A 136848-nucleotide genomic window follows, 5' to 3' on the forward strand; every position below is an offset into this window, starting at 1 on the left:
TCATCTGTCAATACAGAGGGCGGGTGTATTAGCTCATTTTCACACTGAGCTGAGGTCTCCCTGTCTTCATCATGTCTCTACACTGCCTTCTTGATTTTCCATTGTAATGATTGAGGATCCCATGAAATTTAGGTTTTCTCAGAGAAGCAATAATCTTCATGAAGGATGAATTCCCTCAAATGCAATTCAAGTTATGTTCCTTAGCAACTGAGTGTAGCACAGGAAGACGGGTGGGTCTGCATGTATGTGCAAGGCCAAATACTCTGTTGGCATAGTATAAGAAGTTTCTAAGTGAACCACAGCAAGCTCCAGGGGACTCCACAAAACCAACTCAACCTGTGAGACCAGGTTGGAAGAGGTGTGGTTTCTTCTCATCCTGAGAAAACCAGCATTCCAGATGTGAATGTATTTGCAGCTCCATGGAGTGGTGCATGGTGACTGCAGCCGATTGGACCTCCCTGGTTTGCCTTCAGCCTTGTTGGATACCCCCTAAAAGTCCCTTTGGAAGACCCTGAACTTCTCCCCCAAGTGAATTTATTGCAGCAGTTACATAGCACCTTGATCCATGCCATCTTTCATAAAATCCCACATGTAATTAGTTTCACAGATGATAGGAAGTGGCCTATCAAGTGGCCACAAATAGTTTTAATTCATGGAAAGTATTTTATGAACACATATACCTCATGTTAAGTGGCTAGACTTGGACATAGACAACCTCCATTTGGAAAAAACCCTCATTGATTCTATTTCTTTGCCTAGATGGGTATATGAAACATCAAGTGGCTCTCAATTCCATGTTCCAACATTCAGACAATACCAGGATTTCATTCTATGCATTAACTTCCGGAAGCTTCTGGGAATTCTCTTAATTCCTCCTGGTCAAAAGTCCTCTCTTCTCCCACAGGTTTTTGTTCAGATGAATTTGGCAGAGTTCTTCAGTTCCTATCTTCGGGGAGTCCAGCTGGGCCATAGACAATTTCTGGCCTCCTCTGTACCAGAAGCCCCAAGGTCATAGGGGAGATTTGCTGGAATTCCCTCTCACTCACTCAGTTGCATTTCTTTTCCTGGCCAAAGGGTTTCTTCCCATGGCTTCCCTGGAGACCCGTTGCCCTGGTCTTCCACCCCATTTCTTCAGTGTGGGCTCCATTTACAGTTGGGTTTCAAATATCTATTGTGTCAAGATGGTGTCAGTACCTCTTCAAAATAGCTTTAATTTGCTCATTCTGAGTCCTGTGATCTCCCTAATTCCTGGAGCACAGATCTCTTCTCCTTTTTAGATCCAAGTTCACAAATCTTACAAGTACTTTTTGAATAAATCTCTACAGTATGGCTTTGTCTGCTTATTCACCTCACCTGCCAGGGCTACCATCTAACAAATGTCCTAGAACTCTGTTTATGTCATCATAGGGAGCTCAGTAGGGGCTTGCCCCTGATACTAGTGCTCCCCGATCTCCTAGACCTGCTCTAGGTACCTGGGCTGCTACAAAGGCTGGCTGGTGAACTCCTTCAGTCTGATAAGGCTCTATGAAGTGATGAGTGGGACCCTGGTATCTTAATCCATTCCTGCTGCTATAAGAAAATGCCACAGACTGGGTAATTTATAAATAATAGAAATTTATTTCTCACAGTTCTGGAGGCTGAGAAGTCCAAGATCAAGACACTGATAGATTCCGTGTCTGGTGAGGGCTGCTCTCTGCTTCCAAGATGGCACCTTTTTATTGTGTTCTCTCATGGAGGAAGGGATGGAAGAGTCAAACACACTCCCTCAAGCACTCCCATGAGGGCACTGATCCCATGCATGAGGGTAGAGTCCTCATGGCCTAATCACCTCCTAAAGACCCCAGCACTATTGCACTGGGAATTCTGTTTCAACATGAATATTGGAGGGGACACAAGCATTCAGACCACAGGAGCTGGGTTCCAGGTCCACGTTTAGGGAACAACATCCAAATCCGTGTCTACAACCCATCTGTTCAGATGACTCTAGAGCAACTGAGTCAGCCTCAGCTTTACCTGCAAAGTTTGAAATACATGTGTTTCACCACCCCCAGCCTCTGCCCTGGGATACATGTTGATCAGGCATGAAATCCAGTGGGAATCAAGGACAGCTTGTGCTTCCCAGAGCTCACCAGATGTTAGAGGATTATGCATGCATCTTTCAGTTGCTCCACTCTAACAGCCTCTTCCAGGAACCTGCTTTTCCTTCTCTTTTACTCATAGGGCTAAGATTCTGTCTTCTATCCCCTTCCTCAGCAGCTGCCACCTCCACTCTGAGTCAGGGATGTTTTCTCCACCTTCTCTCTCCCCTAAAGCCTGCCAACCACTGGACCACAGTGTTCCTTACTCTCACTTGTAGAGCTGACCCCAACAAATGAGCACATAGGACTTTGGGGCTTAATTTTTATTTGTTGCAGAGGAAACATGGAGAAGTTACAGCTGGAAGTTTGTCCATCAGGGCTCCTGATCTAATGCACCTGAGAAGCTTTGGGGATGGTCAGGCTTCACCTCAGCACTTTTATTTCCAGGGATGGGACTCGCTACCTACCACCCTCCTCCATCTGACTAGTCCCTATAGGAGTGCCTCTTGGAAACCCCTTCCCCAACCCCAAATTGCAAACTGAACAATACATATTGCCTTGCCTCACACAGGAAATGTGCATCTCTGGAATAATCTTCTGGGTGTTTTCTTAAACTAAATATTACCAGCACTTTGTGGAGCCCCCTCCCTTACTAAAGGCCTCCCTCAGACTCTTGGAAGAGAAGCCATTCCTATCATTCTCGCTATTCCCACTTGTGACTGGTAGAATAATCGTCCCCCACGATGTCCACATCTGTAATCCCAGAAGCTCAAGCCCTGATGTGTATGGGGTCCGAAACAAAAAGGATATGAAGTCTGTGGTTTAAACTGCAGTAGCTTTCAGCCTCAAAATCACAGGTCATTAATTCATTCATTTATAAAAGACATATTAAATGCCTATGATGACCCAGGGCTGAAATGAGGCCCTGGGTAGTATCTCCAATTCAGAACCATCTAGGATAAGGGTGTCCAATCTTTTGCTTCCCTGAGCCACATTGGAAGAAGAAAAATTGCCTTGGGCCACACATAAAATACACTAACAATCGCTGATGAGCTAAAAAAAAAAAAAAAAAAGCAAAAAACCTCATAGTGTTCTAAGAAAGTTTCCAAATTTGTGTTGGGCCGCATTCAAAGCCATCCTGGGCCGAATGTGGCTGGTGGGCTGTAGGTTGGACAAGCTTGATCTAAGATGATGCAGGAATCAACTAGAATTTGGAGGAGAAGAATGTCTGGTCTTGAGGACTAGAGACTGGCAGGATCAGTCAGCTGGGCTGAGGTTCAAGGCTGGGCTCCAACCTCAAAAGGCTACTTGGACCTTTTTCAAGGTGGATTGAAGATGAGGCTGCCTACAGAAAGGTTAAGAAAGGTTCAGAGAAGCGTGCAATCCTCCCCTTCTCCATCCACTGCCCCCCATCCACTGTACCTGCAGGCATAGAAGCCCAGCCCTCATCCACAAATGGGAAGAACACTCTCAATAGGCTTGCTTTTGAAGGCTTGGGACTTATTCTAAAATCTACTGCTGCATAATAAACCACCGCAAATCCATGGTGTAAAATAGCAGCCATTTGATCACAACTCTTAGATTGTGTGCATCAGGAATTCGGCCAAGGCGCGAGAAGGACAGTGCTCCACCAGATCCCGTACCTTGGCAGGATTCAAATGGCTGAGGGCTGGAATTGTTCAGTGACTCTTTCCTTTACATGTCTGGTGACTGGGCTGGGCTAACCAAAGGCTGGGCTCAGCTGCGACCGTCAACTAGAGCATCTACCTATGGCCTCTCCATGTCATGTGGGCTTATCACAGCATGGGGGCTGGGATTCAAAAGTGAAAATCCTGAGAAAGTAACCCTGGAGAGCGGGGTTTCTGAGGAGCAGGAAGCTGCTGGCCCTTACTGAGCTGGTGAGGTGAGTGAGCAGGTCTGTGAGCCATGGAGGGTTCATGGAAGGACAGAGAACATACACCCCCTGTCCTCCAAAATATGGCCTTTGGGGTCACTCCAGAGTGTCCTTAGGTGACCATAGCTGGCTTAGGAGAGGTTCATAGCTATGGCCACCAAACTGAATGCCCACTAGAGTACGCCGTCTCAGAGGAGGACTGGAAACGGCACTAGTCTTGGCCGCAGCAGGGATTCTTGTGTCAGGTCTCAATCATCCGTGTGCTCAGCTCCATTTACCACCTCCTATTCCTCTACTTCTTATTCCCCATGCCCTGCCCGCCTCTAAGTTAAGTCCTGCAGACTTCACCTGTTTACCTCCATGCAGGGCTCTGAGTCCCGCAAGCCCTGTTTGAGGCTTAGTTCTCTCCCTGGAGGAGCCCCATGTATTTCTGTAGTCTGGGTGTCCGGCCGTAGCCTGCAGCTCTAACACCCTGCACCTGGCCCTGGGGCATCCTCAGGCAGGAACCATGCTGAGGCGAGGTCCAGGCATCTATGCAAACTTATCCTGGGCCAGGGTCTTCTCCAAGGAACGATACATTCTGCCACTATGGTCATCAGTTCCACCTCTTCATACTCTTGGCTTCCTGTCTGCTTCCAGGACACTTTTGACTTTGGGAACCTCACCTTAACCAATTCTCTGGAGTACAACTCTACTTGTTACCTGCCTGCCCTCTCCCCAAACTGCCTCCTGACTGCTTGTTGACTCTTTTTCTGAGAAAAGCAGGCAGACTCTGCACCTCTGACCCAGTTGGATTTTGCAATTTGGCCTTCAGGGCAATTAATATGGCCTAGGAGTTTCTAGCCTAAACTAGCCAGCTGGGATCCTCCCTTTAGGTGCCTGCAGGCAAGCCCATGTCCGCTGAAGTCTGCCCCTTTCAGACTGACTTGCTACTGGATGAGGATATGACAGCTAAATATAAAAGGACTTTGCTTTGCTAGAAGCCTGATGTCTGGAGTATTTATAACTCCGCCCATCCCTAGTTCGTGTCTGCACTTCATTACATCTTTTCTTCTCTGTGATTGACCCCAGCTTTGCCCGTTCATTTCTGGATATCTTCTGGCTCAGCAGGTCTGACTGACAAGCAAGATGACCTTATATGTGGCCATGGCCATTTTCCTGCTGACAGTCCCCATAGCCAGACTGAGTGAGCCCCATGTCCTGTCGTTTCCTGGCTCTTCTCTGGCTCCTGAAGGGTTGGAGGCCCATTAACTCCTGGCTCACAGCCCCCAACACACCTTCACTCCATAGCTACCTTGTGAGGGAAAATTGAGAATTTGATGGAGCAAATGGAAGACAGAACAGGAGACACATACTCTTTACAGCTCTGCAAGAATGTAGATTTAGCAGGGCAATTGGCAGAATGAACTGTCTTAGAAGCATGGGAAGTCCTCTCCATAAGGTGGCTATAGTTGCCTGAAATTTTGGTCCTGCCCCAGTAGAACCAGCCACGAACTGGACATCCCACTCCCCACAGTGAGACCATTAGCACCAGCATGGTGGGAGTGAGGAAGGCTGAGCTTAGGGTTTGTTTTTGTTTTTCGGGTTTTTTTTTTTTTAAGAGGCAGGGTCTTGTCCAGGCTGCTGGAGTGTAGTGGCACAATCATAGCTCACTGCAGTTTCAATCTCCTAGGCTCAAGTGATCCTCCTCCCTCAGCCCCCCAAGCAACTGAGACTACAGGTGCATGCCACCATGCCTGGCTAATTTTAAAAATTTGTTTTGAGACAGGGTCTCCCTATGTTGCCCAGGCTGATCTGGAACTGCTAGCCTCAAGGGATCCTCCTGCTTGGGTCTCCCAAAGTGCTGGAATTAAGGACGTGAGTCACCACATAAGGTTCTCTTGACCAGGTAGAGTTTCTTACATGAACTGGTACGGCAAAAATAAAATCAGTGCAGTGGGTCCAAGAGAATTCCTTGAAGGAGAGCGAAAGTCAAAGTGCAGGGTTCCAATGAGGCTTCATGGCACTGCCTCATAGTGTAACTGTGTAGGCTCCAGGGAGGGCAGCCAGGTGGAAGCTCATAGGGGCTGAGCCCCCACATATCTGCATCTGCCTGCTGGGTCCTACAGTTCTTGGACTGGGGCTCTTCTTGCTGGGCTGAGGGTGCATTCACTTGAGTCTCCCTTGCTGTGGCTCTCAGAGCCTCACACTGTTGATAGCATTGCTTGTGAGATATCTAAACAGACTTGGAGGCCCGAAGTAATTTCTTATTTTAGGGGATAGTGTCAAACTTCAAAGCAATTCACAATCCCCTAGAACCTACCTGTCCCAATTTGACCATCTGTCAGGCCGACCACCAAGTGTGGAAACAGGGCCATGTTGTTCTATCACCTACCTCCAGGGGAAAGGAGTATAGCAGTTTCACAGAATTCCCAAAAGCCACTACTGATACCTCCACCCTGAAGTCACTTACACTGAACTGTGAGAGCTTTCACTTCTGCTGTGCTAGATCATTTTTCTACCCCACTGCCGGTGATAGAGCTCTTCTTCCTTACAGAGAACTCACACTATGTGTTGCAAGCGAGGTTGGCCGTCCACCACCTCCCACCACAGAGCTGGGCAGATGAACCAAGTCTGGACAATTCTGTGACACCATGCCCTGGTCATCATGATTGGTTCAGAATGAGCGTGTGACCCAAATCAAGCCAATCAGTGAAAGACTCAGGACTTCTGCTGGTGCTGCCAGGAGAGAGATTCTTCCTTTCTATGGGATCAGTGCTAAAGCCTTTAGTCATCTTTGGCTGAAGTCTTTAGTCAGCGTGTTGCCTTTAGCCATATTTGCCTCCTCAAAACCAGAGCTTGCCTATGAATAAAACAAACACTTTGAGCAAAAGCAGCAGATGAAACAAGAGACAGGGCCTTGAGGAAGTATTTCCATCCTTAGATCAGTTGTATCTGCAGAAAGGTGGCCTATATGCTCTTGAGTTACATAAGCCTATGGTTTCTGTTTCCCACAGTCTCCTGGGTTTTGACCATGGCACCTGCAAGGGTCCTCACTGATACCTACTCTCTTCTGACTACAGTTCTGCACCCAGTTCTTTTTGTCCTCCACTCCCAGCTACTCTGGCAGCAGATCAAGACTTAGAAGGCAGGGACAAGAAATGTAATATTTGAGAAGGGTTTATTTGCAAAGGGATGAATTCCCAAAATATGAGTAGGGTAAAAGCAAACTATGCAAAGACTAGACAGGACTCTGTAGAATGGAGTCTGAGAGAATAGGGGGGAAAGCATGCCTGTAGCCTGAAGGAGAGTCATGTGGATTAAGCTGCTTTGAGAGAACCAATGACTTACTGTCCAAGGCACAGCTAGCCTAGGGTGGCATCACAGGAGAGTCAGAGGAACAAATACTCTGGCCTCACTCTCCTCCTTGCTTCCCATTTCCTGATAGTGCTCCCTATTGACTGAACCCAACCCAAAGAGGGAGGGAACTGACTAACTTGTACAGGTCAGCCTCCCAGAGCAAAGGTCAGGGCAGGGAAGAGATGGGGGTGGGTCCAGAGGGCCAAACAGAAGATGCACAGACCAAGGAAAGATTTCCCACGTCACAGGGCCTGGGGATGACCTAATGAGCAGTTCATGGCTATGGACAGTAAGCCACATTTGCCCCAAGAGAGGTCATTTCAGTGGAGAGCTGAGAGTGACCTAGTCTTGATTCATGAGGCTGTTCTTGGGATTTGGATTGGTTCATCTAATTTGGTTCATCTTCCATTTCTTTTTTTTTTTTGAAATGGAGTCTCGCTGTGTCGCCCAGTCTGGAGTGCAGTGGCACAATCTTGATTCACTGCAACCTCTGCCTCCTGGGCTCAAGCGATTCTCCTGCCCCAGCCTCCTGAATAGCTGGGATTACAAGCACCCACCACCACACTTGGCTAATTTTTCTATTTTTAGTAGAGACAGGTTGCTCGAACTCTTGACCTCAGGTGATCTACCCGCCTCAGCCTCCCAAAGTGCTGGGATTATAGGTGTGTGCCACCATGCCCAGCCCATTTATTTTCATGATCTTTCTCTTGCTCTTTCCACGTGCAGCCTGCCAGACACCCACCCTGCACACCACGCATCCCTCTTCCTGTCCCAAATGTCCCTCTTCCTGGATCAGAGATATTGAACCAATGTACATGGCAGCAGATCCAATGATGAGTGGCCCTGGACACACAGCTCTCTGAGGCAGTTACAAGACCTAGTGGACCGGAAGAGGCACAGTCCTCAGGATACCCCAGGGGTGCACAGCTGGCATCGAGCATGGCCACACCTGTACAACAGCCTCTTACTGGGAGAACCCAAAGAATCCCAGCATATTTAGGCTGCAGAATGGGCCAGGGAAGTTGGCTGCAGAGGACGGCCCACAGAAGGGCAACCCTGGTAGGCAATGCAACCTCCAGAGTGCCCCACTGGGCCGGTCAAGCTGTATTGGGCCCGCCTCCCAGTTTGCCTTCTTCCTCTGCCTACTCTTGCTTTCTGTTCATAGGTGTTGATCTCTGATAAACATCTCTGTCTCAGTGTCTACTTCTAGATCATCCAAACTGTGACAACAGTAATTAGAGCAGTTTCTGTAGGCACCTGGCACTGTGCCCACACAGCCCTCTCTGCCGTGTACTGTGTCTTGTCTCCTGCACTGTGGGTAAACTGTGTCTTGCTGTCACCGGGGCTGGCACGGTGCACGGGACCCTGTCCCAGCTCCCCTCTCACTCGCCCTGCTTGCCCTGATCCAGGTCCCTCTTCTGTGTAAATGTTTCCCTTCCTCCTGGGTCATTTCTGTCTGCATATGAACCTTCTGCTCATTCTGCCTTTTAGAAAACAGACCGATGCCCTCCTCCAGCCATTGTCGTAGTTCTCTTCTTCTCTTTATAGTAAAACTGTTGCATGAGTTGCTTTAATCTCTCACCTCCCATTCTTTCTTGTGCTTCATCACTCCATTTAACCTTCTTTCATCTTAATCTCCTAGAACCTCCACATTGTTAAATGGAATGAAAAATCCCCAGTCTCCCCTTGACTTAGCCTATCAGCAACATCGGACACAGTTTATCTTTTCCAGGGACAATGGTTGTCTGGTTTTCCCTTCTGGCTGCTCTTTTCCAGTCTCCTTTGCTGCTTCCTCCTCATCTTCCTTGCCTTATTTTTTTAATTTTAAAAAATTTTTATTGAAGGCCGGGTGCAGTGGCTCACACCTGTAATCCCAGCACTTTGGGAGGCTGAGACGGGCAGATCACGAGGTCAGGAGATCGAGAATATCCTGGCTAACACAGTGAAACCCCGTCTCTACTAAAAATACAAAAAAAATTTTATTGAGAGAGGGTCTTGTGCTGTCACCCAGGCTGAGTATAGTAGCACAATCATAACTAACTGCAACCTTGGACTCCTGGGCTCAAGTGATCCTCCTGCCTCAGCCTCCTGAGTAGCCAGAACTCCAGGCATGCATCACACAATGCCCAGCTAAGTTGTAAAATTGTTGGTAGAGACAGGATCTTGCTGTGTTGCCCAGGTTGGTCTCAAACTCCTCCCAGCTTGCCTCCCAAAGCATTGGGATTGTAGGTGTGAGCCACCACACCTGGCCTTTTCTCATTTCTGAATGTTGGCATGGCCTCAGATATCTCTTTTCTGTCTATACTCACTCCTTAGGAAGCTTCGTAGTACAGTGCATCATAGTACAGTAGTACATCGTAGTACATCATAGTACATCGAAGTACAGTGGTACAATCTTGGCTCACTGTAACCTCCACCTCCTGGGTTCCAGCAATTCTCCTGCCTTAGCCTCCTGAGTAGCTGGGATTACAGGCGCCCACCACTGCACCCGGCTAATTTTTTTCTTTCTTTCTTTCTTTTTTTTTTTTTTTTTTTGTATTTTTAGTAGAGACAGGGTTTCACCATGTTGGCCAGGCTGGTTTCAAACTCCTGACCTCAAGTGATCCACCTGCTTCAACCTCCCTAAGTGCTGGGATTAGAGGTGTGAACCACTGCACCTGGCCCAACTCACCCATTTTAACATGTATAATTCAGTGCTTTTAGTATATTCATGGTTGTGTGACCATCACCACAATTACTTTTTAGAACATTTTTATCACCACCAAAAGAAACCTCACACCTCCAGTCTCTCTATCTCTCCCAGTCCTGAGAAACCACTAATCTACTTTCTTTCTCTGTGGGTTTCCCTATTCTGAACACTTTATATAAATGGAATCATACAATATATGATCCTTTGTGGTTGACTTCTTTCATTATGACTTAATATAATGTCATAGGTTTTTACATTTTTTATATGGCTGGAAAAAAAGAACATTTTATGACACATGAAAATCCTATGAAATTCACATTTCAGGGTCTAAAAATAAAGTTGTATTGGAACACGCGCACACACACACACACACACACACACACACACACAAGAAAGCTTCATCCAGTCTTGGGCCTTCAAACAGCCTTCATGTGCTCATAGCTCACAACACTTTCTCTCTAGCCTTGACTGCTTCCCTGGATCCCTGAGCTAAATGCCAGCCAACCCCTCATCCCATCTCCATCCACCTGCTCCTGCAGCAACTGGGCACATTGCAATACCATTCAATCACAAATTAAAGGGACAGCAGCCACAGTGGGGTCCCCATGTTATAGGAAAGCAGTCCCGATCCAGACCCCAACAGAGGGTTCTTAGATCTCATGCCAAAAAGGATTCAGGGCAAGTCCACAGAGTAAAATGAAAGCAAGTTTATTAGGAAAGTAAATGAGTAAAAGAATGGCTACTCTATAGACAGAGCAGCACCGAATGCTGCTGGTTGCCCATTTTTATGGTTATTTTTTGATGATATGCTAAACGAGGGGTGGATTATTCATACCTCCCTTTTTTAGACCATATAGGGTAACTTCCTGACATTGCCATGGCGTTTGTAAACTGTCATGGCGCTGGTGGGAGTATAACAGTGAGGACAACCAGAAGTCACTCTTGTTGCCATCTTGGTTTTGGTGGGTTAGAGCCGGCTCCTTTACCGCAAGCTGTTTTATCAGCAAGGTCTTTATGACCTGTATCTTGTACCGACCTTCTATCTCATCCTGTGACTTAGAATGCCTTAACTGTCCGGGAATGCAGCCCAATAGGTCTCAGCCTCATTTTACCCATCTTCTATTCAAGATAGAGTTGCTCTGGTTCACACACCTCTGACACCCAGGCCACCGCTATAAATTCAGGGATACTTGTTGTAGCAGGACAAGCCGCAGACAAAACCCCTCAGACACAGAGTTAAAGAAGGAAGGGCTTTATTCAGCCGAGAACTTTGGCAAGACTCATGTCTCCAACAACCGAGCTCCCCAGGTGAGCAATTCCTGTCCCTTTTAAGAGCTCACAACACTAAGGGGGTCTGCGTGAGAGGGTCATGATCGATTGAGCAAGCAGGGGGTACATGACTGGGGGCTGCATGCATCAGTAATTAGAATGGAACAGAACAGGACAGCGATTTTCACAGTGCTTTTCTATACAATGTCTGTAATCTACAGATAACATAACCGATTAGGTCGGGGTCGATCTTTAACTACCAGGCCCAGAGTGTGGCGCCAGGCTGTCTGCCTGTGGATTTCATTTCTGCCTTTTAGTTTTTACTTCTTCTTTCTTTGGAGGCATAAGAAATTGGGCATAACACAATATGAGGGGTGGTCTCCTCCCTTACTGTGACCCCCTCAGGTTCAGTAATTCCCTGACGTGATGGACAGAGCTGACTGAAGGTGCTATACTTCCTATAAAGGATGAACACAGGGTGAGGTCTGGGAGGGAGTGCAGAGCTTCTGTGCCCTCTCCTGTCATGTGACTGATCGTCAACCAGGAAGTGCATCCCAACCTTGGTGTCCAGGGTTTTCATTGGTTTTTGTCCCCAGGCTATGGGATTGTACTCCATCTCCAGCCACCCTCACTTCCCAGGGATGAGGCTGACCCAAAGTTGCAGCCCTCTATTCACAAGGCAGTTCTTTCTGGTGACCAGCCCCCATCCTGAAGCCATCTAAGGCCTCGAGTCACCTCATTAGCATAACAAGCACATTCCTGTCGCTGTCACTCAGGAAATTCCAAGAGTTTTTTGAAGCTGTGTGCCAGAGACCCAGAACAAAGATATATTCTTTATTACACCACACTCCTCAACTGCTCCACTTGGAAGCATCTCAAATTTAACCCGTCCCAAGCCAACCTTCTAATATTTCACCTGTCCCTGCTCCTCTAGTCCTCTTCATCTTGGTAGAGAGTAGCAGTCTCATTCTTGCCAGGTGCTGAGGCCAACAACTTCAAAGTCGTTCTTGGCTCTCCTTTCTCCCATACCTCCCAACCAATGTGTCAGCAAATCCTCTCAGCCCCACCTTTAATTATATAGTGAATCCAACCACTTCTGGGTATTTCACATAAATGCAATCATATGATACGTGGTCTTTGGTACCTGGCTTCTTTCACTTAGCATAATGCTTTCAAGGTGTATCCTGCTGTAGCATGTATCTGAATGCTTTCTTTTTTATGCCTGAATTACAGTCCATTGTATGAATACACAACCTTCTGTTCATACATTCATTTGTTAATGTATATTTGATTATTTCTACTTTTTTAGCCATTTTTAATAATGCTGCTATGTACAGGTTTTTGTGTGGACATGTTTTGAATTCTCTTGGGTATATAGCTATGAGTTAAACTGGATCATTTGGTAACTCTTATGTTTAGCGTATTGAGGCATGACCAAACCATTTTCCAAAGCGCAGCTGCACCATTTTTCATTTTCACCATGGTATACAGGAGATAAACGTTCTTACAGCCACACCCCCACCCCAGGCCGGCTGCCAAAAAAAAGCAGAGAAGGGTCCAACTGGGAAAAAATATATATATAATGCAAGGAAAAGAAAAAAATGTCTTTGGCTGGGTGCGGTGGCTCAAATCTGTAATTCCAGCATTTTGGGAGGCTGAGGCAGGTGGATCACTTGAGGTCAGGAGTTAAAGGGCAGCCTGGACAACATAGTGAATCCCTATCTCTACCGAAAATACAAAAATTCGCTGGGCGCGGTGGCATACACCTATAATCCTAGCTACTTGGGAGACGGAGGCAGGAGAATCACTTGAGCCCAGGAGGCGAAGGTTGCAGTAAGCCAAGTTCGTGCTTCTGCACTCCAGCCTGGTCAACAGAGTGAGACCCCATCGCAAAAAAAAAAAGAATATGAACACAATAAACCAAGCTCAAAGATGACACAGAGAGGGGGAATTCAGAACTAGGAAGTAACCGAGGTCCAAGTCAACATTATTATAGAATAAATTAATTAGAGGCCTGGCACAGTGACTAATGCCTGTAATCCTAGCACCTTGGGAAGCCGAGGCAGATGGATTGTTTAAGCCCAGGATTTTGAGACCAGCCTGGGCAACATGGCGAGACCCTGTCTCTACAAAAAATGCAAAAATTAGCCAGGTGTGGTGGCACACAACTGTATTCCCAGCTGCTCAGGAGGCTGAGGTGGGAGGATCACCTGAGCCTGGGAGGTTGAGGCTGCAATGAACCGTGATTGTGCCACTGCTGCACAATCACGATTGAGAATGACAGATTGAGACCCTGTCTCAGATAAATAAATAAATAAATTAGAAAGAACAACAATCAGAATAAACAGCATTAATAAAGAAATGAATGACAAAGGGGAAAGGCTGGAAATAATCATAGCAAATGTAGATGAATAAGACAAAGACAGTAAAATAACTGGGGAATCTAAAATATATGGAAGACAGATAAAGATAATCCAACATATGTACAAAGAACCCAAGAAGTAGAAAGTAGTTATGTTAAACTATGTCATATAAGATGACACAACTAAAACTGAAGAAAGAACTAAATCTGCAGAGTATACAAAATACAGCATAATACAACGTACCAGAGAACTTGATAAACTCTCCTCTCCAAGATATCTCCTGTGAATTTAAAGGATAAGGAAAGAATTCTCTAGGGATTTAGACATAAAATGAAATTACCCAAAAGAGGGACACAACAGTGCTTAAAACCCCAGGTCAAAGGAGCTGTAGTTAGAAAATTCTAATCGAAAAACAAAACCTATGACCCAAGAATCAATAGCCAGGCAAGATGTTTTCATGAGCAAAGTCAATAGGAAGACATTCACAGGCATGAAAAATCTCAGGAAATACAAAACCATGAGTTCTTCTTAGGAAAAAAACAAACTGCTAAACAATGAAATCCAGATGATTTCAAGATGAATCACCACAAACAATCCAGAAATGCAGAAGCCACCATTAAAAAACAAACAAACCAAAACTGGCTGTGAGCACAAACTCCATAAAATCCAGCTCAAGAATGACCACCTATTGGATTATTATTACATCGGAGCATGTGACTGATACAAACCTGGACAATATGAGAATAGCAATATAACTAATGGTACCACAGAGGACATAAAACATGGGAGCTGGACTGGGCACGGTGGCTCACTCCTGTAATCCCAGGATCAGCTGAGGTCAGGAGTTCGAGACCAGCCTTGCCAACGTGGTGAAACCCCATCTCTACTAAAAATACAAAAATTAGCCAGCCATGGTCTACTCAGGAGGCTGAGGCAGGAGAATCGCTTGAACCTGGGAGGCAGAGGTTGCAGTGAGCCGAGACTGCGCCACTGGACTCCAGCCTGGGACACAAGAAGGAAACTCCACATCAATAAACAAACAAACAAACCCGGGGGCTGGGAGAGAGTAAGAGCTATGCCCTCATCTTCCAAAGCAGAACACTGGCTGCTACCTGAAATGGAACCATAGAGTTTTTAAAAATAGACACTAGCTTTATTTTTCATAATCTCTAGCGTTTTTTGTCTCTCCTTTCTCTCTCTCTCCTTCTCTGTCTCCAACTCTTTAAACCTAGAAGATTTTTTTTTTTTTTTGAGACGGAGTCTTGCTCTGCCGCCCAGGCTGGTGTGCAGTGGCTGGATCTCAGCTCACTGCAAGCTCCGCCTCCCGGGTTTACGCCATTCTCCTGCCTCAGCCTCCCGAGTAGCTGGGACTACAGGCGCCCACCTCGTCGCCCGGCTAGTTTTTTTTTTTTTTTTTGTATTTTTTAGTAGAGACGGGGTTTCACCGTATTAGCCAGGATGGTCTCGATCTCCTGACCTCGTGATCCGCCCGTCTCGGCCTCCCAAAGTGCTGGGATTACAGGCTTGAGCCACCGCGCCCGGCCAAGATTTTTAACAACATATTTTATTGTGCAGAAGCATTTACTTGAAAATTCAACAGTTCCTCTAGATGTATTTCACTTTCTTTTTACTCTATCAAATGCGAATACAATTAAATCATATACTTTAAAATAACATCTTATACTTAATCCTACTCTAATAAAACCTTTCCCTTCTTTTAGGGGTGTGTGTGTGTGTGTGTCGGCAGGTGTGTGCTATATCTAGAACTAACATTTCCCTAATGGTAATAATTGATGGGATTTGGAGTGATTTTTTTTCATCTTTAAACTTCTTTATATAAACTACATTATTTAAATTATGAAGACTTATTGTTTGTACACATATAAATAATTTATAGAAGTAAATATGCTTAACAGGGTTAATACTAGATAATGGTATAATGGATGATTATTTTATTTGGGATTTTTTTTGTAATTTTAAATCCATCTCCATAATATTTTTTTCATTTTAAAAAATCAAACATAAATTATATGACATAAAATTCACCCATTTTGAAGTATACACTTTAGTGGTTTTAGTTATAGTGAACATGTTGTGCAACCATCACCACCACTATCAACTCTAGAACATTTTCATCACCTGAAAAGAAACCCTGTACCTATAAGTAATTAGTGGCAATTTTCTCCCCTCCCTATTCCCTAGCAACCGTAAATCTACTTTCTGTTCAATGGACTTTCCCATTCTGTACATTTTACATAAATAGAATCATATAATACATGGTCTTTGGTGTCTGTCTCCATTCACTTAGTGTAACTTGTTTGTTTGTTTGTTTGTTTTTTAAGACACAGTCTCACTCTGTCACCCAGGCTGGAGTGCAGCGGCACAATCTCCACTCACTGCAACCTCTGCCTCCTGGATTCAAGCGATTCTCCTGCCTCAGCTTCCCGAGTAGCTGGGATTATAGGAGCCCACCACCATGCCCGGCTAATTTTTATATTTTTAGTAGAGATGGGGTTTCACCATGTTGGCCAGGCTGGTCTTGAACTCCTGACCTCAGGTGATCTGACCTTCTCTGCATCCCAAAGTGCTGGGATTGCAGGCATGAGCCACCACACCCAGTCAACTTAGCATCATGTTTTCAAAGTTCATCCTGATGTAGCCTGGAGCAGCATTTCATTCCTTTTTATGACTGAATAGTAGCCCACTGCATGAATATATCACATTTTGTGTCTCCATTCATTGGTTGATGGACATTTGGGTTATCTCCAGTTTTGTGCTGTTGTGAATAACGCTGTTGTAAACATTTGTGCACAAGTTTTTGTGTGAACATATGTTTTCAATTCTCTTGGGCCTATTCCTAAGAGTGGAATTGCTGGTTTACACAGTAATTCTTTCTTTCTTTTTCTTTTCAGTGCTTAGCCCTCTGTTGGAGATTCTGCCTCCCCTGGGTCGGATGTCCCTCCCTCTGTGTCCTTGTGAGTACACTCCCACTGTGGGTAGTGTGCTGTGTGTGGGTGTGCTCTGGTGCCGGACAGAGTGCAGGGGAGGGATCTGGCATCCTGTCCTTTGAGAGGGGACCTTGGTGAGCTTGTGTTTATGTGAGAATGCATGTGAAGTGGGTCGTATCCCACAACTCAAGGCCCCTTCCTCCTAGAGGGCAGCCCAGGAATGGGCAGGCCTCAGCCAAGGCCTGGGCTCTCTTGAGGAGCCTTCCCTTGGTGCCTCCAGTTCCTGTCCTTGGCCCATCTCCCCAGAAGGTGGTCTTTCCTTGGAGGGGACCGAGACTCCCTCCCCCGGCCCTGGAGTCATGGTAGAAACACTGGCCTCAGCTCCGTAGTGTGCTCCTTGCCTGGCATTCACATTTCTTGGACCATTTCCTCCACTGGGAGCTGGGATCCTAACCTCTTAAAGTGGGGACCCCCTGAGAGGGTCTTGCAGGGTTGTGGGCATGGAGCTGGTACAGAGTGTATGTGTGGGGAGGGTTGACTGGGAACAGGGCCTGGGTGTCAGGATGACTGGGATGGCCTAGTGATCTCTGTCTTTGGTGGGATGTTTGAGAATGCAGGTGAACTCCACATAGTTAAAGTTGCCTTTCTTGTCAATAGGCACCTCCGGGTACAACTCGCCCATTTGCTGTTGTGTGAGGTGGTCACAGTGATGGGCTTCCTGGATAAAACCTGAAGTTGAGGCTTCCTCATTGAAGTGTTACAGATCACATCCTCAGGGTCCATGCAGTTCAGCTGCTCCCCAAACACAGTGAGCAGCATGGAGAAGTCGATGGGCCCTGGGGGCCTGGCTCATCTCGCCCTCTAGCTGTTCACCATGTGGTTCTTCCCCAGCGAGGCCGGGCCTTCCTTGTCAATAAGACATCACAGCTCTGGGCAAACCCGTGGAAGACCTCCTTAAACATGAAGCTGGTCAAACTTCATGAAGACATTGGATATGGCCCACTGTGGCTTCTCGGTGGTCTGGCCGTGGCCTGCCTGCTGGACAGCTTGGCTTCCTGGTGCAGAGAAGGCGCTGGGCTGGGTATGTGGGGCGGGGCCAGCCATCAGGTGTGGGCTCTCATATGGCAATTCTATGTTTAACTTATTGAAGACCCACCAAACTGTTTTATACAGCCACTGCACCATTTTACATTCCCAGAAGCAATAGATGAAGGCTCCAATTCTTTATTTATTTTTGTAGAGATGACATCTTGCTCTGTCATGCAGTGGAGCACGATCACGGCTCATTGCAGACTCCACTTCCTGGGCTCAGGGGATCCTCTCACCTCTGCCACGTGAGTCACTGGGACTACAGGCACATGCCACCACACACAGCTAATTTTTAATTTTTTTATTTTTTGTAGAGATGGGGGTCTCACTGTGTTGCCCAGACTGGCCTGGAACTCCTGACCTCAAGTGAACCTCCTGCCTCGGGCTCCCTAAAGTGCTGGGACTACAGGTGTGAGCTATGGGGTTACAATTTCTTCACATCCTCACTAACAGTTTCTGCTTTCTTTTTCTCTTTCCTTCTTTTCTCTTCTCTTCTCTTTTGATTATAACCTTCTTAACAGGTATAAATGGTTTTCATTGCCATTTCCCTGTTGACTGATGATTTGGGGCATCTTTTCCTCCACCTATTGGCCACTTGAATATTTTCTTCAGAGAAATGTCTATATAAATACTTTGCACATTTAAAAATTTGTTATTTATCTTTTTCCTGTTTAATTATAAATGTTCTTTAAATATTCTAGATGCTAGTCCCTTACCTGACACGTGATTTGCAAATACTATCTCCCATTTTTTGGGTTGTCTCTTTGCCTTCTTGATAGTATCTATTTAACTTGAATAAAGTACAATATTTCTATTTTTCTTTGCTGCCCATTCTTTCGGTGTCATACCTAAGAAACTACTGCCCAATCCAAAGTCACACAGACTTGCACCTATGTTTCCTTCTAAGAGTTTTATAGTTTTAGCTTTTACATTAAGATCTTTAATCCATTTTGAGTTAATTTTAAAACATTTTAGGGCTGGGTGCTATAGCACATGCCTGTAATCCCAGCACCGGAAGGCCAACGTAGAAAGATCACTTGAGCCCAAGAGTTTGAGACCAGCCTGTGCAACATAGTGAGACCCCGTCTTTACAAAAAAATAATTATCCAGGCGCAGTGGCACACACCTGTAATCTCAGCTATGGGGAGGCTGAGGTGGGAGGATCACTTGAGCCCAGGAGGTCAAAGGTGCAGTGAGCCATGATTACAGCCTGGGCGACAAAGTGAGACCCTGTCTCAAAAAAAAAAAAAAAAAAATTAATTGTGGAAAAAATATACATAGCAAAATTTGCCGTCTTTAACAATGTTTGAGCGCACAGTTTAGTAGCGTTAAGTGTATTCACATTGTTGTACAATCAATCTCCAGAGCTTTTCCTCTTGCAAAACTGAAATGTTATACTTATCAAGCAGCACCCTATTTTCCCCTCCTTCTAGCTCCTGGCAGTTGTCTTTCTCCTCTATTTCTATGAATTTGCCTAATCTAGACGCTTCATATAAATGTAATTATGCAGTTTGGCCTTTTTGTGACTGGCTTATTTCACTTAGCATAATGTCCTTAAAGTTCATCCCAATAATAGCATTTGTCAGAATTTCCTTCTTTTTAAAGGCTCTATAATATTTTATTGCACCACATATTACCACAGAATAATACCACATTTTGTTCATCCATTTATCCTCAGTGGACACATAGTTTGCTTCTACCTTTTGGCAATTGCAAATAATGGAGCTATAGACATAAGTGTACAAATACCTCTTCGAGTTCCTGCTTTCTTTATATATATATATATTCCAGTGGCTTTAGGGGTACATGTGAGTTTGGTTACATGGATGAATTGCATGGGATGAAGTCTAGGATTTTAGTGCACCCATCACCTGAGTAGTGTGCATTGTACCCAATAGGTAGTTTTACATCCCTCCTCACCTCCCAGCCTCCCCTTTTCTGATTCTCTATTGTCAATTATACCATTCTGTATGCCTTTGCATACCCATAACTTAGCTCCCACTTACCTGCTTTTAATCCCTTGAGGTATATACCAAGAAGTGGAAGTGCTGAATCACATAGTAATTCTATGTTTAATTTTTTGAGAAACTACCATGCTATTCTCCATAGTGGCTACACCATTTTACATTTCCACCAACATTGTACAAAAGTTCCAGTTTCTTCACATCCTCATCAACATTTGTAATTTTCTGTCTGATTTTTTTTAATAGTAGCCATCCTAATGGCTAGAAGATGACATCTCACTGTGGCTTTGCTTTGCATTTCCCTAATGATTAGTGATGCTGAGCACTTTTTACGTGCTTATTGGCTATTTGTTATTTTGTTTTGTTTTTATTTTTTCTCTCACCTTGATTGAGATATCATTGGCATTTGTATATCTTCTTTGGAAAAATGCCTATTCAGTCCATTGCCCATTCTTACAGTCAAGCAGGTTTTTTTTGTTGTTGAGTTATAGGAGTTCTCTATGTATTCTGGATGTTAACCCCTTATCAGACATATGGCATGTTGATATTTTCTCCTATTCCGTGGATTGTCTTTTCACTCTGTTGATTGTGTCCTTTCATGCATGAAAGTTTTAATTTTTTTTTTTTTTTTTTTTTTTTGAGATGGAGTCACTCTCTGCTGCCCAGGCTGGATTGCAATAGCGTGATCTCCACTCACTGCAACCTCTGCCTCCCAAGTTCAAATGATTCTCCTGCCTCAGCCTCCTGCATAGCTGGGATTACAGGCTTGTGTCACCATGCCTGGGGAATTTTTTGTATTTTTAGTAGAGATGGGTTTCATCATGTTGGCCAGGCTGGTCTCAAACTCCTGACTTCAGGTAATCTACCTTGGCCTTCCAAAGTGCTGGGATTATAGGTGTGAGCCACCATACCTGGCTGAAAGTTTTAATTTTGATGTCCAATTGATCTATTCTTTCTTTTGTTGCCTGTGCTCTAGGTATCATATCCAGGAAATCCTTGCTAAATCCAAAGACATGACACTTCTCCTATGTTTTCTTCTATGAGTTTCATAGTTTCTGTCTCACACTGAGGTTTTTGATCCATTTCAAGGTAATTTTTGTATATTGTATAAGGTAAGGGTCCAATTTCTTTCTTTTACATGTGATATCAAGTTTTTCCAGTAAAAGTTAGTTTTTTATTTTTAACCAAAGCAGTACAACATATTTGGCTTACAAAGTAAAACAGTACAATGGTGTCCTAAAAGGCACAGACTGCATACATATTTAAAACAAGGCTCACTGGGACATTGACAGGCAGGGAATCTTCAGTGCTCACAACTCTAATTTTCTCACCTAGAGATGTGCCTGGGCACAGCCATTCTACAGCAGAAAGAGCTCCAGGAGAAGAATTCCACCCCATGCTGTTTTGCATGTTTATAGGGGAGTTGGAAAGTTGCAGGGAATGTTGAGTCAGTTAGGCAACAGTGGGAACCTCCTTGGGGAGAAGAAGTTGAGCTGAGGAGCCTCCAGAGTTGAGCTCTTATTATCAGCCAGAGGCTGCTGGTTCTTCTGTTGAGCTAATTCAGACCTGCTCAGCTAACTTCTCGATAAATTATTGGAGGGGTGCAGAGGTGGAGGAAAGGAAGCCCCAGGGCCATTTCAGTTTGTCTCTCTTTATATTACAAAGATTATAATGAAGAAAATAAGATTCTCTGCCCACCGACACCCACTAAATCCCAAGCCCCAAGGCCAGACACTTGCAACTCTTTTAGCTATTTATTTCAGGATTATACTTCCATATTCTTTTACAATTATTTCTTGACTCACCCCATCCCTACTTTTTTGTTATTGTTGTTACTTTACTTACGGATTTTCTATTATACAGGAGAAAGCGTCAGCCTTTCTAAACCTTCTCCTCCCACATTCTTCTAGTCATTATATCACCATTAATGTTATTATTCAGTACTCATTCATTAATTCATCAATTTTTTTTTGAGAGCATACTATGTGTCAGGCATTACTGTAGGTGCTAGAGATTCATTAGTAATCCAAATAAAGTCCCAGTGTTGATGGAGTTTATAACGATTAGTTAAATTATGTTCACTGATGAGCCAATTAATATGCTATGACGACATTTGTTTTCTTGTGTTACTTTCTGTTTTTCCTGAAGTTAATGATTACTTTTTGTTCGTTCATTTGCTCAGTTTTCTATGTACCCAAATCATTCTTCCTTCATTCTTCAATAGAACTACGCTATATAACTTCTCTTTCCTATTCCCCACCTGGTCAAAGGCACCAGGCAACCTATCAATTCCTCCCCACCTCCTCCTTTTCTTTTTTCTCCACTTCAAAAAATTTGCATCCATGTAGGTTTTAGTTGTTTCTTTGTTTTACTGTGGTTGATTTTCATTCTTTGACCTAGGTACTCTTTGATTTATTTCGATTTAGATACTCAGTGATTTACTTCCCTTCAGTACTAGGAAATTTACCAGTTAAAAAAAAAAAAAAAAAACCAAACCAACTTCCTTTTCTCTACTTACAACAACATTCCTATTGATAAGGGCCAGGTGCAGTAGCTCATGCTTATAATCCCAGCACTTTGGGAAGCTGAAGCGGGCAGATCACTTGGGGGCCAGGAGTTCGTGACCAGCCTGGCCAACATGGCAAAATCCCATCTCTACCAAAAAATACAAAACATTAGCAAGGCATGGTGGTGTGCACCTGTAGTCCCAGCTACTCGGGAGGTTGAGGCAGGAGAATGTCTTGAACCCAGGAGGCAGAGGTTGCAGTGAGCGGAGATCACTCCACTGCACTCTAGCCTGGATGACAGAATGAGACTCTCTCTCATAAAATAAAATAAAATAAAAATCAGACTTCCTGAAATGGTCTTCTATTTCTCTTATATGTTATCTTCTGTTTTCTATACTTTTTTCTTTGTTTCTATACTTTCTGGGAGATTTCCTAGATATACTCTCCCAAATGTTTTATTGAGTTTTTTATGTAGATAGTCATATTTTAAATTTCTAAAAGTTATTTTCTATCCTCTGCTCTCTGTTGCTCCTTGTTTTGTATTATTCTGCTCTCATTCCATGGAGATCACTTTGATAACAGTTTTTATACTACCTCTTTTTTTTTTTTTTTTTTTTGTGGAAAAAGTCTCATTCCACCCCCTCACCCAGGCTGGAGTGCAGTGGTGTGATCTCAGCTCACAGCAACCTCCACCTCACAGGTTCAAACAATTTTCTTGCCTCAGCCTACCGAGTAGCTGGGATTACAGGCATGCGCCACCATGCCTGGCTAATTTTTGTATTTTTAGTAGACAGGGTTTCACCATGTTGGCCAGGCTGGTCTCGAACTTCTGACCTCAAGTGATCTGCTCACTTCTGCTTACCTCAGCTCACCTCAGCATTCCAAAGTGCTGGGATTACAGGTCTGAGTCACCATGCCGGACTTGTTTCCTCTTCTTCTAATGAAACATGTCTAATAACCTTCCCGATTTCTTCTATGATAATGGGCCATTCAGATTTTCCATTTTCGTTTGGGTCATTCTGGTAATTCATATGCTACCTGGAAGTTACTCATTTCCTCTAGATCATCACATTTGCTGCCACATAATTTTGTGAAGTAAACATTTATGTCTTTAATCTCTCCTGTATTCATGATTGTATCTTTCTTATTCTTTTTATTTTTACTTTACTTTCCCCCTTTTTAATTTTTTATTTTAATTTTTGTGGGTACATAGCAAGTGTATATATTTATGGAGGACATGAGATGTTTTGATGCAGGCATGCAGTGCATAATAATCAGATCATGTAAAATCTGGTATCTGGCCAGGTCTGGTGGCTCACGCCTGTAATCCCAGCACTTTGAGAGGCCAACGAGGGCTGATCACGAGGTCAAGAGATCAAGACCATCCTGGCCAACATGGTGAAACCGCATCTCTACTGAAACTAGAAAAATTAGCTGGGCCTGGTGGTGCATGCCTATAGTCCCAGCTACTCGGGAGGCTGAGGCAGGAGAATCGCTTGAACCTGGGAGGTGGAGGTTGCAGTAAGCCGAGATTGTGGCATTGTACTCCAGCCTGGGTAACAGAGCGAGACTGTCTCAAAAAAACACATAAATAAATAAATGAATAAATAAATAAATAAATTAATTAATTAATTAATGGGGTATCCATGCCCTGAAGCATTTATCCTTTATGTTACAAGCAACCCAATTATACTCTTTTAGTAATTTTTATTTTATTTATTTATTTTTCAGATGGAGTCTTGCTCTGTCGCTCAGGCTGGAGTATGGTAGCGTGATCTCAGCTCACTGCAACTTCTGCCTCCTGGGTTCTAGCAATTCTCCTGCCTCAGCTTCCCACGTAGCTCAGCTTACAGGTGCCAGCCAACATGCCCGGCTAATTTTTGTTTTTTAGTAGAGATGGGGTTTCACCATGTTGGTCAGGCTGGTCTCAAACTCCTGCCCTGAAATAAATGATCTTTCCACCTTGGCCTCTCAAGTTCTGGGATTACAGGCGTAAGCCCCTGTGCCCTGCCCCTCTTTCAGTATTTTTTAAAATGTATAATTAAATTATTATTGACCATAGTCACCCTGTTGTGCTACCAAATACTAGGTCTTATTCATTCTTTCTATTTTTTTGTACGTATTAACTCTCCCCGTCTCCCTTACTTTCTCTCTTTTTTGCTTGATCAGTTTTCAATTTCACTTTTTATTGTTATTTTCATTTTCTCTTCTTCAATTTCTTTCTTTTTTCTTATTAAGCTAAATACATAGCTCCTTATGTACTTAAGAGACTTTTTGTGGAGCGGGGGATTAGGTTTAGGGTGTAATAGTATATGAATATGAAATATCAGTATATTAATATAAAAATACCAGTAAGCTAAGAAAATTCATTAGGTCTAATTAGCCAAACATACAATGTTCAGTAGTCACTTCATATTCTTCTCTGCTTGTTTATATGTGTGCAGAAAAGGCTGAGAGGTGGACTGAGTAGAAGCTCGGGGGTAGTTTGGCAGCCGTAGCAAGAGATGGCAATGGATGCTTATTAGGGAGATGAGAGAAAATGAAAGAGGGAACTTCAACATCCTCATGGGTTGAGGCTTTTTGGTAACTTCCAGGAGATGAAAGTGTTCAAAGAGGTCTACTTGGGAGTTAGAAACAATTAAGTAATGGCAATTTTAAGTCTGAATGGGAGGAGAACATTCCGCTTACACACACAATTAGTCTTACTATTATTCATTGATAATTTAAGAATAATCCTGGGAATTATTTTATTAGGAAATGTCCAAATGTTTTTCCCAAAGTGTTTTCAAGGCTTAGGAAAAGATCATTAACATTATCATAGCTTATGAATCTTATTTTGTATTTTTATTATTCATAGAATCCTTATGATCTTAATTGAGGTATTTTTGGGGGAGAGGATATATATGTTTTTACCTAAGTTTTAATATTTTCTCAATCTTGTTTTGTATTCCAGAAAACTGGAGAAAAGACAGCTTTCAGACTGGAATCTAATTTTTTCCCAGCATTTGGTTAGAAAAAACTTCAAACATATAGGAAATTTGTAAGACATCACAGTAAATGACTGGGTGCGGTGGCTCACACCTGCAATCCCAGCACTTTGGGAGGCTGAGGTGGGAGGATCACTTAAGCCCAAGTGTTAGAGACTAGCCTGGACAACATGGTAAAACCCCGTCTCTACTAAAAATACAAAAATTAGCCAGGTGTGGTGGTGCGTGCCTGTAGTCCCAGCTACTTGGGAGGCTGAGACACAAGAATCACTTGAACCCAGGAGGTAGAGGCTGCGGTGAGTGTCACTGCACTCCAGCCTGGGTGACAGAGCGAGACTTCATCTCTAAATAAATAAATAAATAAATAAATATTAGCCGGGTGTGGTGGTGCACACCTGTAGTCCACCTGCTCAGGAGGCTCAGGTGGGAGGATGGCTTGCGCAGCACAGCAGGTGGAGCCTGCAGTGAGCCACTGAACTCCAGCCTGGCCAACAGAGAGAGACTCTATCTCCAAAAAATATAAAAAATAAAAAATAGAATAAGAAAGAGAGAAAAGAAAAAATAAATGTACAGTAAACACCCATATACCCACCACCCAGATTCTATAATCAGAACCTTATTTTTATTAGCTAGAATTAGTATTGCCTAGACCTACAAGTGATACTGAGTAGTGATAGCTCTACCATAATTACATAGACGTACTCTGTTTCTACTGGTAAGCCCAGTGCTTCATAAGAGTTTTGTACTGTGGCCAATTTCATGAGTGTTTTAAACAAGCCAACACAGGTCAACTGTTAGCTGGGTGGAGAAGCTTCTAGAGAGTTCTTCCCAGCTCAAAGAAACAAAATTTCAAAGCCATCTGGCATGTTGCCTAAAGACACCTACAGCTTTTGGCTCTTAGAAGCAGGTGATGTCCATAAGCATAACCTTGGATTTCTGGTTGTGCAACAAGGAGCAACTGCCACCTCTCTGGCATCACATCAGTTTCACTGAAAGTTCCACCCTGCAATTGGTGGCTACGGTCCTGACAGAGAGCCCTGTCCTCTTCTACAAATTCACACAATCTTCTGTATGTTTTCTAGAGCCATTAAAACTTTTTAAAAAGGAGCACTGTTATTTGAAATCTAAGGAAAACTGGCAATCATCTCTCTAAGTCGGTTCCAAGTACGGTATATATATATCTCAAGCCACAATAATTACTTCATTTTGGCAAAACATCATCTATCCTTGGCTTATTTCTTTTCCTGGAAAGTCTTTGCTTAAGAACAGACTCAGGAGAAAAGGATGTGTGCTTCATAGGTAAGCTAGCTCCTTCTTACAGAAAAACCAACCAAAAAACGAAACCAAAGAAGAACCCTATTGCTTCTCAGCCTTTTGGCTCCAATCAAGCATAAAAAAGAGGCTTTGTGGTTGAATGAAATCCATACCATATTCATCCTGTTAAAAACAGGTGTTATTTCCTCAAATGCTAAAGCTCTTTAGGGCAGCACTGAATATGCAATTTTGTTTTTGTTTTTGAGTTGGAGTCTCACTCTCTTGCCCAGGCTGGAGTACAGTGGCACGATCTCAGCTCACTGCAACTTCTGCCTCCTGGGTTTAAGCAATTCTCTGACCTCAGCCTCCCAAGTAGCAGGGATTGGAAGGCACTCACCACCATGCCTGGCTAATTTTTGTATTTTTAGTAGAGATTGGGAGTCTCACCATATTGGCCAAGCTGCTCTTGAACTCCTGACCTAAAATGATCACCCACCTTGGCCTCCCAAAGTGCTGGGATTACAGGTGTGAGCCAACACCCCTGGCCTGAATACGGGATTTTGAACAGGAATGGAGTACTTGGGTGAATATGAAAATAACACATTTAGAATGGGGCTGGTATTTTTAAATTCTAAAAGTTTTGTTCTCTTTTGCCTTTCTGAGTACATGACCATCACTCTAGAACAAGGATCAGCAAACATTTCTGTAAAGGTCCATTTAGTCAATATCTTTGGTTGTTACAAGTACTCAACTCTGCCATAGTAGCAGAGAAGCAGCCGTAGACAACACAAACAAATGAGCTTGACTGGATTCCAATCAAACTTTAGTTATGGACTGAGATGAAGACTACATCAGCTATACCTGCTATACTTTGCAACTGTTTCCTCAAAGGTCATCTAGGTCTCAACCTTTAGACACCTTTTATTCAATTCGTGAAACTACAGGATTACAGACAGTCATACTGAGCCTGAATTTTCACTATAATTTTAAAAGTGATAGGTAGGATAGAGGTTAAAAACTTAAGTTTTAGAGTCAGTCAGATGTGAATTCAAATTCAGACTGTGGCTTTCTTGGTTGTGTGATTATCAGGTAAACTGAAGAATGTTTCTGTTTCTTCATTTGTGAAACAGGGAAATTGTTTTGAAGATTAAAATAATGCATATCAAACTCCCTCTTTTTTTTTTAGACTGAGTCTCAATATATTGCCCTCTTGGCTCACTGCAGCCTCAGCCTCCCAGGTTCAAGTGATTCTCCTGCCTTAGCCTCCCAAGTAGCTGGGACTACAGGCCCATGCCACCATGGCCAGCTAATTTTGTATTTTTAGTAGAGACGGGGTTTCACCATGTTGGCCAAGCTGGTCTTCAACTCCTGACCTCAAGTGATCCACCCTCCTTGGCCTCCCAAAGTGCTGGGATTACAGGTGTGAGCCAATGCTCCCGGCCTGCATATCAAACTCTAAACCCAGTGCTCAATAAGGCACACGGTAAATGCTCAATAGATGTTAACTTACTATCATTAGTCACTGAAGTCATTGCTAAGTAATGATTATTTTTATCTGTGTAGAAATAATATCCATGGCCAGGTGCGGTGGCTCCCACCTGTAATCCCGGCATTTTGGGAGGTCGAGGCAGGTGGATCACCTGAGGTCAGGGGTTCAAGATCAGCCTGACCAACATGGTGAAACCCCATCTCTACTAAAAATACAAATAAAATAAAATAAAATAAAATTAGCTGGGTGTGGTGGTGGGCGCCTGTAGTCCCAGCTACTCCAGAGGCTGAGGCAGGAGAATCACTTGAACCCGGGAGGTGGAGGTTGCAGTGAGCAGAGATCGCACCATTGCACTCCAGCCTGGGTGGCAGCTTGACGCCTCTCAAAAAAAAAAAAAAAAAAAAAAATCATCCATGACATTTGGTGTTCAGTAGTCCATTTCACTGATTATATACCATTTTGTAACTAGGAAAATTTCCCTAATGTCATGTTTGTTTAATGTGAAGGCCCTGTGATTAACATGATATAATAATAGATGGGTTATACAGCAGGCTCCTTGAATGGCAGCTGGCTCCGTCCATCTCTGCACCACAGGAAGGCAGGAAATAAGTGTATATTTTCATCTCTAACTTGCCACTGCCACTACCTTTACATATCTGTGGGCTAATGAGATTTGTGCATATATATTTTAAAAATTAATTTTTATTAAAGCACTAAAAATGAGTTCAGATGCTTTATGGAAAGTGGCACATCTCATTAGACAGTGTTCAAGCAAATGCAATTTTATTTCAAAGTTCTTTTTTCTTTACAGGTAAGACATAGTATAAACGGCAAAATTCAAAAGGTGCGGAAGATTCTAGTATGGTGAAAAGCAAGTTTTCTTTCTCTCCTCCACTCCTAGTCCCAGTGACCATCCTAAGAAGCAACCACTTCCAGAGATGCAAACACACATACCACATACACATACCCCTACTCACACTCTTCTGCACTTTTACTTAAAATACACGGGAAATTTTCCACGTCTCAGCAACCACAGCTGCCCTGTACTCTCTAATGGCAGCTTAGTGTTCCCGCAGAGGGATGCGCCCCGTATCATTCACCCAGCCCCCAGGGACGGACTTTTAGGTTGTTTCCAGCTGCTTGCTCTTACAAGCAACACTGCAACGCTGCCGTGTTACTTTTAATCTTCTTTATCCTGTGATTCTGTCCTGCTTTTCCTTCCAGCACGACTGCAAAGTGACTCTGCGGGGCTCTCCCGAGTGCCCTCGCCCCAGACCTCAGCGAGTTATCTGTGGAGTCACCAGGTCCTGCTCCGCATTGTTATTCGAAGTCTCCCCGGGACAGCGGGGAGCGGGCAGAGCTGCGTGTCCCGGCCTGCGCGTCTGGGCCCAGGCGGGCGCGCATCGCGCTCGGATTTCGGGTGGATAGTGCCAGGGAGGCGGCGCTGCTCTCCGTATGCAGCGCGCGTGCAGCCGCGATGGCGCTGCGATCTGCGGCCTGGGGCCCTGGTGTGAAACTCCCGCGGAGGCGCTCCCAGCCGCCGGCCGCAGCTTGCCGCTACACGGAGGGAGGTGTCTAAAGGTGTCTCTTAGGAACAGGCACAACCCAGGCAGCCGGGCCCCAGAACAATGGGTGCTTTCAGTCGCCCCTTCAGATGCCTGGCCCGTCACCATGGCAACCACCTCATTATTGAAAGTCAGAGCCGGTCCCCGCCTTAGACGCTCTCCTCCTGGGCTCCCCTCCCCCGCCCGCCCCGCCGTATGGTGTGTGTGTCACTGGCAGCTGTTGTCAAAAGAAGGCACCTCTTTGTCTCCAGGGGATGAAAGCCATTTGGTTTCCAGCGCCACCCTTTCTCTCCGCCCGGCAACTCTTCTCCGCGCCCCGTCCCCAAGGCGCCCCTGGATGCGCGCGCTCGGCCCCGCGCCCGCCACCCGCGCTGGGTGCTGGTATCCTTCCCATCACTCAGCCCAGAGCGGTTCTGCCTCTGCCTCAAACTCTCAGAGTCCTTAGAAGTCTCACTCTCAAGATTAGTGTCCCAGCAAGGGGAATCCGCCTTGGAAATCGCGGCTTCCTCCTTGCACGCCGCTCGCTGAGTTCCAGCGCCAACCGGATCTCCCCTCACACCCAACAGCACCACCTTCCGAAACCAGCGGCTCATTACCATCCCGTCCCCGCGGCCGGCGCAAGAACTCCTCGCTGGGCCGCATTCCAGGCTGGGCCCGGTCCTTAGAATAAGGACCAGTTGTGCTTCTCCCTGTCGCTAGCAGCGGATAGCTTTCTGGTTGAGAAAAGACAAAACGACTAGGGAAACAATAGGACCTGTATGTTTTTCACACAGTTCTCATTCGAAATGTATCATGATCATATTTTTAAAGGTCTGTGTTACCTTTCATAAATACCTAAATATGACTGACTTTCTGTTGTCTGAGGAGGAACTTGATAAACATTAAAAAGGCAAGACTATCCTTGGTGGTCATGTGTCTGGGATGTGGGGTTCACCTATCATCTGCCACAGGGATCCTAAGATGAGAACAGATGGTGTTTTCAAAACCTATCTGGAAATAAAAGAGGTTACGGTGCTGAGAGGAAGAGCAGAGTCCAAGAGGAGGGGGCTGTGAGAGGGAAACGCGGAGAGAGGATAAAGCTGGGACTTCCACCTATTCTGTAAAGACACACTTTAGATGCTGTGCGGGTAGGAAAAATAGAGGAGTCATAAAACTTCACTGATACTGAAAAGTGTAACTACTAGAGGAAGAAATTTAAGGATAATTTGTTCAGAACGCAGACTATATTTTCTAATAAAGTTTAAAAATAATTACCAAAGGATAAACACATTTTTAAAACTTTGTAAACGCTAAAAGTATGACAAAGAAAAGCAGGTGACTGATGAGAGGTAAGTTGTTCTGGTCTTTGCGTCCAACTACTATCAGTTCCATTTGATAAACAGGATGCAGGCGAGTCTGACACACAGGAAACAAGTGTTTGCAAAGCTCAGGGGTGTGTTTCCCTCTGCGTACAAGTGTTATCTGAGTAACTATCTAGAAAATAGTAAGTACGTTACCCTGAAAACGTTTCCTGACAGTTCAACCTCTTTTCTTTTCCGATAAATTCTGGGGAAAATTCTGTCATTTTTCCATGAGATTTGATGAATATTTCTCCAGTCATTTCAAATGAGGGTTTATTATGCAGTGTCAAAATTTGAAACGCTAGTTATTTAATGTGATGGCTTTGGTATAAAGTGCATAAGATTCTTATTACCAAGTAAAAGCAATTTTCCATATCTGATAGTAATCTGTCTGATTTTGAACCAATAAATGAGTCATTTTATTTTGGTGACGTCACACATGGAACTATGTAGAAGTGAGCTCCACAAGACTCAGGGGCCACCATGGAATGAAGACGGAGGCCAAGTAGACATTGTTCCAGAATTCTATTCCTGCATCCTCTGGAGCACCTCTGCTTGATCTTTTTTGTTTCTTGGTTGATTGGTTGGTTTTGTTTTCAAAGATAGAGTTTTGCTCTGTTGTCCGGAACAGTCATGAACTCCTGGGGTCAATCGATCCGCCTGCAGCTTCCTGAGTAGTTGAGAATACAAGTGTGTGCTGTCTCACCCAGCTCTTCATCTATTTTCTATGAAACCTTCCATTTGTCTAAAATATTTCACTTAACTAAAATAAAAGTTGGCCAGGTGTGGTCGCTCACACCTGTAATTCCAGCACTTTGGAAGGCCGAGGCAGAAGGATCCCTTGAGCCCAGGAGTTCAGGACCAGCCTGGGCAATATGGTGAAACCCCCATCCTTTAAAATAAAAAAAATTAGCCAGGCATGGTGGTGCACACCTGTGGTCCCAGCTACTCTGAAGGCTGAGGTTGGAGGATGACTTGAGTCAAGGAGGCATAGGTTGCAGTCACCAGAGATCATGCCACTGTACTTTAAGCCTGGTCAGCAGAACCAGACCCCCTCAAAAAAAAAAAAAAAAAAAAAAAAAAGACCACTAGAACTTTAGAGTTGTCATTTTAAGACCCATGAGACCCAAGGACCTCCCGAGGTAACCTCCTTAGGTCACACCGCCAGTTTGTAGCGATGACCCTGTGATTGCTTGTCATCCCCATGATGTTTTCAGACATGACCCTTACCCTGGAATCACGTACTGTACCTTGTTTTCACAATGGACATGTTTCTGTCTTGTTTTCTAACAAGATTAAATAAAAGGGGGAGCACTGTGGCTTGTGCCTGTAATCCCAACTCAGGAGGCTGAGGCTGGAAGATTGCTTGAGACCAGAAGCTCAAGGCTAGTCTCGGCAGCAGAGCAAGACCCTCAAAAAAAAAAAATTTAAGTAAAGGCTATCTTGTGGAACCTTCCTGTTTTCCAGTCCACCTTACCTAAGCCCTTCAATTCCAGACCTTAATTAAAATATTCACTCTATTCGCTGATTGTAATCACACTGTTCACTCCCACTGGCTGTGGATTGCCTGTTTGTTAGTTGCCTATTGGATATCCATTCTCCTGTCTTCCTTATTCACAGAATCCATTTTGGAAGTGGGAGTGGGGGCAGTAATGTGCCCAGCTAAGAACAATCCCAGGACCTCTTTTAACATAGTATTATCTAAACAAGAGAGTACTAGTGGAATTCAGGAAAAGTTCCTTAAAGGGAGCCAACTCAGTTGGCTCATGCCCATTTGCTTTTTATCTTTTCTCTTTTCTGCCTGGAATATAGCTTGATGCCTGGAGCCACAGCAACAATGTTATGATCATGAGGATGAAAGCTCCACCCCCAGGAAGGGTAGAATGATAAGCTAAGAGATGTCTGAGTCCATGATGGAAGCTGCCATTCCAACTCTGGATTTATGAACTTCTTGACTTCTCATGATGTAGAGAGAAAACTAAACCCCTATCTTGTTTAAGCCAGTGTTATTTGGCTTTTCTGTTATATGCAGCTAAGCATAATCCCCATGGGCTCCCATTTAGGACAAGAATAAAGGAGAATTAGGGGGCCTGGCACAGTGGCTCACACCTGCAACCCTAGCACTTTGGGAGCCGAGGCAGGCAAATTGCTTGAGTCCAGTTCGAGACCAGCCTGGGCAATGTTGTGAAGCCCTGTCTCTACAAAAAAAATAGAAAAATTAGCCAGGCATGGTGACCACACACCAGTAGTCCCAGCTGCTTGAGAGGCTGAGGTGGGAGGATCACTTAAGCCTGGGAGGTGGAGGCTGCAGCAGTGAGCCAAGATCACGCCACTGCACTCCAGCCTGGGTGAGAGTGAGACCATGTCTCAAAAAAAGGTAGGGGCTGGGCGCGGTGGCTCAAGCCTGTAATCCCAGCACTTTGGGAGGCCGAGACGGGCGGATCACAAGGTCAGGAGATCGAGACCATCCTGGCTAACATGGTGAAACCCCGTCTCTACTAAAAAAATACAAAAAAAAAACTAGCCGGGCGAGGTAGCGGCGCATGTAGTCCCAGCTACCCGGGAGGCTGAGGCAGGAGAATGGTGTGAACCCGGGAGGCGGAGCTTGCAGTGAGCTGAGATCCGGCCACAGCACTCCAGCCTGGGTGACAGAGCGAGACTCTATCTCAAAAAAAAAAAAAAAAAAAAAAGGTAGGATTAGGAATTCAGTTTTTTAAGGAAACTTATTAGTTACTCATCTACCCGTACATACAAATCACAGGGCTATAGTATAATAATTCATTCACTTAGTCTTATAATAAAATAATCTCTTCTCCCTACCCCCTGCCTCTGGCTACTATATGTGCGTGTCTCTTGTCCAGATGCTATTATAGATCCATGTATGGTAAGAACTAAACTTTCAAGTGCGACCTTGACATTCTTGAAGATCACAGGGCCCAAAGGCTTGGGAATTCCCCTAATCTCACCAGACATCCCTGGCTAATTCTGTCAGCAGGACAAGCTGCACCCCATGCAGTTCTCAACCTAATGAGCTTCACCTTCCTATTAGCCTGTGAAATAATTCAAACAAACCAATCACATGCTCCGATGGGAACCAAGGGCCATCCTGCCCTCTTGTATTTACCAAGGCTGCCTCTCTGGGGGTTTGCTCTACTCCAGAATGCAGCCCCCACAGTCTGCAATCTCCTCCTCCTGCAGCTGTGAGTTTACATTGTGAATAAACTGCTGTCAACCTCATCCGTCCAGGGCCAGGTGTCACGTGTTTGGCCATCTTGTACTTTTTAGGGCAGGGATCCCCCTCCTTCACCGACAGTGGAAGGTAATCAGAACAGTCCATGTAAGCCACAAACATTTATTTATTTAAAATTTTAGATTCAGGGGTACAGGTGCAGGTTTGTTACATGAATATATTGCATGATGCTGAGGCTTTAATGATCCCGTCGGCCAAGTAATGAGCACAGTACCCACAGGTGGTTTTTCAACCCTTGACTTCCTCCCTTTCCCCCTCTTTTGGGATCCCAGTGTTTATTGTTCCCATCTTTGTGTCTGTGTGTACCTAACATTTAGCTCCCACTTACAAGTGAAAACATGCAGTATTTGCTTTTCTGTTTCTGCATTAATTCGCTTAGGATAATGGCCTCCAGCTGCATCCATGTTGCTGCAAATGACATTATTTCACTCTGTTTTATGGCTACATAGTATTCCACGGTGTATATGTACCACATTTTCTTTATCCAATCCACCGTTGATGGGCACCTAGGTTGATTCCATGTCTTTGCTATTGTGAATAGCACAGTGATGAACATATGGGTGCATGTGTCTTTTTGGTAGAACAATTTATTTCCTTTGGGTATATGTCCAGTAATGGGATTGCTGGATTGAATGGTAGTGCTATTTTAAGTTCTTTGAGAGATCCCCAAACTGCTTTTCACAGGGCAACAAACATTTATTGAAATCTCCTGGGTGCCAGATTTATGCTAGGCAATGACTACAAAGGTGAGCAGGACAGACATAGTGCCTGCCCTCAGGGGGCATGTACTCTAGGGGAGAAGACTGACAAAGAAGAAGAGACCACAGAGAAATAAACACAGTAATTACAAACTGTGATGGGTTTTATAAAGAATAGAGACAGAATACTTAGGGTGGTAGAGGAAGAGGAAGATGGGGGGTAGATTTAGACAAGGTGCTTAATGGAAGACTTCCTGAGAAGGTACCATAAAGGAAGACTTAAAGGAAGAACAGGAGCTTCCAAGCAGAGGAAAGAGCATATTCTAGGCCCAGAGCTGAGAGTGGGGGGTGAGTGGTGGAGAGGTGAGGCAAGAGATTCAGCTGGAGAGATGGAGAGGACAGATAACTGGTAAAGGTAGTCGGGTGTGGTTGCATGCCTGTAGTCCCCTTTACTCTGGAGGCTGAAGCGGGAGTATTGCTTGAGTCCAGGAGTTCAAGCCTGCAATGAGCTATGATCACACCGCTGCACTCTAGCCTGGGCAACACAGTGAGACCCTGACTCTAAGGAAAAAAAAAAAAAAAGAGGTAAAGGCATTTTTGATTTAATGCCATGGGAATGCATTGATGGGTTCCAAGCTGCACATAACTGTTTACAGTTTTAAAAGTTCACTTTTGCTGCTGTATAGAAAATGAATTGGAGGGGTGAGAGTAGAAATGGGAGGCCAGTACAGCAGTGATTATCATCTTTCAGGGAAGTGGTGATGGTGGCCTAGATTAGAGTGATGATATTACATCGGAGAGAGCCTGAACTCCTGATGTACATTAAAGATAGAATCCACAGGGTGTGCTTCTGATTACATGAGGGGATGAGGGTAATGGAGGACTTGAGGATGACTCATGGGTTTGAGTAGCTGGGTGGATGGTAGTATTGTTTACTATGCTGGGGAAAACAGTTCAGGTTGGAGATACATTGAGAGCTGTCATCATTAAAACAGTAGTACACTCATGAAGCCATCCAGGGAAAGCATAGAGAAAGAACCTCCGAGCGTCTGCTAACAAGCCACAGAATAATGCCATGCCCTTGAGGCGAGAGTGTGGCTTCATGATTGGATATTCTTATGGTTAATCATCTGGGGAAGGGACCATTTGGTGCAATAATTATGTCCCTCAGGAGAGTGGAACCAGGAAGCCAGCCTGAGGCCACCAGGAGAGGGAGGCTGCTGTCTCCTTGTCAGACAGGGCTTGGATTTCAGGAACTTGAGATGGCTTCCTGGGGTTCCTGGGTGAGAGGAGGTACACAGCACCCCTGCCCCTGGAAGCAGGTGTGCATCCCATAGAGACATCTAAGATGCCAGGATTGGATCACATTTGTGAGCTACATTTTTTTTTTTTTTTTGTGACGGAGTCTCGCTCTGTCACCCAGGCTGGAGTGCAGTGGCCGGATCTCAGCTCACTGCAAGCTCCGCCTCCCGGGTTCACGCCATTCTCCTGCCTCAGCCCCCTGAGTAGCTGGGACTACAGGCGCCCGCCACCTCGCCCAGCTAGTTTTTTGTATTTTTTTAGTAGAGACGGGGGTTTCACCATGTTAGCCAGGATGGTCTCGATCTCCTGACCTCGTGATCCACCCGGCTCGGCCTCCCAGAGTGCTGGGATTACAGGCTTGAGCCACCGCGCCTGTCCTCGTGAGCTACATTTTTAGTTGCATGTTACTCTTTCTGCTCACTTCCTGTTATCTTCAGGTCTTTTCTTGTTTTGTTTTGTTTTTTTGAGACTGAGTCTCGCTCTATCACCCAGGCTGGAGTGCAGTGGCACGATCTTGGTTCACTGCAAACTCCGCCTCCCAGGTTCAAGCTATTCTCATGCCTCAGCCTCCCAAGTAGCTGGGATTACAGGCGGCCGCCACCATGCCTGGCTAATTTTTGTATTTTTAGTAGAAACGGGGTTTCATCATGTTGACCAGGCTGGTCTGGAACTCCTGACCTCAAGTGATCCACCCACCTCCGTCTCCCAAAATGTTGGGATTACAGGCATGAGCCACTGTGCCCGGTCTATCTTCAAGTCTTTAGACAAGCTTTGGATAAATGTCCATCCTAGTCTCTGCTCTGCCATAGAAAATTAAACAACAACAAAAAAATAGTGTGTCTAAATGCCATTGAAGAGTTCCCAAAACCAGTGTGGTGGTGGGAGCTGTAGCCAGCAGTGAGAGGTCCCTAAGGGGAAGGTGGGTCTCTTCTTCTAGAGTAGGGTGTCAGGTTCAGTTTCTCCTCTCCACATGGACGGGCTCCTTTCATGGCCAGGCTTAACGGAGCTGGTTTTGATTTTTTTTTTAGATGGAGTCTCTGTCTGTGGCCCAGGCTGGAGTACAGTGGTGCGATCTTGGCTCCGCCTCCAGGGTTCAAGCGATTCTCCTGTCTCAGCCTCCCCGAGTAGCTGGGACTATAGGCGCACACCACCATGGTCAGCTAATTTTTTTTTTTTTTTTTTTTTTAGTAGAGACAAGGTTTCCCCATGTTGGCCAGGCTGTTCTCGAACTCTTGACTTCAGGTGATCCACCCGCCTCAGCCTCCCAAAGTGCTGGGATTACAGGTGGGAGCCATGGCGCCTGGCCTGGTTTTGATAAGGGGAGCGGTCTGTTCTTTAAATCCTCCCTCCACTTGATTGTATGTTCCTTGAAGTAACACAGAGTACCGCATCTTTGTACCCGCGGTGTCCAGGAGGTTGTAAGCACTCCATCACTGTGAGTTTAATAGGTGATTGTTCACTAGACATTGTGAGACACACACTATGGTTTCCCAAAGAGCTTAGAATCCAGATTTGGTCAGCAGATGCACACGCTGATGCATGGCAGAGTGTGCCCGCTCTGTAGGTTACATGAAAGAGCCGGGAAATGCTCTTTGATCACAGAGGAGGGAAACATTACTCCCAGTGTGGGGGTATGAAACTTCAAACACACTTTGTGGAGGAGGAAACATATGGCTGGGCCTTGCGGGCTGGAGCGAATTTCCAAAATAGGATGAGAAAAAGACAAACATGTGCCAGGTAGAGGGCTCTGTGAGAAGGGAGGCATGAGGAGAAGGCATTCCATTGCTTCAGTGCATGACCGGTAGTGAGGTGTGTTGCAAGGAGAGCATGTGTGTGAACAGGGAGGAAGTGGCAAAGCCACAGAAATGACGTTGGAGCTCTGAAAAAAATGTCTTTCTGGGTGGGCAAGGCCCCTCTTGTCTGGGACCAAAAATTAAATATAAATAAATAAATAAATGGTTCTCAGTGAATCCTGATAGCTGGGATTGACTTTTTATGGTAGAAAAATTTCTCAGCTGTTAAACACCAGAATGGTTTGTCAGTGGCAGCTTTAGAAAATCTTTCCCTAGAGATTTTTATGCACAAAATAGACTGACTTTATCATTTGTCAATGATTTCCTGTGGCCTCTCTTAAAGTCATGGGAAAGTATTATATGAGCTCTCAGATTCTATGTTACTTTATTCAATTCAACAAATACTTGAGTGTCAACTTGGTTCATGCCCCCAGGCATTGCTATATGACTGGATTCATACGCCCTCCCCTCAAGGGGCCTCTCTTCCAGTGATCCCCATCTCAATGCATGATGCTTCCATCCACGTTGTTGCCCAAATCAGAAACCTACTCTGCCTCACCACCAACATTCCACTAATCCCTAATCCCTATCTTCTCTGGAAGGCGTCCACTTCTCTCTAATCCCTGCCTCATGGCTCCAGGCACTAGCTCTCTCCTAGGGATTGCTGCAATTGTCTAAATGACCTCCCAGCCTCCAGGCTCAGCCTGTTCCAGTCCATCCTGCACACTAGTCTTTCTGAAATGGAAATCTGAAAGCGTGCCACTCTCCTGCTTCACATTTCTTCAGTGGGTTCCTGGGCTTAGAGATAGAAGGTGTGGAATCTGAGCCATTCTGCTCAGATCTTCCAACGTCCTTGAATCACAGTTTTGCTGTTTGACGTTAGGCAGGTTATTTAAGCAGTCTTTGCACCTTCCTCATCTACAAAAAGGGGATCACAACAGTAATTCATTTTAGAGTAGTTGGGGGGATTATATGATTCCGGATCCTCCTCTCTTATATGAACTCTTAAATTTGGAGAGCCCCTAGAATCTGGTTCTCTTATCTCTCCACGCTCTTTCCCTCAGTCATCGCAACAGGTCCTACTACTTTAAATATCCATATACTAAAAACACCCAAATTTATATCTCAAGTTCAGCCCACTCTCCTGAACCCTGGACTCATATGTCTAGTTGCTTTCTCAACATCAATTGGACAGCTAATGGAGCTCACAGATATATTGATATAGTTTGGATGTTTGTCCCCTCCAAATCTCATGTTGGAATGTGATCCCCAGTTTTGGAGGTGGGTCTAGTAGGTGTCATGGGGGTGGATCCCTTGCGAATGGCTTGGTGCCCTCCCCGTGCTAGTGAGTTCTCACTCTGTTGGTTTACGAGAAAGTTGGTTGTTTAAAGGAGCCTGGCACCTCCTCTCTCTCGCTCTCTCTCTCTCTCTCTCTCGCTTGCTCGCTCCTGCTTTCACCATGCAACTGCCTGCTCCCCTTTCACCTTCTGCCATAAGTAAAAGCTTCCTGAAGCCTCACCAGAAGCCGAGCAGATGCTGGTGCCATGCTTGCATAGCCTACAGAACCATGAGCAAAATAAACTTCTTTTACATTTATTATAAATTACCGAGTCTCAGGTATTCCTTTATAGCAAGCTTGTCCAGCCCGAGGCCCATAGGCTGCATGCGGCCCAGGATAGCTCTGAATGCAGCCCAACATGAACTCATAAACTCTCTTAAAACATTATCAGATTTCTTTGTGATTGCTTTTTTTTTTTTTTTTTTTTAGCTCATCAGCTATTGTTAGTGTTACCGTATTTTATGTGTGGCCCAAGACAATTCTTCTTCCAAAGAGGCCCAGGGAAGCCAAAGATTGGACCTCCCTGCTTTATAGCAAAGCAAAATGGACTAACACGTACAATAAACTTAACATGTCCAAAACCAAACTCCTGAGTTTTCTCCCTTCCAACCTGCCCTACCATAGTCTTTCTTTCTTTTTTTTTTTTGAGATGGAGTCTTGCTTTATTGCCCAGGCTGGAGGGCAGTGGCACAATCTTGGCTCACTGCAACTTCCGCCTTCCAGGTTTAAGCAATTCTTTTGCCTCAGCCTCCTGAGTAGCTGGAATTACAGGCACCCGCCACCACACCTGGCTAATTTTTGTATTTTTAGTAGAGATGGGGTTTCATCATGTTGGCCAAGCTGGTCTCGAACTCCTGACCTCAGGTGATCCACCTGCCTCAGCCTCCCAAAGTGCTGGAATTACAGGCGTGAGCCACCACACCTGGCCTACCCATAGTCTTTCTAGTCTCAGTTGATTAAACTTTCCTTCTCCATGCTGAAGTTCAGTGGCCCTCGCTTCTCTCTTGTTCTCACTCCCCACATCCTACCCATCTGAAAATCCAGCTGGCTCCTCCTGGAGACTCATGCACAGTCCACCTCCTCCTCACCACCTCCATGGCCACAGCCTGGTCTGAGCTCCATCACCTCTCACCTGGGTCACTGAAGCAGCCTCCTCACTGGTCTCCTTGCACAGTCTTCTCAACCCAGATGACTGATAAATCAGATCCTATCATCCCTTTGTCCAAACCCTCCATAGGCTCTTCATAATCTTTAAAAGAGTTTTCTAGCCCCTGTGTGATCAGGCCACCCACCCTGTAACCTTGTCTCCTCCTTTACCCTGCGCTCATTTCACTCCAGCCACATTGTCACCCTTCCTGCTCCAGGAACTCCCCAGGAGCATTCTGGCCTTACAGGCTTTGCAATGCCTGTTCTCTTTCCTGGAATGCTTTCCCCTGAGATCTCCCTATAGTTAACTCTTCTGCCTTCTTCAAGTCTTGGCGCTAATGTCTCTTCTCAATAAGGCTTATTCTCACTACTTTCTTAAAAACTGTAATTTGCCCTCCAATCCCATAACACTCCTGATAGAGTTTTTTTCCTTTTTATTGCACATGCCATCTTATAACCTACTATATACTTTACTTATGTTTATTGATTATCTGTCTTTCCCCCACTAGAATATAAGCTTCACTAGGACAGGGAATTTTTTTTTTTTGAGACAGAGTCACTCTGTCGCCCAGGTTGGAGTGCAGTGGTGCAATCTTGGCTCACTGCTACCTCTGCCTTCTGGGTTCAAGCGATTCTCCTGTCTCAGCCTCCTGAGTAGCTGGGACCACAGGCATGTGCCATCACACCTGGCTAATTAATTTTAGTAGAGACAGGGTTTCATCATGTTGGCCAGGCTGGTCTTGAACTCCTGATCTCAAGTGATCCGCCCACCTCAGCCTCCCAAAGTGCTGGGATCATAGGCGTGAGCCACCGGGCCCAGCCCCAAGGGATTTTTGTCTTTCGTTTACTGGTGTTATGTATCCAAGCACTGAAATAGTGCCTGGCACATGGTAGCTCACTAAATATTTATGGAATGGTACTTACAAATTTAAAACACAGTGTATGGCACAGTGTTTCATAAATATTAGCGATTCCACGGTTCACAACCACTTGGCTTCTACTTACCTTTCCAGCCTCATCTCCCTGCACTCTTCCTACCATTCCAGCTCAGCTATACTTAACTTGCTCATCTCCAGAGCCTTCCTTATGTACTTTTTTCTCTGTCCATCTATCCCTGCATTTGAGGGATCCATTCTCATTTTCAGGTTTCAAGGTAGAGGGTCTTCCCTGACTCTAGGTCAGCCATCTCTACAGCACTCCTCCCACCCCCTATGCGTTCCTTATTCATCACACCGCCTTGCAGTCCCTCGCTTCTCATTTGTCTTTCCTGCTGGGTCCTGTAACCACAGGGACAATGCCTGTGACAGCAGTCATTGCAGCATCTCCAGCATCAAGCACAGGACAATACCTGGCGGTTTTCGGCAAATGTTAATTCAGTGAATGAATGAGACGCTCACAGCAGCGACTGCATTTCTGCACCTTCGACACACATTGTCACGTGTTATTGTATCGTGTGCTGTTCCTTAGTGCATAACAATTGCTAGCATTTTCTAACTCAATCCTCACAACTCTACGAGGGAGGTACTACCTCCTTATTTGAGAAGTGAGGAACTTGAAGTTTAGAGGAGTTCCTTCTCACCATCACCCAGGTTGTAAGTGTTGGAGCGGGTTCAAGCCAAGTTCTCTGGCACCAGCGTCCCTAAGCCCAACCAGCGTCACACCATTCTGCCATTTTGCTTCTGGCTTTTCTCCTTAGTTCAAAGTCAGCCAACTATCTGCCCTTAGCAAGTGTGAAGAGAACCCCCCACCGCACCACCTCAGCAAAGGGCTTGTGTGTGGAGGAGCTGCCACCCACGCTCCATTTCACCAAAGTGAAAACTAATGCCAGGGAGGGCGAACCCCTCATCGGCGAGGTCGCCACTGTCACCAATGCCCACTGCTGGGTCCAAGGCTGGCGACGCCTCACGGCATCTGGGCCTGACTTCCTGCGACACTGGGGCGATCCCTGGTCCTGACTTCTACTCCACGCCGTCGTGGATCACGACGACTGGGACCACTCAAAAGCGTATCCAAGTCCTGAGGTCTCCAATGCGGTGGAGAGACCCGTCTAGCCCCTCACTCCCCGTCTGGGAACTGAGATTCTGGAGGGTGGGCGCCCTGCCGCGGCCCAGTGGGGCTAGGGGCCTCCAGAGTCGGGGTTCAGGGCTCGGCGTCAGAGGCTCCAACGCCAGCTGCGCCGACCTGACCCAGGGCCCGGTACAACAGAGAAGGCGGCTCTTCCCAAAGGCACCGATGGAGCGGAGGGTAGTCACCGCCCTCAGGATTTATCACCCGCGAGGTGCTGTCAGTAACTTGTGCCCGGAAGCCACCCCGCCCCGGCACACACATACTCCAGCGCCCCCTCCAGGCGCACTCCGCAATCACGAGAGCGCGGCGGCCGCCCCAGCCCTTTGTGACTGGATGACTGGGGCCGAGCGGCCCGCACTGTCTTCGACCTCCAATCAGGGCTCGGGGCTACAGAGCTGCACCAATCGGAGATGACCGGGGCCTCAACAGGGCCAATCGGGGTACTCGAGCCCGACAGCAGGGCAAGCCGCCAACAGCGATCAATCAGAGGGGAGGAGCGGCTCCCAGATGCCCAATCAGCGGCCTTCAGGCGCAGATCGTGGGCGGAGCGGTCTCAAGGCTCCCGGGTCGGCCTATCAGCGGGCGAACGGCTGCTTCAGCGCGCGCGGTGGGCGGGGCAGGGCCTGTCCGAGCCTAGGAGCGGTGGGCTCTGTGAGCAGCTAGGCAGGGTGAGGAGTAGTAACGACCCCGGGCCTGGGGCGGGGGCGGAAGCTGGGCGCGGGAGGGTCGGGGCGGGGAAGCGCGGCGCGGGGGCGGGGTCTCAGGATGCCGCTGGGCGACCTCTCAGGGCTGCGGGACGCGGCGGGGAGAGGTGAGGGGCCGGGTTCAGGACTCGGGGAGGGGTCCGCCTCGGCGCCGCTGCGGCGGCGGCGGGCGGAGGGGACACTGTTGCCATGGCAGCGCACGTGCGCTCGCTGGCGCTGCCCGGCGCCCCTGCGCTCTTCACCCGGGAACGGGCGTGCCCCTTTAGCCCGGCCCCTGCCCGCCCGCAGCCCCGCGGCCTCCGTCGCCGCCGGCTCCGGGCCGGGGCCAGCCCAGGGACCGCCCGCCTGGGCCGCCGCCTCTCCCTTGCATGCCCGGCTGTCCGGCTGTCCCTCTCTCCCTCTCTCCCGCCGTCTCGTCCGGCAGCGCTGGGCACCGCAGGCCTCTGCGTTTTGACCACCTGCGCCGGTTCGCGGAATGGCTACATCCTGGGGACTGGCGCCGGAGAGATGCAACCGCCTGAGGGCCTTGGGGTGTCTGTCCCCCAGGGGAATTTTTTTTTTTGGAGGCGGGGTCTCACACTGTTGTCCAGGCTGGTCTCGACCTCCTCAGCTCCAGCGATCTGCCCGCGGAGGCCTCCCTAAGTGCTGGGATCGCAGGCGGGAGCCCCAAGGGATCTTTTTAAAGGCCCCCAATGTCTTACTGCATTAACAAGTGCCTAAGGAGTGCTCAGAGAACAGATCTGATTGGATGAATAAAGACCCCGCAGGGCACCTTTCCATTCCTGCCACCTATTCTGGCGGGCAGAAATGGAAAGCGAACCACATATCTAATTGTACGTGTTCTGGTAACCACCTTAAAATAATAAAACAGGTTAAATTAATTTTAATATATTTGAATTAACCCAGGATATCCAAAATGTTATTACAACATATAATCAATATTAAATTATTGGTAAGATTTGAAATTTTTTTTTTCATACAAAGCCTTCCAAATTTGTCGTGTGTCTTACACTTACAGCACATCTCAGTTTGCACCAGTTACCTTTCAGGTGCTCGCTGGTCCCACAGTGGCTATCGTATTTTTAAGCTGCACATTTCTTGTATATGTGTGAGCTGTTGCCAGAACATGACATCAAATTCAGTGTTCTTCGAAGCCCTCTTCAAAGAACTCTGATTGTGTTGCCTGACTGCAACACAAAACATGAGGCACGGTCCTTTCCTTCAAGGAGCTTGCAGTTTGATTGAGAAAATAGACATCCACAGATTAAGTACTATTTTAAATGGATGCAATTCGGGCGATAGTAAAGATAACTGGGAGTATATGATTGACAGTCAGATGGCTGATCATTATCCTTTCGAATTCAAGGGAGGGCTATCTTCAGGCTCATGCAGGAGGGGAAGATTGGGCCTGGTCTTGAAAGATGGGTAAGTCTTGGACTGTTGGGAAAAGATGGGGAGGACGTTTTGGTTGAATGGAACTGAATATTGCTGCTTTTGTTTTTAGAGTTGAAAATTTACAGAGTCCTGAGGCTTTCAGACTGAAAAAGGCTTTCTTCTGTCACTGACAATCGCCACCATGATTCATAGTCTTTTCTTGATCAACTCCTCTGGAGACATTTTCCTGGAGAAACATTGGAAAAGTGTGGTCAGCCGTTCTGTTTGTGATTACTTTTTTGAGGCGCAAGAGAGAGCTACTGAGGCAGAAAATGTGCCTCCAGTTATCCCTACCCCTCACCACTATCTCTTAAGTGTTTACCGCCACAAGATCTTTTTTGTGGCTGTGATCCAGACGGAGGTCCCCCCTCTGTTTGTCATTGAGTTTCTTCACCGAGTGGTGGACACATTTCAGGTTCGTGAATGTGGGAAAGTTCATATATGTAAACCGTGAAGTGTCTTTATAGTCCTGTTTCCATTGTATAAAGCCTCCATTAAGAAACTTAAAAAAAAATCAAAACTCTGGTATTACTCACTTCCTTTCCCATCTGATAAGTTTCTGGTTTCTATTTACTGAATTGGCTGCATACAAAATGACAAATGGAATACTTTTGAACCTCTTGCGTAGGAAAGCCAACCTATTTGTGATGACTGTATATAGCCTTTCTAGCTCTGATTCTACTTTTTGCTCACAAATTAGAGTTTAGGTTGTTTTTTGCCTGGTGGTCTTGATCCTAACTGTTATCTGCGTTGCTTTGAGTTGCATGAGAAAGTGATTGCGTAAAGTTTTAGAAAAGAAAAAGTAGAACAAGCTAAGCAATGCTTAATTTAACTGTCCCAGTCGCGTAATTCACGAACCTGTACTAGTTCTCAAGTTTGGGGTGTTTCTTTTTAGCGAGAGAGTGCTACTGATGAGCTCTGCTTGCAAAGATGAGCTCTGCTTGCAAAGATGAGATTGGGAAATTTCATGTGCCTGTAAGAATTTAAGTGAGCCATTTTATGAGGCAGTTTTCATTTTAAGCTTTTTCTTCAGGAATAGATTTTAAGAACTTAGGGAGTGGTGTCTAAGGGAGGTCAGTGATAACAGGACACAATGCCACTTGCAGCACAGGAGTTTAGACTGCACCGGCCCTGGATTCACACACAGGAACCTTCTCCCAACAGAACCACTCAGCTTCTAACTGTTGTGGTTATATGCATAACTTGAATGAGAAGCAAGGGCCCTTTGGTTTAACTTCTGTGTCATATGAGGTCTGGAATGAGTCATATGAACACTGGAATTGTGGCATTGGAGAAGAGAATGAGGACTCACACACTATGATAAAAGTTAAAAAGTAAGTCAAAGAGTGATTTCTCTTGTACTCATCATGTCTGGAACAACTTCCCTTCCCAAGAAAATTAAAATACGTTTTGTGTTTTCCCCTGCAAATACTCTCTGATAGTACTACTATTCTGGAATTTCAATTCTCATGCAGCATACCAGCCCCTTTGTACAGTGAAAACCTAAGTATGATAAGCCCCAGTATGTGGAAGAACTAGAAGAACCCAGGAGTTGTGATCCTAAACCACTGTAACTGGGCCTTGTTATGATTTCTGCATGTGATACTTTACCCATTCTAAGATGAACAGTTCCACTGGTGGAACTGACAGCCGCTTCATATGGCCATACTAATGTAACTTATTATAAGACAGGAAGTGAGAAGAGTTGTTTGATCTAGTTGAAACCACAGAGGAATTTGGGAAAGCAGAGTAAAGTTGCTAATTTGGAAGTCTGAGACTTCAGAGCTTGTCATTTTTGAAGCAGTTGTTAAAAGTCAGTGGACATCCTGATGATCAAGTCTTCTCCGATGTGCGTCCTCTCCGGCAACATGATTTTTCCAGGACTGGAATGTGTCAGGAGCAGCCCGGCAATAGAATTGCAGGCTCGCTAGCTGGCTGCAGCACTTGGCCGTATTGCGAGGCTCCTTTCCAGCTGCTTAGTTCACGTGACGCCTGGTTTATAAAACCTAGTGGTGTTTTATTTTTTAAAAATAAGTCACTCTTGGGAAGGAAATATGTGACTTTTTTTTCTGTTGAATTCTCATTCAAAATGAGAATTTTTCTGTTAAAAAGAGGAAATCTTTTTGTTTTAGGAATATATTCCTGATTCTTAGGTGACCCGGGTATTGGAATCTTGTGGATAATTAACGTTATCTAATGTAATTTAGACTCTACTAGAGTCTGTTCAATTTTGGATATCAAAGAAATGGAAAGATGGTGAAACAACCTGGAAACCATACCTTAGCATGAACTGCGCAAGTATCTTGGAAGTGTGGCTCTGAGAAGAAAAAAACTAAAGTAAAAACTCATAGTTTTCAAGTAATTGCAGGGCTGTTATGTACACTTGCTCTGTAAAACACAGCTAGGAGGCAAATTTCAGTTTAGCAAAAGAAAGAACTTTGGAATGATCAGAGCTGTTCATGAATAGAATGGACTTTCTCAAAAGGGGTACATTTTCCTTCATTCTATGAGTTCAAGAGGGTTTTGTGACCCTCTCAGAGGTCCTGTAAAAGACATACTGACATTGCTAGAAGGGAACATTGAATGGCCACGAACATTTCTTGCTAAAGATCACTCATTCCATTTTGTAATGCTTTACAGTTTACAAAGTACATTCATGAGCGTTAGTGCTTAATTAGTCATGCCTAGTTCTTACAGCCCTGTGCCTTCAGTGGTGTTATCCTGATTATACCATTAAAGAATCAAGATCAAAATTAGTTAACATGACTTAATCTACAAATGACAAAATTATAATCTAGGTTTTCTGGTTTGAAATCCAGTGCTTTCCCACAATCCAGATAATTTAGCATCTAACGGTAGCCTTTTAAATAAAAGGACAAAGAGTTCTTGGAATCTTAGCATCTTAAAGATGATCCAGAGGAATTTTCAGGTGTGCTAGCTTGTCCCCCTCATTTCATTTTTTTCCCCTCTCAACTCTTATTCACTGCATGAATGTTAAGAAATAGCACAACAGTAGGGGTAAAGATTTTCATGTACTATTCTTTGTCATATTAAGTATTATTTTGTGTAATTCTTTCAAATTCTTGTTCATAAGCATATATAATCAAGATCCAATTTTGTATTCTGTGTATTTTATCAAGTTGAGGAAATTAACCCAAAGATTTAAGTTCCTCTTGTTTGTAGAGGAAGCTAGTAATCACAGTAGTACCATAAGCCAGTCTAGTGCTCTCTACCAAACAGACTGCCTAAGAGAACTATGGTTATGCTGCATTCCCTCATTGTAGAAGAGTAGCACAGAAACACATGGACAGGCCAGATCCTTATTCTCTGTAGGCACATTCTTTTTATTTATTTATTTATTTATTTTACAGTATCTGAGTGATCAATGCATATATTCTATCTCCATCAGGATTATTTTGGAGTCTGTTCAGAGCCAGTGATCAAAGACAATGTGGTTGTGGTTTATGAGGTATTGGAAGAGATGCTTGACAATGGTTTTCCATTGGCTACCGAGTCGAACATTCTTAAAGAACTCATAAAGCCTCCCACTATCCTTCGAACGGTTGTCAACACCATCACAGGTATGGCGGAGGGGGAAACCGATAGAGAGTGGCCATCCTGCAGCCTGAGTGACTTAGTCCAGTGTCACACATTGTTTTGAGTGTTTGTCTTTGGGGATCTCAGGTGTCCCAGTGTTTTAATTTTGCTCTTTGTAGATTTTTTTTTTTTTTTTTTTTGAGACAGTGTCTCCCTCTGTCACTCAGGCTGGAGTGCAGTGGCGTGATCTTGGCTCCCTGCAACCTCTGCCTCCTGGGTTGAAGTGATTCTCCTGCCTCAGCCTCCTGAGTAGCTAGGATTACAGGCATGCACCACCATACCCAGCTAATTTTTGTATTTTTAGTAGAGATGGTGTTTCACTATGTTGACCAGGCTGGTCTTAAACTCCTGACCTCAGGGGATCCACCTGCCTCGGCTTCCCAAAGTCTTGGGATTACAGGCGTGAGCCACCGTGCCTGACCACTCTTGTAAACTTAGTACAACCTGCAATAATATTTTTGCTTTGTGGAAAATACCCTGATTTTGATGACAAAATGAAATGTTCTTTAAAAATATTTTTTCTGATTACAGAAGAAACACATGATTATTGTAGAAACCTCAGAAATACAGAAAAGCACAAAGAATGTAAAAATCACTCTTAATCCCACCACAATTTTAACATATATTTTATGAACATTATCCCATGATGGTGTCTTGTACATGGTTCTTGTTCTTTTTTCTTCTTTTTCTTTTTCTTTTCTTCTTTCTTTTTTTTTTTGAAATGGCGTCTTGCTGTGTCGCCCAGGCTGGAGTGCAGTGGTGCGATCTCAACTCCCTACAACCTCTGCCTCCCGGGCTCAAGTGATTGTCCTGCCTCAGCCTCCCTAGTAGCTGGGATTACAGGCAGACGCCACCATGCCCAGCTAATTTTTGTATTCTTTAGTAGAGATGGGATTTCATCATGTTGACTATGCTGGTCTTGAACGCCTGACCTCAAGTGATCCACCCACCTCTGCCTCCCAAAGTTCTGGGCTTACAGGTGGGAGCTACCATGCATGGCCTTCATTTTTAATAACTTACAGTATTCTTCCATGTGATGTGGACCCAAAGTTTTTCAGTTTTTACTGAATCCCTAATTATGTTACTGATATTTTTGTTCTTTTGAATAACAAGGATTACCATTCTTATACTTGAACCTTGGTGTGCACATCTGGATGATTTCTTTTAAGTAGTAGAGGTAGCAATGCTGTGTCAAGGGGTGTATACATTTTAAATACCGTAATGTGTAGCCCTCCAGAAAAGTTAGGCCAATTTATACTTTCAGTAACAATTTCAAAGTGCTATAGTCAAATTGTCATTAATAATTTTTTAGAAACATTGGCAATTTGATAGTTTATTGATATCTTGTATTTACACAGTCATTTTTTGTCATTAAGGAAACTAAAATCTTTTCAAGTATTTATTGACTGTTTTTCCTCTATTGTGAATTACCTTTTCATGTCCTTTGTTCATTTTTTTGTTGTTGAAATGTTCTTCTTTTTTCATATGGATTTAAAATAATCTCTTTCATGGGAGATCTTTATGTCTTTTGATTACTGCATTACAGATATTTTCTTACAATCTGTCACTTGTGATTTAGCTTTGTTCTGGTGTTGTTTAGCCACATTCTAAATGTTTTGATTTAATGAAATTAATCATTCTGTTTCATTAAGATTTTACATTTTGGGTCTTTTTTAATGCATAAACGAGCATATTCATGGAATTTTACAAACTGATTGAAAAATGCATTTTAAAAGCATAAATATTGCAAGAATAGCCAGGACAGTTTTGAAAAAGAATTACAAAGGGGTTGTTGGGAAGATTTGCCCTGTTAAATATCACTACAGGTTAAGTTTGTATAGTACACAAGACAAATATTCATACAGTAGACATCCTACAAGACCCAAGAGAGTTTTGAAAATAATAGTTTTAAAAAGAGCAAAGATAAAATGTGTCCTGTAAAATGTAATGTAAGATATATTACAGGTTTAACATCCCAAATCCAAAATCCAGAATGCTCTACAATCCAAAACTTTTTGGACACTGATATGACACTCAAAGGAAATGCTCATTGGAGGATTTCAGATTTTTGAATTTGGGATGCTCAACTGGTATAATCCAGATATTCCAACATTTTAAAAAATCCAAAATTTGAAACATTTCTGGTCCCTAACATTTCAGATAAAGATTACTCACTCTGTATGAAGTTTGGGTAGTTTTTAAAATTTGGTGTTTGTCCAGTAACAGACAGATAGATCACTGGGATAAAAGAGTCCAGAAACAAACTCTTGCTTTTATAGGAATTTGGTGTAGATAGATGTGGTCATTTATCAAATCAGTAGACCAGGGGCCAGTTGTTAACTATATTGTGTTAGGGCAGTCAGCTTCAATATGGAAAAAATTAAGTCCCTCCACTTCACACTATACACAAAATAAATTCCAGCTAGGTTAAAGAGCTAAACACCAACTTTATAATTATTAGACAAAACAGGAGAATGTCTTTTTAATCTCAGAGAAGGGAAGATCTTTTTCAAATGTCTATTCTAGTTAGTTTGTGATTTTATTTTTGGATTTAATTATTTAATCCATTTGAAAATTATCTTGGTGTACAATAATGTTTCTTTCTTCAAAATAGTTGTCCTAGCACCATTGTGTAATTTATCCTTTTCCCCTGTTTTAGAATGACATTTCTATCTTGTCCTGTCATTGTGGATTCTTGGTCTGCTTTTAGGCTTTCTTGCCTTTTCCCTAGACTGCTTTGATTATTATATCTTGATGATACATTTTAATAAATAGTTCCTCTTTTTAAGGAAACAAAGTTGGTGGTTTCTTCAGTATTTTGAGTTCATTTTAAGCCTTGAAAGCTTTGTTAGTGCCTGAATCATTTACGAATATTATGAAGTTAGTTAAGCCTGTATCTCACTTTAATCTAGAAAAGGGTATCTAAGAACCACTTTTGAAAAGTTGAAATGGACCTGACACTTTGGCTCACGCCTGTATCCAATACTTTAGGAGGCCTAGGTGGGAGGATCACTCGAGTACAGGAGTTTGAAACCAGCCTGGGCAAGATGGTTTTGAAACCCTGTCTTTACAAAAAAATACAAAAATTAGCCAGGCATGGTGGTGCATGCCTGTGGTCCCAGCTACTCTGGAGGCTAAGGTGGGAGGATCACTTGCGCCCAGGAGGTCAAGGCTGCAGTGAATTATGATTGTGTCTGTGAATAGCCACTGCATTCCAGCATGGGCAGCATAGGAAGACCCTATCTCTTAAAAAATTTTGTTTAGCCGGGCACGGTGGCTCACACCTGTAATCCCAGCACTTTGGGAGGCCGAGGCGGGCAGATCACAAGGTCAGGAGTTCAAGACCAGCCTGGCCAACATAGTGAAACCCCGTCTCTACTAAAAATACAAAAATTAGCCAGGCGTGGTGGTGCGTGCCTGTAGTCACAGCTACTCGGGAGGCTGAGGCAGGAGAATTGCTTGAACCCAAAAGGCATAGGTTGCAGTGAGCCAAGATTATACCACTGCACTCTAGCCTGGGCGATAGAGCAAGACTCTATCTCAAAAATTTTTTTTTAAAGTCAGAAAATAAAAGGATCCAGGTAATGGAAGAAGGAAATAGAATTTAAATTAATGTATTTTATTGTGTCAGTATAAAACCTTTTGAATTAAAAAAAATTATGCCTGTAAAGGGAAAAACTAGTGAAGGAATTGATCTACAATTCTTAAAGACAGGGAGAGATCAAATTTGTATTCTTTTCCTAAGTTTCAGTGTTGGAACTTAGGAATGAGACAGATCATGTTGATATGTACGTTTTAATACCTACCATAAATGTACCTAAGAACCTACCTCAGGCTCAAATACTGTTTTTACCCATGAAATTTTTATATCTATATGTAGATTACCAACTCTACTGAAAGCCAATACATTATTTAAGCTGTAAGCTATTGTGGAATCTGAGATACTAAGTTCAGGTTACTTTCAAAACCAAAATATGATATCTGTTCCTCAGGTAACTTTTTCTTAAACCTTTACTCTGTTTGAAGAGGCAGACCAGATGGCAACAAAGGGTTTTAAAAATAGACCAAGTTACCCTATATGGAAGTTTGGAAAAATCTCATCTTATGTTTGAAAAATTATTCAACTGAGTGCATGAATAGTGGGAGCATGGAAACTTCTAGGGAGGTGTTCTGTGGTTTCTAGAGTCAAAATGGTGTTAAAATACAGTAATATTACTGTATTTTAATTGTCTCAGGAAGCACCAATGTGGGTGACCAACTTCCCACTGGGCAGCTGTCAGTGGTGCCTTGGCGACGGACTGGGGTGAAATACACCAACAATGAGGCCTATTTTGATGTGATTGAAGAGATTGATGCAATTATTGATAAATCAGGTAGGTGCTTTTAAGATGTTCTCAGAAATATGAAAATAGAAAGGGGCATCTTTCATATAATGCTTGTAGTTTCGGAATTAACCCCCATTCAAGGTCATGCACTTTAATTTAGTGCCTACTTTGTGCCAGGCACTGTGCTGGGTACTGGGAATGGACGTTAGTATTATGATGCAGACCAGGATTTATTTCATACTTTCACTTGCTTTATTGGTCTTCCTCTTGAATAAAAAAGAGAAGTAACAGGCCAGATGCAGTGACTCATGCCTGTAATCCCAGCACTTTGGGAAGCCGAGGCGGGAGAATTGCTTGAGCCCTAGAGTTTAAGACCAGCCTGAGCAATATAGTGAGACCCTGAGCAACATAGTGAGACCCCATCTCTATAAGAAGTGAAAAAAATTAGCTGAGTGTAGTGGTGCATGCCTGTATTCCTAGCTTCGTGAGGGGCTGAGGTGGGAGGATTGCTTGAGCCTGGAAAGTTGAGGTTGCAGTAAGGCCTGATCATGACACTGCACTGCAGTCTGGTCAACAGCAAGACCCTGTTCAAAAAAAAAAAAAAAAGAAGTAACAAATTAACTTTCTTATTGATTAAATTTCCTTCTTGAAAGTGGCTTCCAGTTTTGATGGCAGAACTAAAATTGTAATCACAAAATTCAGGGTGCCGCCTTTTCTGTGTGTTCTGAATTAGGTAAATATGACTAGAAGTCCTAGAGCTTCACAATTTGTAGAAGCAAGTCATAGTGGTAATGTGCCTATAGTCCCAACTGTTGGGAGGCTGAGGCGAGACGATCACTTAGGCCTGGTAGTTGGATACTGCAGTGAGCTATGATTATGCCTGTGAATAACAGCTACACTCTAACCTGGGCAACATAGTGAGACCCTGTTTTTAATTAAAAAGAAACCTCTTCACATTAGTGAACTTATTCGTTCAACAGATGTTTATTGAAAACTTACATCATAGCACAGTGCTAGAGAGTGGGCACTCGATGATGAATAAGACATAGTCTGCGGCTGCAGAAAGCTTAGTTTAGTCTAGTGAGGGAAAGAGGAAGGTAAAAAGGTGGAGCATATGAGAGGTACCCACCCCTGAGCAAAACGCAACAGAGAGGTGGGGGTGTTTATGCTTCATCGGTGGAATGAAATGAAGTTACTAAGATGTGGATTTGGGAGCAAAGTATGCGCAAACATCACAATATTGAGCAAAAAATCAGATGCATAAGATTATAGACAGTGGGATTACATGTATATGAAGTTTGAAAACAGATGCAATTTAGTCTAAGATAATAGAAGTCAGAATTTTGGGGATGTGGATTACCTGGGATGGGTAAGAGGGAGCTCTTGGATGCTGAAAATGTTCTGTATCTTGCTATAGTTAGTATTTGCATAAATGTATATATATTTAAAAATTCATTGAGCTGTACACTTTAAGATTTTTACATTTTACTGTTTTACCTCAACGAAAATGTAAAATATATATGACCAGATCATGAAGAACCTTGCCTGCCAGTTTAAGGAGGGCAGATGTGAGTGATTGAAGAGTTTTAAGTTGGGGAGTGACTTGATGAGACTTGTAGTTTAGAGCGATAAGTCTGGCTGCTGTGTGAAGAATGGTCTAAAGTGGGGTGGGCCTGAAGGCAGGGAGCAGCTAGGAGGCTGAAATCCAGGCCCAAAACATAGTGCAATGAGGACAGAGAGTAATGCACAGACCAGAGAGAGGTGAGTCCTCGAAAAGAGAGGAGCTGATCATTGACTGGATGTGGGGTGAGGAAGTGGACGTCGTCAGGGATGTGTCTGTGTTTCTGGCTTAGGCAGCAGGATAGATGGTGCCATCACGTAGGTGGGGAAATGGGAGCACCGGGTTCAGGGCGTGAGAGAATGGACTCACTTCTGACATGTGCCTCAGTGACATCCAAGTGGAGATGTCCATTAGGCAGGATTGGGGCTGAACTTGAAAAAAGAATAGGTAATAGTAGGCCGTAAATGAACATTGAAGCCTTGGGAAGTAGGTAAAATAACCCAGAAGAGTGTGTGAAGTGAAAGAAAATAGAAGTTCAGAACTGAAAAAGCATTTAAGGGATGTGCAAAGAAAGAGAACCTGCCGAAGACACTGAAGAAGAGGAGCTGGGAAAATAGGAGGACACCAGGAGAGGTTAGGAGGAAGGGATGTTTGAGAAGGCAGAAGTGATTGACAGTGACACATGCCACAGAGAGGACCTGTAAGATAGAGACCGGGAGTGACCACTCACTGTAGCAGCAGAGCTCACTGGCGACCTTAGGGAGAACAGTTTCTGATAGGAAGTTTTCTGAACTGTTGGCTAAAATAATGGTGCTCTGTTTAATTCTGATACTAGACTGAAAACTCCTTTAGGCTAATAACTACCTCATTAATCTTTTTATCACCATTTCCTCATCATAGTGTCTCATACTTGATATGCAGTTGATAAGTGTTCAGAATGATGGATAGATGGATTGTATAAATGAATTGGATGGCTAGACAGAAGGAAAGAAAGGGAGAGAGAGAAAGGGGAGGGAGAGAGGAAAAGAAGGAGGGAGGAGGTAAGTTTGTTGAGAAGGACAGAGAAGGTTTCAGTAATCTGTTCTTTTTCCTGTCGCAGGCTCCACAATTACTGCTGAGATCCAGGGGGTGATTGATGCCTGTGTCAAGCTGACTGGCATGCCGGATCTTACACTTTCCTTCATGGTAAAATCCTGGGCCAGAGATTGAGTTCTTGGGATGAGAGATTAAATGCTGCTGGAAAGACAGAGCAGTGGGAATGGAATAGAACAAGAAGAAATAATTAGGACAGCCACGAAGCTTGTCTCAGGCTTGAATTTTCCAGAAGTTACCACATGATTTCTGTGTGTGTGGTGTGTGGTTTAATAAAAAACAACATTTAAATTGCTTTCCTGAAAGCACAGCGGGTGTTTAATGCCCACTTCTTGCTTCTCCTCTCCTGGTGACTGTAGAACCCTAGGTTGTTGGATGATGTCAGCTTCCATCCTTGTGTTCGTTTCAAGCGCTGGGAATCTGAGCGCATCCTCTCCTTCATCCCTCCTGATGGAAACTTCCGCCTGCTGTCTTACCATGTCAGTGCACAGAAGTAAGCAGCTCTTATAATTAAGAATGGAATCTGTGTATGTGCGTGTGTGTGGAAACCATATCTGTAGTGATTAAGAACTCAGGCTCTAGAGTTACCTGAGTTCACATTCCAGCTTCTGTGGTTACTAATTGGGTCATCTCAGGTGAGTTGCTTAACCTCTATGTATCTCTTTTCTCATCTGTAAATTGAAAATAGTAAAAGTTCTGAAGATTGAATAAGAGAATCTGAATAGTGCTTAACACAAAGAAGTGCTCATTAAGTTTGCTGTTATTTTTGTTGTTGTTATGTGTCTAAACAAGAATGTTATTTTCTCAAATCAGAATCTGGGCATACTGTGTTCAATGTCTCTGATCTAAAAGAAGCATGAAGTTATGCTATGAAAAAGCATAAAATGCAGTGATTTTTGGTCTTGAACATTCTCTTTAATTTGGGATCTAAAGGCTTTTGGAAGCAGTTTTGAATAGTATAAGGTATGCAGACAGAAGAGAGTCAGGAGGCCTCAGAGCCACCAGTCCCTTCCCATGTGATGTGGAGTGAATCATTTGGGAAAATATCTGAGTGCTTGAGGCCACAGCCTCTGAAATCAGACTCCCTGGACTTAAAGTCTATCTTCAGTACTAAGAACCTTGGGCAAGTTACTTAATCTCAGTTAAGTATAAGGACATCAGTATTCATCTATAAAATCAGTACCTACTGCATAGTTACAGTGGCAATATCTATTTCATACTTACTGGGAGGATTAAACACGGTAGGGGTTAACTGGATATAAACCATTTAGCATAGTGACTGACAAACAGGAAGTATTCAATAAATGTTAGGAACCATTATTACTTCAGGATTATTCCATGACTTCTCTGAGTCCTTTTCTTCTGTCAAATCATGACAGCCTACCCTACCTTGTGGGGTTTTTGAAAGGACCAGATGAGGTCAGATGAAAGCATCCTAAAAAAATTATAGAGACAAGAGGATCACTTGAGCCCAAGAGTTTGAGACCAGGCATTGGCAGAGGCATTGGCAGCATGGCCAAACCCTGTCTCTACAAAAAAAAAAAAAAGTAAAAATTAGCGGGGTGCGACGTGTGCCTGTGGTCCCAGCTACTCAGGAGGCAGAGGTGGGAGGATCACTTGAGCCTGGTAGGTTGAGGCTGCAGTGAGCTATGATCATGCCACTGCACTCCTACCAGGGTGACCGAGCCAGACCCTATCTCAAAAAAAAAAAAAAAAAAGAAATTATAAAAGGCCCATGAGCTATGAATATTATTCTCCCTAGTGCAAATGATGATTGGTCACATGTTACAAGTTAAAAACATAGAGACATAATGATAATACATTTTTGTACATCATGCCTTTCTCATAGTAGTATACGCTTTGATTTTGTTTATATTATTCAGAGTCATTGGAAAAGTTAATTTACTTACTAGACAGTATATTAGCTTTTCAAAAGGAAAAAATTAGATTACTGGGGTTTTTTTCTGTTCATTTTTTGAGGTAAAAAGTTAGGACATGGTTAAGGGAGAAGAAGCTACCCACAGGCAGAAAGAGCATCATGTGAAAGGAGAGAGAACTACCATTTTCCCAGTGCACGAATGAAATGGCTCTTTGTCTCTCATTTCCAGTCTGGTTGCAATCCCAGTGTATGTCAAACATAACATCAGTTTCCGGGACAGTAGTTCCCTTGGACGCTTTGAAATAACGGTGGGACCCAAGCAGACGATGGGGAAGACCATCGAGGGAGTGACTGTCACCAGCCAGATGCCCAAGGGGGTCCTGAACATGAGCCTTACTCCATCACAGGGGACGCACACATTCGACCCAGTCACAAAGGTAGGGATGAGCAGGACATCTTGAATTGCTGATGTTAACTTAAGCAGAAACCAGTCTGCAGGCTCTCTGCATAGACTCTAGACCTTGTTTGGAAGGTGAGATGAATCAAAGGGACCTTGTTTTCTCCTGAGAGATAACTTAACAGTAACACATAGAATTCTCAATGGAAAGATACCCAGAGGCAACTTATAATGTTGTGGACAGATGGCCTGAGTTTAGATCTCAGCCACCTCAAATGCAGGATTCTGCTGTAACTATTTTTTGGAAAGACCGCTTCTCCATTTTTATTTTCTTTGAAGATGCTGTCTTGGGATGTAGGAAAAATAAATCCACAAAAGCCACCAAATTTGAAGGGGACCATGAGTCTTCAGGCTGGAGCTTCCAAACCAGATGAAAATCCCACGATTAACCTGCAGTTTAAGATCCAGCAGTTGGCCATTTCTGGTAAGTGACCCAGAGCTCAAGAGGCTCCAAAGGGAACAAAAATGGCTTTCTGCCACACGGCGCAGGCACCAGGAGACTTTTCTGGGCTTCCTGTTTACAAGGTTTAGTTTCATTACCTGATATACAATCTTTAGTAACATCTTTTCTGGCACATTTCTTGGGAAAATTTACAATCCTTCCTTTGAAGTTGGCATAAGTGACCTGAATGAAAGTGCCTGAGACACTGAGAAAGAAACAGTATTGGTAGAAGGAAGTGTTCGCCAGCCATTTTTGAATCATCTTAGGGTTGTTCATTTCAGGTTCCCAAGGTTTTCAGTATGAGAATGCATGTGCATTCTCAGCTATAACTGAAGAGTAATTTCCACTCCTTTCTCCTGATTTCAGAAGACTTTCATGTTTGCTTTTATTTCTATTTTGGAACGACTGGGCCTTTGCAGGTCAGTTCACTGTAGTCTGTGCTGACCTTAACACAATAGTAATCAGTTCCCACTTTGGGGGCATTTACTATGTTCCAGGCACTGTTTTAAGCTCTTTTCATGTGTTTCCTCTTTTAATCCTTAGAATAACTCTGTGATGTGGAAAGGAGATGACTTTAGTTTTATATGAAGTTTCTGTTTTTCTGTACAGATGGGCCTTACACAATTTAAGTGATTGGAATTCATTTAACGTATAAGCTCTTCCATCTTAAAACGATAAACTATAAAGCTCTATACAGTATAAAATATTTTTGGCTTAGTGTAGTGAGAATACTTAGGAAGCATTCATTTATTATCACTTTCATTGTTAATTCCTTTACTTATAATTTACTTCACTATTCATTTGTTATTAATTCATTTATTCAGTCCAATAATTTGAGAAAAATCATGCAGTGGTCTAATTTTTTCCTTATCCTCATTTCAGTCTGCACATCACTTTGTGCCCTTTCCACTGTAGGGACAGGTCTTCTCATAGGTAGCTTTGTCTGTTGGAGCCGTTTTTTTGCTGTATCTGTCCTGAGACTGGAGAATCTATCTGCTCTGCATAAGTGGTTCCCTGTCACAGCGACTTCGGTCCCACTGACCTCAGTGTATTGAAGTGAACAGATACAGGTGACCTGCTCCTTTTGAATAATCCTCATGTCTATTTTCCCTCTCTTCCTACTTTCTAGGACTCAAGGTGAATCGTCTGGATATGTATGGAGAAAAGTACAAACCCTTTAAGGGCATAAAATACATGACCAAAGCTGGAAAGTTCCAAGTTCGAACCTGAAGGGAGCATTTGCAGAGGGAATAGTATTGCACACTTTTTCATTTCTTACTTGTCTAAAAGTAAAAAAAAAATCAGCCTGTCTCCTAGGTCAGTCCCCTCCTGGACCCACCCGCTCCCTTTTTTCCTTAGCCTTCAGTGCCATGGAACTCATCAAGGGAGGAAAAGGTCACCAGGGAGAACTAGATGGAACTGAAACACAGCAACACCAGTTCTCAAGGACGAGGTGTGTGATGGGGGTAGGAAGCTTGGTGCTTATGTAACCATTTTAAACCTGGTTTCTATAGGAAGGACCAGCATTGTTTAGGTTGCTTGGCTTTAATTATCTAAAGCCAATGAAATACTTCTTTGTTGATTTTTAAGGTAGAAAGATTAGAAAGAAAGAAAGATGGGAAGAAAATGAATGTTAGTCAAGGAAAGACCAGTTAAGGATCTGATCTATGAAGGAGAAGAAAGAGGAAAAAGAAGTAAGGAGTTAGGAGGAGACACTTAAATGAAAGATTGGCAAGAAAAGTGGTCAGACTCTACTTTAAGGAGGGCTGGGAAGGAAAGAGTTGAGTTGGTTTCTTTCTCATTCCTTTACTCATGTAGAAAACACTTGTACTTCTGTAAATGGACTGGAGGCTTTTTACATTTCAGTCCACTATTGACATGGAAACCCCGGTGGAATCAGATTTTCCCTCGAAGACCATGGTGGTGTCGGACTAGTTTTCAGACACTGCCTGCCTGTTGCTGTCCATCAGCACTTGGTCTCTTGTCTTCAGTGAGAAGGTGACCCCGCCTTCTTCCCATGGTGGCTGCCTAAAATGCTTCTTTTCTAACCCAAAACAGTTCTACTCAATTCCTTTTACAGAATTCACCAGCCATTTTCCTGTTACCTGATCCTTCCACAGGATTTTTTAAAAGTAGGAGAGTTTCAGAGAAGCCAATCTCATAATCCCCTGTGCAGCCAGGGATTGTGTGTCATTGCACTGGAGTAGAGAGGGCCGACTCTTCCCACGAAGGTGGGCACGGCTGTGAGTGAGTGAGCTCATATCTGCATTTGTCAGTGCTGGACTGGTACCAGATCTAACCTTCCTGTTGGTTGGAAACTTTTCCATCTGTTGCCCTAGGAAAAGAGAAAGCTTACCGTCGAGGGTGTGGTTGATCCTTGAAGCTGCTTGGTAAAGTTATTTCCTCACAGTCTTTTCTTTTGTACTCTATCATGGATTCATTAATATCTACCAGTCCCTTTTCATTCTAAGATAAAACATTTCCCCTAAATCTCTGAATAAAATCAGTGCTATAGGAAGATGGACTGTGTTGATCATGGGTGTAAGCAACCCAGTTTAAGAAACATGGCAACTAAAGGGATACCTCAGGCTTTCTTTCCCAGTGGCTCATTTTTGTCCTCGTTCAGTGTGTCTATTACTTTTTAAATATGTATACAAAAGGTTTTTTGTTGAAGTATAGCTTAAGGAATGATACTGTGCTCTGCTTTGTGCATGGAGAAAAAGGAAGACCCATACTCTCCACACCCTAGAGCTTTTCTCTAAATAATTGTGCAAAGTTTTTGCTAGTTTTATCTTCCAACTTTGGGACGAGTTTTTGCTGCAGAGTTGTGTTGCTTTGTGATTTTCGTCTGGGATAAAGTGTACTGGACACAACCGGAATGTTCCACATTCCATCACTCTGCAATTTGTCCTGGAGTGACGTACACATCCACCACGGAAAGGGAATCATCTCTGCCCCACAATTCCCGAGTACTTGGAAGCACTTCTCCTGAGGGACCTACAGGATCCTAAGGTTTCCTAGGTCACGGAACAACTAATCTTGGTCCCTGAATATTTCTAGGGTTGTAAGTGCAGCTGTTTTATTTCCTCTAGAACTCATCCTGTTTCAAGGGAAGCACCTAAGAAGATATAGAGTGTTTCTAGAATAAAGGACCTGCAGGTGTAAGCATAGATGAAATAACTGTCCTGTCACATGTGGTGCAGACCATGGAGTGAAGCAGGCATCGCCACCACCATCCCTGCAGTGTCAGCATAAGCAGTGTAGGGTGTCTCCAGCAAGCTGTTCAATTCCGTGTGTATTTAACATGTGCAGAAGTAGCTTCTCTGTTTAAGTTTAATAAAGTTGAGTTTCACCAGTCCTCTATGTCCTAAGTGGTTTGTTACCAGAACTAACAATAATGCTGTGCCACTCACACCTCAGTAGAAGCAGTGAGGAACTCGTCGACTTGGGAGGATCTTACCACTTCTGTCCTCTCCAGCCAGCAGACCTAAAGCATGTGTTTCGATCAGTTCTCTGGTCGCATCTGGAAGATAGCGGATGCTGATATTAACATCATTTTTAGGGTTGTGAGCATAAGGTCCAGATCCACCTAGTTATTTTTCACCAGGGTTTTAAAAGACGAAACCATTGAAGCTGCAGGCATTTAGTCTAGCACTTTCCCCATTCTCTTGACCTGCTTCTCTTGTCTTGTTAATTTAGGCTTGAAACAGGGTGTCACGGTACTTGGCATCTTTATTTCAGGACAGGCTTCTTACAAGATAAGGCACTGGGAGCCGATTGTTACGCCACACCTGTAAGAATTTTCTGTAAACATCTCATGGCCGTGAAAAGACCTTAAAACTTGTGTGTAGTCGCTGTGAGTGTTCAGTGCCAGCTAGTGCTCCACCCCTTCTCCCTCTCAGCCAGCGTCGACTGCCTCTTTGCCTGTGCTCCTGGTGCTCTGACACTGGTGGTGGCACAGGAAGTGGGTTGTATACGTGTACTTTTCTCTGTGGCCGGTAGGTGGGGACTCCATGCCATCAATACTCACTATGTTAATAGAATTTTTTTATTTTTTTGAGATGGAGTCTCGCACTGTTGCTCGGGCTGGCGTGCCGTGGAGCGATCTCGACTCAGTGCAGTCTTCACCTCCCGGGTTCAAGCTTTTCTCCTGCCTCAGACTCCTGAGTAGCTAGGATTATAGGCGCCCACCACCACGCCCAGCTAATTTTTTTTTTTTTTTTTTAGTAGATACAGGGTTTCACTATGTTGGCCAGGCTGGTCTTGAACTCCTGAACTCTTGATCTGCCCGCCTCGGCCTCCCAAAGTGCTGGGATTACAGGCATGAGCCCCCGTGCCTGACAAACTGTTAGAATTTTTAAAAGGAAATTTGACCAGCCTGGCCAACATGACAAAACCCATCTCTACTGAAAAATACAAAAATTAGCTGGGCCTGGTGGCGGGCACCTGTAGTCCCAGCTACTTGGGAGGCTGAGGCAGGAGAATCGCTTGAACCCATGAGGCGGAGGTTGCAGTGAGCCGAGGTCGCGCCACTGCACTTCAGCCTGGGCAAAAAGAGTGAGACCCCATCTCAAAATAAAACAAAATAAATAAAAGGAAATTGAATTTCAAATTCAAACTTCCTCCAAGATCCTAAGTACTGAGGATTGCATGAGTCTTTGGCTTTTGAAGTTAAGGGGAACCAAAAGTTTATGCACTTTTTGATAAACAGACGTGACTGGGGCTCTGGGAGGGTACAGTGTCACCATCCGAGTTCCTCTAGGTCTTCACCCAGTAAAAAGAGTTGCACAGGTACCTGGAGATCGTGTTCTCCTGGGCTGTTACCATCTATTTGTTTTATTAACTAGCTGGGAATAATGAGGAGATGATATTTAATTTCCCCTGACACCCATTCCCGGTAATGATGTGTTGCTCTTTTGCGTGTGTTTTAGAATTTGCCTCGCTGGGCTGGGGCCCCATCCCTCAGTCAGGGGCCTCTTCTGAGCAATTGTCTCTATCTAGTCTGTGGTTCCAAGACTGTGTGGGAGGAATGCTGGGGCCTTTTAACCTCCCTTTTCCATCCCCAGGGGCCTCATTGCCTCAGTTCATTTCATTAATCCTGAAGAAGAGCTTGTCCTGTAAAGGGGGAGGGGATGAAATCAACTGAATTTCTGCCAGAGATTCAGTGGCTGGGGGTTCCTTTGTACTGATCCTCAGTGTTTTTCTTTTTTTTTCTTTCTTTCTTTCTTTCTTTTTTTTTTTTTCTTTCTTTTTTAGACAGAGTCTTGCTCTGTTACCCAGGCCTTAGTGCAGTGACACAATTTCGGCTTACTGAACCTCTGCCTCCCAGGCTCAAGTGATTCTCCTGCCTCAGTGTTCCAAGTAGCTGGAGCCACAGGCATGCACCACCACACCCGGCTAACTTTTGTATTTTTAATAGAGCTGGGGTTTCGCCATGTTGGCCAGGCTGGTCTCGAACTCTTGGCCTCAAGTGATCCGCCCACCTCAACCTCCTAAAGTGCTGGGATTATAGGCGTGAGCCACCACCATTCCTGGCCTCAGACAATGTTTTTCTGAAATGACTGAGATATACATCTGTCTAAAAATTGTAGAACATGCAAATGAGCGGTCTGAAGTCAAGAAATAGGTGACTTAAGTCTCTGTGACCTGCATTTACTTACTGGCCTAGGGACTTCAGCACTTCAGGGATGTCCCCCATTGCCTCCCCCAACCCCAATCAAGCTCTTGGGTGTTAAAGAATCTCTTTCTTTTGTGAGTTTAAATGACTTGTCTTCCAAGAACCTCTAAACTGAGCAGTTCTGACAACTCCACCAGAGAGACCACATTTCTCCTCTCTGAGGAGCTGTGTTAGCATATCCCCAACAGCAGCATTGCAGCTTCTGATTTATTCTTGGAACTAGGATGTCAGTGAGAACAAAAGCTGCCAGGCAGCAGCCAGGAATAGGGGTTGCATCTCACGAGTAGAAAGTAATCTAAGAGAAGCAGAATGCAACCTTACTTAGATAACATACTTGTGTGGACTGGTCTAGGGGTTCTTGCTAATGAACAGAAAGTTAAGACAGGATGGGAAACAGGTGGCCCAAATACCAGCTTCTAGGCCGAACCAACGGTTGGGATGTTGCTGTGTTAGCAAGGTCGTGCGAGGTTCTTCCTCCCTATCCCCACAGCATTCCTCTCCTGCTGTCTGCTCGCTCGCCAGCCACCCTCTGGTTAATTTTCCTAGGGCATGCTTAGTTCCTCACTTCCCTGAGCACAAATCTCCATGGCTGCTGGTTGCCTACAGAATTAAGTCAATTAAGTCCAAAATCAGTTTGGTGTTCAGAGCCCCCATAATCTAAATTCCAGCCTATGTTCCTCTTCCTGAAGTTCACTTCAGACAAGCTCAACTCCTCATTTCTCCCCGTACTCCCCTCTCTTGGTCCTCTAGATACTCATATCTCCATGAAGAGTGCCTTTTCCACACCTGTCCACAGTCCACATCTCACCCAGTTATTTTTTTCCTTAAGATTCTATTTTTTCCTTAAGATTCCCCAAACCCTCTTGCAACTGAGTTCCACTACAAGTCTGCCCTTTTGTGGCCGGCTCCATTGTACCTTAGTACTTCTCTAAATGCCGATCATCCCATCAGACCAAGCATCCCTGTTCCTCCTTTTCCTGTTCCGGAGCACCTAGCCTTGTATGTTACAGGTGTTGTGTATATGTTGAACGAGTGAAGCAGAATTCCAAATGATTTTAAAATGTGAACATGAATAAACAGTGGGATACAGCATCTAGAACAAAACCATTCCACTCTGATTTTGGAAAAACCGTGAAAAATATATCTGAATTTATTAAGTATAGTATAAAACGGTTGTGGCAACAGAAAGTAAAAACTAACATGGACTGCTATAAATATGCTAAAGCCTAGTTGTTCAAATGATACAATTCTTTCATGCTACTCTAAAGTTTATAAAGAAAAAGGATTTACACTTTACACTGTACACAAAAGGAATACCTTCTGAGAGCTGGGGAGTGGGTAAAGGGGAAGGAGACTTGATGTCAAGGGTGCTTTTGAGGAACATGACGGGCCGGCCAGCCCGCCCCAACTTTGAGGCCCTGCTGGGCTCTTGTGACTATAAATACATTGTCTGTTTCTAATGCAATCTGTCTTTCCTGAAAGATCTTACTATCTTTTACTATTGAGACATTCTTTTATCTTTGTGGTCCTGTTTCCAAAGCTGCTTACGGTGACAGGTCAGGAGGTTGAGCTTTAGCTGAAAACAGGGTGGCATGGCCACTTTCTGCCCTGGGAGGAGGCATTCCTGGAGAGGCTAGTGTGCATTCATGTCTTCCCATCTGACAGAGCATCCTGCAATCAGACCAACTCCTGAAAACTTCCAAAATGGGAATTATCTGGGAAAATGCACTCTTAACTCTCCTATAGGGTCTCCTCCCGCTCCTGCGGTGTGGTGGGTCTGGAGATGTCTGTATAGAGAAGCACTCTGCCTTTGCAGTGTCTTCTGAAGAGGAAGAGGCGGGGTCTCATTTGCTTTTGAGGAGTCGGTCGTTCCTGGTCACAGTTGCATGTTGTCTTGAATCCAGTCTAGGTAGTTGGTGACCTTGGTGTACACACCCGGGACATCCTTCTGTCCACAGCCCAGGCCCCAGCTGATGATGCCCACCAAAGTCATGCGGCCACCATTCAGACACACCAGGGGGCCTCCCGAATCACCCTGCAAAGGAGATAGCAGGTTTGGCTTTTGCAAAAAAAGGCAGACTATCTGGAGAAAGTATGTGCAGCATAAACATTGTATTCTTCAAAATACAGCAGGCCCTTCAATAATATTCCATTCAATGTCATTTCATTATAACATTGACAAGAAAAAAAATCAATTCCTGTCTGGGGACACTGTCTGCCTGGGTGTTGTCCGGGTACCCTGGTTTCCTTCCACATCCCAAAGCTTGCACGTTAGGCCAACTGAGGATGTGTCTACATGGGCCCAGTGTGAGTGTGGGTCTGAGTGAGTGTGGGTGTCAGTGGCTCTGCAATAGGTTGGTGGCATCTGTCCAGGGCTGGTCCTGCCTGGCGCCCTGAGCTGCCAGGTGGCTCTGGCCACCCTGACCTGAGACCCTGAATTCAGATAAGCAGGTTGGAAAATGAATGAATGAATACAAAGTGTTATAAAGTAAAAATCTGTCTGGTCTATGATAAATACACGAATGAATGATGACAAACTGTGAGGTGTGGAGGCAGTCAGGGAGCCTGCCCTATTTGTGATTGTTTTTGAACTTCATGGTAGTAAGAGGTGTTCCTTACCATTTTTGCTTTGCAAACATTTATTCCCTGAATTAACCCACCACTATTTTGACCTCCATCACTCACTTATTCTCCAAAAATTGGGTGAATAAATACTGTTTGTTTTTATTAACCTTTCTTAAATGTATTTATTTCAATATTGAATGTTAGAAGTGTTTTGGGTCTTTAGAAGTTTGCTGATATTTTTATAACTAGAAATACTGTCACAAGAACTTCACTCTTTTTATCTTTTTTTTTTTGAGATGGTGTCTCACTCTGTCACCCACCCAGGCTAGGATTCAGTGGTGCAATCTCAGCTCATTGTGGCCTCCGCCTCCAGAGTTCAAGCAATTCTCATGCTTATGGGCATGCGCCACCACACCTGGCTCATTTTTGGGTTTTTAGTGGAGACAGGGTTTCACCATGTTGGTCAGGCTGGTCTCGAACTCCTGACCTCAGGTGATCTGCCTGCCTCAGCCTTTCAAAGTGCTGGGATTATAGGGATGAGTCACCACACCTGACCAACCCTTGTTTATATCGATTAGCTGATGGTAAAATTGGTTTTGTTATATGTCATTTCACTTACAGTTGCAGTTTCTAAGAACCTGTTTTTTCCAGGCATGCTGTTAAGTGGAGACTTACTGAAGAGTGGGAAAACTGTATCTCAGTTATCTTGGTCCTCTGGAGGATTAGGCTGTATCTATTCTGGTAAAGTAGAGTTAATTACTCAAACGTGTCAGGCCTCAAAAACCCTGGCTTGGCTCTACCACCTACTAACTGAGTGGCCTTAGACTAACTATGGTTTTCTTATCTGTACCATAGAGATAATATTAATACTAACCATAGGGTGGTTATGGCATTCAGTAGAAAAATGCGTGAAAAGCAATGGAAGACATCTAGTAAAACTCTTGGTAATTGTTAGCTGTTCTTATATTGAATTAAAATGATTTGGTTTTGCTTTTAAGCATGCAGATAGATAATGGTTTCGCTTTGGTACAACCTTTTTGTTTTTGGAGTGTAAGCTGGGTGGTACAGCTAAGGTTTCTGAAGTAACCATTCAAAAAGAAACTAAGTACTGTCAGGGAATCAGAGGGGAAACCGCTGATATGACTGCCTTGCAAAAACAAAGCCCACACATCCTTCAGTGCCAGAGCCTGGCCTCACTTCTCTTTGTATCTCTTCTACTCCCAGCCCCTAAAGGAGAGCTTGGCACACTGCAGACACTGAAATGTCTGAGGAAGATCAATTCCTTGGCTATGTGTAGGTCTTAATACCAGCAGGCTGGCCTGTCCTCCCGCACCCCAGTATCTGGCTAATCATGAAATATAAGTACTAATTCTGATAAGGATGCTTACAAGAAGGACTCCAAATAGTGTGCTTTCCCAGGGTATTAGGGCTGAATGTGAGTTTTGAAAACTTTCTCACATCATCGAGATCCTGCTTCCCAGTAAGTTGCCTTTCTACCTTCTTCTACAAAGCAGACTCCAATTCTCTAGCACCAACAGAGGCAAACACTTCTTTGTTTTTTTTTTTTTGAGACCGAGTTTCGTTCTTGTTGCCCAGGCTGGAGTGCAATGGCGCGATCTCGGCTCACTGCAACCTCTGCCTCCTGGATTCAAGCGATTCTCCTGCCTCAGCCTCTCGAGTAGCTGGGATTACAGGCATGTGCCACCACGCCAGGCTAATTTTGTATTTTTATTAGAGATGGGGGTTTCTCCATGTTGGTCAGGCTGGTCTCGAACTGCTGACCTCAGGTGATCCACCCGCCTTAGCCTCCCAAAGTGCTGGGATTACAGGCGTGAGCCACCACACCAGGCCATGGCAAACATTTCTTAATTGTGTGGCTCTCTCCATCACTTCAACAGTCAATCAATTGCCTGGGCTGAAAGGAAATCCTGTACAGGTGGAGTTTCTCGTGCAGATCCTGGGGGAATTTCGTGCAGTTTAAAGTTCTTAGGTTTAGGGGACTTTGATCTTCCTCCAGTTGCTTTATTCTCTGAGGCCCTCGCCTAGAATCCCCAGGGGTATCGCTAAGAGGAAATCACTCCACACTGGTGATAACTTTTTTCCTTGGTGAAGAACCTGTTGTCCCAGGGGTATTTTTCCCTGGGTTGTGCCCAGCATGGGCGCGCCACTCCTGTTTACCTGGCAGGCATCGTGCAGGTTCGCCTGGGGCCCGCCGCTCCGAGTGTCTCCAGCACACAGCATGTTGTCGGTGACTGTTCTGTTACGTAAATGTTGTGATGTGCAGCGGCTGGATGGGTACAGTCTGACATGAGCCTCCTTCAGCCGCTCCGAATAGAAAGGAGACACTGAAAGGGGAGAACCGTCATGTGGTTTTAGGGAAAGTTATTTATAAACCTTTTAGAAAGAGAAAGCCAAATTTTCCAATAATAGCTAACATTGATCTAGATTCAACATATATTAGGTCGAATCCTATGACACTGCTGGTATTTTATCGTTTTGACCCACAAAAACAGCAGGATTCCGGGACTGAACCCCCAGCCTCTCCCTAGTGGCACCGCTGATGCTTCGGACCAGGCAGGTCCCTGTTGAGGGGGACGGGGACAGTCCTGAGCCCTGCAGTGTGCAGCATCCCTGGCTGCACTCACTGAAGGCTGGTGTTAACCCTCACCCTGAACTGTAACAACCAAAGATGTCTCCAGACCTCGCCAAACGTTTCCTGGGGGACAAAATCACCCCAGCTGACAACCATTCGTTCAGTAGTATCTCATTTAACCCTCCTCATCTAATTAGGGAGATAGTTCTGTCTCCACTTTACCAATGAGGAAACTGAGGCTGGGAGCAGTTCAAAATAAAAGTCCATGTCCACGGTCACATAGTTCAGCAAGTGGGATTTGAAATCGGGTCTATGCAACTCCAGCTTCCCAGAACCCACACGCTTAGCAACTGTACTCCACTTCCTCCTCAGAACCTTCCCAAAACCTGCAGCACTTTGAGGTCTTCATACTGTTGTGTTGTTTCCTGGCCTGCAGTGTCCCTGTGAGGCAGGGACAGCAGAGACAGACCCCCACGGCACAGGGAGACAGGGGACTGGCGTCAGTGCCTGACCTGGGCTGGAACCTCACTCTCCTGACCCCATTTTCCTCTGGTGGACCGCAGCCTCCCCTGCTGTCCTGCAGACAGGATGGGGCCAAGACATCCTTCCACTTACAGGCCTCATGCTTGCCGTAGCCGGAGAGCTCACACTCAGTCCAGTCCGGCAGCTGCAGGTCCGCCGGCGGGAGGCACACAGTGCGGACCATGCTGCTCTCCTGTGCGCAGTGGGACAAATCTGATTTCAGCTGCAGTAGCGCTGGGAGAGAGAAAGGAGGAGTGAGCCAGCGTGAGGGCCACGTCCCTGGGAGGGGAGGAACATGCAGGAGGGACAGGGGCCGGAGGAGGAGGCCCATGCGTGTAAACACAGGCGAGTGCATGTGGGTGTGTTGTGTGATCTGAGTGTGAACTGGAGCCGGGAATGATGAGCTCTTGGAGCCGGGAATGACGAGCTCTTACCAATGTCATTGTCATAAGTGTCATCATCGAATTCCTTATGGACAATGTATTTTTCTACTTCAAACTTCTGCTCTTCTTCACCAGGGACCACCCGGTATGTTCTGCCCAAGATCACCGTCAGGTGCTGGGGCGGAAACCTGGTGGAGAAACAGCCTTAGAATGCTATTTTTGCTGTGGGATTTCCCCTAAAGGGCTTGGTTTCTAGGCCTTAGAGGGTGGAAAAACCAGCTAGGTTTCTGAGCCCCTACCTCTCCTGGAAGCAGTGGGCGGCGGAGAGAATCCAGCAGGAGCTGATGAGTATGCCCCCGCACAGGAACCGCTCTCCTGGTGACCTCCTGTGCTTGGCAAAGATGGCAGCCTGCCAGGGGTGGGAGGCGATGTCGGCGAAGAGCCCTCCTTTAATGCGAAACTGAGGCTGGCTGTACTGTCTCAGGCCGCAGGTGGCTGCAGAGGAAAGGATGAGGAAGCTGTCAGACCCACAGGCCTCCTGCATGTGTGTAGGTAGAGAGAGGGGGCCATCTGCGTGGCTGTAAAACCACAACTTTCACTTGGTGGGATCAGCATGCCAAGTGTTGTCCATACATTCTCTTTAGTTCTCACAGCAATGAGTTTCAGGAGGCGGAGACTCCTTTTTTTTGCCCAAGGTTGCAGTGGCACCCGGATTAGTTCCCAAGTATGTTTGACTCCAAAACTGGGGATCTACCATCCTTCATTTCTTCTAATATTTTCCTACAGCCATTTCCTGGCCTAAGAAATAAAGGATTGCAGCTTCCTTCTGAGGAATGTCTGCTCATTTGTTTTCCATCTGCCCAACCTTACCTATGCTTCAAGGCCCGTGTACAATCCTGCCTCCTCGCAAAGCTTTCCTGACATCCCCACCTGCTCAGCTCTGAGGAGCTTAGGGACACGGACCACTGAGGGCTCATACTAATGCCCTTGGGTGTGAGTTAGCTGGTGGTCTGTGTCTCATCGTCCCAATTAGACTAGTGTTCCTTAGGGAACATTCTGGCTGATCTGTGTGTTCACGGGAGCTGATTAATAACCTACTCTCCAGCCATTTCCAAACTAAAATTTCATTTTTTAGCAATATGCACCAACTTGAATCTCCTATTTCTCACCCACGTCGTGAGCCAGCTCCCCGTGTGAACTAGGTCAGCAGGAAACACGGGAGAGCTCACAGTGGAAGTACATGCCTTGGGGTCAGAGGGCATGAAGGCAGGCCCTGGCTTTACCTCCCAGGGCCCAGCGAGCTTGGGCAGGCCACCTGGCGTCTGGGAGACTGCTTCCTACTCAGTAAACTGGAGGTGGGAAGACCACCTCCACCACGCCATTGGAAGAATGTGGTGAAGGCACTTTATTATCTAAGGAGCCATGCATGCGAGGCCTCCTCCTCATTCCCCATTACTCTCAGCATCACCAATAGAGGCGTCTAGAGAGAGTTGGGTAGAGCCTACTGACTTCTCAGAGAGGTTGCTGTGTTCTTTTCTTTCTTCTCGCCCCTCCCCACCACCCCCATGCATGGAACATGGACACCTGTCCACCCACCATGGCTTCAGTAATGGAAGCCCCCTCCCCACCCAGCCTGGAAGTCTGGTAGGCACACAATCTGCACCAGACAGCCATGGAGGCCTAGAAAGTGGCGAGGAGATGGTGAAGAAGGGAGACCAGGTGCAGGGAGGTGGCCGGGGCCCAGTCCTTACAGCAGGAGGGCACATCACAGTACTCCCATGTCAGCCTGCGGTTCTTCAGCACGTGGCACCAGGGCTTGGCGTCCCCATCAGGATTCCTAAATGATAAGGGAATTTAACGTTTCCTTTTTATCTTCTTATTTTTTAATTTTTGTAGAGATGGGGTCTTGCCGTGTTGCCCAGGTTAGTCTTGAACTCATGGGCTCAAGTAATCCTCCTGCCTCAACTTCCCAAAGTGCTGGGATTACAGGCGTACACCACCAGACCAGGCCAGGAGTTTAAGGTTTTCAATCCCATTTTTCAGTCACATCACAGGCCATGTAAGAGTAGGAGACTCAATAAACCGATGAAAACCACTGAGCTGGGAGGGAAGGCACCGAGTTCGTCTTGACTTTGTGGCACACCCCCACCCTAGGAGAACTACTCTTTAACTTCGTTATGCAATCAGTAATGTAGTGTTCTAATCTCATAGGGTTGTTGGGCAGAACTGTGTGAGCTGTCCTGTTATGGAACTCTTACAAATCGTTGGAATAAAGATGTCATAAGAACAACTGAGGACTAAATGGTTACAGGCCAGGACCCTTAACTTGGGATTTGGGTTGGAAAACTGGCAGACCTTCCTTTTCACAATAAGTGTTATTCTAGCAAGTGAAGAGGTTGGACTAGATAGTATCCATGGGTGTTTCCCATGCACTGGGTCTGTCATGTAACTTGAGGCATTGAATCTTCTCCCATCTCACACCCTAATCCCACGTTCTGCCAAAACCTGAACCCCCCGCCCCTGTGCTACCTACCGGCAGTAATTATGTTTGCCCAGGCCCAGTGCCTCGGCATTGGGGTTCTGTGCTGTGTAAACCTTGCCTATCAGGATCATGGAATTCCACGGGAGGCAGGAGGCACCCGATGCGGTGAGGCTGTGGGTGCCACGGTAGGCTAATCCATTCCCAAAGTAGCAGTCACTGTTTCCTAGAAGAAAAGAATTCTCAAACTGAAACAAAAACAAATTCTGAAGCACGCAAGTCGGGGCTGGGGTTTGAAGAAGAGCTGCCGGCCGGGGAAGCTGGAGGCCACTAGCCCGGCACTGAGAAGAGTGTAACACCTCACACTTCCCCTTTTGTTGCCCAGGCTGGAGTGTAATGCACGATCTCGGCTCACTGCAACTGCCACCTCCTGGGTTCAAGCGATTCTCCTAACTCAGCCTCCCAAGTAGGTGGGGTTACAGGCATGCGCCACCATGCTAGGCTCATTTTGTATTTTTAGTTGAGATGGGGTTTCACTGTGTTGGTCAGGCTGGTCTTGAACTCCTGACCTCAGGTGATCGGCCTGCCTCAGCCTCCCAAAAGTGCTAGGATTATAGGTGTGAGCCACCGTGCCCGGCCTGAGCCTTTTTCCCCTTCTTTGAGTCCTTTTACTTAGAGATGGCAAGGGGGCTTCATCTCCACTGGAAGTGGCTCCCTAGATTGCTGTGTTGAGAGAGAGGCTGGGGGCATCTCCAGGTTCAGCAGGAAGGCTGCTGCGTTCCATGAGTGGGGACTGTTTCTGGAGCTGCTTTGAAAGCTGGTAGGGGTTTCCTTGTGTATACTTAACAGGCTGTGGTGAACCAAGGTGCTTCAGTAGGGCTGGGGTGGGGGTTATTTCTCAGACTGTGTCTGCCAGTGTCCTGAGGATCTGATGATGGGCTTGGGAAGGAGGAGGGGATGAGCCGTAGAGTGCTGCCTGTTTTCATCTATTTACCCCATTTTTCCATTTTTTTCTCCCCACCTGAAACTGACAAAGCATACTTCTATACATAAATACCATAAATGGAAGGGATTTTCAAGATTATCTAGATCTGCAAGTCTTCATTTAGACCAGATCATGGGGGATGGGGAGGATGCTTTAGAGTGACCATAAAGTCTTCAGAGTCACAGGCATCACCCGTGGACCTGGGTGCTGAATGCACATAGCTGATGCGTGTTTATATATATCATGTACAAATTTAATATATGTGTATCATATATATACACACACACACACATTTATGTATTTATTTTGAGACAGGATCCCACTGTCACCCAGGCTGGAGTGCAGTGGCACAATCATTGCTAACCACGGCCTCAATCTCCCAGGCTCAAGCGATCCTCCCACCTCAGGCTCCCAAGCAGCTGGGACCATCGGCATGTGCCACTAGACCTTACTAATTTTTGTATTTTTTGTAGAGATGGAGTCTCACTTTGTTGCCCAGGCTGGTCTCAAACTCCTGGGTTCAAGCAGTTCTCCCGCCTCAGTCTCCCAAAGTGCTGGGATTATAGACATGAGCCACTGTGCCTGCCCTAAAAATATTTAGAACTTAAAAAAAATCTTTCATAGTGCTGTGATAAATAATGTAATGATTTGTAAAAGCACCACTGAATTCACAGTACCTTTCTGTAACTTAGGATTTTTTTCTTTCTCTTTTTTTTTTTTTTTGAAACAGTTTTTTTATTCCATCGCCCAGGTTGGAGTATAGTGACATCATCTTGGCTCACTGCAACCTCCACCTCCCAGGTTCAAGCAATTCTCCTGCCTCAGCCTCCTGAGTAGCTGAGACTACAGGTGCCTGCCACCACAACCAGCTAATTTTTGTATTTTTAGTAGGGACACAGTTTCATCATGTTGGCCAGGCTGGTCTCAAACTCCTGACCTCAGGTTATCCACCCGCCTCAGCCTTCCAAAGTGCTGGGATTACAGGCATAAGCCACTGTGCCTGGCCTAGTAACTTAATATTTTCTTTGTTCAATTTTGGAAGTTTGGTTTTTTTGTTTGTTTTTGCATTAAAAGGTTTGAGAGGGAGCAAAAGAGAGAGAAAGGCCCATTCACCCATTAATCAAAAAAGGGAGAATCTCCATTCATTCTCAAAAGGACTGAAAACCACTGATTCAGCCCCATCCTGTCCTCCATAGTGGAGGACACTGAGGGTCAGAGTGTGAGGAGATCAGCTCCAGGTCAGACAAATAGCCAGTCAGAGGCCAAGCCCGGGCACAGACCTAAGTCCTGTCTTTCTTCCCTCTGCAACCAAAATGACTCACTCCTGGCCTCCCCCTTTCTCCCCTCAGGTGCAGGAGGGCTGTCAGCCTGTCCTCCCAGACTCTCCTCCCCCAGGGACACTCAGGGAAAGGTGGGGTGGTTGCCACTTACCCTCAGAGCAGGCGGGGGTGCTGCAGAACTCCGAACTGTACTTCCCCGCCTTAAAGACATAGCACCAGGGCTTTGAGTCTCGGTCTGGGTTTCTGAAAAATCAGCCAAGGGAAGGGCCAGGGTAGGTCAAAGGTGAAGCCTCTCATCTAGGATCCAAGGTTTGGTATCCTTTTCTGGAGGAATGGGGAGTGCTTTTTTTTTTTTGAGACAGAGTCTCGTTCTTTCTCCCAGGCTGGAGTGCAGCAGCGCATCTCCGCTCACCACAACCTCTGCTTCCTGGGTTTGGGCATTTCTCCAGCCTCAGCTTCCTGAGTACCTGGGATTACAGGTGGCCGCCACCATGCCTGGCTAATTTTTGTATTTTTAGTAGAGACGGGGGTTTCACCGTGTTGGCCAGGCTGGTCTTGAACTCCTGACCTCAGGTGATCCACCTGCCTCGGCCTCCCAAAGTGCTGGGATTACAGGCATGAGCCACTGAGCCCAGCCAGGGGTGCATTTTTGGTTGTACACTGGTAGTTGTATCATGTTAGGCAGGAGTATGATTTTGTTCCTGTGTTTACTTGGTGGTGAAGTATGGTTTAAGGAGTTGCATGTAGGTGCCAAGTTGACAAGGCATGGACTGGAATAGTCTTATGTGTCAACTTGGCCAGGCTGTGGCACCCAGTCAGTTAATCAAACATTCATCTAGGAGTTGTGAAAGTGTTTTATAGATGTGGTTAATACCTACAGCCGGCTGACTTTAGAAAAAGAAATTGTCCTAGATAATGTAGTTGTGCCTCCTCCAATTACTTAAAGGCCTTAAGAGCAAATATGAGGTTTCCTAAATAAGAAATTCTGCCTGAAGACAGCAGCCTCAGCTCCTGCCTGCATTTCCAGCCTAGCTTACCTACATGTTTCAGACTTGCCAGCCCCCACGATCCTGTCAGCCAGTTCCTTAACATAAATGTCTTTCTATCTGGTGTGAAAGGAAAACAAATCTGGGGACCCCAACGTCAGTGAGCCAAGGGAAGTGTCAAGCCAGGAACTATGGCTAAACTGCCTCTCATTTTATTCCTCAATAAGGTAGTTGCAAAGGTTTTTTTTTTTTTTTTTTTTTTTTTTTTTTTTTTTAATTCCCTACAAGGAAATTCCTTGTGGGCCTGAAGATCTTTACCCTAAAACAGTTCTGTTGACTTTCACCTTGGCATCGTCAATGGATAGCTGATCTTCCCAGGTGCAGGACAGAAAGTCATCCCTCTGCTTACCTGAGACAAATGCATATCTGACTACTTCCTCTGCCCTATTGTTTATGTAAAAATGCAGATCAACTGAGCCAGACTCAATTGTGTGTTCAGTGAAAAACTGATCAAGGACTCAGAATACAGCCTTTTGTCTCTTATCTACCTATGGCCTGGAAGCCCTTGCTTCGAGTTATCCCACATTTCCAGACCAAACGGATGTACATCTCACACATGCTGATTGATGTCTCATGACTCCCTAAAATGTCTAAAGGCAAGCTGTGCCCTGACCACCTTGGGCACATGTCCTCAGGACCTCCTGAGGCTGTGTCACAGGGGTGTCCTTAACCTTGGCAAAATCAACTTTCTAAATTGATTGAGACCTGTCTCAGATACTTTGGGTTCACACACACTCTCTCTCTCTCTTTCTCATAGCTCTCTATCATCTATCTGTCTATCATCTATCTATCATCTATCATCTTACATCTACTATCTATCATCTATGTATCTATCATCTAACCTATCATCTATCAATCGTCTATTATCTATCAATGTATCACCTATCATCTATCATCTATCATCTATCCATCTATCATCTATTTATCATCTGTCCATCTGTCTGTCCATCCATCCATCCATCCATCCATCCATCCATCCATCCATCCTGTATTGGTTATGTTTCTTGGGAGAACCCTGACAGATCTGACAGAATCTTTCCCCAGCTGTAGCAGCTTCTCACGGGGGGAAACCCTCCTTGGGGACATGCCCTCACCTGCAGTAGTTGTGGTTCCCCAAGCCCAGCCTGATGGCGTCAGGCCTCCGCCCGCTGTAGGGCTTCTGGGCCAGCGCGCTGCTGTTCCAGTTGGTACACTCGGCGCCGCTCTCTGCTATGCTCCACGTGCCTCTGTAGCTGATGCCCTGGTCCTCGTAGCACGTGGCCCTGGTATCTGATGGAGAGCAGGGCACGGATGCCTCATATGGGAATCCCCTTTCCTTCAGCCCTCAGGAGGCTCCCCTCTCTGCCCTGTCATCCCCCGGGCCTGACGCAGGCTGGTTGGGAAGCCATAGGCTGGGCGGCGAGGGTGCCAGCCTGGATCCAGGTTCACACCTGGGCTCTGCCCGCTGCCTGGCACTGTGCTTCCCGACCCATGGCAGAAGCGCCTTTGCTGTCCCTGGCCCCCACCCTTGGCCCTGCCATCCGCACCCTGCCTTTCCTTCCTGTGGGGGAGAACTGGGGTGGTGGGATTTCAGCTCCTCTCACATGCTCCCACCTACTCACCTATTTCACAGTGCTTCCCAGCAAATCCTTCAGGGCACTGGCACACGAAATCTGAGAAGTACAGGGCCTGCTGGCAGGTGCCGCCATTGAAACACCTTGGCTCGCTGCAACCTGTTGAGTATAAACAAGGAAGCCCCTAATGACAGCCTCCCTCTGTGTGCTCGCGCCATGGTTCCAGGAGGCCTGTCTACCACAATCCACACACACTCAAGTCCCGCAGTGTGGAACACACTACAAATACTGTTCCGCATCCTACAAATACTGTTTTCATCCTGCCTTTAGTTGAAAAAAATCCATGCATAAGTGGACCCTGCGGGTCAGACAAGTGTTGTTCAAGGGTCCCCTGTACTTTCAAAGCAGCTCCAAGGATGATGTGAGTTAAAATATTAAGAATGTGCTCTACGTGCCAGGCACTGTTGTACAGTCTATAAAAATTAGCTAATTTAATCCTCACAGCAAACCATGAAGTGTGTACTGTTATTCCTGCCTCTTTACAGCTGAGGAAACTGAGGCAATTGGGCATTTGCCCAAGGTCACTTGGTCTTGCTCCCTTTTCTGCTTATACCTTCACCTTTGCCTAAGGCCGAACAGGCCTGGAGGCTCCTTTTGAAGATTTGAACTTGCTGGGGACCATGAAAGACAGGGCTCATGAGGCTGGACCCCTGAACTCGAAGCCTCAGCTTAAAGTCAATTTGTACTGGGCTTTTCTGTGTTTTTGTTTTTGTTTGTGTTGTGTTGTGTTGTTTTGTTTTAGAGATGGGGGCTTGCCCTGTCACTGAGGCTGAAGTGCAGTGGTGCAATCATAGATTACTGCAGCCTCCAACTCCTGGGCTCAAGTGATCCTTTTACCTCAGCCTCCCAAGTAGTTGGGACTACATACCAGGTCTGGCTAATTTTATTTTTGGTAGAGAGAGGGGACTTACTATGTTGCCCAGATTGGTCTTTAACTCCTGAGCTCCAGTGATCCTCCCACTTTGGCCTCCTAAAGTGCTAGGATCACAGGCATGCACCACCTCGCAGCCTCAGTACGTACTTTTGACAGGCACTGAGTGGCACTGTGCCCTGCCACTGTTGCACCAGCAGTATTCCACCCGGTTGCTTCTGAGCACGGGGCGCAGCCATGACTGATGTTGCTGGTATATCATCTGCGTTTCCTCATCTCTGCAGATCACTATGAGAAAAGACAGGCCAGCCTCATTAGAGTATGACTCAAGATGAAATGACTCACCACCCTTGGACCTACTGAGAAAACTCCCTCACTTGCTTTCTATAGACTCCTTTGCATACTCCCTTATTGAAGAGACACAACTGGAAGACAACAAGATAACGAATACTGGCCGGACACAGTGGCTCACGCCTGAAATCCCAGCACTTTGGGAGGCCGAGGTGGGCGGATCACTTGAGGTCAGGAGTTCGGAGACCAGCCTGGCCAACATGGTGAAACCTTGTCTCTACTAAAAATACAAAAATTAGCCAGGCATGGTGGCAGGTGCCTGTAATCCCAGCTACTCAGGAGGCTGAGGCAGGAGAATCGCTTGAACGCAGGAAGTGGAGGTTGCAGTGAGTCGAGATTGCACCACTGCACTCCAGCCTGGGCGACAAAGCAAGACTCCATCTCAAAATAAAATAAAATAAATTTACATTTCTTTTCTGAGTGCCATTGAGTACCTTCTCATATGATGTATTTATTTATTTATCTATTTATTTAGAGACAAAGTCTCACTCTGTCGCCCAGGCTGCAGTGCAGTGGCACGATCTTGGCTCACTGCAACCTCCACCTCCCGGGTTCAAGTGATTCTCCTGCCTCAGCCTCCTGAGTAGCTGGGATTACAGGCGCCCGCCACCATGCCCGGCTAATTTTTGTATTTTTGGTAGAGATGGGGTTTCACCATATTGGTCAGGCTGGTCTTGAACTCCTGATCTCAAGTAATCTGCCTGCCTCAGCCTCCCAAAGTGCTGGGATTACAGGCGTGAGCCACCGCACCCAGCCTAATTTTTTCTTTTCTTTTTCTTTTTTTCCTTTTTTTAGGGTCTCTGTTACCCAGGCTGGAGTGCAGCAGTGCTATCTTGGTTCACTGCAACCTCTGCCTCCCAGGCTCAAGCAATCCTCCTGCATCAACCTCCCAAGTAGCTGGGAGTACAAGTGCATACCACCAAACCCAGCTAATTTTTAAAATTTTTTGTAGAGGCGGGGTGGGGTGGGAGAGGCAGTGGGGGGAGTGTCTCACTATGTTGCCCAGGCTGGTCTTGAACTCCTGGGCTCAAGACATCCTCCTGGATCAGCCTCCCAAAGTGCTGGAGTTACAGATGTGAGCCATTGCACCTGGACTTTTTCTCATTGTAATTAATCAACAAATATATATATATGCATAACTGTCTACCAGAGTTTTTGATCCACATAAGTATTACCACACAGAAATGATGCATTTTTGGCCCCAAAGAAAATTGACATTTTAGTTTTTGCAGAAAATGTGCTACTTCTCCAAGTATTTTTGGCATACTGAAAATAGTTAAAGTACTCCCATTAATATTCTCATGCCATCTTTCTGTTTTCAAGTCAGGATGCCAACTTAAAAAACAACAACTTTACTTTCAGTTAATTAAAGAAGTAGCATGTGCCCACTCTAAGTCAGACCCTTGCTGCTTTTGAGGTCGCTGATGCCAGGATACCCTCATAGGAAGCAGGAGGCCATCCAACAGTGAAGGCATTAAGAGTCGAGGTGTGACTCACTCCCTTTTTAACACCTTTACAAAGGGTATTGCGGAGTCTTCCAGACTCAAAGGAACTGGGTCATGAAGGAGGGAAATTGAGGGCCTAGGTTGGTAGTTTTGGACCTGAAGCTGGGCCTCGCATTCCTCGGCCTTCTAGAGTCAACTCTAGACGTGGACTTAGAGACCCCACCATGTCTGGGGGTTGCCTGGGTGGGACATTCCGGTTGGGACATCCCGGTTAGATCACCAGAGGGAAATGGATACTCAGGGATGTTGTTACCAAAGCCGCTGGCGCCCTGTGGTGGGATCACAGCCTAGAATGAGACCCAGAGCATGGGGCTGGCCTCCGCCGTGACTGCCCTCACCCTGCTGCTGGCAGCTATGTGGCCCTGGGCAAGCCGCCTGCTCTCTCCTGAGCTCTGCCTTCTGATCTGTATAACCGGGACCTTGGGCTAGTGGCTGCCCCCCCGCCCCCTACCAGGTTGTGATCCCTGACAGCCTGGCTCCTCGGGGGGACACCTGTTTCTGCTCCCCTCAGAGTCAGAACCCGCCCCGTGGCTGCAGCTGATGGGAGAATGGTGCCGACACAGGCATCTCTGTGGAATCATGCTGCAATGGCACTGTCACACCGTAGGCAGGTGGCAGGTGGAAGAAGGCCTCATAGGGCCTGACACACCCTGCACCCTGCCCTGCCTCCCACCCCCACGACCCCATGTACCCCTCAGCCTCACCCGACCTTGGTAAGATCTGGCTCCTCTTCTGAATCGGGCGTGGATTTCCTGCCAAGAAACCAGAGGTGGAGGAAGGATCAGCACATGCCAGGTGTACTAAGAGTAAAGGTGGCCAACCCAGAAGCCCACATGAACCTGCCGGCCAGATGCCCCTGCTCAGAGACCCCCCTCAGGTAACTGTCCCAAGTGAAAGTCCATCTCCTGCCTTCTAGTCCAATTTTTCTTCTCCTTTCTGACTGGCACTGTCCAGAAGAGCTTTCTGCATGGTAGAAATGTTTTCTGTCTGTGCTGTCCACCACAGAAGCGATACAGGGCCACCGGGTGCTTTGAATGTGGCCAGTGGGACTAAGAAACAATTTTTAACTTTAATTCTTTTCAATTTAAACCACTACACATGGTCAGTGGCCACCATATTGGGCAGTGGAGTTGCAGCTGCCTGTCTACTCCACACAGTCACCTGGGCTCTCCCCACTCTAGGGGAGAGGTGTGGCTAGTTTGGACTTCCATGAGGCCCTTTATTGCTAGGCATTTTCAGAGAGTGTGTGTAGCACTTCCATCTCAGCTAGATAGTAGACACCATGAGGGCAGCTCGCCTCTGCTGTGGCTCATGGCACTTGCATTGCTTTTTTTTTTTTTTTGAGACAGGATCTCAGTTTGTCACCCAGGCTAGAGTGCATTAGCACAATCATAGCTTACTGAAATCTCAACCTCCTGGGCTTAAGCGATCCTCCCGCCTCAGCTTCTCGAGTAGCTGGCACCACAAGTGCATACCACTACACACCTGGCTAATTTTTAATTTTTTTGTAGAGACAGGGTCTCACTATATTGCCCAGGCTGGTCTCAAACTCCTGGGCTCAAGTGATCTTCCCACCTCGGCCTCCCAAAGTGCTGGGATTACAGGTGTGAGCCACTGTGCCTTGCCCTGCATTGTCTTTTATAAATACAGTCCACCTTGTATATCTGCAGGTTCCATGTCTGTGGATTCAACCAAAACAGACGTAAAATATTTGAAAAATTAAAAATAATAATATAAGCTGGGCTTGTGGCTCACACCTGTAACCCCAGAGCTTTGGGAGGCCAAGGCTTAAGCCTAGGAGTTTGATGCTGCATGAGCTATGATTATGCCATTGCACTCCAGCCTGGGTGACAGAGTGAGACCCTGTCTCCAAAAAATATATAAATAATACAACAATAAAAATAACACAAATTAAAAAATACATTATAACAACTATTTATATAGCATTAACATTGTACTAGGTATTATAAGTAATTTAGAGATGATTTAAAGTACACAGGAGGGTGTGTATAGGATATGTAAACTCTGCACCATTTTATATGAGGAACTTGTGTATCCCTGGATTTTGGTATCCTTGGGGGTCCTGGAACAAATACCCCGCAGATATGAGGGACAACTGTATTTTATGGATTAATTCGAATACATTCTTTAAAAACAGCAGCAAAAAAAGGCAGTCACAGGCAGGGAGTGGAATTAACTGCTTACTCAGGTCAAAATAAGTGCTGGGGCTCTGCACTAGGCCCCCAAATACAGAGTCTGCTCTACAGAAGGGAGTGTGTGCTGTGTGCTCTGTGCTCTGCAGCAATGCAGCCCTTGGTCCCTGTGCCTCTCTGCTCCCTGACAGCATTCCCACCCCTGTGGCCCAGATGGATGCAGACTCCTGGAGCCTCCGGAAGCATCGCAGCCTCGAGCGGTGGGACATAGGGATCCTGGACACCCACCTGGCTGGGCGAAGCAAAGACTGCTCCACACAGCAGCAGCACACAGCAGAGCCCTCTCTTCATTGCATTCATGATTGCTTCACAGCGTCCCTTAAATTCTGGAAGAAGAGAAAAAAAGAGCTTGATCACGTGGTGCGAGAAGTCCATGATGGCAACAGAGGAGGAGAAGTCGCAACGTTGTCCTGGCTGGCTTCCTCCAGCGCCAGCCCCGCGGGAGAAACACCAGACATACATCTAGAAGAGGATTCTAGAAACTACGTATTTTGTATTGTTGTAAAATATACATAACACAAAATTTACCACCTTAACGATGTTAAGTGCACAGTTCAGTGGAATTAAGCATGTCACATTGTGACCACCGATCTCCAGAACTTCTCCATCACCCCTAACTGAAGCTCCATAGCCACTAAAGAGTAACTCCCGATTCCCCATTTCCCCCCAGCAGCCACCCTGCTACTTTCTGTCTGTAGGAATCTGACTGCTCTACATACATCGTAGAACTGGAATCAGACAGTGTTTCTTCTTTTGTGACTGGTTTATTTCACTTTGCAAATGTCTTCAAGATGTATCCATGCTGTAGCATGTCCTTTTTTTTTTCTTTTCTTTTTTCTTTCTTTCTTTTTTTTGAGACAGGGTCTCACTCTGTCATCCAGACTGGAGTGCAGTGGCACGAACACGGTTCACTGCAGCCTTGACCCACCAGGCTCAAGAGATCCTCCTGCCTCAGCTTCCCAAAGAGCTGGGACTTCAGGCATACGCCACCGTGCCTGGCTGAGAGACAGAGAGAGAGAGAGAAAGAGAGAGAGAGAGTGTGTGTGTGTGTGTGTGTGTGTGTGTGTGTGTGTATGTGTGTAGAGACAAGGTTTCTCAATGTTGTCCAGGCTAGTCTCGAACTCCTAGGCTCAAATGATCCTCCTTCCTCAGCCTTCCAAAGTGCTGGGATCAGGCTTGAGCCACCGCGCCCAGCATTTTTCCTTCATTTTTAAGGTTGAATAATACTCTTCTGTGGGATAGAACACATTTTGTTTATCCATTCATCTGTCAATGCTGGGAGATAATTTTGCCCAGAGATTTCTGTGGGCTGAAGGGCTAGACCATTTCTGAGACTTCTTGGCAGCCCAGAGACCACAGCACTCTGGCTTGGTTTCCTGGAAGGGCATTCCTGTCCTGGGCCTGACTAGATGGAGCCGCAGTCATGTCCTCCTGGACTTCTGCAGCGGAAGCCGTTGGGATTTTATTGCCAGCACATCATACAGCCAGCCTGCCTTAGACTGCCCAGGTTCCTCCATGCGGGATGGAGCCTACTCCCCTGCCTGAGGGTCTCCCCACAAAGCAGAGGCCCCCAGCCCAACCTCCACCCATCCCCACCACTCTGCCGAACATCTGTCTCCTTTTCCGTAGACTGCAATGATCTGGCAATGTGCATATTTGCAGGAAGGAGGGGAGGCATCTGGTGTTTGGTCGGAAGACTCAGATCTTCCTGGACCCCAGAGCCCCAGTTTCCATCTGCCTCTCCCCTGTGATCCTGCCCTCGGCAGCTCAAAGTAGGTTAGTCGGTCGGGTGTTATTTTGTGGTCTGGCAGCCTGCTCCCTCCTCCATCCACAAAAATTGAAGCATGGCATTTCTTTCCCTGACTCATTTCCCTTTGGTCACAACAACTTTAAGTCCCACCCTCCCGCTTCCCCGAGCGTCCTAAGGGCATGGAGGCATGCATAGGGGCTTCCAGGCCTTGCCTCCTTGCCTGGGTCCGGCTCTGGATCTTTGATCATTACTTTGAAAAGAGCTCCCCCGTGGGAGGTGCTGATCACCCTCCTCGCCTCACTACATTTCGTGCCTGACGAATTCTCCCTGGGCTGCTGTGTCAGGCAGAGGAGTGTAGGGAGAGGACGAGGGAAGCCTGCAGGAGGCTCTGGGTACAGTGATTCCAATGGGAAAACATGGCCCAGAGGGAGGCTCATGAGCCTGGCACCCTCCCAGCCTCCCTGCACCTATCCCGTCACGAGGGAAGAGAAGTGCCGTCTCCAGCCTTTGCCCGCAGTGCCCGAGGTCTCCCTGCAGTGCGCTCTTCGGGGATCCCTTTCTCCCTGGGAGGAAGCAGCTGTGTTACTCCCTGGCTCCAGGCAGTTTCAGAGCAAAGGGAGTCAGGAGCCGAGGCCATCCAAAACAGGAGTGCGGGTCAGAAGCCAGGGCCACCCAAAACAGAAGTGTGGGGTGGAATCTTCTCATCACGGAGACTTACTCCAGATCTTCTCTTTCTCAGCTTTCCTCAAATGTCCTGTTTCTCAGAACTTCCCAAAATTCCTCTTAAATTCCCCTTTTTAATTTTATCCCATTACTTAATCTTGTAAAAATAGCTCATGTGAAACTCCCTCCCCATTTCTCCCTGATGTTCATGTATTTCTAGGTTACCCCACTCCTTACTCTTAAGTAAGACCCAAGGATGGTGAAAGCTCCCACCTCACAGGAATTCTGAATGAAACAACAAATGAGTGAGCACAAGGAACTTGACCTTCTTCATTGTGCTGTCCACACCACCCAGCCCTCTTGATAGGGTCCTGCACCCCAGCCTGGGATATCAGTTTGGGTGTTTTTTTCAGATGCCCACCAAGATACTGTTTTATTTCAAGAACTCAAAGTCCTCCTAAACGGAATGCAATCCCAGATGCCGGGAAACTGCAACGTCAAGAGTGTAGTATGGACACGTTGGCATTGCCTGGGAACACCCCCCTTTCTGAATAACTAGGGGTGGGGGGACCAGATGGAGGAGGAGCATGACCTAGGGCTGGTCCACACACACCACCGGCTGCATCATATTCAACCCTTTTGCAACTGAACAATCTGAATAAGAGATAAGAGAGCAGGAACATATTTTTGTCTTTGCTCCTGAGAGAGTTGGAGACTTGTTTCTTCTCTTCCTTGGCTTCCCTGGACCTTCCTGCACCTTGAGCTGATTCAGTGCAAGTGAATCTCACCCCAGCAGGGCGATAGCTCTGTCTGCATCACGCAGAGGCGATTCAAGCAGCTGGAAAGGCCGAGTGGGGTAAGAGATGACAAAGAAATGAGTCATCCGGCCAGCAGAAAAACAGTGCAGTCTGAAAACAAGAAAGAGAGAAGAGAGGGAGGAAAAATGTGTCCTCGTTTTGCCTTCGCTGAAGAGGTGGGCGTCGAGGTCTGGGGGCAGTGTCGGGATGCAGAGCAGAGTGAAAGCTAGAACCATGGACTCGGACTCGGGACTGCAGGGCGTGGCTGGGATGGACTTTGGGCCTCACCAAAGGGAGGTCCACGAGTGCTCTGGTGAGGCCCGGGTGAGAGAAGATATTGGCGGAAGGGATGGTAGAAGCCTTCAGAGGCTGATTTTTATAAATAGAAAGACTTCTAATTTTGTTATGTGTTATCTCCCTTTTACTATATTTAGTAGCTTCTCAGGATCATCAAAGAACTGAAGAAAAAAAAAAAGGCAAATGAGAAGAAGGAAGGAAGGGGGTAGGAAGGGACGCACAGAAAGATAGAAAAGGGAAAAAAAAGAAAGGATAAAAGAAAGGAAGGCCCCAAGGTTGACTGACTTTTGCTGGGCTGGAATCCGGAATCACTATATGAGAGGAGAGGTGGAATACTGGTCGCCAAGACCCCAAGGCCTAGCCCTGTCAGGCCACCCTAGCACACAAAGTTGATTTTTTTAGGTTTGCAAAAGGCTCCCTCTCTGTTGGATGAAGTTCAACAGTCTCAGGGCATGGCAGGTTGACAAAGAATCTGTGCAAATTAGAACAAACAGAGTCCATGGGTTGGCTGATAGAGTGCAGCCTGGATCCGAAGCATGTGTGTGCAGGCACCTGTGTGTAGGACACAGCCAGCATATCTGTGCTCGGCCGGCCCTGTCTGCTTCCAATCTGCATGTGCGTCCTGCAGAGCAGCTCTGACCTTCCTGCCTGGAAGCCGTGTTTGGTCTGTTGGCTGTAGCAACCGGAGTGACTCTGTTCCCAGGCCCTGCCGAACAACCTGTGAATGATGACTGTTCCCGGGGAACATAGGAACAATAGTCTGGTAACCAGGAAGTGGGGTACTGTGCTGTAAGCTCCCTTTCCTGGGAGATGTACTGTTTCCCAGAGCCAAGGATGTGTGCCATTTTGGCTGAGAAATTGATGATCATGCCAACCAGAAAGGTGGTGTTCATTTCTGTGGTGGCCACATGGGGAAATGATGGTTGATGGGCACCAGTGAATAACTGATTCTGGATTGGGCACAGCCCTGGAAAGGAGGAGGCCAACTAGAGGAGGGACAGGGGAAAGTCGGTGGGGTGCTGTCTCAGCGCCTGCGTATTACTTCCCCTTCTATCTGCCTCTACCAGCCCCATCTTCCCTCCATAAAAACCAGCTCCTAGGAAAGGAACTAATCAGCTTATTCACATAAGATAAAAATGACTGAAAAAAAAATTAATGTGCTGACCTTCGAAAAAGTATCTATATTTTGAGACATAAAAGCTCCTGCCAGCAATGCAAAACCAAGTGGGCTGGATGCTCCAAGGTTGCCTCCGGGGCTGACATCCTGTAGTTTCTGTTCTGTTGTGAGAACATGTGATATAGGGAGTGTCACATGTGGGATAAACTGGGAAACTCTTACAAATGGCGCTAGAGATCTATTGTTTCAATTGTATAGGAAAGTGAGGCCACATGAGGTGATTCATGCTTGTAACCCCGCACTTCGAGAGGCCAGGGTGGGAGGACCACTTGAACCCAGGAGTTCGAGATCAGCCTGGGCAACACAGTGAGACTCTGTCTCTATTTATTTTAATATAAAAATATTTTTAAAAAATAGATTGTATGGCCAGATGCGGTGGCTCACACCTGTATTCCCAGCACTTTGGGAGGCCGAGGCGGGTGGATCTCTTGAGGTCAGGGGTTCAAAACAAACCTGGCCAACATGGTGAAACCCCATCTCTCCTAAAAATACAAAAAAATTAGCCGGGCATGGCGGCAGATGCCTGTAATCCCAGCCACTCGGGAGGCTGAGGCAGGAGAATCGCTTGAACCCGGGAGGCAGAGTGAGCCAAGATCATGCTACTGCACTCCAGCCTGGGCGACAACAGCAGGACTTCATCTCAAAAAAGATTATATAGAAAAGTGACTTGCAATACAGGAACTGTACACATGTAGTCAATCAATCAAATTGCAAACAGTGCAGTCACTCCAGATGTTAGTGAACTGGAGAATTATAGTCTGTACTCTTGCCAGCAAGAAGAAGGCAGAAACATGAGCAAGCTAGAGGAAGAGGGAAATTGCAAGGGAAAGACAAATGTAAATTGATACCATTATCAAATGTTGCACCATGTGCAGTTTGCTACACCTATCTTTGGTCAAGGAGATTCTTAGGTTATTGTTGCTTTGCAAAAGGTCTCTCTGAAAACCTGAGCAAGAGAAAGTCAGTCTCCAAGAGTACCAATACCCTAAAATGACTCATGGGTTTAAAACAACACACTCTCCACTGCCACCCCCGCCACAACCACCATAGCCCAGATGGATGCCAACAATTAAGAAAAGAAACGACCAGGATTCCTTGGACCAGCAAAGGCACGTTTCTAGAGCAGGACGAGAGCCGAAGTGTGATGCTGGGAGAGGAACTAGCCTTGGAAAGGGTGGCGTGCTTCCACAAAAGCACCCCTTTGTTTGGGACAGGAGCTTTGAGCCTGGTAGCTCTCATCCGACTTCTCCAGGCCCTGCGTATTACAGAGGCCATGATCTCAAAATAAAAACCACTTTCAAAAACTACCATCACATAAGTAATTCTTAACTTTTCGAAAAGGTGATTTGCTATAGGCTAAATTGTTATTTTTCCTCTCTTAACAGAACATTTATATCCAGGGGAGAAGAGAGGAAGAGTCTGTTTCTTATCTAATTTTGCCAGTTCCAATAAGGTGAAGAGAATAGAATCATCTCAGAGCTGGGTGTGGTGGTTTGCACCTGTAGTCCTAGCTACTCAGGAGGCTGAGGCAGGAGGATCACTTGAGGTGAGGAGTTCAAGACCAGCCTAGGCAACATAGCAAGATCCCGTGTCTTCAAAAGAATAGAATCTTTTCCTGGCACACCCTGTCCCCCACCCATCAGAGCAGAATTTTCTCCAAAGCATCTTCCAAATGTAGGCATATGGCCCGTGTCTAAGCTATATGGAATTAAACTCAGAAAAACCTACAGCAGGCATGTACAGCTGTCATCTCCTCAATGCCCCGCCCTCTGCCCGGTAATCCTGGTTATTTGGAGGAGTGGGGAATGTTGGTTTCCGGTCTACGAAAATAGAAGTCTATCCTGCCTCCTCCCACAATCCATACAGAAGAAACCCTGTCCTAATAAACTTAGATCCTTCTGAAGCAAACACAAGGTCCACCTGGTGAAAACTAAGTCAGTCAGTACAATAAAATGTTAACCGCAAAGTCTGCATCTAAACAAGCCCTGAAATCTAAAGTGAATCTAAATGAGTGTCATCTTCCGCGATGGAGGTGGTTCGTTCCTTGTGTTCCTTCCACTCCCTAAAGCAAACATCACCACAAGGTAATTAAATACTCAATGATTTGACAATTCTCCAGCCCAACTCCACATTTCAACACACTTGAATTAGGAAATACTGATCAGAAACTTTCATTGTATTGTTACATGACTTTACCCACATTTTACTGGCCTTACATGAAAGTAACATTATTGCTGCCTGAGAAATGTACACGGATTAATGCTACTCACTCAACAGGTATTTGAGTAGCTTCCACCTTTCCAGGCACAGAGTTTACAAAACCCTTTCACATCCATTAAGTCATCTGAGGCAATATTATTACCTCGTTTTTACAGACGGGAGAACTGAACTTCAAAAAAGTATAAGGGGCTGAGAGCAGTGGCTCACGTCTGCAATCCCAACACTTTGGGAGGCTGAGGAGGGTGGATCATTTGCATCCAGGAGTTTGAGACCTGCCTGGGCAACATGGCAAAACCCCATCTCAACAAAAAATACAAAAAATTAGTTGGGCATGGTGGTGCATGCCTGTAGTCCCAGCTACTTGGGAGACTGAGGTGGGAGGATGGCCTTAGCCTGGGTGTTTGAGGGGGCAGTGAGCTGTGATCATACCACTGCACTCCAGTTTGGGTGACAAAGCGAGACCCTGTCTCAAAAAAAAAAAAAAAAAAAGTATAAGAGTCGTGCTGTATGGTGACACATCCTGTGAGAGTTGGCATCAGGACTCAAGCCCAAGAGACACAGTTCTCTTACCCCAAACCTAACACTCTTTCCCCTATTCCTCACTGTCTACGTGACACCCAATTGTAACATTCTTTTTTTTTTGAGATGGAGTTTCACTCTGTCGCCCAGGCTAGAGTGCAATGGAGCAATCTCAGCTCACTGCAACCTTCACCTGCTGGGTTCAAGCGATTCTCCTTCTTCAGTCTCCTGAGTAGCTTGGATTACAAGTGCATGCCACCATGCCCAGCTAATTTTTGTATTTTTAGTAGAGACAGAGTTTCGGCATGCTGGCCAGGCTGGTCTCAAACTCCCAACCTCAGGTGATCCGCCCGCCTCAGCCTCCCAAAGTGCTGGGATTACAGGCATGAGCCACCACGCCTGGCCATAACGTTCTTAATGTGTTCCACGTGGTATACAACAGCAGAACGCCACAAAGAAGGGGCGAGGTCACTGGATTCTCAACCTGGAAATCTAACTGCTTTTACAGTACAGGTCCTGTGTGAGCAACTCTCTGAGCCTGTTTCCTGGTTTTTGTCATGGGCTAATCATTTCCATCTTGCTGAATTGTAAGGTAATTAGAGAAGAAGCAGCAAAGTCCTTCCCCCACACCTGGGTGCATGGCAGGAACGACCTGCACCTACTGTCACGAACATCCTTCTTCAGCAAAAGCACTGAGGCTTCCAGCTTCTCCCTGGAAAAACTTGAAGCTGCTGATGCAGAAGAGATGCCACGCTCCATGGGGTCCTCAGGGATCCCTGTTAATCCTGAATCCTGCTTCCTAGATCATCTGACCACCTGTGTTAGTCTATAACCAATTCTCTGCAACTGATGTAGAATTTTGTGCCTTCATCTGTGTTCGTAGAACAGTATCAACAGGAGCCATTATTTCCTAAATACAGGGTGGTGTCTTTAATCTGGTTTTTAATCTGCTTTTTTATTTGCCTTTCCCACACCATGCATGCAGAGGCCACTGTGGACTCCCAGCAGAAGCCAGAACTAGCTGCTGAGATGAGACAGCTGGGACATCAGGCCATCTCTATTGATAAGGCCCATCTGACCAGGCCACACCATGGAAGTCAGAGGCATCACATGAGAGAAATAAGTAAACTGGAGCTTCCCAGAAAAAAACCCTTCCTTTTCTCTCAGTAGCCCAGGTGGTAGACACTGGCTCTTGCTACAACAAGATAAAATACAACAAGTTTCTCTTTTCGGTGAACATTACAGAAAGAGAATAACCAGCAGAAATCAAGTTGACCAGTAGTCTCTCTTTCTTATTTATTTATTTATTTTGAGACAGGGTCTCACCCTGTCACCCAGACTGGAGTGCAGTGGTGTGATCACAACTCACTGCAGTATCAACCTCCCGGACTCAAGTGATCCTCCCACCTCAGCTTCTCAAGTGACTGGGACTACAGGTGCATGCCACTATGTCCGGCTAATTTTTTTTTTTTCATTTTTTTTGTAGAGACAGAGTCTCGCTATGTTTGAGACCCAGGTTGGTCTCGAACTCCTTGGCTCAAGCAACCTGCCCACCTTGGGCTCCCAAAGTGCTGGGATTACAGGCAGGAGCTGTGCGCCTGACCTCTGTTAGCTCATCCATGCTGGGTTACCAGGTTTAGCATCCCCTACCAGTCCCCGTCCCCTGCCTTCTGGAGACTCAGCTAAAATAAAACTGCCCACATCAAGAGTCCCATCTATGGGACTGGAGAAGCTACAGGGGTGTCCTCCTCCGAGCACCTACCAGAACCCCACCTCTCCCCCGCAGGTCTCAAGCACCCACGTGAGCTGCTTCTCTGTTAAGCACTCACAGACAATGATCTACCCGTGCTATCTATTCACCATCAGCGTGTATGGGGCACCAGCTGTGCCCTGGCACAGGCTCTGGCCATGCAAAGACACAGCTCTTATCCTGAAAGAGCTCATAGTTAGGAAGGGGCCTGATGAATAACTAGACACTCAGGGTACAGCAGAGCAGTGCCATACCACGCAGCAGGCGGGGGATGGGGGTAGGCTTGGAGTGGAATGCGGGGGAGGTTGTCCATCCTAGGCTTGCTGAGGTGGGGGTGGTCAGGCAGGCTTTCTGGAATGCATAACACAGAAGCTGTTCCGGGAACACAAGAAGGAGTTAGGCAGACAGCGAAGGGGTCTGCTCCCGACAGAGCACATCCCCACAGCTAAGGCCTGGGCCACAGCAAGCACAGAGCCCCCTACCCATCAGCACAGGCCCCGACAGCAGGCAAAGGTGAGAGTCGCCCACGGGCTCTCCTGCCAGGGTGTCCTAGGAGGACGTGTGCTTTGGAATCTCTGAGTGTTCTAAGGATCTAGGGGCCTTTGGAGGAATCCAGCTTGGATTCTCTAATGCCTAACTATATGTTAATGGAATATTTGTGACTACATAGTAAACACAAAAGGCTCTCAATACACAGGTCTCCTGGTATCCGGGTTCAGCCTAGTCCGGAATTGATCACTTCAGAGGCTCCAGGTAGAATCAGATCTTCTGATCAATCCTCAAAAAGCTTTCCCCAGCCATCGGTGCGTGTGTCAGGGGCATCGTGTGGCCACCCATGCGCATCGGCTGGGCCTGTTGGCCAAGTCATTGCTGGGTCTCGGCCATTGGTGTGTGCAATTCACAGCGGGGCAGCTGCTGCAGACACCCAGTCATGTAACTTGTATAGGAAGAACAGCTGGCTAGCATTCCCTGGCAGTCATGATCAGCACCACGACTCAGGCAAAGTTGAGTTCAAAAATGTTTCTAAAACACTTGCTGTGTGCCCAGCACCTGTTTCAGCTTCACTCTGTCACAGGTGTTATTTTTCAGTGGATCAAGAATTGGGTTTATCTGTCCCTCTATCCCATTCTACAGAAGTTTCCCAAGTGGCATAAATAGAAAATATTTTTTGAATATATAATATGCAAAATATCACTAAGAGGGGCTGGGTACAGTGGCTTTTGCCTGCAATCCCAGCACTTTGTGAAGCCATGGCAAGAGGGTCACTTGAGGCCAGGAGTTTGAGACCAGCCCGGGCAACAAAGCAAAACCCTGCTTCTACAAAAGAAAATTTTATAATTAGCTGGATGTGGCAGCATGTGCCTATAGTCCTAGCTACTTGGGAGGCTGAGATGGAGGGTCACTTAAGCCCAGGAGTTTGAAGGTTCAGTGACCTGTGATCACACTGCTGCACTCCAGCCTGGGTGATGGAGTCAGACCTTGTCTCTAAATATATATATATACACACACACACATATACAAACACATATTGCTAAGAGAATGTGTTGTCTTTATATGTAAGTGGAAAACAACTACTATCAGAAGACCATGTGGCTTGACTTAGGGTTGGAGCAGAATGGATGAGCTTTAAATTTCTTTCTAGCTCTAATTTTCTTTGAGTCTAAATCATCCTCACTCTTTTACCTGGTTTGATGTGAGACCCACCATATGGTTTTGTGAGCTGGCTGACTAGGATGAGGTTTATAGCCTGACACTATGGACAGAAATTTTCTCCCGTATATACGAAAGAAGGAATGAACAGAATGCACTGGTCCCTCATTGTCCGTGCCAACAATCTCGTCAAAGCAGAAGCGAAAGTCACTCAGAGAAAGTAAAAAATGTATTTTGAGACTGCAGATGTGTAATGCCAAATAATCAAAGGAAAACCTGTCTGGGCATGGTGGCTCACGCCTGTAATCCCAATACTTCGGGAGGCCAAGGCAGGCAGATCACTTGGGGTCAGGTATTCAAGACCAGCCTGGCCAACATGGTGAAAACTTAGCCTGGTGTGGTGGCGGGCACCTGCAATCCTAGCTATTCAGGAGGCAGAGGCGGGAGAATTGCTTGAACCCAGGAGGTGGAGGCTGCGGTGAGCCAAGATCGTGCCACTGCACCACAGCCTGGGTGACCAAGTGAGACTCTGTCTCAAAAAAAAAAAAGAAAAGAAACATTGGCAGGGCACAGTGGCTCATGCCTGTAATCCCAGCACTTTGGAGGAGGAGGGCATCACAAGGTCAGGAGTTTGAGACCAGCCTGATCAACATGGTGAAAACCCATCTCTACTAAAAATACAAAAATTAGCTTGGCGTGGTGGCATATGCCTGTAATCCCAGCTGCTCGGGAGGCTGAGGCAGGAAAATTACTTGAACCATGGAGGTGGAGGTTGCAGTGAGCCGAGATCATGCCACTGCACTGCAACCTGGGCGACAGAGCAAGACTCCGTCTCAAAATAAATAAATAAATAAATAAATAAATAAATAAATATAAAAGGAAAACTCGACATTTCAACTAAAAACCTAAAGTTGTCCTCACCACCAGATACTCAGTATCACAGAGAAGTAGAAGAATTTTGAATTCCAAGGGGAGCTACATTCACCACCATTGTTTATCAGTCATGTTCCCCCCCAGCCATAGGATTGAAAATAACCTTTACATACTCTTTGGAAGTCCTGAAGCCAGCACTACTTTTTTCAAATGGAGGAACCCAGCAAAAGGCCCTCTTAGGCTGCTATAAAACCCCTTGACCAAAAAACACCTGTTGGCAGAAGAGTAATAGGCCTCGCCTGAGCTACACAGTAAGTTTTCCCAAATGTGCTTTAGTCCTGGCTACTCACTTACCAAAAAGAAGAAAAAGAAAAACAAAAAAAGAGAAAGAAAGAAAAAAAGAAAAGCCTTAGATGGTAATGGTGGCTTCAAGTGACACTACCAAGGTATGAAAGGAAAATAAATCTCAAGACCCCCAAATCACTAAGCCAAAGGGAAAAGCCAAGCTGGGAACTGCATGAGGCAAACCTACCTCCCATTTTATTCCTACATAAGACAGCTACAAAGATAAAAAGCTACATACCTCCCTCACAATTTACCCACAAGGAAACTCCTTGTGGACTTCAAGATCTGTACCCTAAAACAGTTCTGCTGAACTTCACCTTGGCAATGCAAATGGGTGCAGGACAAAGGACAGAACTCAAAGTCATCCCTCTGCTCACCTGAGACAAACACATATCTGATTGCTTCCTCTGCCCTATTGTTTTTGTAAAAATGAAGGTTCAGGCCAGGCATGGTGGCTCATGCCTGTAATCCCAGCACTTCAGGAGGCTGAGGTGGGTGGATAACCTGAGGTCAGGAGTTCAAGACCAGTCTGGCCAACACGGTGAAACCCTGTCTCTACTAAAAATACAAAAATTAGCCGGGTGTGGTGGCAGACGCCTGTAATCCCAGCTACTCAGGAGGCTGAGGCAGGAGAATCACTTAAACCTGGGAAGTGGAGGTTGTAGTAGCCGGGATTACGCCATTGCACTCTAACCTGGGCAACAAGAGTGAAACTCCATCTCGGAAAAAAAAAAGGAGATTCACTGAGCCAACTAAGGCATAAGTGACTCTTCCTCTGCCCTCCTCTCACATGTAAATTGTGTATTCAGTAAAAGGCTGACAAAGACGCAGAAGAATGAAATCTTCTCTTCTCTACCTATGACCTGGAAGCCCCTACTTCCAGTTGTCCTGCCTTTCCAGACCGAACCGGTGCACACTTTACACGCATTGATTGATGTCTCATGTCTCCCTGAAATGTATGAAACCAAGCCGCACCTTGGCCACCTTGGACACTTGTCCTCAGGACCTCTGGAGGCTGCGTCACAGGTGTGTTCTTAACACTGGCAAAATAAACTTTCTAAATTGACAGACCTGTCTCAGTTACTTTTGGGTTGACAAAGGAATGCCTGGGCTGTTTGTTGAAATCCTTTGAAATCTACTGGCCACTGCCTCTGCTCGACAATGTCAGGCCCTGGGGGAAATCAAAGCCTCAGTGAACTCAAAAACCAACAAAGGGGAACTGCTATTCCCAGCTACTCCCTGGCTGCCTGGACTGTCCCAGGCCTGTGATGAAGCAGGGGGAGCCACAGACACTGGGAGAATCCGATGCAAGCCATCGTGAAATAAACCGAGCTGGTCTTGGGGAGTTGGGCAGAGAAGGAGCACTTTGGAGACAGGGCAGCTTTCATTTGCTCCTGAGATTTTGATCTTGGGCTTTATCATTTGATCCGGAGCTTGGAGGCTGGTGTCTTTGAGAACGTTTTAGGTGGAATAAATGGTGGGCAGGATGGAGCTATTCATATCTCAGTACTCACGGTGTCCCTGCCAGTGCTGGAGTCCGACTCTGCCTGCACAGGAAGCACGCATCCAACAGCTCAAGCTGACCATCGTGGATTGATTCTACATCCCAGAATGAGTGTTCTTGCCACAGCAAGTACTGCTAGGAAGTCACCTTTGAGGGAACTCCACCTGACAATGGTATTTGCAGGACCGCTTCCTGGGATTGCAATGCACACACATACACACACACACACACGACCTTTTTTCTGTCGTCAAGCAGCTACAGGAGACCACCATATTATTCCCAATTGGCCGCCAAATGCATCCTTGTTACCACACTTCTTTGAGCTTGAGTTTGTCATTAGTTACCTGGGACCTTGGCATGTTTTCCTCTTCCCTCCCTCCCTTCCTCTCTCCCTCCCTTGTGAGGTTAAGAAAATAAAGATAATAACAGTGAAAATCTAGAGAACCCCACATGCCTCCTGCAGAGTGCTTTAGGAATAAAAGACATTGATGTTCGTTTTTTTCCCCTGTAATTAAAATGTCCTTTAAGGAGGACTGCACGCTTGACTGATGCACCCTGGGCAAAAAGCCAGAGGGCCAAACTGACCTGTGGAGACTTGTGGGGGTGGCACCTAGGGAGGAGATCAGAGGCATTTCTCTACCCCACGGGGTAACGTGGGGCGTGAAAGCCACCTGCTTCCCTCTCCCAGCACCTAACGAATAGTGCTCTGGAAGTAAGGCCCCCTCTGCCCCATCCACAGCCTCAGTTCCTTCCTGGGGGTTCACCGGGGGAGGGAGGAAAGTGGGGGACCCCAGAGGGCCCTCCCAGCTGTCACAGCCACGTGTCCCAAGGCAGCCGATTTTCCTTTTATTGTCTGCTCGTCTTGAGGTGCTCCCATAGCCTATTTGGGGCATTTCTGTATTGTTCTTTTCACCTCCCCCCTTGATCTGCCAGCAGAGGCTTGCTTCTCCAATGAATGCAAACTCCCTAGTCTCCCTTCCCCTGACTCCCTCTCACCTCCAAAACTCTCCAGCCTATCCCAATCACATGCAAAATGCAAACAGACATCTCCCTTCTGGAGTGGATTCTAGCGGATCCTCTAGTTGCCTGAATTACAAAGTTGGTCCGTTGGTTAAAGCATTCCTTCACCGGCTCAGCTTGCTGGAAAGACTTTTAAGAGAGAGAAGAGGAGACAGATCCCAACACAGAAACCCGACCTACCACGGCTTGCTCCTTGCCTTTCCTTGCAGAGGTTTTCTCTCCAGCCCTGGACTCCTGTAGGATCTCAGCTCTGAGCTCCCTGAACAGCTCCGGCCTCCTTTAAGTTTCCAGGCAGGGGGTGGGGTCGGTGGCCCTGGCTGGGCGGGTTTCTGTGTGGCGGGAGGATGCTCAGTGGACAGGGCCATAAGGGAGCTGGGGCGGGCCTGTTTTTATAAAGCAGGGGGAGGAAGTTCACGGTGGAAGCAGCACAGCCCATCCTGGCTTCGGGCCAGGCTGATTATTCACAGCCCTGATGTCATCGAGTCCCAGGAATTTGGAAGTGGGACGGGATCTTAAGATTCATCTTCCTTTAGAATCCTAGTGTCCAAGACTTAAAAGGGACTTTCAGGACCCTGTGATGACAAGAAGTGTTTATAATTCTAAAGGCACCAGGCTGGGACTGGGAGTGGGTGTCTTCTGGAATCTGTGGCTGTAGCTCTGGACATGAGAGGCTGTAGCTCTGGACATGAGAGCTCAGGACATGAGAGGTTAAAAGGACTGGAGGATGCACCAGGATTGGAACACTTTGTGTGGTGGTGGGAGCTTAGGGGGGTAGCCACTGAGAAGGCAGGACTAGCCTCTGGCTCACCTGCGGTGGGAGGTGTCCCCATGGGGATTTGCTCCAGTAGGCGTCTCAAGCCCAGCTCTGTAATTTTAGGGAGAATCTTTCTCTTCCCTGTAAAGTGCGGGGCTGCAGTAGGTGGCCTCTGGGGACTTTCTGACTCCAGCATCCCCTCGAGTGGGCCCAGGGAATATACACAGGGCCTTGAGGCCAACATGCCTGAAATTCGATCAAAGCCATCAGCCCTTAAGCCCACAGAAGCCTTTCAGTGTTTGCTTGTAAAATGCTCCTGGAAATAGACAAGCCATTTCCCTTGCTGACACCTTTTCAGATGACTGAGAAATAAAAGCCCTGTGGTGTAGGGGAAAGTCTTAGGTTTAAATCTGGCTGTGCCAGTAACTGGGGTATGACCTCAGTCAAGGTTTTCAACTACGCTGAGCTCTGGCTTTTGCGTCTGCAGGTCACGTGAAGATCAGAGAGAAGCCATGCATGTCAGGTCCCTGGCACGTCATGGGGCTCAGCAGGAGCATCTATCATCATTGGTTCACGTCTGGCTGAGACCAGACCTTTTAAAAATTAGAGAGAGGTGAAAGAAAGAATGCAGGGAGGGAAGAGAAGTTTGGCAGAGGAAATTGTGGGACGACCGACTATCCAGGAGAGGCCAGATTTCATACATTCTGATCCTAAATATACTCATATGTGTCAAACCATGAGTGCTGAGTTTGAAATTGAAAGGCACCTAACTGCTTTTCACATTGCTTTCAAACTGCTTTTCCGCATTTTTATCAAGCTGCAGTCCCTGCTGATGGTCATTGTAGAAAAGGGGCACTGGGGGTGGGTCGCCTGCTGAGCCCGGGAGGTAGACCTCCTATGAGCGGCAGCAACTGTGGGTCTGTCTGGTGAGCATGGGGCTGCTTTGCTGCAATGTGGTCTAAGACGGTGAGGAGGGAGGCTTTTTTGGGGGGTGGGGCATTGTGGTTCAGCAGGGAGTGCTGGTCATGAGGACTCTCATTTGAACTCTTGAGAGGATGGTTTTCCACTGAATGGTTGCACTTAAATACTGGATCCCGAACCTCTATGGAAAACGACATGGAGATTTCCCAAGTAACTAAAAATAGGACATCCATTTGACCCAGCAATCCCACTACTGAGTATCTATTCAAAAAGAAAAAAAAAGAATTCATTACATCAAAAAGACACCTGCACTCATACATTTATCACACACAATTCATAACAGCACAATTCACAATAGCAAAGGCACAGAATCAACCTAAGTGCCCATCAATGGAGGACTGGATAAAGAAAATGCACATATACACCAAGGAATATGACAAAGCCATAAAAAAACAATAAAGTCTGTCTTTTGGAGCAACATGGATGAAACTGGAGGTCATTATCCTAACTGAAATAACTCAGAAACAGAAAGTGAACAACCACATGCACTCACTTATAAATAGGGGCTAAACAATGGGAGACTGAGAGGAGAGGGTTTGCAGATCATTAGCCGGGGCCCTGAGCTTTGCTGAAATATACCCGAATGATTAAGACCCAGTAATACCCTGCAGCCCTAGAAACTGGGGTATCTGTGTTCCTTCTAAATTGAGCTCGGTTTCCCTTGGACAGATGCTGGGGAAGCCTGAGAATGCAGAAGTAGGAGTGGGATCACTTCGAGGAAAAGAAAAGAATAGAAAAAAGGGAAATAAATCTTGGTGACCTCATATCCTGGGAACATTTTATCAAAGTCCTTCGTTTTCAAAAAAGAAAAATAAATCCAGGCCTAGATAACACAGATACAAAGTGGGCACAGGGAAACTGGATGGGGAATTGCTGCAGGGCTTTTCCCAGCCCGGCTGTTTCTGCGGCAGGCGCCTCCTCTGTGGAATGCATGAGTCATGGAGGTGGCAGGGGCAGAGAATAGGGGCTGCTCGGACCCTTCTCACTGGAGCAGGTGGCAGGATGGGCATTCGAACGAGAGCCATGCTGAGACTCTGCTCAGCTGGGTAAGAAATGATGTGATGTCTCTGGAAACTCAGAGAAAGGAAAAGTGGGCAAGAAACTTATGACAAGGTGGTTTTGGACCAGAAGACGGACATTTTGTGTCTAAACGAAAATTTAATTTTGGTAGTCATCTGGTTTTCCAGAGGATGGGGTAAATGTCATGATGGATCTGAAATCGGTGTTATTGTTGCACGCCTTGTCTGGGTCTCAATCTAGACCAGGAATCCCTGACCCCAGGGCGGTGGACTGGTATCTGTCCATGGCCTGTAAGGAACCAGGCTGCACAGCAGAAGGTGAGTGGCTGGAGAGCCAGTGAAGCTTCATCTGTGTTTACAGCCGCTCCCCCATCGCTCACATTACTGCCTGAGCTGCGCCTCCGGTGAGATCAGCAGTGGCACTAGAGTCTCATAGGAGTGCAAACCCTACTGTGAACTGCACATGTGAGGGATCTAGGTTGTGCACTTTTTTTTTTTTTTTTTGAGATGCAGTCGCGCTCTGTCGCCTGGGCTGGAGTCCAGTGGCCAGATCTCAGCTCACTGCAAGCTCCACCTACCGGGTTTACGCCATTTTCCTGCCTCAGCCTCCGGAGTAGCTGGGACTACAGGCGCCCGCCACCTCGCCCAGCTAGTTGTTTGTATTTTTTAGTAGAGACGGGGTTTCACCATGTTAGCCAGGATGGTCTCGATCTCCTGACCTCGTGATCCGCCCGTCTGGGCCTCCCAAAGTGCTGGGATTACAGGCTTGAGCCACCGCGCCCGGCGGTTGTGCACTTCTTATAAGAATCTAATGCCTGATGATTTGTCACTGTCTTCCATCACCCCCAGATGGGACCATCTAGTTGTAAGAAAACAAGCTCAGGGCTCCCACTAATTCTACATTATGCTGAGTCATACCATTATTTCATTATATTTTACAATGTAATAATAATAGAAATAAATTGCACAATAAATGTAATCCTCTTGAATCACCCGAAACTATCTCCCCTCCCCCGTCCGTGGAAAAACTATCTTCTACAAAACTGGTCCCTGGTGCAAAAAAGGCTGAAGACCACTGATCTAGACTAGACTCCCATGGTGGTAACAGCACCAGTTGTGTGAATTCCACACAAACAATGAGAAACATAAAACAGGACAAGCTGAAGGCATGGGAAGAACTCTTACAAATCTTATTCTTGTTAAGAGCTGTTCACCAAACTGTAGGAGGAGGTCTTTATTCTTGCAACTCTTTGGTAAGTTCGAGATTGTTTCAAAATATTAACTTAAAAATTGGATTATTCTCTTGGAGCAGTAATGTTTTGAATATTTAGCCTGCTGATATGCATTTTTAAATCCCCATACAAGACAATGATAGGTATTCAACATTGTTTTGACTATCTAAAAACTGAAAACAACTTAGATGTCAAAAAATAGGGGCCTAGTAGACTAGGACATGTTAGAATAGTGCAATATTGTGTAACCATTGGGATGACTGGTAACATAATTATACCAACATATCAAAATCAATCATAAAATTGCCTTGCCCAAAAGAAGAAGAAAATAAATTTGTACATGAGCTGTGATATAAATAATGTAGGTCAGGCATTGTGTGTCACGCCCGTAATCCCAGCCCTTTGGGAGGCTGAGGCAGGCAGATCACTTGAGGTCAGGAGTTCGAGACAAGCCTGGCCAACGTGGTGAAACCCCATTTCTACTAAAAATACAAAAATTAGCCAGTCGTGGTGGCGGGCACCTGTAATCCCAGCTACTCAGCTACTCGGGAAGCTGAGGCAAGAGAATCACTTGAACCTGGAAGGTGGAGGCTGCAGTGAGCCAGGATTGTGTGGCAAAAGTGAGACTCCATCTCAAAAAATAATAATAATAATGTAAACACTACATAGATGTATGGACAGAGATTAGAAGAGAAAATTAGGTGTTGGAGTACTGTCATTATTGGTGAATTGTTTTTCAGTTCCTTTAGTGATGCTTCTAAATGGCTTTCATAAAAGTAGACGTACTGGCTCCACACTGGGTGACCAGCCCAACACTCTCTCTCTGGCACTGGAAGGGCCTGGTTGTTCATGGAAGCATGTCAGAAGAATAGGAATTTTCCTTATTCCTTATGATGGAGTATCCATGAGTTTATTCAAATTATTTTTGAACACATCTCATTTTCAATCAATTCTTTTGTGGAGTGAGTTGAGTTTCTTAGGTTGGTTTGCTGATTCTCCAACACAGAACTTCTTTCTCTGCTCCTAAATCTACCTCTTTTGAGCCCCCTAACACATCCCACATCCCCAGCTATCAATCTTCAAATAAACAACGCCCCCCCACCCCAAACCCTGCCCCAAGCTGGTGAATGTGCAGGCTACTGCAATGAGCCTGCGGCTGGAAGTCAGAAAGTTTCCTTTCTCTCCTTTGAGGTCAGTTGCACGACTCTGGGCAAGTCCATTTGCCTTTGCTAAGCTATAGGTTCCTTGCATTTCAGATAAGAGAAGTAAAGTCACAGGATTATTATTTGACTCAAATAGGATACCATGGGAAGGAAAACGCTTTGGGACATGCTATTGGTGACTTAGTAAACTGTCTTATAAACATTTTTTGTAGCTTTGTTCTTTAGCTATATCCATCCTCAGAAGGAAAGAACTTTGCAAGGGAAAGCCTCATACTCTTTTCTCAAAGATGAAGAAAGGAACTTTAAAGAGCTCCTGACTCAAATTTTCTCCAACTGTCTCCTGAGCAACATAGGTCACACATGTGAAAAAGAACCAAGGCTACAAAGTTAAGAATTGGAGAATTCTCTCAGAGCAGTAATTTTTTTGACTATTTAGCTGATATGGTTTGACTCTGTGTCCCCACCCAAATCTCACCTTTAACTGTAATACCCATAATCCCTATGTGTCAAGGGCAGAAGCAGGTGGAGGTAATTGGATCATGGGGGCAGTTTTCCCCAAGCTGTTCTGGTGATAATGAGTGAGTCTCATGAGTTCTAGTGGTTTTATTATCGTCTGGCATTTCCCCTGCTTGTGCTCTTTCTCTCTTCTGCCGCCCTGTGAAGAGGTGCCTTCCTCCATGACTGTAGGTTTCCTGAGGGTCTGCCAGCCATGGGGAACTGAGTCCATTAAACCTCTTTTCTTTATAAATTACCCAGTCTTGGGTATTTCTTTACAGCAGCATGAGAATGGACTAATACATTAGCCCAGTAAAATACATTTTTAAAATTCCCATACAAGATAATGATAGGTCTACAACTTTGTTTTGACTGTCTAAAAACTGAAAAACAATAGTAGTTTAAACAAAAAACAATATCACTGCACTAAGTACAAGATAATAACAGGGGAAACTGCGGAGGGAAGAGAAGGAATAATAATATGGAAACTCTGTGCTTCCTGTTCAATTTTTCTGTAAACCTGAAACTGCTCTAAGGAATGTCTATTAATTTAAAAAATATTGACAAGATGCAGTGGTTAACATCTATAATCCAAGCACTTTGGGAGGCCAAGACAGGAGGATTCGCTTGAGTCTAGAAGTTTGAGACCAGTCTGGGCAACAGAGCAAGACCCTGACTCTGAGAAAATATTTTTTAAAAGTCATTCATGGCTTGAATCTGGGAGGTGGAGGTTACTGTGAGCTGAGATCGTGCCATTGCAGTCCAGCCTGGGCAACAAGAGTGAAACTCCGTCTCAAAAAAAAAAAAAGAAGCCATTCAGGAGGCTGAGGCAGGCAGACCACTTCAGCCCAGGATCCCAGGGCTGCAGTGAGCTATGATCATGCCACTGCAGTACAGCCTGGGCAACAGAGCAAGACCCCAAACTCTAAAAATAAAAAAAAGAAAGTGCTTACAAATGAAAAATATCATCATTTCTGATATTATAAAATCATATCTATATTTATGTATGCATATTATACATAAGAATTTAATTTTATTTGCAGAAATATTTGGTCTGTGAGAACATTCACTGCCATCCGCTTATTTACATATCCAAGCGTATCATAGCTAATGAATATAGGAATTTTATCACAGTCTTATAATTTTAAGGGTGTCTGTGGTCAATCTGTTTGGTAAAATTGAGCTTCTTTATTTAGCTTAATTAATTTTTTTGAGACAGGGCTCACTCTGTTGCCCAGGCTGAAGTGCAGTGGCATGATCTTGGCTCACTGCAACCTCCACCTCCCCGGTTCAAGTGATTCTCTCACCTCAGCCTCCTGAGTAGCTGGGACTACAGGCACTACTTAGCCACGCCTGGCTAATTTTTTTTTTTTTTTTTTTTTTTTGATAGAGACAGGGTTTCACCATGTCGGCCAGGCTGGTCTCGAACTCCTGAACTCAAGTTATCTGCCTGCCTCAGCCTCCTAAAGTGCTGAGATTACAGGCATAAGCAACTGTGCCCAGCCTACTCCCTATTTTTACATGTGCAAACTCTGCAAAGTGGCTGTGCTGAGGCACTTCCAAACGCCACCTGGTTGGTGCTGGAGTTCTGGTTTCTGCTCTATGGGTCCTTCTTCTTCTGGACCTGGTGCCACCAACCCTTGCAGCCTCCTATGGAGGATGGTGCTTGTTTCCTTTCAACTTTCCTGGTCATTTCTTTTCTTGTTTTAAAATAACAACACCAGGTCAGGTGAGGTGGCTCACTCCTGTAATCCCAGCACTTTGGGAGGCCAAGGTGGGAGGATTCCTTGAGCCTAGAAGTTTGAGACCAGCCTGGGCAACATGGCGAGACCCCATCTCTACAACTAATTCAAAAATTAGGTGTGGTGGCACATGCCTGTAGTCCCAGCTACTCAGGAGGCTGAGGTGGAAGGATCCCTTGAGCCTGAAAAGTTGAGGTTGCAGTGAGCTGTGATTGCATCACTGCACTCCAGCCTGGGAGACACAGTGAAAGCCTATCTCTAAAACTACAAAATAAATAAATAAACAAATAAATAACACTGAAAATAACCAAAACCAAGTGAATACGGATAACTCAATTCCTTCTGACCCCAGGGTGACTCCAGAGTCCCAGGCCATGGCTGCGTCTGGGGTGGGCTCCTTTGGGAGAGCGGCCAAAGCCCTACTCACCTCAGTAATGAGATCACTCAGACCTGGGGGCAGGCGCGTTCCAGGAGAGCATGGTGACTTCCGCAGCAGAGGCTCTCGCATCAGTTCTGGTCACCCACGGGAGACTGCATGTGCTCAGGGTGACAGGAACACCACTGTTTACATGGGACCCACCTTCGCCATGGCATCACAGGACTCACCGCCCCGGCCTCCTTCCTGAGTCAAGCATTTTTGTCCAGTGAATACAGCTTTGGTGCAGCTTTCCGTAGCTCCTCTCTCCTCCTCGCCAGGGGAAGTGACGCATATTTTATAGAGCTGTTCTTGTGCTTCATTCTAACTGTCCATTTTTTTCTCCTCTGTGAGGAGTTTGCGCCAATCGAAATGAACTTGAGATCATTTTTCCCCCAGCCTGTCTTTATCTTAGGGGCACAGGGCTTCCTGTCTGATTTTAGTCACCGATTGGATTGATGGGCTTAATCACATTCCAAATGTCTGTTGTCCTATCTCCCTGTGTGCGTAGGACTGGCTCAGTCTGCAGCTTTTATTAGAAATCAACGGAAGCCACCAGAACACAGAGCCCTGAATGAGCACTATGGACCCGAATCATCCGACCTGAACTCCAATGTAGAAGAAAGCCCCTCTGTACGCACCTGCTGCCCTGCCTGTCACCACTCTCACAGCTGTGCCGGGACAATGGCACAGACCCACCCATTCTAAAGTTACCATCTGATATGTGTGGGCTCATACAGAAGGTATGCTATAATGTGAAGACATAAATCAGATGGAAAAACGCATTGATGCCAACTTTTTTTTGAGACAGAGTCTTGCTCTGTCACCCTGGCTGGAGTGCAATGATGTGATCTTGGCTCACTGCAACCTCCGCCTCCCGAGTTCAAACGATTCTCCTGCCTCACCCTCCTGAGTAGCTGGGATTACAGGTGCCCACTACCATGCCCAGCTAATTTTTGTGTTTTTAGTAGAGATGGGGTTTCACCCTATTGGCCAGGCTGGTCTTGAACTCCTGATCTTAGGTGATCCACCCGCCTTGACCTCCCAAAGTGCTGGGGTACAGGCTTGAGCCACTGTGCCCAATGCCAACTTTTTAAAAATGCACACTCCCTCAAAGGGTTAACAGCACAGGAGAGGTTGTTGCTGAAGGTTTGCAAGGCAATTGCTCTGAAATCATATTAGAAACCAAAGCAGTAGGTGTGCTTCCCCAGTAGAGAGTGTTGACAGGGACTTGGGTTTAGAATAAGAAGGGAAGAGTTTCCAGCATGTCAATGGGCACGGTGGTAATGGTTCACGAGGGGTCATTGAGTCTAGGCTGACAGAGGGCAAAGGGCTGAAAGATAGGGAGGAGTGGCGCTGAGAAGCTGTGGAGACTCCAGGAGCAGGAGGCAGGGAGCCGGGAGGGCCATCACACACAACTGTCCCCCTTAACCACAAGGATGTGTTCCAAGATCCCAATGGATGCCTGAATACATGAGTAGTACCAAGCACTATATATACAATGCTCTTCCCTATACATCCATACTTATGATCAAGGTTAATGTGGCCGGGCACGGTGGCTCATGCCTGTAATCCCAGCACTTTGGGAGGCCAAGGTGTGCGGATCACTTGAGGTCAGGAGTTCAAGATCAGCCTGGGCAACATGGTGAAACCCTGGCTCTACTAAAAATAAAAAACTTAGCTGGGTGTGGTGGCGAGTGCTTGTAGTCCCAGCTGCTCGGAAGACTGAGGCATGAGAATAACTTGAATCCAAGAGGCGAAGACTGAAGTGAGCCGAGATGGTGCCATTGCACTCCAGCCTGGGCGACAGAGGGAGACCGTGTCTCAAAAAAAACAAAAAAAAAAAAAAACACACAAAAAAAACATGGTTAATGTATAAATTAGGCATGGCAACAGACTAACAACAACCACCAATAGTAAAATAGAACAATCATATCAAGGTACTATAATAAAAGTTATGTGACTGTGGTCTCTCTATATATACCTCTTTCTCAACTTATTATAGTTCCGAGCCGGGCACGGTGTGGGTCACACCTGTAATCCCAGCACTTTGGGAGGTCAAGGTGAGGGATTGCTTGAAGCCAGGAGTTCAAGATCAGCCTGGGCAACATAGTGAGACTGACCTCATCTTTACAAAAAAATGCAGAAAATTAGCCAGGCATGATGGTTTGTGCCTGTGGTCCAGCTACTTGGGAGGCTGAGGTAAGACGATCTCTGCAGCCCAGGAGGTCAAGGCTGCAGTGAGTGCTATACCACAGGTAGTTACCCTGTGGAAAGTGAAACCACAGATAAGCCAGGGGGGCCGCTCTAACATGGAGCAGAGAAGGAAGCAGCAGTGAGGAAATGAAAGTATTCTGAGTCATCAAGGAAGGTGACAGTGATTCCTGATTCTGCATGGCGTGGCCTTCCAAGTCATCATACCACCACCACGATACCTCAAGGATGGTAAGGATTTGGAGAGAAGAGGGAGAGAGGAAGGAGAATCGAACAAGGAGAAGCAAGAGAATTCCCTAAGAGCCTGCCTTGCAGACCCCAGGTGGGCCTAAGGACCAACTTTGTAAGTGCATCGCCTTTCACAAAACTCCTTCATGCACACCACCACATCTGCTCTTCACAAGTGTCATATCCTGAGAAACGGATAGAGATGGTGTCATACCCAATGCACAGAACAGGAAACCAAGGCCCAGAGAGGTCAGGTGACTTGCCTATGGTCACAGGTTTGCTCATCGGTACAAAAGGGAAACCAACAAGGCCAACCACAGTGGAATCTGGGTTCCAGGCAGGGCGCCATGCACAGAGACACTCCATGCCTTTGGGCCACCTGTCAGCCTCCTAGAAGGCAGCTCAAGTGAGGACGAAGTTTGTTGATGTTTTGTCTGCTGTGCTGCACGCAGAGCCCACACCAGAGGAGAAACACCGACGACAGCGTGCTGGCCAGGAGGGATTGTGGTGGCAGTTGCATGTCCTGTGGCTTCCTGGAGCTCAGGCCGCCCCTACAGATGCTGCGGCTGGTCCCCAAGGCAGAGGGGGCAAGTGGGGCTTCTGTCTCCGCAGAACATTCCTGAGACTTTGCATGATATTTCCTCCTGCTTGCTCACTCATAATGGGAACAGAGACCCCTTCCTGAGTCCCACAACTGCCCCTTGTCTCCTCCGGGGCCTTCTGTGCCCATGTCCCAGTCAGGAGCCCCCGGCTGAGCACAGAAAACATTGGTCTCAGTGGCTGCAGCCTCCTAGCCGGAGGGCAGGCGCCAATCCGGAAAGCTGCAGCTGCGGTGGCACTTTGCCCTCACAGCAGCCTCCACCCTGCGGGGCCAGGACAGGTGGCCCATTTTCCATCCCCACAGATGCCAAAGGCATCCCCTGGCCAGAGTCTTTAAGTTGTCCCTGCAGATGTTGGCAGCCTCCTGGCCTGCGCTCAGCCACTAGGATGTCAGAGCAGCAGGAGGTTGTGCTCCAGAAGGGCAGAGCTGTCCTGGCTGTGCCACAGGGCCAGGAGGGGAAGCCCTTTTCCAGCTGAACGAGGCTGGAGGAGGCCAGTGGGGGAACAGGCCCACACGTGGAACACATCTACTCAAAGGCCCTGGCATCCCTCACTAACATCAACATGATCCAGAGGTCAAACCACACCCGAGACCATCTGCCGTGAGCCACTGAGCAAGCCACTTCGCTTCTTGGACCGAGTTTCCTCATCTGTAAAATGGGAATGTGAGCGGGGCACAGTGGCTCCTGCCTATGACCCCAGGACTTTGAGAGGCTGAAGCAGAGGGATCACTTGAGCTCAGGAGTTTGAGACCCGCCTGAGCAACACAGTGAGATCTCATCTCTACAAAACATTTTAGAAAATTAGCCTGGCTTGGTGTGTGCCTGTGCTAACAGTGACTTGAGAGGCTGAGGGTGAGGTGGGAGGACTGTTTGCTTGAGTCCAGGAGGTTGAGGCTGCAGTGAGCCATGTTCATGTGACTGCACTCCAGGCTGGGTGACAGAGCAAGACCCTGTCTCTTAAATAAATAAATAAAACAAAATTAAATAAAATGGGAATGCACCTGACACTATCTACCCTAAAGGGGGTTTAGAGGATCAAAGGAGATTTTGTGCAACATTGCTATAATCAAGCATACATTAAATTATTATTCCCTAATAAGTAACTTTGTAAAGTGCACAGACCAGAAAGGAGGATCGGGAGCGGAGAAGGTAGGAAGGAATGCGGCTACCTCTGCAGCTCCGCCTGGGAGCCCAGCTGCATGGGATGTTGTTCAGGCTGCCCTGGGGTCCTCCAGTTGTGCTAGCGGAAGCCCTGGGGGTTTAGGGGGTCAACAGTGCAGCGAAGAAAGCACCCAATGGCTGAACGGCACCATTTTCCTGAAGCACTCCTGTCTCCCCTAAAAAGGAAGTGGTGCCTGACTGCCAAATTCCTATAAACAATTCAAGGTAAAGGAATAAACAAAAATACATCTGAAGTGCTCCTATCCGGCAGCCAGGAGTTGGACAAAAAGTCAGACTCAAGTGTTTATTAATATATTAAGTCACCTACCCTCCCAAGCTGAAAGGAGAATATGTTTCAGTGGATGGCCCAAACTTCCTCAATTGTGACAGAAGACATCAAAGGACCATGGCTCCCCTGTTGGTGTGTGCTGGCATGCCCACTGCAGAGAACGTTTTAGGAACCCAGGAACCTGCATTCTTATTTCCTGGTGGTTTCAGGTCCCTGGGAGAGGCTGTGTTCCTGAGAGTGACTGCCATTAGCAAATGCATGTCTCTGTGATTCTGTGTGGCTCTCTTGTGCCCCCGACAAGATTATCCAGCATGCAGGGGAGGCCTCTGGGGTCTTGCCTCTTGCTGTAACCAACAGTGACCACTGGCACTCCTGTTGTCAAGGTTTCAAACATTTCACCACCATCGGTTCCCTGGACCTGACTATAATTTTAAAAACAGGCCAGGTGTGGTGACTCCCAGCTACAATCCCAGAGCTTTGGGAGGCCAAGGTGGGAGGATTGCTTGAAGCCAGGAGTTTCAGACCAGCTTGGGCAACATAGCAAGACCCCATCTCTACAAAAAAAAAAAAAAAAGTTTAAAAACTAGCCAGGCATGGTGGCACACACCTGTAGTCTCAGCTACTCAGGAAGCTGAGGTAGGAGGATTGCTTGAGCCCGGAAGATTGAGGCTGCATTGAGCTATGATTGCTCCACTGCACTCCAGCCTGGGCGACAGAGCAAGACCACGTCTCTTGAAGAAAAAGGGTAGGGAGAGGTGCAGTGGCTCACTCCTGTAATCCCAGCACTTTGAGAGAGTGAGGCAGGAGAATTGCTTGAGCTCAACAGTTTGAGGCCAGCCTGGGCAACATAGGGAGATCCCATCTCTAAAAAAAAAAAAAAAAAGTCTCAGCCAGTTTAATGTCATCATCACTTCCTAAGAAGCTGATTTGATCATTTGTCAAAATCTGACATTTATAAAATCTGACTGTATAACACTTCCTTGGACAGAACTTCTGCCAGGTTTCCCTGCTGTTCTCCTGCCCCCAGAGTCTTCTCTCTGGTTCTGGGACGTCCTGGAAGCTGTCCTCAGGAGCACTGTGCCAGGAGGGGAATCTGTCCTCACGGAGCTTTTCCTGATCCAGAGAGGCTGCTTCACATCACAGTTTCACTCTGTCTACTTATTAGGACCCAGGAAGCCTCGCTTCCATCAAACAGAACCTATGCCTCTAATTCAAGGCACAGGAGGGGCCTTCACTCCCCTAGGAATGAGAAGGACAAAGATGAAAACACGCATATGATTATGTGCTCAGCCTTCTCCTCCTCAGCGCTGGGTTCTGCTAGGCCAGGTAGTGTGCTGCAGAAGCTAGTGACATTTGTTCTCGGCCCTCAGAACAAATGTCTCAGAAGTCTAGGGAAAGGAGACAAGGAAGTACTAGAGCTGGCGGGTGGAAACACTTTCCTGGGAAGGGCCGGGTGGTGAATAGTGTAGGCTTTACAGGCCGCATGGTCTCTGTCGTAACTATACAATTGTGCCCTTGCAGTGTGAAAACAGCCAGGGACCCTATGCAATGAGTGTGGCTGTGTTCTATGAAACACATTTCATTTTATAAAAAATAAAATGTTATTTCTAGGCCAGACACAGTGGCTCATGCCTGTAATCCCAGCATTTTGGGAGGCTGAGGCAGGTGGATCACTTGAGGTCAGAAGTTGGAGACCAGCCTGGCCAACATGGTGAAACCCCATCTCTACTAAAAATGCAAAAATTAGCCAGGAGTGCTGTCGTGCGCCTGTAATCCCAGCTATGCAGGAGGCTGAGGGAGGAGAATCACTTAAACCCGGGAGGCAGAGGTTACAGTTAGCTGAGATCGTGCCACTGCACTCCAGCCTGGGTGACAGAGTGAGGTTATTTACAAAATCGGGTGGTGATTTGGATTTGGTCCGTAGGCTGTTGTTTGCCACCTTACACTAGAGAGGAGACACACAGGACAGAAGCAGCTCAAAGGAGGGACTGGTCGCTTTTACTGAGCAGGGGGTTAGAATGGGACAGGCTTCGTAGGACAGGCATTGCTGTGCAGACCTGAATAAGGGAAGTAAGCATTTGCCAAGCAGGCTGGGGCGAGGAGCACTGCTGGAAAGGGGGGCATAGGTGGGGGCCCAAGCCCTGCAGCATGGCATCGTGGCGGCCATGGCAGTCTCAGCCCATCAGTGTGGCTGGAGTCGGGGGAGGTGAAAGCCAGAGATTAGGCTAGACAGGGAGGCGGGGCCAGCTCTGAGAGGCACTGTGAGCCATGCTAAGGGCTTTGGTCTTATCCTCAGGGCAGGGAGAATAGGAACTAACAGAGCCTCTGGGTTTCATCGCTGTTCCAGATAGTTTACATAAACGATTAATGATCTCATTCATTCTCACAAAATTCGATGAGGTGGGTGTTACACATCCCATTTTGCAACAGCAACACTAGCTCAACGTTCACTGCTTCTCCTAAGTGGCAGAGTCCGGTCCAACCCGGATCCTCCAGGAGCTGGACCCCTGCTCTCTCCACAGTGCAGCCTCCAACGGAGCCTGAGACCCAGGACGCTTTTCCTCCCTCATCCTATTGCCAGGAACCAACCCCTCCTCACCCCACCAGCAGGAAGGGTTCAGAGAATGCCACAATTTCCCAGAGTTGGATCCTGGAACCTGGGGTGGTACAGGGTGGGGACCTCAAGGCGTTGGCCACTCACCCCGGGAAGCTGCCTGGGGATGCAAAAGCCTGGCTCCCTTGGGGAGAAGGGAGTGGAGTGTTTGTCTGCTCTGCTCCCTTCATCCTGTCTGAGACCCACCCGGAGCCCACCCAAGGGGTCATGGCTCCGCAGCTCTGTGACTGAGGTCACCAAGCGAGAGGAATTCCAGAGATTCCTGCTGAGGCGTCAGCCCCAGCTCATCTCCTCTCTGCACCCAGTTTACTCGGTTGCTTAGTTGCAGAACATTTTGGTTCTTTTCATTTCACTCTCTGAAAATTGGAGCCATTTGCAAGAACAGGTCCCTTTTCCTCTGTCATATGCACCAGGCATTTGGGGAATCCTCACCGAATATCTGTTGAGTTAAACAATTAATACTGAAGTGCATCATTTGTACAAATGCCTTTTATTTACTCCTTCACATTTACTCCACACCAAGCAAGATCTTCTGCCACCATTTTACAGAGATTTGTCCTTAAAGAAGTCTGGTTCAGCCAAGTGCGGTGGCTCATGCCTGTAATCCAGGCATTTTGGGAGGCCGAAGTGGGTGGATCACCTGAGGTTAGGAGTGTGAGACCAGCCTGGCCAATATGGTGAAACCCTGTCTTTACTAAAAATACAAAATTAGCCAGGCATGGTGGCAGGTGCCTGTAATCCCAGCTACTCGGGAGGCTGAGGCAGGAGAATAGCTTGAGCCCAGAAGGTGGGTGTTGCAGTGAGCTGAGATAGCACCACTGCACTCCAGCCTGGGTGACAGACTGAGACTGTCTCTCTCTTTCTCTCTCTCTCTCTCTCTCTCTATACACACACACACACACACACACACACACACACACACACACACATATATAAAATAAAAAAAAAAGCAAAGAAATCTGGCTCCTTGCAACTCAAAGTGTGGACTCGGGACCAGCAGCAACTGGGAGCTTGTGAGAAATGCAGATTCCCGGGCTTCACCCCAGACCTGTTGAACTAGAAGCTTTATTACAAAAAGATCCTCCAGTGTTTCACCTGCACATTAAGATCTGAGAAACAATGGAGACGTGACTTTGCACTTGTACCCCGAAACAATCACTAACCCCAATTCCATTCCTTTGATAACTTCTAAAGTCATATTCTTTATATATTCAGAATCAAGTTACATTCCGAGTTCAGAAAACATCATGAGCCCCTACAAATTTCCTCTTCCAAATTCTTCCCCTTGAGTGTACTTGCCCCATCTCTGCTTTTGGCAACAATAATAGTTTTAAGTAATTAAGAAGGAAGTGAGAGTAGAAAAATGTTGAAATGACACATTTGAGGGTGACAGCCGAACACCTCGTCTCTGAAATTGCCACTCTGCGTAGGGTGTGTACATCCTGTGCCCTGTTAATTCATTCCTTTGCCTTTAGCCATCTAAAGAGAAGATAAGGTGGTTTTTCCAAGGTCACACACATAGCAGCAGGGATGGGGAGGGGAGAGGGACACGTAAGCCCAGAGGATGCCCTGGTTGTGCCAATGTCCCTGGAAAGACAGGAGAAACCCATGTGCCAGGCCAGTGCCCTCCCTTGCCGTGGCAGGCAGGGTTTCTACATTTCTGGCTGCAACAGCTGCTTCTTCATGGCCACTGCCTGTGGTGAAAGGAAGAATGCCAGCTTCCACATCAGACACCTGTTTTAAATCTTAGTTCCACAATTTACCAGTAGTGTGGCCTTCAGCGAGACACATGCTCTCTGAGCCTGTTCTGACAGGGACAATATTCACTTTGCAGAATAGCTCTGATGACTAAAGAAAGCATGTCAGCTGGGCCTGCAGTGTTTAGCTTGTATTAGATGTTATTTCTCAGAGAGGTGCCCCTAGTCATCTCCCAACCACATGTTGTGCACATTGCCACCTCGTTCCACAACCTTCACCGACACTCTGCTACCTGTGGGAAAATGTGCAGACTCTAGAACTCAAGGCCTCCCCGATCTGGTCCCCATCTCACCCTTCTAGCCTACTGCTATCCTACTTCTCCATTAAATGAAGGTGTGCTAACAAATCTGATTTTCTTATTTCTAATTTACATAATATTATTTCTTCTAGAAATATATAGACAAGTCCAATGGCGCAGGAATCCCCAACCTCCGGGCCATGGACTGGTACCGGTCCATGGCCTGTTAGGAACCGGGCCACATAGCAGGAGGTGAGTGGCAGGCCAGCTAGCATTGCCACCTGAGCTCTGCTTCCTGTTGGATCAGCAGCAGCATTAGATTCCCACAGGAGTGTGAGCCCTATTGTGAACTGCGCCTGCGAGGGATCTGGGTTGTGTGTGTGCTCCTTATCAGAATCTAATGCCTGATGAGCTGTCACTGTCTCCCATCACCCCCAGACGGGACTGTCTAGTTGCAGGAAAACAAGTGCAGGGCTCCCACTGATTCTACACATTATGCTGAGTCGTATCATTATTTCATTATATATTACAATGTAATAATAATAGAAATAAAGTGCATAATAAATGTAATCCTCTTATATCTTCCTGAAACCATGCCCCACAACCCTGGTTCATAGAAAAATTGTCTTCTACAAAACCAGTCCCTGGTGCCAAAAAGGTTGGGGAATTCTTCAACGGACTGTTAAGAGTGCTGGTTGAGACTGGGCTCAGTAGCTCACACCTGTAATCCTTTGGGAGGCTGAGGTGGGCGGATCGCTTGAAGTCAGGAGTTCAAGACCAGCCTGGTCAAGATGGTGGAACCCCATCTCTACTAAAAATACAAAAATTAGCCGGGCATGGTGGCACATGCCTGTAGTCCCAGCTACTGGGGAGGCTGAGGCAGGAGAATCGCATGAACTCGAGAGGTAGAGGTTGCAGTGAGCAGAGATCACGTCACTGCACTTCAGCCTGGGCAACAGAGTGAAACTCCGTCTCAAAAAAAAAAAAAAAAAGTGCTGGTTGATTGTAGGACTTAAGCCACTTAATTGATGACTTCTCTTATGCCTGCTAGGGAATTTTGGTGTTTTTCTTCATGGACAAATAATATTCCTTATTTCCAAATAGCCATACCTCCTTTTTCTATTAAAATAATCCTAAGGTTATTCTTGGTAAAAGTGTATTTATTTATTTATTTATTTTATTTTATTTTATTTTATTTTGAGACGGAGTCTCGCTCTGTCGCCTGGGCTGGAGTCCAGTGGCCAGATCTCAGCTCACTGCAAGCTCCGCCTCCGGGTTTACACCATTCTCCTGCCTCAGCCTCCTGAGTAGCTGGGACTACAGGCGCCCGCCACCTTGCCTGGCTAGCTTTTTGTATTTTTTAGTAGAGACGGGGTTTCACCGTGTTAGCCAGGATGGTCTCGATCTCCTGACCTCGTGACCCACCCGTCTCGGCCTCCCAAAGTGCTGGGATTACAGGCTTGAGCCACCGCACCCGGCCTGGTAAAAGTGTATTTAAAGTTTAACCCAAGTTCCATTTAAACAACTACGTCAAAGTGAAGTTGGCCTCTCCCACTATTAATAAATCTTCTCACTATTTTGCAACACAGATGACTTCATTCTGTTAACTGTTAACGAGTTGTTCATTTAATTATGGGATTTTAAACTGATAAGAATTGGGTGTATAGTTCCAGTTAATTATTTATGCTGACGATGTAACTTTTTGTCTTCGCTCACTTTATTACTTTGTTATTTTCTTTTGTTGTTGTTGTTTTTTGTTTTGTTTTCTTGAGATAGAGTCTCATTCTGTTGCCCAGGCCGGAGTGCAGTGGCGCAATCTCAGCTCACTGCAACCTCCGCCTCCCAGGTTCAAGCAATTCTCCTGCCTCAGCCTCGTGAGTAGCTGGGATTACAGGCTCATGCCACCATGCCCGGCTAACTTTTGTATTTTTAGTAGAGATGGGGTATCACCATATTGGTCAGGCTGGTCCCGAACTCCTGACCTCAGGTGATCCCCCCACCTCGGCCTCCTAAACTGTTGAGATTACAGGTGTGAGTCACCGCACCCGGCCTACTTTGTTATTTTCATACAGCACTGTTTCTTTTTTTCCTTTTTAAAAATTTACACACAGGTAGTGTGCCTACATCTTGATAAGTTTTGAGGGAGGCACATCCACCCATGAGCGTGAAAACTCAGCCATCTGCTTATGAGCTACGAAAGGATTATGTAGCACTTCTTCTAGATTCCCAGTGTTGTTCATGTCAATGACTGAATACGAATATTTTGGGAAATGTTAAACACAATTTAATTAGACTTGGGAAAGGACTAGGGTGAATTCAGAGTAATCACATGTCCCCAAAACTACCCCTAGTAAATTAGTTTCTTGGACTGAGCTATAATTTGATCATCGAAACCTTTTAGCATTCTTACCGTGTTCTGACTCATGTCCTTTAGAAGTTCCAATAAAATGCATCATATTATGAATTACAGATTTTTCATTGAGGAGAGAGAGGGGTGGTGTATGAGCACTTTATGGACCATTTTATTAATTGTCAAATTCTCCTTTGGACTATTTAACCATGGAGACCTTCATTAACATTGTAGTCTAAGCAAGTGAATGTAGCCTGCTGATTTAAATTTAAAGTCTGCGCTTTTCCTAACAGTTTTTTATTTTTTTCTTTTGTGAGATGGAGTCTCACTCTGTCACTCAGGCTGGAGTGCAGTGGTGCGATCTGTGCTCGCTGCAAATTCCGCCTCCCAGGTTCAAGCAATTAACCTGCCTCAGCCTTCCAAGTAGCTGGGATTACAGGTACATGCCACCATGCCAGGCTAACTTTTGTATTTTTACTAGAGACGGGGTTTCACCATGCTGGTCAGGCTGGTCTCGAACTCCTAACCTCATGATCCACCCGCCTTGGCCTCTCAAAGTGCTGAGATTACAGGTGTGAGCCACTGCACCTGGCCTTCTTAACAGTTTTATAACTACACTTGTACTGACTCTTCTATTCAACCAAGGCTTTGCTGATATGGTGGGTAAATAAGCTGAGGTTATAGGAGAATATCATTTCTAGAAGAGGTTCTCAGAGAGATATTAGCACCACACATTTAATGTTAAGCCATTACTTGTAGTTCTCTGGTAAAAAAATTCTTTGTCTGTATTTAGGACAAAGCATGGTGAGATATCTACTTCTCGTCAGGGTCTCAACTTATGTGTTCTCTAATATTAAAATCATTTTTGTAATATCACCTACTTACAAACCTAAATGTAATAATTTATTTAGTCAAGAATTATCAACACATACTAAAACCATCAGGTGAAAGGTTATGGTAAACAGAATATTTTCATGGCACTAAATAATTATGCACAGATTCATTGCCAGTTGCAAAGAGAAAACGTAGTTTTATGATGGAGAGATCTGGCAGTCACCACTTTAATAAGGCAATCAAAATTAGCCTCACAGATAGTGGAACAACCTCACCCAATGTGCCTCCTTATGTGATGCAAAAAGTACACCCTATCATTCATGAACTCTTTCTTGTCCACAATGTTTAATCTGAGTCTATTCAAGGTGATAAACGTAACTTCCAGGTCCCTGGAAGCAGAGGGGATAGAGAAAAACTTTAAAAAGCCATCAAGAGATCAATTACACAAATCTAGGCAACTTCAACCTGTGTAACATTCCACAAGACAACTGTCCCAGACTTACCGCAAATTCAAGGTCAACCAGATGCAGTGGCACACACCTGTAACCCTAGCACTTTGGGAGGCCAAGGCAGGAGGGCCACTTGAAGCCGGGAGTTCAAAACCAGCCTGGGCAACATAGTGAGACCCCGTCTCTACAAAAAAATGTTTAAAAATTAAATGGATAGGGCACGGTGGCATGTGCCTGTGGTCCCAGCTACTCAGGAGGCTGAAGTGCTCCGGAGGATCACTTGAGCCTGGGAATTCAAAGTGCAGTGAGCTGTGATCGCACCACTGTACTCTAGCCTGGGTGGCACAGCAAGAACCTGTCTCTAAAAAAGAAGAAAAAAAAATTAAAGTTATGGAGGGGAAAAAGAAAAGGGCTGGGTGTTTCAGGGCTAGGCTAAAAAAGAGATGATGGAAGAACACACAACTAGCGCTTGCAAACAATGAAAACTACGAAAGACATTCCTGGGATCATTTCAGAAATTGGAATACGGTTTGCATGTAGATGATCTTATGGAAATATGATTTGTTCTCATAGGTCTGATAATAGTACTGTACTTACATAGGAGATTATTCTTAGAAGATTAACACTGGAGGCTGGGAGCTGTGGCCAACACCTGTAATGCCAGCACTTTAAGAAGCCAAGGTGGGCAGATCACCCAAGGTCAGGAGTTTGAGAGCAGCCTGGCCAACATGGTAAAACCCCATCTCTACTAAAAATACAAAAATTAGCCGGGGGTGGTGGCTGGTGCCTGTAATCCCAGCTACCTGGGAGGCTGAGACAGAAGAATCGCTTGAATTTGGGAGGTGGAGGTTGCAGTGAGCCGAGACTGCGCCACTGCAGTCTAGCCTGGGTGATGAGAACGAAACTCTGTCTCAAAAAAAAAAAAAAAAAGCCGGGTGAGGTGGTGGTGCCTGTAGTGCCAGGTTTTTGGGAAGCTGAGGCAGGAGCATCGCTTGAACCCAAGAAGGGGAGGTTGCAGTGAGTCAAGATCATATCACTACACTCTAGCCTGGGTCACAGAATGAGACTCCATCTCGAAAAAAAAAAAGAATATTCACACTGTAATATTTAGGGACGACCTGTCATTCATAATAATGTCTACAGCTTATTTTCAAATGGCATAGCAAAATCTAAACATACATTTTCTATTTATCTATCTATCTATCTCTCATCTGTCTACCTAAGAGACAGGTTGAGAGAGAGAGAATGCACAAATATGATAATATGTCAGCAATTGTTTAATTTGGGTGGAAGGTATATAGATTTTCATTGTACCATTCTTTCAACTTTTCTGTGTTGGAACCCCTCCCCTTCAAAAATAGAAAAATAATTTTAGCTTCATTTTTACTGCAGCTGGAGTTATCCATGATTTAGTTGAAACTTAACTTCACTTTGTAAATCTTAAACATACTATACATTGGTGAGTACTGGTTTAAGTGAATAGTATGAATTCAGTTACTAGGCTAGAATGAAATTTACCATTCTGAGGATAGCTTAGTTAAACCCTCAGATATCACTTGATTTTTAAAAATCACTGCTGATTTCCAGGTGACACAGTCGAACAAGATATGGTGAACTGCCTTATGGTGTGCTTGCTGCCAGGACCCTTTAGCTTTTGTTGAACGAGGGGCCTTTATGATCAGTGTGCTGATGCTCCCGTGCATAGTTCTGCTCTATGCCTCTGGGCCTATAAAAGCCCGTCTGTGGGTTTCCATTGCCTGGCTCTCATATAAGCTAAGTTAACTCGGGAAGCTTTTGTGTCCTGTGTCTGTATTATTATTACTTTTTGAGGCAGAGTCTCACTCTGTTGCCCAAGCTGGAGTGCAGTGGTGTGATCTTGGCTCACTGCAACCTACGTCTCCGGGGTTCAAGTGTTTCTCTGCCTCAGCCTCCTGAGTAGCTGGGACTACAGGCACCCGCCATCACGCCTGGCTAATTTTTGTATTTTTAGTGGAGACAGGGTTTCATCACGTTAGCCAGGCTGGTCTCAAACTCTTGACCTCAAGTGATCCGCACACCTTGGCCTCCCAAAGTGCTGGGATTACAGGTCTGAGCCTCCATGCCCAGCCTGTGTCATTATTAAAGCATAAAATCCAGTAGTTTACGTAAATGTAAATCCAATTTACAAGTATTATAGGACACATTAGTAATTTAAACATTGTTTATACTTAACAATTAGCCTTCTCATATAGTGTAATAGCTATTGCTGCTGTAGATACTAACCTTCCTTTAGAGGCTTAACAAGATAATAAAAGTAATAGGGTTAGTAATTCAGGGAGGTGGGAGGATTTGTGGTAAATTAATTAGATTAATTAAATTTTATATTTATTTCTACTTTATACTTTTTTTTTTTTTGAGATGGAGTCTTACTCTGTCACCTAGGCTGGAGTGCAGTGGCCTCAGCCTCCTGAAATGCTGGAATTACAGGCGTGAGCCACCGCGCCTGACTACTCACAAACATTAAGTAAACAGATTGCACTTGGCAAGTTGTGATCCTATTTTTCGGTCTCCATGGCCATATCAGGATTGCAGCATCCTTCATATTTAATAAGATACCATGTGACCTGGGTGATGGCAAACTGTATCCATATGATTTGTGCACTTTTCTGTTTTTCTGCTAAGGCTTACATTAAAATAAAACAAAACAAAAGATATCCAACAGATGAAACCAGTTATGCATGACTATAGACCTATTAGTCATGAATTCATTGTCATAATGTTTTATTTAAGAGAATGAAGGTTAATTTTGGGTTGCATGATCTTGAAGAAAGATTCAGATGCTAGCTGTCTATATTTCAGCCTAGAAATTGCTTTGAACAGTGGCCCAGTGCCAAGAAGAAGGATCCCCGGCCAAGTACCTTGGGGCACATCTGTGGTCCCAGTACTTTGGGAGGCTGAGGCAGGAAGACTATTTGAGCTCAAGAGTTGTAGACTAGCCTGGGCAACACAGTGAGACTTCACCTCTACTACAAATTTTTAAAAAATTAGCTGGGTTTAGTGACACATGCCTGTAGTCCCAGCTACTCAGAAGGCTGAGGCAGGAGGATCGCTTGAGCCTAGGCGAATTGAGGTTGCAGTGAGCTATGATTGTGCCACTGCACTCCAGCCTGGGTGACAGAGTAAGACACTGTCTTAATTAATTAATTGATATATAAATTTCCTACATTCTATTATAATGATTCCATACAATTAGAGAGTTGTAAATAGTTAATTTAGACCTACCAGTAAAACAGTAATATTTACGTAGAGGAGGAAAGATCATTTTCTATTATTCACAGTTCTTAATTGGAACTGAGAAAATAACTTCTATGTGATGAAAGTGAGCCTTTTAAATTAGCATCCCCAGGCTGTAATCCCAGCACTTTGGGAGGCCTAGGCGGGCAAATCACTTGAGCCCAGAAGTTCAAGAACCAGCGTGGCCAACATGGCAAAACTCTACCTCTAACAAATATACCAAAAATTACCTGAGCGTGGTAGCGGATGCCTGTAATCCCAGCTACTCTGGAGGCTGAGGCATGAGAATTGCTTGAACCCAGGAGGCAGAGGTTGCAGGGAGCCCAGATTGCACCACTGCATTCCAGCCTGGGCAACAGAGTGAGACTTTGTTTCAGGAAAAAAAAAAAGAAAAAAGAAAAGAAATTATTCAACCCCAGAGACGCATAAAAATGAGCCAGCAATCATGTCCTGCTCCCCACTGAGCTATGTGTTTATCTATTGAAACTAGTTGCTAGTGCCACAAGTAGCTATGAATTAACCTAAGAATGCTGCACTGCACACTATGACACATACTCTATACCTTATACCAATATACGGCAAATCACAAATCAGTGCTATTTCTGTAAACAATGAGAATCCTGGACAAGAGACTTTGTATCCCCCTTTTATTGCCTTTAAAAACCCACTTGTAGCCAAGATCAAATGGAGCTCCTATTCGAGGTTGCTTGAGTCTGAGTCGTCCAGGCAGCTGTCCTCACGTTGGCTCAAGTAGACTCTTTAAATTATATTTTGTGTCTCAATCGCTTCCTTTTAGGTGGACAGGATAGACCCCTGTAACAAAAGACAGATTAACAAGAGAAAAAGAAGCAGATGTTTAATTACATGTGTGCCTCATGTATACATGGGTGGTACCTAAAAAATGAGTAAATCCTAGGCGTGAATCACTGCATTCAGCCACTTTTTAAATTTTAAACATACTGCACACTGGGGAGTACTTGTTTAAGTCAATGATACCATTGACTTAAATTCAGTTGCTAGGATGAAATTTACCATTCTGAGGATAGCTTAGTCAAACCCTCATGTATCATTTGATTTTTAAAAATCACTGCTGATTCCAGGGTGACATGGTCAAACAAGATGTGGTATGCCTTACGGTGTGCTTGCTGCTAAGGCCCTTTAGCTTTTGGTGAATGAGGGGATCTTATAATCAGTGTGCTGACAGCAATTACATTCTACACATTCTACTCCCCCTCTGTTGAGCTATGTATTCATCTCTTGAACCTGTTGCTATTACCACAGGTAGCTATAAATTAACACAACAATGCTACAACAGACACTATAACCCACACTCTCAGTTTAACGATGTATAGCCACTCAATAACTCATGTTGTTTTAATGTAAATTATTGGTAAACAACTCAGAAACTGCCTCTTCTCTCCCATAAAAATCCACTTGTAATTGCTGCTAAGCAGAGTACATATTCAGGGCAACCTGAATCTGTGTTCCTGGGTTGCAATCCTCAAGCGTGAGTCAAATAAACATTTTACTTGTACTAATTTTGCCACAGCTTCTTTCTTTTAGGTTGACACCATAAGGCCAGGAGCCCTTTTGAGCCAGGTACCAAGTCAATTCTTCCAAAAGGCTTTATTGGTTCCTTAAAGTCCTCTTTAGTTCCCAAAAACAGTCAGGTCATATCTGATTCTGCGCATGTTCTTCCCATGTACGGCTCGGTGAAATAATTGGTAATATCACCAGTGTTTCCAGTTGTGTTCTATTATACAGAGAACAGATTCTCATTGAACCTATGCAAAAAACTACATTGCCATGAAAATAAGACTGCTTCATAAGAGTTCTGAATTCCAGATGGAACAGGTAGAGAGAAAAAAATAAATGTTTCAATTCTGTTTACAAACGTATAATTTACCAGATTGCTGTAAATTATAGTTAGCTTAAGAAAAAGAAAAAAAACATTTCCTTAAATCAGGAAAAACAAAACATTTAAAAAAGCAATGTTTCAAACAAAGAGTCATAAAAATTATAATCAGCCTCCTCAGTTTATTTAGTCCCAGGTAATTAATTCTTGTTCTGCTTTATCCTGGTTAGCAGTTTTAAGAACCCACCAGTTTCATTATCAGAATTCTGGACTGAGGGGCATAAGGCAGAAGGAGTCCAAGACAAGTTTCAGAGCAGGAGTGAAAGTTTATTAAAAAGCTTTAAAGCAGTAATGAAAAGAAAGCACACTTGGAAGAGAGCCGTGTGGACATCTCGGAGGTCAAGTGTGGGGTTTGACCTTTTCATTTTTTAATTTTTTTTATATGATGGAGTTTCGCTCTTGACCAGGGTGGAGTGCAATGGCTTGATCTCAGCTCACTGCAGCCTCCACGTCCTGAGTTCAAGAAATTCTCCTGCCTCAGCCTCCCAAGTGAGTAGCTGGGATTATGGGTGTACATCACCATACACGGCTAATTTTGTATTTTTAGTAGAGACAAGGTTTCACCATGTTGGCCAGGCTGGTCTCAAGCTTCTGACCTCAAGTGATCTGCCTGCCTTGGCCTCCCAAAGTGCTAGGATTACAGGTGTGAGCCACCGTGCCCAGCCAGGTTTGACCTTTTGACTTGGGGCTTTATATGTTGGCATACTTCCGGCATCTTGCATTCCTTTTCCAGTGGAATACCCCAAGAAGGTCATATACCAGTTAAACTCCGCCATTTTGCCTCTTAATGTGCATGCTTGAACTCACTCGCCCAACTCCTGAGATCTTATCAGGAAGATGCTGATCACCAGTTTCAGGGTTTTTTTAATCTATAGGGAGACTGCCTTTCCCTAGCAGTGGCTGGGACCAATTATTATTTTAGAGAGGCAGTGTGACAACTGCCTGATTGTAACCACCCAAGGGGTTCACCTTGTTCGCCTCCTAGAGAGAGCCAATTCATCAACACAGGGGAATTGCAATAGAGAAAGACTAATTCACACAGAGCTGGCTGTGCAGGAGACCGGAGTTTTATTATTACTCAAATCAGTCTCTCCCAGTGAGAGGTGACAACATGCTAGCAGCCCTCTCTGGCTCTCTGTGCCTCCTCAGCCTCGGTGTCCATTCTGGCTGTGCTTGTGGAGCACTTCAGCCCACCACTGCACTGTGGGAGCCCCTCTCTGGGCTGGCCGAGGCCGGAGCCAGCTTCTTCTGCTTGCCAGGAGGTGTGGAGGGAGAGGCATGGGTGAGAACTGGGGCTGTGTGCAGTGCTCACGGGCCAGCCTGAGTTCTGGGTGGGCATGGGTTCGGTGGGCCCCGCACTTGGATTGGTCGGCTGGCCAGCACCACTGGCCCCTAGCAGTGAGGGGCTTAGCAGCTGGGTCAGCAGCTGTGGAGGGTGCGCCAGGTCCCCCAGCACTGGTGGCCCACCCACGGGAGTTCTCGCAGGGCCTCAGCCGCCTCCCCGCAGGACAGGGCTGGGGACCTGCAGCCCACCATGCCCAAGCCTCCCCACCGGTGGGCTCCCACGCTGCCCGAACCTCCCCAAGGGGCACCACCCGCTGCTCCGCGTGGCGCCTGGTCCCACTGACCACCCAAGGGCTGAGGAGTGCAGGCATGGGACTGGCGGGCAACTCCGCCCACAGCCCTGGCATGGGATCCACTAGGTGAAGCCAGCTGGGCTCCTGAGTCTAGTGGGGACTTGGAGAACATTTATGTCTAGCTCAGGGATTGTAAACGCACCAATCAGTACCCTGCGTCTAGCTCAAGGTTTGTAAATACACCAATCAGTATTCTGCATCCAGCTAATCTAGTGGGGACTTGGAGAACTTTTCTGTCTAGCACTCTGTGTCTAGCTAAAGGATTGTAAATGCACCCATCAGCATTCTGTCAAAACGGACCAATCAGCTCTCTGTAAAATGGACCAATCAGTAGGATGTGGGTGGGGCCAGATAAGGGAATAAAAGCAGGCTGCCCAAGACAGCAGAGGCAATCTGGTTGCCTCTCCTTCCATGGTGTGGAAGCTTTATTCTTTTGCTCTTTGGGTCTGCACTGCCTTTATGAGCTGTAACACTCATGGGGAAGGTCTGTAGCTTCACTCCTGAGGCCAGCAGGACTATGAACCCACCGGGAGAAATGAGCAGCTCCAGACGTGCTGCCTTAAGAACCGTAACATTCACTGTGAAGGTCTGCAACTTCACTCCTGAGGCTCAGCGAGACCACTAACCCACCAGAAGGAAGAAACTCCAAACACGTCCGAACATCAGAAGGAACAACCTCTGGACACACAGTCTTTAAGAACTGTAACACTCACCATGAGGATCTGCGGCTTCATTCTTGAAGGCAGTGAGACCAGGAACCCACCAATTCTGGACACACCAGAAGACGGGGAGCAGAGTTTTTAAGGACAACTTGGTGGGTGGGAGGAAGCCAGTGAGCCAGGAGAGCTGATTGGTCAGGGATGAAATCATAGGGAGTTGAAGCTGTCTTTCACTGAGTCAGTTCCTAGGTGCGGGCTGCAAGATCAGATGAGTCAGTTTATTGAACTGGGTGGTACCAGCTGATCCATCAAGTACAGGGTCTGCAAAATATCAAGCACTGATCTTGGGAACGGTTTAGGGAGGGTCAGAATCTTGTAGCCTCCAGCTGCATGACTCCTAAACCATAATTTCTACTCTTGTGGCTAGTGTCAGTCCTACAAAGGTAATCTAGTTCCCAGGCAAGAAGCAGATCTGCTTTGGGAAAGGGCTGCTATCATCTTTGTTTTAAACTATAAGCTATAAACTGAGTTTCTTCCAAAGTTAGTTCAACCTATGCCCAGGAATGAATAAGGACAGCTTGGAGGTTAGAAGCAAGATGAAGTCGGTTAAGTTAGACTTCTTTCACTGTCTCAGTCATTTTGCAAAGGCAATTTCATGACCATCACGTGATGGTCGCCTGGTGAGGTGTGAGGCCTGCTCCTGCCCTGTTCCTGCCCGACTAGCTTCCCACTGTAACAAAAATAAAACAATTAACTGTGGATGATGAAATTCTTAAAATGGTCATGATTAAGATTTTATGAGAGTTCATTATAATGTAATTGATAAGAAAATGTGATTATTTCCATGATATACGTTTTAAGGCAATAATGAAATCACCTTTGCAAAATTAAGACAGGAAGATAAATCTGATGTGTCTGACTGCATTTGTCTGTAGCTGCACAGATTGGCTGTCTGTTCATTCTTGGGCATGGGCCAAGCTAACTTTGGGAGAAATTTATTTTATACTTTATTTTATTATTTTATTTTATTTCATTATTTTATTTTATTTTTTGAGACGGAGCCTCACTCCATCACCCAGGCTGGAGTGAAGTGGTGCAATCTTGGCTCACTGCAACCTCCACCTCCCAAGTTCAAGCAATTCTCATGCCTCAGCCTCCTAAGTAGCTGAGATTATGGGCGTTCACCACCATACCCGATTAATTTTTGTACTTTCAATAGAGATGGGGTTTCACCATGTTGACAAGGCTGGTCTCGAACTCCTGACCTCAGGTGATATGCTTACCTTGGCCTCCCAAAGTGCTGAGATTACAGGCATGAGCAATTGTGCTGGCCTATTTTATAGTTTAAATGATGATGGTCCTTCCCCAAAACTAAACTGTTATAAAACTAATGAAAGGCCACCAAGTTAAGAGAAAGAGAAAGGCTCGAATTTCAAATAATTACCTGCCGTTATTCCGGAGGTCATAAGATTTGCAACTTCTCCAATTACTCGTGATGATAACATCACTACTCTAGAACCTAACATTGGCTTTTTGATGTCAAAATGTTTTTCTTTTTCTTTTTGATTTTTTTCTTTTTACTTTAGTTACTGTGGATTCTTTTTCCTTCCTTCCTTCCTTCCTTCCTTCCTTCCTTCCTTCCTTCCTTCTTTCCTCCCTCCCTCCCTTTCTTTCTTTTCTTTTCTTTTTTCTTTCTTTCTTTCTTTCTTTCTTTCTTTCTTTCTTTCTTTCTTTCTTTCTTTCTTTCTTTCTTTCTTTCTTCTTTCTTTCCTTTCTCCTTCCTTCCTTCCTTCCTTCCTTCCTTCCTTCCTTCCTTCCTTCCTTCCTTCCTTCCTTCCTTCCTTTTCTATCTTTCCTTCTTTCTTTCTCTTTCTTTCTCTCTTTTTTGACAGAGTCTTCCTCTGTCGCCCAGGCTGGAGTGCAGTGACACAATCTCAGCTCACTGCAACCTCTGCTTTCCAGGTTCAAGTGATTCTCGTGCCTCAGTCTCCCAAGTAGCTGGGATTACAGGTGTATACCACCACACCCAGCTAATTTTTTGTATTTTTACTAGAGTCAGGGTTTCTCTATGTTGACCGGGGTGGTCTCAAACTCCTGGCCTCAAGTGATCCGCCCACCTTGGTGCCCCATATTGCTGAGATTACAGACATGAGCCACCGCACATGGCCTGATTGACCTTTTGAGATGACTTTTCAAGTTTTTGCATTTCTGACAACCAGATGGCCCCACCAACCAGTCTTGTGGCCCCCACCTAGGAACTGACTCAGCATAAGAGGACAGCTTCACTTTCCTGTGATTTCATCTCCAACCCAAACAATCAGCATTCCCCCTACTTTACCGGCCTGCCCACCAAACTATCTTTGAAAACCCGCTAACCTCCAAGCCTCTGGGGAGATTGATTTGAGTAATAACTTCATCTCCCATGTGGCATGGCCAGCCTCATGTCAATTAAACTGTCTTTACTGCAATGCCATGGTCTGAGTGACTTGATTTCGTTTGTGCAGTGGGCAGTAAGAACCCATTGGCTCAGCCTGGCCAACATGGTGAAACCCCATCTCCACTAAAAATACAAAAATTAGCTAGCCATGGTGGCGGGCGCCTGTTGAGGCAGGAGAATTGCTTGAACCAGGTAGGGGTTGGGGGGCGGAGGTTGCAGTGAGCTGAGATCACATGCCTGCACTCCAGCCTGGTGACAGAGTGAGACTCCATCTCAAGAAACAACAACAACAAAAAACCAAAAAGCTAGAATTATGACTGATAGCATTATACCGGGACATAGCATGGAACATTCATATTAATAACATATATCCATACAAAGGAAACTTTTAAAAGATTAAGCATCACTTCTCTCTTTCTTTTTCTTTCTTTTCTTTCTTTCTTTCTTTCTTTCTTTCTTTCTTTCTTTCTTTCTCTCTCTCTCTCTCTTTCTCTCTCTCTTTCTTTCTTTTTATTTTTTTTAATATTTAGAGATGGGGTCTTGCCATGTTGCAAAGGCTGGTCTTGAACTCCTGGCCTCAAGCAATCCCCCCACCTTGACCTCCCAAAATGCTGGGATTCCAGGTGTGAGCCACCGTGCCTGGCTACTTCTTTTTCAGTCATGCTTCCTATGTAATTTAACATATCAAATAAGCCTAATTAGTTTAATACCTCTCTGTAAAATCTCAAAGTGAGTTCTAGGTCAAAAAGACTTCATTTAGATTTTAATTTGGGAAAGTTGTCAAAGCTGTCAAAACGTTTAAAATTCTTGATTAAAATAAATCACAGGGGCTGGGTGCAGTGGCTCACGCCTGTAATCCCAGCACTTTGGAAGGCTGAAGCAGGTGGATCACCTGAGGCTGGGAGTTCGAGACCAGCCTGACCAACATGGAGAAACCTCGTCTCTACTAAAAATTATCCGGGCGTGGTGACACATGCCTGTAATCCCAACTACTTCGGAGGCTGAGACGAGAATTGCTTGAACCCAGGAGGTGGAGGCTGCGGTGAGCTGAGATTGTGCCATTGCACTCCAGCCTGGGCAAAAAGAGTGAAACTCCGTCTCTCTCTCTCACACGCACACACACAAAGAAATCACAGGTAACTGTGAAGCAATACTTAGTTATCCATATAACCAAAGTGAAAAAAAATTTCAAGAGCAAATACAAAAACTAACATAGCTTTTAAAAAATATTTCAAAATTTTAATTTAAAATATTTTTTAAATTGGAGATAAGGTCTCACCATGTTGCCCAGGCTGGTCTTGAGCTTTTGAGCTCAAGCAATCCTTCCACCTCGGCCTCCCGAAGTGCTGAGATTACAGGCATGAACGACCACACCCAGCCAATGTAGTTGTTTTTTAAAAACACCCCAAATCTTACCTCTTTTATGAGAGAAGGCTCAGGTTTTTTGTTTGTTTGTTTTTTGAGATGGAGACTCACTGTTGCCCAGGATGGAGTGGAGTGGTGCAATCTCGGCTTACTGCAACCTCCGCCTCCCGGGTTCATGCAATCCTCCTGCCTTAGCCTCCCGAGTGGCTGGGATTACAGGTGCTCACCACCATGCCCCGCTAATTTTTGTATTTTTAGTAGAGATAGGGTTTCATCATGTTAGCCAGGCTGGTCTCGAACTCCTGAGCTTAGGTGATCCTGCTGTCTTGGCCTCCCAAAGTGCTGGGATTACAGGCATGAGCCACCGTGCCCGGTCTAGTCTTATGATCTCTATTTTAACATTAATACTCATCAGTTGTTGCACCTAAACTCTGAAAGGGAGGGATATAATGGGGCACATCTGACCTCCCTTCCCGTAGTGCCTGGGAATTCAGTTTTTAAGGTTTTTCTAGGGTTCCCTTGGTCAAGAGGAGGCCCATTCCGTTGATGTGGGCCTTAGGATCTTATTTTTAGTTTATACCTTGCCAAACATCGAAGAAAAAATTCTGGACTGACACCCACCCCTACCAGTAAAGGCCAAGTGGGGAACTCTCTCTCTTCTCAGGTTATGATGAGGGGGATCTGCTCCTCTCTTCTGGGGGTTACAGAAGAGCCTGGTGAAGAATAAGGACTGGCCAGGTGCAGTAGCTCACACCTGTAATCCCAGCATTTTGGGAGGCCAAGGCAGGAGGATTGCTTGAATGTAGAAGCTCAACATCATCTTGGGCAACAGAGTAAGACCCCCTTTCTACAAAAATTAGCTAGGTGTGGTAGTGCATGCCTATAGTCCCAGCTACTCCAGAGGCTGAGGTGGGAGGACCACTCGAGCCCAGGAGGTCAAGTTTGCAGTTAGCTGAGATGGTACCACTGCACTTCAGTTTGGGCAACAGAGCGAGGCCCTGTCTCAAAAAAAAAAAAAAAAAAAAAAAAGAATAAGGACTTTCACCAAGACCCAGGGGTAACAAGGCTGCCCCACAACTCAGTATCAGTAGAGACCAAGTGGGGAGCAGTAACTAGGAATTCCAATCCCTGCCAGCCAGAGAAGTGTTTGTGGAAACCATTGTCCCTGACTAGCAGTAAAGAGTCCCCACCCTTGAGAACCAACATTGGTTGAGTGGGGAGCATGTGAAATCATCTTTGCAGAAATTATGAGAGTGAGAGAAATCTAGCCTGGCTGGGTCCATCTTGCTTCTAGTCTTACAGGCTGGCTGTCCTCACTCATTCCTGAGTGCAAGCCAAGCTAGCCATGGGAGGAATTTAGTTTACAGTTTAACTTCAAAGCAAGGATGATAATAGCCCCTCCATAAAACTGACCCCCTCCTTGTTCAGGGACTGAAACAGCCTTTGTAAGACTAATGAAAGTCCACAAGATGAAGATGATGGGAGGGGCCTGAATTTTGCTAAGATGCAGGTGTAGTTAAATGATAACCAACCATGGTTCCTTAGGTGGCTTTCCTATAATCCTTTACTAGTTGGGAGTCATGGCGCCAGAGGTCACAAGATGTGTGACTTCCCCAATCACTTCTATAGATAACATCCTTGTTGTAGAACCTAAGATTGGTCTTTTGTGATATTTTTCAGGCTTTTTTTTTTTTTTTTTGAGATGGAGTCTCGCTCTGTCGCCCAGGCTGGCGTGCAGTGGCCAGATCTCAGCTCACTGCAAGCTCTGCCTCCCGGGTTCACGCCATTCTCCTGCCTCAGCCTCCCAAGTAGCTGGGACTACAGGCGCCCGCCACCTCGCCCAGCTAGTTTTTTGTATTTTTTAGTAGAGACAGGGTTTCACCAGGTTAGCCAGGATGGTCTCAATCTCCTGACCTCGTGATCCGCCCATCTCGGCCTCCCAAAGTGCTGGGATTATAGGCTTGAGCCACCGTGCCCGGCCTCATTTTTCAGGCTTTTTAATTCTGGGACCAACTGACTCCACCTGGACCCAAGAGTCATGACTCACCCAGTCCTGTGGCCACCACCCAGAGGCTGACTTAGCACAAGGACTCATTTTCACACCATTGTGATTTCATCCCCTACCAATCAGCAGCACCCATTCCCTAGCCTCTGCTTGCTAAATTAGCCATAAAATCCCTAGCCTCTGAATTCTTCAGGAGACTTACTTGAGTAATAAACTCCCATCCTTCTGCTTGGCGAGCTTTGCGTTAATTAAACTCTTTCTCTACTGCAACACTGCTGTCTCTGTGATTTGGTTTTGTCTGTGCAGAACACAAGAAGAATCCATCTAGTGATTACACCTGGACCTGTACCCCCATCTGGCTGTGATGAGGCTGCTTCTCCTCCCCTGTCAGAGTGGTATCAGAGGAAGCAAACTAAAACACATGCTTTAAGTAAGATCTGGAGACTCATAGTCTAATGCCCCAAATGTCCATGGGTCAATCAAAAAACACTCATCACAGTTTCTTTGGCTGGAGGCTTCATGTCAGCAGCCACAGCCATGGGGCCTCTCCTGTGAGCCGGGGGTGACCGTCCTCGAAGCCCAACAGCATGGCCCTCATCCCCCTTCCCATCTCCTTCTTGCTCCCTTTAGCTGCCCTCCGGGCCACTGCCTCTGTCATTCCTCAGGTGGCCTAGCCTGACCTGCTTGGCTCTCCCCACCAGCCCAGCCTAATTTAACGTGTTTTTAAATTGGACCTCCTTTATATTGTATTAAGAGTCAGCATCCAAAATTGACAAATTACCAATTTGAGGCCCAACAACAGTGTATTTGTTTTTCCAAAACAAATACTTTCTTTTGAATGGTTTCAAATGAGCCAACCATTTTTGTAAAAGGCGATTTTTATTTATTTATTTATTTTTTATTTTTATTTTTATTTTTTTTTTTTGTTGAGACGGAGTCTCTCTCTGTCGCCCATGCTGGAGTGCAGTGGCCGGATCTCAGCTCACTGCAAGCTCCGCCTCCCGGGTTTACACCATTCTCCTGCCTCAGCCTCCTGAGTAGCTGGGACTACAGGCGCCCGCCACTGCGCCCGGCTAGTTTTTTGTATTTTTTAGTAGAGACGGGGTTTCACCAGGTTAGCCCGGATGGTCTCGATCTCCCGACCTCGTGATCCGCCTGTCTCGGCCTCCCAAAGTGCTGGGATTACATATTTATTTATTTTTGAGACAGAGTTTTGCTCTTCTCGTTGAGGCTGGAGTGCAATGGCGCAATCTCGGCTCACTGTAACCTCTGCCTCCCAGGTTCAAGCGATTCTCCCACCTCAGCCTCCCAAGTAGGTGGGATCACAGGCACCCACCACCATGTGCAGCTAATTTTTGTATTTTTAGTAGAGACAGGGTTTTGCCATGTTGGCCAGGCTGGTCTCGAACTCCTGACCTTAGGTGATCCACCCACCTCAGCCTCCCAAAGTGTTGGGATTATAGGCGTGAGCCACCGTGCCCAACTGTAAAAGGCAATTTTTTAAAACCATAAATACGGGGGGCGGAGCAAGATGGCCAAATAGGAACAGCTTCAGTCTCCATCTCCCAGCGCGAGCGACACAGAAGACCGGCGATTTCTGCATTTTCAACTGAGGTACTGGGGTCATCTCACTCGGGAGTGCCGGACAATCGGTGCTGGTCAGCTGCTGCAGCCCGACCAGCGAGAGCTGAAGCAGGGCGAGGCATCGCCTCACCTGGGAAGCGTGAGGGGGAAGGGAGTCCCTTTTCCTAGCCAGGGGAACTGAGACACACAACACCTGGAAAATCGGGTAACTCCCACCCCAATACTGCGCTGTAACACCGGCACACCGGAGATTATATCCCACACCTGGCCGGGAGGGTCCCACGCCCACGGAGCCTCTCTCCTTGCTAACACAGCAGTCTGCAGCAATCTAACCGCAAGGCAGCAGCGAGGCTGGGGGAGGGGCGCCCACCATCGCTGAGGCTTAAGTAGGTAAATAAAGCCGCTGGGAAGCTCGAACTGGGTGGAGCTCACAGCAGCTCAAGGAAACCTGCCTGTCTCTGTAGACTGCACCTCTGGGGACAGGGCTCAGCTAAAGGAGCAGAAGCCTGTGAAACGCGAACGACTCTGTCTGACAGCTTTGAAGAGAGCAGGGGATCTCCCAACACGGAGGTTGAGATCTGAGAAGGGGGCAGTCTGCCTGCTCAAGTGGGTCACTGACCCCTGAGTAGCCTAACTGGGAGACATCCCCCACTAGGGGCAGTCTGACACCCCACACCTCACAGGGTGGAGTACACCCCTGAGAGGAAGCTTCCAAAGCAAGAATCAGACAGGTGCACTCGCTGTTCAGCAATATTCTATCTTCTGCAACCTCTGCTGCTGATACCCAGGCAAACAGGGTCTGGAGTGGACCTCAAGCAATCTCCAACAGACCTATAGCTGAGGGTCCTGACAGTCAGAAGGAAAACTATCAAACAGGAAGGACACCTATATCAAAACCCCATCAGTACGTCACCATCATCAAAGACCAGTGACAGATAAAACCACAAAGATGGGGAAAAAGCAGGGCAGAAAAGCTGGAAATTCAAAAAATAAGAGCGCATCTCCTCCTGCAAAGGAGCACAGCCCATCGCCAGCAACGGATCAAAGCTGGTCAGAGAATGATTTTGATGAGATGAGAGAAGAAGGCTTCAGTCCATCAAACCTCTCAGAGCTAAAGGAGGAATTACGTACCCAGCGCAAAGAAACTAAAAATCTTGAAAAAAGAGTGGAAGAATTGACAGCTAGACTAATTAATGCAGAGAAGGTCATAAACGAAATGACAGAGATGAAAACCATGACACGAGAAATACGTGACAAATGCACAAGCTTCAGTAACCGACTCGATGAACTGGAAGAAAGAGTATCAGCGATTGAGGATCAAATGAATGAAATGAAGCGAGAAGAGAAACCAAAAGAAAAAAGAAGAAAAAGAAATGAACAAAGCCTGCAAGAAGTATGGGATTATGTCAAAAGACCAAATCTACGTCTGATTGGGGTGCCTGAAAGTGAGGGGGAAAATGGAACCAAATTGGAAAACACTCTACAGGATATCATCCAGGAGAACTTCCCCAACCTAGCAGGCCAGGCCAACATTCAAATTCAGGAAATACAGAGAACGCCACAAAGATACTCCTCCAGAAGAGCAGCTCCAAGACACATAATTGCCAGATTCACCAAAGTTGAAATGAAGGAAAAAATCTTAAGGGCAGCCAGAGAGAAAGGTCGGGTTACCCACAAAGGGAAGCCCATCAGACTGACAGCAGATCTCTCGGCAGAAACTCTACAAGCCAGAAGAGAGTGGGGGCCAATATTCAACGTTCTTAAAGAAAAGAATTTTAAACCCAGAATTTCATATCCAGCCAAACTAAGTTTCATAAGTGAAGGAGAAATAAAATTCTTTACAGATAAGCAAATGCTTAGAGATTTTGTCACCACCAGGCCTGCCTTACAAGAGACCCTGAAGGAAGCCCTAAACATGGAAAGGAACAACCGGTACCAGCCATTGCAAAAACATGCCAAAATGTAAAGACCATCGAGGCTAGGAAGAAACTGCATCAACTAATGAGCAAAATAACCAGTTAATATCATAATGGCAGGATCAAGATCACACATAACAATATTAACCTTAAATGTAAATGGACTAAATGCTCCAATTAAAAGACACAGACTGGCAAACTGGATAAAGAGTCAAGACCCATCAGTCTGCTGTCTTCAGGAGACCCATCTCACATGCAGAGACATACATAGGCTCAAAATAAAAGGATGGAGGAAGATCTACCAAGCAAATGGAGAACAAAAAAAAGCAGGGGTTGCAATCCTAGTCTCTGATAAAACAGACTTTAAACCATCAAAGATCAAAAGAGACAAAGAAGGCCATTACATAATGGTAAAGGGATCAATCCAACAGGAAGAGCTAACTATCCTAAATATATATGCACCTAATACAGGAGCACCCAGATTCATAAAGCAAGTCCTTAGAGACTTACAAAGAGACTTAGACTCCCATACAATAATAATGGGAGACTTCAACACTCCACTGTCAACATTAGACAGATCAACGAGACAGAAAGTTAACAAGGATATCCAGGAATTGAACTCATCTCTGCACCAAGCAGACCTAATAGACATCTATAGAACTCTCCACCCCAAGTCAACAGAATATACATTCTTCTCAGCACCACATCACACTTATTCCAAAATTGACCACATAATTGGAAGTAAAGCACTCCTCAGCAAATGTAAAAGAACAGAAATTATAACAAACTGTCTCTCTGACCACAGTGCAATCAAACTAGAACTCAGGACTAAGAAACTCAATCAAAACCAGTCAACTACATGGAAACTGAACAACCTGCTCCTGAATGACTACTGGGTACATAACGAAATGAAAGCAGAAATAAAGATGTTCTTTGAATCCAATGAGAACAAAGATACAACATACCAGAATCTCTGGGACACATTTAAAGCAGTGTGTAGAGGGAAATTTATAGCACTAAGTGCCCACAAGAGAAAGCAGGAAAGATCTAAAATTGACACTCTAACATCACAATTAAAAGAACTAGAGAGGCAAGAGCAAACACATTCAAAAGCTAGCAGAAGGCAAGAAATAACTAAGATCAGAGCAGAACTGAAGGAGATAGAGACACAAAAAACCCTCCAAAAAATCAATGAATCCAGGAGTTGGTTTTTTGAAAAGATCAACAAAATTGACAGACCGCTAGCAAGGCTAATAAAGAAGAAAAGAGAGAGGAATCAAATAGACGCAATAAAAAATGATAAAGGGGATATCACCACCGACCCCACAGAAATACAAACTACCATCAGAGAATACTATAAACACCTCTACGCAAATCAACTAGAAAATCTAGAAGAAATGGATAATTTCCTGGACGCGTACACTCTTCCAAGACTAAACCAGGAAGAAGTTGAATCCCTGAATAGACCAATAGCAGCCTCTGAAATTGAGGCAACAATTAATAGCCTACCCACCAAAAAAAGCCCAGGACCAGATGGATTCACAGCTGAATTCTACCAGAGGTACAAGGAGGAGCTGGTACCATTCCTTCTGAAACTATTCCAATCAATAGAAAAAGAGGGAATCCTCCCTAACTCATTTTATGAGGCCAGCATCATCCTGATACCAAAGCCTGGCAGAGACACAACAAAAAAAGAGAATTTTAGACCAATCTCCCTGATGAACATCGATGCAAAAATCCTCAATAAAATACTGGCAAACCGGATTCAGCAGCACATCAAAAAGCTTATCCACCATGATCAAGTGGGCTTCATCCCTGGGATGCAAGGCTGGTTCAACATTCGCAAATCAATCAACGTAATCCAGCATATCAACAGAACCAAAGACAAGAACCACATGATTATCTCAATAGATGCAGAAAAGGCTTTTGACAAAATTCAACAGCCCTTCATGCTAAAAACGCTCAATAAATTCGGTATTGATGGAACGTACCTCAAAATAATAAGAGCTATTTATGACAAACCCACAGCTAATATCATACTGAATGGGCAAAAACTGGAAAAGTTCCCTTTGAAAACTGGCACAAGACGGGGATGCCCTCTCTCACCACTCCTATTCAACATAGTGTTGGAAGTTCTGGCTAGGGCAATCAGGCAAGAGAAAGAAATCAAGGGTTAGGAAAAGAGGAAGTCAAATTGTCCCTGTTTGCAGATGACATGATTGTGTATTTAGAAAACCCCATCGTCTCAGCCCAAAATCTTCTTAAGCTGATAAGCAACTTCAGCAAAGTCTCAGGATACAAAATTAATGTGCAAAAATCACAAGCATTCTTATACACCAGTAACAGACAAGCAGAGAGCCAAATCAGGAATGAACTTCCATTCACAATTGCTTCAAAGAGAATAAAATACCTAGGAATCCAACTTACAAGGGATGTAAAGGACCTCTTCAAGGAGAACTACAAACCACTGCTCAGTGAAATCAAAGAGGACACAAACAAATGGAAGAACATACCATGCTCATGGATAGGCAGAATCAATATTGTGAAAATGGCCATACTGCCCAAGGTTATTTATAGATTCAATGCCATCCCCATCAAGCTACCAATGAGTTTCTTCACCGAATTGGAAAAAACTGCTTTAAAGTTCATATGGAACCAAAAAAGAGCCCGCATTGCCAAGACAATCCTAAGTCAAAAGGACAAAGCCGGAGGCGTCACGCTACCTGACTTCAAACTATACTACAAGGCTACAGTAACCAAAACAGCATGGTACTGGTACCAAAACAGAGATATAGACCAATGGAACAGAACGGAGCCTTCAGAAATAATGCCACACATCTACAACCATCTGATCTTTGACAAACCTGACAAAAACAAGAAATGGGGAAAGGATTCCCTATTTAATAAATGGTGCTGGGAAAATTGGCTAGCCATAAGTAGAAAGCTGAAACTGGATCCTTTCCTTACTCCTTATACGAAGATTAATTCAAGATGGATTAGAGACTTAAAT

General features: G+C 45.7%; 2 protein-coding genes and 1 non-coding gene across 10 annotated transcripts; 1 reads left to right on the top strand and 2 right to left on the bottom strand.

The window, feature by feature from the left end:
- Positions 1–42869: 42869 nt before the first annotated feature.
- On the top strand, positions 42870–61219 carry AP3M2 (adaptor related protein complex 3 subunit mu 2). Of its 7 annotated transcripts, XM_023214464.1 has the most exons (10): positions 42870–43038; positions 44441–44499; positions 44579–44923; positions 47918–48089; positions 52341–52478; positions 55091–55176; positions 55443–55576; positions 57192–57399; positions 57699–57843; positions 58991–61219. In XM_023214464.1, exons 3-10 carry the CDS (start codon positions 44651–44653, stop codon positions 59089–59091), a joined length of 1257 nt encoding a protein of 418 aa, XP_023070232.1. In that variant the 5' UTR covers positions 42870–43038; positions 44441–44499; positions 44579–44650; the 3' UTR covers positions 59092–61219. The 7 variants fall into 7 exon arrangements, with proteins under 7 accessions (XP_023070232.1, XP_023070231.1, XP_023070236.1 ...); XM_023214463.2 differs by lacking the exon at positions 44441–44499 and having other exon boundaries at positions 42945–43038; XM_023214466.1 differs by lacking the exon at positions 44579–44923 and having other exon boundaries at positions 42990–43038.
- Positions 61220–64656: 3437 nt separating this feature from the next.
- On the bottom strand, positions 64657–104591 carry PLAT (plasminogen activator, tissue type). 2 transcript variants are annotated; one of them, XM_023214462.1, is made up of 14 exons: positions 104323–104591; positions 82173–82270; positions 80441–80483; positions 78026–78163; positions 76993–77103; positions 76486–76660; positions 74497–74588; positions 72135–72306; positions 71353–71438; positions 69901–70096; positions 69653–69789; positions 69312–69452; positions 68282–68448; positions 64657–65573 (listed from the first exon to the last, which is right to left on the bottom strand). In XM_023214462.1, the coding sequence occupies exons 2-14, from the start codon at positions 82242–82244 to the stop codon at positions 65415–65417; spliced, it is 1689 nt and encodes a 562-aa protein (XP_023070230.1). In that variant the 5' UTR covers positions 82245–82270; positions 104323–104591; the 3' UTR covers positions 64657–65414. The 2 variants fall into 2 exon arrangements, with proteins under 2 accessions (XP_023070230.1, XP_023070229.1); XM_023214461.2 differs by lacking the exon at positions 104323–104591 and adding an exon at positions 96690–96907.
- A 10924-nt stretch (positions 104592–115515) lies between these two features.
- LOC111544217 lies at positions 115516–115617 on the bottom strand. The gene has a single exon (XR_002732077.1). It is a non-coding gene; the product is annotated as a small nucleolar RNA U13 (small nucleolar RNA).
- Between the last annotated feature and the right edge of the window lie 21231 nt (positions 115618–136848).

This window comes from Piliocolobus tephrosceles, chromosome 7 (assembly GCF_002776525.5).
Source record: "Piliocolobus tephrosceles isolate RC106 chromosome 7, ASM277652v3, whole genome shotgun sequence".
NCBI classification, from domain to species: domain Eukaryota; kingdom Metazoa; phylum Chordata; class Mammalia; order Primates; family Cercopithecidae; genus Piliocolobus; species Piliocolobus tephrosceles.

Bases quoted from the DNA above. Each gene is read 5' to 3' on its own strand.
- AP3M2 (XM_023214464.1), top strand. From the start codon at position 44,651: ATGATTCATAGTCTTTTCTTGATCAACTCCTCTGGAGACATTTTCCTG. The intron at 48,090-52,340 runs GTATGGCGGAGG...TAATTGTCTCAG, and splicing joins GGTTGTCAACACCATCACAG to GAAGCACCAATGTGGGTGAC. The intron at 55,577-57,191 runs GTAAGCAGCTCT...TCTCATTTCCAG, and splicing joins TACCATGTCAGTGCACAGAA to TCTGGTTGCAATCCCAGTGT.
- PLAT (XM_023214462.1), bottom strand. From the start codon at position 82,244: ATGAATGCAATGAAGAGAGGGCTCTGCTGTGTGCTGCTGCTGTGTGGA. The intron at 77,104-78,025 runs GTACGTACTGAG...TATACTCAACAG, and splicing joins CCACTCAGTGCCTGTCAAAA to GTTGCAGCGAGCCAAGGTGT. The intron at 71,439-72,134 runs GTAGGTAGCACA...CTTATCATTTAG, and splicing joins GGCAAACATAATTACTGCCG to GAATCCTGATGGGGACGCCA.